Source organism: Equus przewalskii, chromosome 2 (assembly GCF_037783145.1).
Source record: "Equus przewalskii isolate Varuska chromosome 2, EquPr2, whole genome shotgun sequence".
In the NCBI taxonomy this organism is placed as follows: Eukaryota; Metazoa; Chordata; class Mammalia; order Perissodactyla; family Equidae; genus Equus; species Equus przewalskii.
In genome coordinates, this window is record NC_091832.1 from 49602709 (window position 1) to 49743712 (window position 141004).

At 48.1% G+C, this 141004-nt stretch overlaps 3 protein-coding genes and 3 long non-coding RNA genes across 13 annotated transcripts in view; 4 read left to right on the forward strand and 2 right to left on the reverse strand.

Moving 5' to 3' along the window:
* Window positions 1-6568: 6568 nt before the first annotated feature.
* SLC18A1 (solute carrier family 18 member A1) lies at window positions 6569-44948 on the reverse strand. 6 transcript variants are annotated; one of them, XM_070606512.1, is made up of 18 exons: window positions 44603-44896; window positions 40085-40183; window positions 32464-32683; window positions 29371-29617; window positions 27677-28040; window positions 26662-26720; window positions 24497-24580; window positions 23506-23598; window positions 21844-21933; window positions 21574-21617; window positions 19472-19532; window positions 19303-19398; window positions 13535-13613; window positions 12526-12577; window positions 11002-11065; window positions 10604-10723; window positions 10256-10389; window positions 6569-9428 (listed from the first exon to the last, which is right to left on the reverse strand). In XM_070606512.1, exons 4-18 carry the CDS (start codon window positions 29492-29494, stop codon window positions 9315-9317), a joined length of 1578 nt encoding a protein of 525 aa, XP_070462613.1. In that variant the 5' UTR covers window positions 29495-29617; window positions 32464-32683; window positions 40085-40183; window positions 44603-44896; the 3' UTR covers window positions 6569-9314. The 6 variants fall into 6 exon arrangements, with proteins under 6 accessions (XP_070462613.1, XP_070462621.1, XP_070462643.1 ...); XM_070606520.1 differs by lacking the exon at window positions 32464-32683 and having other exon boundaries at window positions 44603-44948; XM_070606542.1 differs by lacking the exon at window positions 32464-32683 and having other exon boundaries at window positions 29375-29617.
* A 1-nt stretch (window position 44949) lies between these two features.
* Window positions 44950-68330, forward strand: ATP6V1B2 (ATPase H+ transporting V1 subunit B2). Of its 2 annotated transcripts, XM_070606565.1 has the most exons (15): window positions 45017-45241; window positions 50904-50959; window positions 55199-55297; window positions 56305-56398; window positions 56527-56604; window positions 57364-57503; window positions 57825-57926; window positions 58259-58356; window positions 58963-59086; window positions 60928-61078; window positions 62525-62607; window positions 64107-64211; window positions 64897-65026; window positions 66911-67085; window positions 67374-68330. In XM_070606565.1, exons 1-14 carry the CDS (start codon window positions 45106-45108, stop codon window positions 67048-67050), a joined length of 1536 nt encoding a protein of 511 aa, XP_070462666.1. In that variant the 5' UTR covers window positions 45017-45105; the 3' UTR covers window positions 67051-67085; window positions 67374-68330. The 2 variants fall into 2 exon arrangements, with proteins under 2 accessions (XP_070462655.1, XP_070462666.1); XM_070606554.1 differs by having other exon boundaries at window positions 44950-45241; window positions 66911-68330.
* Window positions 68331-85456: 17126 nt separating this feature from the next.
* Window positions 85457-86355, forward strand: LOC139081184 (uncharacterized). Its single transcript, XR_011536302.1, has 2 exons — window positions 85457-85741; window positions 86090-86355. It is a non-coding gene; the product is annotated as an uncharacterized lncRNA (long non-coding RNA).
* A 2279-nt stretch (window positions 86356-88634) lies between these two features.
* On the reverse strand, window positions 88635-138935 carry LZTS1 (leucine zipper tumor suppressor 1). Of its 2 annotated transcripts, none has more exons than XR_011536317.1 (4): window positions 97059-97403; window positions 94804-95586; window positions 90979-92339; window positions 88635-89488 (listed from the first exon to the last, which is right to left on the reverse strand). XR_011536317.1 is itself a non-coding variant. In XM_070606635.1 (4 exons), the coding sequence occupies exons 2-4, from the start codon at window positions 97401-97403 to the stop codon at window positions 91665-91667; spliced, it is 1803 nt and encodes a 600-aa protein (XP_070462736.1). In that variant the 5' UTR covers window positions 97404-97534; window positions 138735-138935; the 3' UTR covers window positions 88635-91664. The 2 variants fall into 2 exon arrangements, 1 of the variants encoding a protein (XP_070462736.1); XM_070606635.1 differs by adding an exon at window positions 138735-138935 and having other exon boundaries at window positions 88635-92339; window positions 97059-97534.
* Window positions 89355-99650, forward strand: LOC139081195 (uncharacterized). The gene is made up of 4 exons (XR_011536318.1): window positions 89355-89474; window positions 92100-92378; window positions 93648-94105; window positions 94307-99650. It is a non-coding gene; the product is annotated as an uncharacterized lncRNA (long non-coding RNA).
* Window positions 138936-139219: 284 nt separating the features above from the next.
* Window positions 139220-141004, forward strand: part of LOC139081185 (uncharacterized) — an 11826-nt gene continuing 10041 nt past the window's right edge. Inside the window, exons 1-2 of the long non-coding RNA XR_011536303.1 lie at window positions 139220-139283; window positions 139811-139978. This is a non-coding gene — a long non-coding RNA (uncharacterized lncRNA). The remainder of the gene's footprint in view (window positions 139284-139810; window positions 139979-141004) is intronic.

Consider the following 141004-nt stretch of genomic DNA (forward strand, 5'->3'; position numbering starts at 1 on the left):
AGAGGTACAGGAGGGTCGGTCACCCTCGCAGAGGTCTGAGCAAGGCAAGGAAAGGCTCTACTCCACTGACCCCTGATGAACAGCAAGTCGGCACCAATGTAAGCTCTTTAGTTGCGAGATCCCCCTCGTCAGTGGTTGTGCTGCTCCCCCGAGGCCTCTGCATGTGAGTGTGGAGCTCACCTCCACAAGCAAGGCTGCGCATGCAGGCTCCTGTGTCTAAAAGTGCCTGGCACTTAGTAAATGCCCAATAAGTGTTAGCTATTTTATTTGTAGTTTTTAAATTTTCTTTCACAAAGTTCTCTTACAGAGTCGCCCCATGCTAACCAGTGGTCAGGCCATGCTTACCGCAGTCAAGGCAGCATTAGCAGCCACTATGAGGGCAGTCTTTAACACATACCGGTAAACAACTTTTAGGCTTGCCCTTGGAAGGAAGCAGAATCCTCAGCCTGCTCACTTCAGAACTGGAGGAGGTGAGAAGCCGGGTGGAGTGAGAGGCTGCCGGCCTCGGCTCAGGCAGGTTGAAGTTATGAAGATAAGGGTGTACTTAACTGTGAAGGGGAGAAGGGAGAACAGAGTGTAGAAAACAAACTTGACTTAAAATGTGTACGTGTGTGTAAGGCCCACGGGAATTAGTAAATAGTAACTGCTCAGTGAGCCACTGCATCCAGTTCTGGAACTGGTGCAGGTGGAGTCCTTCAGGAAACCAGTTCAGGGTCTAAGCCAGTTAGTGTGGACTCTACTGCCCTCTTCTGGAAAGAAGGGGAAATTGGCCTGCACTTCTGTTGGCACACGTAGGTCATAAACAGTAGAAATCTGAGGCTTTCACTACGGAAGGTGAGACAGAATTTGCTAGGTGTCTCAGGAGGAAGAAGAAGAAGGAACAGATGAAGGTAATGTAGCATATTTCTTAAAACAGGCTGAAAAGTTTCTACAACCCTTTCAAACTTTAGTGACAATGCACTGCTGCAAGAAAAAGCCCTGCATGAAGTTTTGTTCGTGAGCAGGTGTGTGTTGAGAATTAGTTTATAGAGGAAAGAGCTCACACTGCAGAGGCAGACCAAGGCCAGTTTAAAGCTCAGCTCTGCTGCTTGTTACGTGAGCTCAAGCTGATGATGTAATCTCTCTGCCTCAGTTTTCTCATCTCGAAAGTGGGGACAGTAATCCCTAACCCAGGAGGATGCAGTAAGATGATATATTTCAGGGCCAATACGTCATAGATTTCCCTTTAAGAAATTTAGTTGAAGAAAATTATAAAATCATAACAAGAAAAATAAAGAGAAACCTAAATAAATGGGGAAATATATATGAAGTCCAAGAACAGGCAAAAACAAGTGATGGGGATAAAAGTCTGAATAGTAGCCACCTTACAGCGAGGGGTGGATATTGATGGAGGAGACACAGCCTTCTGGGGTGATGGAAGTGTTCCCTATTTTTATCTGCTAGTTACACACATACATAAATTTATCCAGCATACCCTTAGAATTAGTGCACTTTACTGTGTATGACATACACAGATTTTAAAAATGGGGGAGGGAGCAGAAGCTGAAGAGGAGAAGGATAAAGAGAAGAAGAAAAAAAGAATGGAAAGGAAAAAATGACTAAGAAACTGTGGTGGGGGTGGAAGAAATCCTAGAACTTGAGTCAAGATAGTGATCTAAGCATTTTCAACTCTGCTCCCCCACCAAATGCTCATTAAATGACCCATATCAGTCCTGGGAACTGTGGGACAAGATATCCAGATGCACACTATGAAGAATTTCTGCTGGTACTGATGTGACTAGATAGAGGAAAGGTGGACTAACCTGTGAGTCAACTAGGTGAAATGAAAGCCTATGAGGGAGTGACACATAAGAAATGCCTTGGCTTCCAGTGGCAGGGCTGGAGACCAAGGGGGACCAAGGGGCAGCCAGAGAGGAGTTGGATGTGTGAAATTTGCTGCTACCACAATTTCTGGAAAGTGGTCTGGATGCAGGGTCAAGACAGAGTGGTGATCCCCCCACATCATTCAGACACAGCCTTGCCTGTCAAGCATATTGTGCATGCCAGAAGCAAGTGCAGCCCGGGCTCTGCTCTAGCTAATTGCTAACAAGAATGGTCATGTCAGCTAGAGAATGTGAAACATGAAAAACAAACATAGGCACACAGACCAAACTCTCTTCCATACTTGTCTCGACTCTGGCTCTTTTCAGTGTCTTTATAAGAAAATTAAACTATGCGTGATGTTTTTCCCCATCTTCCATTAAATGAGCTGGAAAGATCTGAGTAAAGACTCATATAAGGTCTAATAGCTACCTTGTGAAATAAAAGATTTGGAGAAAGTAGATGATAGCACGTGAGAGAGAGCAACAATTTTTTGGAAATTGTTAGGATGAAAGTGTTGGCTAAAAATTGATGAGAAATTAACAAAAGTGGGATGTCCAAATAGCAAATTCAGGAACAGGAGATGCCAATAAAAATAAAGTCAACTTATGTCACAGAACTCCACAAATAATTAGGAATTGAAGATAGTTCAACATATAAGGGGCTAAGAAAAGGTAGATTGATGGGGAAAAAAGTCTATATAAGAACACCTAGGTCCCATGCACCATACCCTGAAACCAGCCAAAAGCCTACCTGCCACCCAGGGTGAAGGGTTTATTTTGTGGAAAAATTGAATCCAAGAGGCAAAGAAACTGAGGATGTTGCTCACAATGGAAGGCAGAGGAGTGGTGCCATGCTTAAACCAGTGAGGGAGACTGAGTTGAGTTCCACTCCCCCACCCTGAGCTCCCTCACGACACTTTGCTCCCAGGATGTTGACTTCATCCATCCTGCACTACCAGAAGGGAGATCTTTCACTGGAGAAATTTAGAGACAAGACCAACAGACACTGATATTGGAGAGTTCTCCAATAAAAGAGCCAACTGCCTCCCAGTCACCCCAGGAGTTCACAAGCCCTGGTCATCCTGTAGAGTTCCAGGAGCTTAAGACATTTGAGGAAAGTCAAATGTCCACAGTGAAAGACAGCTCAAAACAAGCAAACAACAGAACCAAGGAAACATAGAAATACTCGGAGCGAAAAATAGCTTGACCCACTCTCAGAAAGAAAATAAATACTGCAACCGTGAAATGAAATTAGAAGGCCATAAAAAAAATCAGAGACAGCCGGCCTGGTGGCACAGAGGTTAAGTTTGCCTGTTCCACTTCGGCGGCCCGGGGTTCACCAGTTCAGATCCCGGGTGCGGACATGGCACCACTTGACAAGCCCTGCTGTGGTAGGCGTCCCACGTATAAAGTAGAGGAAGACTGGGCACAGATGTTAGCTCAGGGCCAGTCTTCCTCAGCAAAAAGAGGAGGATTGGTAGCAGATGTTAGCTCAGGGATAATCTTTCTCAAGAAAAAAAATCAGAGAGCTCTTATGACATTATGACAGCTAAGGTGAAAAAATGTATATATTACAAAAAGCAGCAGAATGTAGAATTGAGGCGATCTCTCAGAGAGTGGAAGAAAAAAGGTAAAATAATTGAATAAGAGGAAGAAAGAAAGAAAATCAATCCACCAGGAAGCTCACAGCCAACTAACAGATTTCCAGAAAGAAAGCAAAAGGCAGACATAGAAGAAATTATCAAAGAGATAGCACAATAAAATTCTCAGAACAAAGAACACGACTTTCTAGATCGAAAGAGTCCATTGGGTGTGAGCACAATGAATTGAAAAAGAACTCCACAAAGACTCACTATTGTGACATTTCAAAAGACCTGGAATAAGATTCTAAAGCCCAGAAGCAACAGCAGATCCCACTCAGAGGCTGGAGAAGCATATGGCACGGGACTTCTCAACAGCAACGCTGAGGCCAGAAGACAAAGGGACGTGTATTCAAAATCTTAGGAAAAATTTTCTTCCGCCTAGAATTCTGCATCAGACAACTATCAATCAAGTATGACATTTTTAGACATCCGATATCTCACATTATTGACCTCCCTTGCTTCTATTTGAGGAAGGTATTGGAGGACGTACTCCACCAAACAATAGGAACGTACCAAGAAAGAGGAAAGAACTGGGGATTCGGTTCTAGAGAGCAACACAGGGAAGCCCCAGAAGAGCGGTCATGCAGACGGCTTCCAGAGCGGGTCCAGAGACACAGGGCTGGAGAGCTGCCTCCAAGAAGCAAGTCGAGCTGAAACACGGCTCTGTGCACTCAGAGGGGCTTCATAAACCTGTCAGAGGCCTTGAGAGCAATCTAGACAGCCAAGCAAATGAGGCAGGCATCAACTCCAGGAAAAACAAACAGAAAACGAAATCCAAATGCGGTCCTTGGTTCAGCATTGAGCAGTGCTAATTTGGTCATAATAATGCAACTAATTATTAGTTTAGTAAATTGTGAGGTTAGATGGCAGGGAAGGGGGCAGTAAAAATATCAAATCTCCATCTACCATTAAAGGAAGACACCACCCAGGTTGAAGGGTTTATTTTGTGGAAATCTTTATGCCAAAAAATTTTAAATCAAGAACAAACTTAGTAAATAGGTTTCTCAGATGTAAAAAAATAAAATAAAATAGCTAAAAATTTGAAAGCGGAGGATAAGATTCAGGGATGAGGGAGGAAGAAACAAAAGACCACTGCTTTCTTCTCATACACTTGAGGAACTGTTTGTTTTTTTAAACTGTCTGATTTTATAACTTACTACACAATTACATTAATCAAGACAATGAGAAACTAGCATAGAGACTGACAAATGGTACAGAATTGAGAGCTCAGAAATAAGTCCTGACATTTACAGTCAATCAACTTTCAAAATGGGTATTGAGAAAATTCAATGGGAAAAGAATAGTCTTTTCAACAAATGGTGCTAAGACAACTGAATATCCACATGAAAAAGAATAAAGCAGGACTCCCACTTCATACCATATACAAAAATTAACTCCAAACGGATCAAAATCTAGACATAAGAGCTAAATCTAAAACTATTAGAAGGAACCAGGTATAAATCCTCATGACCATGGAGTAGGCAGTGGTTTCTTTGCTGACACCAAAGCACAAGCAACAAAAAAAAAAACAGACACATGGGTTTCATCAAAATTAAAACCATTTGTGTTCCAAAGGACACCATCAAGAGGGTGAAAAGACAATCCACAGAATGGGAGAGAATATTTGAAATCATGTATCCGGTAAGGGATTTGTATGTGGAACATGCCCCTTTCTCGTGTGTCATCTTAGACAGCTCACTTTCCCTTCTTGGACCTCAGGTTACTCTTCTGTGAGATAAGAGAGTCGGACTAACTGAAAATAGAAAGTACTGCTTGAATAGACTTTGTAGTTCATAAAGTGTGTTCTTATTTCCTTCATTATTATCTCATTTAATCTTTGTTACAGTTCTGTTACTGCGGTGTTACTGTTATTCCCGCTTTACAAATAAGGAAGTTTTCATTGTCTCATTGCTTGTATGTAGTGGAGTTCTGCCATCGGCTTTGCTCTGTAAGACTGCTGCCCTCTCCCCTGTGCTGACATTCCATGACTCCATGGTAGACCTAGTTGGAGCACCAGGCCACCTGCATGCTGTCACACTAATTTATTGCACTACATCTGTGCACAGAGAGCTTCTTGCTTTCCTGTGAAGATTTGCTCAGCAAACTGATGTGACTGCCGCCCTGTTTGGCTGCCCTTCCACATGCCCAGGACCTTGCAACTCTCCCTTTAAGAGTAGTCATCAGTTACTGACCTGGGCCAAGAGTCTGAGAAACCAAAACAAGCAAGATTCGACCCAGCAACCTCACTCTTCTCCCTTTTGACTTCAAGAGACTGTATGACGACTCTGTTTGAAGGACATGTGCAAACAGACCTTGACCACTCCCGTTGTTTCTGCTAACACGTTGCTCCTCACTCTCCAGAAGAACAAAGAGGAAAAGAGGAAGGAGAAAGAGGAGGAGGAAGAAGCACAGTTCATTTCCAATAATTTCTTGAACAGAGGAAATTAAACCTCAAGTCACATTTGTATTTCTGAGGTGATGCTGGAGCACCAGACTGACCTCTCAGCTTTGACTCGGGTTCCTCACACAGGCCCTGCCCCTGGTACCCACTGAAAGTCACCCCAAAATGAGCCAGTGGTAGGAGGCAATCACAGAAAGCCAGCTCTATAGATGGTGACGCTAAAGCCCAGAGATGTGAAATGACCTGTCTCAGGCCACACAGCTGGTCAGTGGCAGAGCAAGACTAAAACACGAGGATTGGAGCTGGTTACTCTTGATTCAGTCCTCCTCTTATCACCTACAACCGACAGCCATTCCTCTCTTAAGACCCCCACAGCAAGAGTGGAGAGCACCGTGTGCCAGAGCCCCTGTTCTAGAGAAAGTTTGTCTCCCCTAGACGAGATCGCAGGTGTGAAGTCAGCAGGACCGAGCTGTGTGGCACCGTGACCCTGGTGCACGGCGCGTGAAGCTCAGCCTGTCGGGGGTAACAGACATTAAAGACAACAGGGGTGCTCTGCCGCGGCCGGCCAGGGTGCCCAGGGACCCTGCGTGGCGCCATTCCTGCACGTCAGCCTCAGAGGTCAGCTTTACACAAGCATCGCAGAGCTTCCTCCAGGAACAGAGTCATGTTTTCTTAGAAATTTATTTTTTCATTTTGGGCTACATCTTGGAATAATGAATTCTGTAAGTTAGACAATGCAGCAGGAGATAACATTCCCCAGTATTAACTCTCACCTGAACTCTGTCGTGCTTCTGGAGCCCTTTGTGGAAGTGTTCTGAAACTCCGTGGCCACCAAGACTGGGCCTTTCTTAAAGGTTTTAGCTACTTTAATCATATCCCCTTGGATCTGGGTCCCTTCCTATAAGAATTTTCCTGTGTCTCTCCACATCACTCTCTCTGCCACCCATTCATCATCTCGTGTACCCCCCTGCATTTTCTCTGATTCCTCAGTTACTGCCTTAATTTGTGGTGCTGTGGCTCCCACCCCAGGTTTTGTCCTTTGGAAATAAAATGTCTTCTGGTTTGTTTTCAGCACTCTGTCTGAGAATACCCAATATTTTTCTGGCCTATTGAGCACAATAGCTCATTTGTTCCACTGTCTTCTTTGCTGTATCTAATTGGTAGTTCAGAGCCTATTATCCTGTAAATACGTTTATAGTCCCTGCACCTCCTGCCTTTCATAAGGGGAAACGCACATCTTCAACCTTTCCACAGTGGAGGCCATCCGACATTTCAAGCTACTTTTATAAAAAAACTTCTTGTGGCTCATTCTTGCTGGGTTGGTAATTTCATTCTTAAAAGAACTTAGTGTCACCTATGAACGTAGGAAGTTTAACATGCATTCTTTTCTTCATATCATTTGTAAAGCCACTAAGAAAGACTAATTTCATTTTCTATTTTTATGGGATTCTATTTTTTAGACTCTTCTATACATAGACTACGTTTATAACCTATTTCTGATCTGTAATCAAAAATGTGTCCTGCCCTACTTTGTAGTGTTTGGTGTTGACTCTTATCAACAGAGTTTTGAAAGTCTGAGTAAATTATATCCATTGGTTTCTCCCTAAGTATGTGTTTTACATTGCTCCAACAACGTTTACTGGCAAGTCAAGGGTGAGTTCTGTTTGTAAAGATTCTTCCCGTTTTTTTAAATGTGTAAACAATTTCTTTAAACATTTTAAATGTGTAAAGGATGTAACAAGCCCATCCTTTATCATAAATCCTACTCCACATGGGTGTGAGAATCAGTAGTGTACCCCATCAGTGCCCCGACACCTCCACACCCATCCCACCCCACACCCACTTCTGTACAGGAGGCCCAGTGCCCATGCACTCAGGCTACACTTGTAGTTACAGCTTACATATTTTGACAAATGATTTTCTAATTTTATCATTGAGCTCCTTCAAAACTTGAGACAAATATCATCCTGACTAAAGGACGATATAAATACACCGGGTTTTGCAAATCAGGTAATGCCAGCTGCCTAAGAACATATCCATGAATCAGGTATCCACTGTCCGAGTGATAAGGATTCACTGAGGTTCAGGGTGAACGTGTTCTGATGATTTGGGACTTGTACTGAACCCACCAAACTCCCGCAGAGAAGTGCAATAATCAGAGCCAGGTATTCCAGAGCAAAGTCTGACGCCCCTATCTGATATCCAGAGGCCCCGCAGCCTGCACCTGTGGGTCTTTCCATTCCTGCCTCTGCCTCCATGGCCGCTGTTATTCCCTAGTCAGACCATGAGCATCCCTGCCTCTTTGTACTCGAACATAGAGTGTATACTAACCTGCAGCGTCATTTTATACTATGTATATCTTGTTTGCCCAAATAGATGGGAAGCTACTTAAGAGTGGGTGCCATGTTCCTCATCTCTTTGAAACCCTATCACTCAACAGCTGTTCCAGTAAGGTAGCCAAACATCAAAATATTTACAGTACCTAGCGTATTTGCCCACACTCTCTCTTTTGCTATAAAAGAGCGTGTAGCTTACCGTGTCTGAATTACGTCACAACTTATTCCTTAACCAGTGTGAACAATGCCTCATTATAATCCTCTTATTAGGAAATCCATTGTTGGAAGAGATTTTGGGGCAGTTGCTTTTCACTTCTTCCTATGAAATCTCGGAGTTAATAGATTGTTTTTTCTGTCCTACTTGCATTTCTAAGAGTCTGAGAGGTTTAGGGAAGGTAGAAACCCACAGGGGAAGTAGTGAGAGTGTCAGTAACTCAGCATAAGAGGGACAGGCTCCTTCTCTCTGTCCAGCGATGAGGAAAACAGGAGCCTCTCGTCCCTGGGGGCAAACTCACCACAGTGGCTGTAGGTTTAGCCACAGAAAACCACTCAGCCTATAAAAACCAGGCAAAAACATCCCAAATTGGCAATTTGGCACCAGTACAACATTGAAGATGCTTGTCAACTCGGCTGGGAAAATTCAGGGAGGATATGTTGAGAAACAGAGGACAAAATCCTTATAGTCTGTTGGAAATGTGCCAAAGACAATCAGATAACATGAAACAAGGTTTGTCCTCACCCCACTGGTTTCGGAGGCACACTGTGCTTGCTGTCGCCTCCATGAAATGAGTCACCTCTCGCAGAACCTGTCGTGGTTCAAGTTTAATCAGCCTGACAGAATCCTAGGAGGGAGCCTCACTCTGTCCTCCCACAAAAGATGGGACATTGAAGCATCGAAGCATAGAGAGAGAGCTATGGGTTACACAGGTGAGGATAAAACCGGAGAATGGCACCCAGGAGGGGAGGGAAGTGAAGCTTAGTGAGCAGCCCATGGTGACCTGGTTCCAGGGAGAGGTGGTCACCAAAGCCTGAGCCTCCTGGATCCATGACAAGGCTCAGGGATCACCTGCTGCTACTCCTCACTGCCAGGCTCCTCGTCACTGTCCTCCCCCAGAGGAAATTCCCTTGTGAGCTTCTGGGTGGCATGCATCCGGGTCTCCATGGGGCAGTGCTGGCTCAGAATTGCCTGTAGCAAGAGAGGAAGAGAAATCGCTGCATGTCCTTTACCAGTCTCCCCATTCCCTTCCCCAACCAGCTCATCCAAGTCAGCGTTGCTCAGGAAAGACTCGAGAAACAAGCATAGGGCCCTCCTTCTGCTTCATGTATGTGCACAGGTCTCCCAGGCACCTAGGTGTAGTAACCCTGGTCAAGACAATCATCTGACATGCTCTTAATTGGCTCCTAACCATGGGAGTGCAGGATACAGCTAAAGTCGGCACGATCCTCCATCAGAGCTGTTTGCTTCTTTTGTTCCTTTGACTAGCTTCCACATCCATCCCTAATCCACCCCGACCCTCAGGGTGCTCATGCTACAAGAAGAGTAAAGCATCCTATTAACTAAAATCATATGTTGTGGTTCTCTCCCCTGGGATTTTTGTACTTTAAGAGATGACCTGGTAAGGATTATGGCAGATGCAAATGAATAAATGAATGAATGTGCCCTGTGGAATTCTGCCCACTTGGGGAGATAATTTCGTAATTCACACTTTGTTAGGAAGTACAGCAACTACAGGATGCCTTTGATGGTCCCTGTCCCCAACTCTTTACAAACTTCCAAATTTCCTTCTTTACTTAGGAGCCTTCCTAACTTCCCAGTGTAAGAAGGAAAGTGGTTACAGAGAGAAGAGAATTAAGAAAGGGCACAATGGAAAGACAAAGATGAAAAGTGGATCAGAGAACATGGCAAAGCAGAGAGACTGTTAAAGAGGGAGGAAATAAGAGCACAGGGTGAAAAGGAATGAGAGAGACAAGGAAAGGAATAGCAGATTCTTTTCAGTAGTCAGAGCCCCTTACAAGCTTCTCCTCCTTGGCTGGGGGGCTCCTCAGGTAATAGCAGAGAGGAGCATAGATGATATTGATGACCCCAATGATGACCATGAGCCAGGGGAAGCCGATGGCACGCACAATGGCACCCCCAGTGGATGGGCCTGTGAGAAATAAATCAAATTCACAAGTGTTTATTGAGCCTCATCACATGGAAGATGCCATGCAAGGGGGCAACAACCGAGAGGATATGCCAGGGTCAAATATCTCCAGAACGCTAGGATCAGCCTCCTGGTTCCACTTTTAGCTGGAAAGCAGTAGATAAGAGAGAGGGAGACATCAGGTCCTGGGTGCTCCCCTCTCCCCCGATCAACATACCTATAGCAAAGCCCATGCAAAAAGCCACGTCAGCAATGGCATAGACACTCCCATACACCGAGGTGTGGCGCAGATCCACCAGGTGTCCCATGATGGGCATCATAGAGGAATCCACCATGCCTGTGGCCAGAGCAAACAGGACATTGTCTATCAGCAATACCCACAGTCCCCTCCGTGTCTGTGGCATCCTCCTTCCTCCTCCTCCATTTAGTCTACTCATTTTGACTGCTGTCCTCCCTTTCAGCACCAACACCCATTCCAGGTGGGAATTATGAGCCCATCTCTCTACACCCCTACCAGCCACCCTCCTGCTCCTTCTGCCTTTCCATACACCTCCTTTGATCTGACCCAAAGCCAACATTCAGGGCCTTCTTCTTTCCTTTAAGGACACTCCTTACCTATGGCAAAGCCAAGCCCTGCATTGGGGCCGATGAGGCCAAAAATACTATGAGCCAGTGGAACCTGCAGCGGGAAGGAAGAAGAGTTCGTCAGGAGTCCAGCTGGGTCATGTGGAGGCCACACAAAACAAAGGGTTTTCACATGAAATGCCTTTATTAACCATGTACTATGTGCCACATATATTATCTATTTGGATTCCCTCACCTCCTTATCTCCATCTTAAAGATGTGAAAACTAAATTGGTGCCATTTGGTTAAATGTCCTGTCCAAAGTTACAGAGCTAATAAGTGGAAGATCAAGTCTTAGCCTCAGATTTGACTCCAGTAGACCATAACAATGATCTTTTTCTGTTACATGGACTCTTTCACCCCTTCCTCTACCTGCCTTCACCCAGACACACTTTTCTGTCCTCATTCTTCACTGAACAGAGTTTCCTCTCTTTTCCATTAGCAACATCATCCAAAGGCATTAGCTAAAGCCTAACTTGGTAGCCATTGGAGCAAGAAGACAGAGAGAAAACACCAATAGCCAATTACCCATGAGCTAGGGGGGTGGATGGTGTGGTTGGGGCCCTGCATCAGCAAGCTTGTGGAACTCATTCTCTTGTCCTCCCAAACCCTCACTAAAGCCTTCCGTGCCTCTTTTGCTGGTTCCTTACCTCCCTCCCTCAGCATCTGTCCCCCAAACCTGCTACCCCAGCACGTATACCCCTCAGAGTTTTAACAAACCATTTAGATGTTAGTGGCTGATAATGATTTTAAGCATGACTCCTCAAGGGGCATTTACATTTTATCAGTAGTATTGGTTAAAATTCACTGTGGGCTCACCAGGTGCCAGACACTGCTGTGGTTTATGTGGATTATCTTAACAACCCTGTGAGATGCTATCAGAATCCTGTCTAGACAGATGAGATTCTGAGCATAGAGCGATGATGGACATAAGTAGCTCAACGTCACACAAGCAGCAAGTGGCAAAGCTGGGACTGAACCCAGGGCTTGTGCCCCTGGTCAGGTCCTCCAGCCTTTCCTGAGCTGTCTACTCAGTGCTTTAGAGCCCCGTTTGCACCTCCCTCAAGCCTAGGAGGCAAGTGTGCATATGATCTGCATTGTGGAGAGGAGGCTTAGAGAGCTTGAAGGGGGCTCTTGAATGTGGAAAAGCCCTTCTTTCTTTCTTCTTCCACCAAACATTCTGGTACTGGAGACTGAGGCACAGATCATGGTTCCCCTGGTGGCTTATGGGGTCCTGTCAGGGTGAGTGGGATAAACGAAGTCATAAAATGCACCATTTTGCTGACTCCAGAAATAGATACCAATATGTATGGCTTCGAGTGCCCATACACAGAACCTCAGACCCCTGTCTCCAGCCGCCTCATTGTCCTCTCCCTCTCCCAGTGCTGAATTTCTACCTACACAGAAACAGTCTTTCTGACAGTCCTTGCCAAGTCAACCTTCTGCTCATTTTAAAGGAAAGTGGTCTTTAAATGTCTGGATATATCTCCCTCAACTAGACTGTATTATACTTACACAAAGCAAGCTGGCACCTACCACGACCATGCCAATCAGGGAGCACAGCCACCTGGAAGAAAAGAGCCATCACCAAACAGTGCTAAGGGGAGAGATTCCTTCCATCTGTCACCCTCACCACCCCATGGGCCAGTCCTACCACCCCTAACTCCAGAAACCCCTTAGGACATGAGAAGATGAACGCATCTCTACATGACCAGTTTGTACCCAGGTGAACTCTTTCCCCGTCCTTTCCTTGCCCTCATCTCTTCTCTGGCTCCATACCTCTTTCCAACATAGAAGCAGAAAAGGTGCAATGTGATCTCTTCTTTCTTCCCTTAGAAGAGGAATCAGCTGACTCTGATGGCACTTGCTCCTTGAGAGTAACCTTCAAACTTAACTCATGCTGTTTTCCAATTCAGACTACCTCTCACTTATTCATATTTTATTTGGTCTTCAAGGTCCATCTCAAAACCCACAAAAAATACCAAACTTCTTTCCTTCTCTGATTTTCTGCAGCAGTGGTTTTAAAACTTATTTTAAAAATCTTTATGCTGAACTCCAAAGATAAAATTAGAGCTGTTCTCACTGTCATGGAGGAACAGAATTCAGACTCATACCTCTTAGCTGCCAACCCCTTCCACTCGGTGGCCTCTGAGGCACCTCTGTAGAACTCCCTAGGGCTCCATGGCACACAGTTTGACAACCACTGCCCCAAAGTACTGCTGTTTTCATACCTGTTTTCTGTGGGGTTATTTTATCTCTTCAACTGGACAATAAACATCTGGAAACTAAAGCTTGTCCCTCATTCCCTGCCTCTTCTATTGCAACCAGCTTGGGACCATTCTTTCTCCAGTTTTCCTTCGCACCTACCCATCCCAATCCTCCCAGTGGGTGTGCTTTACCCACGTGTATTTGTCCTATACGTCGATCTCAGAGAAGCTGTTCGTCATCCCAGGTGCAGGGAGGATCTCAAAAACCTCCCCATCTTACATTCCTATTGCTCTTCCCAGATCCCCAGGCTACATACCGACCCATCTTGTTGGCCAACACACCAAAGAGGTTGGTGCCAATGAGGTAGGACACACTGGCAGGCAGGAAGGCCAGACCTGTAGAAAGACACAGGCCCTCACTTTAGGACATGCCAGTTTACTCTAAAACACCTTGTTTCCTACAAGACGGTGAAGACCCCTGTTACCTTCAAGGATTGCAAACCGCTTTGTGTTGGAGGTTGGAGATCCTTGTGTGAACCCAGAGCAGACGATATTGGGCCCACAGCTCTGCTTTCCTCAGGAGCAGGGCTTCATTTAGCTTCAACACGCTCAATTTGCTTCCAGCTCCCCACTTAGACTTCCAGATGGATGGCCTAATGAGCCATTCTCATGTATGAAATACCGTTGATCATCAGCATAAGAGCATGAGCTTTAGAGAAAGACATACGTACTTCCTGGGAAGTAAAATTCCTGCCTTGCTCTCACCTGCCCTTCTACTGCTCTTGTATGACCTTGGATAAGCTACTAAACCTTTCTGAGCTTTGGTCTCCATATCTGGGAAGAACAAAACTATGATTACATCATAACAGCTTACACTGAGGAACAAATGACATAACATATATGAAAGTAGTTTGTAAACTGAAGCCCTGGTCACATTGCTTTCTGTGACAAGAGAGTCAAGTGCTCTGGAGCATGGGCTGTGGAGCCACACGGTCTGGATTCAAACCAAGGCTTGACAACTTGTTAGCTCTGTGGCCGTGGGAAACTTGTTTACCATCTCTGAGTTTCATACCTCCATTCATTCATCAGTACTTTTAATGAGCTTTTACTATGTGCCAGGTATTCGAGGGGCTAGGAATAGAGGGGTGAATAACACAGACAAAAATCCTAGCTCTCAGGAAGCTTACATTCCAGGGCAAAGGGTCAAACAATAAACAGTAAACAAATAAGTGAAAAAGATAATTTTTAAAATGATGAGTCCTGTGAAGAAAATTTAATGTGGTAATATGGCAGAATGACCAGGAATAAGGGTTAACTTAGATTTTGGGGCGAGGGAAGGCTTCTTGGAGGAGGTAACATTTAAGCTGATGCCTGAATAACCAAAAGAGAGCTTTTGAGTAGGAAAAAAAAAAAATACCACCTAATGCAAATACAAAGACCTTAAAGAAGGAAGCACTTGGTCCCTTCCAGGAATAGGGGGAAAGAAGGTCTGTGTGACTGAGGCACAAGGAGCAAAGTGGAGAGTGATGGAAATGTATGACTGGAATTTGGAATTTGGAATTTATTGCAAGCATAATCAGAAGCTTTGGAGGGGAGTGACCTATTCTGATTTATATTTTTTAAAGTCCCCTGTGTGTGGCTAGACGAGTGGGTGTACAGGAAAGTGTGGAACCCAGAAGGAAAGTGATAGTGACTCAGCTTGGAATTCACTATGGAAAGAAGTGAATAAAACAGGAGGCATTTTGCAGGTGGAGGGAAAAAGGAAAAAATCAAGGCTAACTCCCAGGTTTTTACTTTAATCAACTTGGTGGCTGGAGAGGGAAGAAGAGCTTGGGGGCATCATGAAAGCTTTGAAACGCCTATTAGATACCCAACTGGAAATGTCAGGCAGTCGGGCACTCAAGTCTATAGTTCTGAGGAAAGATCCTACACATAGATATAAATGCTCAGCTCATTGGCTCATGGTTCTTCAAGCCATGGCAATGGCTGGAATCAGCTACAAAAGGTCACATAGACAAGAAGAGAAATCCAAGGTCTGAGACTTCAAGGACTCCTACCTTTAAAAGTTATCGAAGAAGGAGGAGATAGCAAAGGTGAAAAGGAGTGGCCAGTGAAGTAGGTGAGAGGGGACAGAATCCAGAAGGCAAAAAAAAGGAGGGGTTTGGGCTTTGAGGGGCACTGGAATGTTTCAACCATAAAGACAAGGCAGCGAATGTGGTACAGGTGCAGGGAAGTGAGTACATTTAGTGATGGGAACATGTGAGCTCCCTTCTCATTGCTTCTATTTTCTCAGTGACTAGGAGTGGAGAAGGATGAAGGTGAAGAGATGAGGGAGTATGTGGTCTGAACAGAGAAGTGCAAAATAGCCATTTCGGAAAGTGGGAGGGAGATTGTTGGACAGTGTGAAAACCTGCTTTAGATCTGTGGCCGTAAGTATAAGGTAAGACCAACAGCCTGGTTGTATGCTTTCCTACAGTCCCATTCCACTGCTCAGATGCAGGCAAGGTGCATCTGAACCAGATGGGCTTAGCTAGAATTAAAGTTTTTCCAGGTGACAAGCCCAGAAAGAGAGCGGGCAAAGGAGTTACCAATGCTTTCAAAGGAGTGATATTAGTGACGGACTTGGATCCATCATGGTAGAATCCAAACTAAGTAAAGAAAGAAGTGAGGACATGAGTCATGATGGAAATATGACAAGAACTGAGGTCAATGGATTGGTGATCTTATTGTGGCCAGAATCCACTGAAGTGGGGCTGTTAGAATACCTAAGCAGGGAATACGCAAGGCGATAAGTGGACTGCTTGGAATTGAGATTTCAGAGGTGATACAATTGTGATACAATGGTGATGTCAAGGTCAAGATTATATGAAGGTTGGATTGGTTAAGGTGGAGAGGAGAAAAAGATCATTGCAAAAGAGTAGATTAAGGAATAGGTCAAGATGTTAGTAGGGTTATCAACCTGGATATTGAAGTAATGGTGACGGAGTAGATATGAAAAGAACGTGAGCCAGGTATTGACAGCTTTAACGAATGCAGAGGGGTGCCTAAGGGGTCAGTAGATAATTGCAATGAAGAGAGATGGGGTGGTAGAATCTAATGACTTGATCTTCAAAGGATTTGAGGTCTTTGAAGGAGAGAGAAGAAAATGATTCAGAAGCAGCAAAGGACAGCAAAGTCTGGAGAATCATGGGCTTCCATCAAGAGGGCTGCAGGAAAACAGTGTTCTAGGAAACATTCAGGTCTCAGGGAAAGAAGATGAAAGAAGCGTTCAGAGAAGAGGTTGAGGGCATAGGGACTCTTGCCAATGACAGAGAATTCCACAAGGCTCAGGATTTTGGAAGGCAATGGGAAACTGGATCAGATTAAGAAATCTCTGAAATATGGGGATAATAATTCCCACCAGAGAGGCTGGTTATGAGGCTTAAATGAGTTAATACATATCAACAATTTTGCACAGTGCCTAGCACAGAATAAATGCCCTCTGAGCATCAGCCTTAATTATTGTCATCATAATCAATGAGTAACAGGGTCAGGACTTAAACCCAGGTCTTCTCCCTCCAACTCCAGGGGTTTCCACTACCCACACCACCAGTATGGCAGCACAGATGGCTCTGGCACAAAGGACCGCACAGAATCAGCCGTGTGAGTTTCTTTGGGTCTCACCATCCTATGCCTCTCAGTACCTAAAGGAAACTGTGCTGCCTAATAGACGTTGTCCTGACGATTACAATTAAACCAAAGGTCAACAGTGCACCAGTTACTGGCTGACGGCTTGTTTGCTTTTAATCTTCTCTTCTGTGGGGTGGAAGTGAAGCATACCTTAGTATATTTGTCTAGTCTATCTGTACAGGGTGGCAATCTGTTTCAAACTGTACTCATTCGTTTATGTTTAATTGCTTTAAAAAGTTTAGAAGTATAGCTACTCAAGGGTTTACTTGGGCAATGGAAATGGGTATCTCTAGGAAGCCCACTAGCCTCCTGATACTTCTCCTTGACATCTTTTTAAATGGTGTGGAATCTCCTGAATGAGATTTTTCTCAATCAATGCAGCTTGTTCTTTAGGATCTGAGTGTAGCTTGCATTTCAGTGGCATTTTGTGCAAAGCGGGTATTACAGATTACACATCTGCAGACATATATACTTTTCATATGTCTTCACGGGTGGGGGATTACACTTAGCTATGACTGTCAAAATGTTTTCAAGAAAAAACAATTACGAAAATAGTAGTAATTTTTATTTACTGAGTATATCCTGTATTCCACGCACTATGCTAATCCCTTTAGAATACAAAGATCTGTTGAATCCTGAAAATGACCCTAAATAGCAACTCCATTTTTACAAATGAAAAAAGTGGAGTTTGAAGGAGTAAATAACTTATTTAAGGCACAGCCAGTAAGTGGCCAACTCAGGATGCAAACCCAGCTGGGCCTCCTTGGAAAGCCTGAGCTCTTTCCTCTGCCCAGTGAGAGCGGCGGGCCCAGATGGGCCACCTAGGGAGCGCTCAGTCACAGACACAAGTCACTCTCAGAAGCATTGTCTCCCTCCCTCCTCGCAGCAAGCTGGAGAGGTGTCCTGCAGTTAGAGCAGTATTTTTCAAAGTGTGGTTGCTGACGCCATAGCAGCATCACTGAAACTGACTAGGAGGGCAAACTTGTTTCTACTAAATTGCTGGGTGGGGCCCAGCAGTCTGAGTTTTAACAAGCTCTCCGGGTGCTCTGAGAACTCTTGAACTTAGACTTACAGACACAGATAACACCGAGGACAGATGTAAAGGATGGTGGGAGACAAGCCTTCTCAGGGCTCTGACTCACTCTCTGAGGAGTTTCCACTGCAGCCTCCCCTGCATGAGCGACTGTGCGGAACCAGCTCAGCGAGTTTCCTTGGCTCTCACTCTCCTATGCCTCTCCGTACCTAGGGGAGACGGTGCTGCCTAAGAGACACCGTCCTGACGATTACAGTGAAACCCAGTCACACAAACAATGTTCTAGTTACTGGCTGATGGCTGGTTTGCTTTTAATCTTCCCCTCTGTAGGTAAGGAAGGGCGGGGGAGGGGCCCTTCTGAGCTGAGTGGTCCACCCACACCGAGAGCCTGAGCCGCTGAGCCTGGCGGCAGGGCATGCTTATCTGCACCCAACTGAACCAACTAACTCGATTAATTGTCCTGGTCAGAGGCAGCAGCAGCCCAGAAAATTCAATTTGGGTCTGGAGTGCAGCTGGGAGCCTTGCTTAGAATTGTCCCCTAAAAAATTAAATTGAGTGCTTTTCATTATCAGCCTCCCCTCTGGCCCCATAGCTTCTGCTCTCTGCAGTGACTGAATGAGTTGCACGTAGCCTTCTCTGTCCCCTCTCCTCAGGCTTCCTGGAAAAGGCCAGAGCCTCCTCTCTAAGCTTGGCTGAGGCACCAGGACATGGAGCCAAGGAGGCTGGAGGCCTCCCTGCCGGCCTGGAGTTTTCCCTGGGGTACAGAGCCCAGCAGCCTCTGCAGGGGAGGACTACAGAACAACATCCTCCATAAGCTCCTGTTCAGAGGTGAGAAGGTGGCAAAAGAGTAATCTGCGGGGAGGGGAGCTGAAGAGAGAAAAGTGTGGATGGTAATGGTGGCGCACGTTAATATTCTACGGATGCAAAACATTTCCACATAGCATGTCATTTATTCCTCAAGTTCCACAATACCCTTTCATCTAGATATTATTCTGATGCCCATTTTAGAGATGAGAAAAGTGATGCTCAGAAAGTTCGCTCGATTTGCACAAGTATGCATCGCCAATCAGTGGAGCTGAAATGTAAACTGAGTCCTTTGACTAGAAGTCATTAATCATTAATCATTAATCACAGGTTATGATGTCACTCCATAGGCTCTGTGAACCCCACTTACCCTGCCCTGCTGGGGCTGCTTCTTGGAGGGACTACCCACCCAATCAGGCTTGATTCACAGGTGTGCACAAGGCAGGTAATTTTACAAAGGAAGCATTGTCCCTCTGGGACCCTGAAGACCGGGACCTGATGATGCTTCTAAATTACCTGAGAAAGGGCCCACGGCACATACCTCTGCTGAAGCCTGAACAGGGGACCCAGGTCACTTACCTAGCTGCCACTCAGGGGAGCACATGGTCTGCATCATCCAGATGGGCAGTGTGGGCTCCAGCATGGCCACTCCCATGTTGGCAAAGCAGAGGGAGCCTGGGGAGACAGCTCTGTGAGCCACTGTGGCTGCCCAGACTCGCCCACCCAAAGGGAGGCATTGCCAGCCTACCTGCAGCCACCAGGATATAAGGGTCTTTGAGAAGCGTGAGGAGCGGAGTCCCCTTGGCACTCTGAGAACATGGACAACAAAAAAAAACTTTCATTTGTACTGTGTATACATCTCTCATTTTTTCACAGAATCTGAGAATGTGCAGACAGGACCCCAGGGACCATCCATGTCAGCTCCTTTACTGTAGAGACCAGATACCCAAGTTGAAAGAAAATGACTTGCTCCACGTCATAGATGAGCTGGTGGCGGCATACCTTCTGCATGCAAGGCAGGAACTGCGGCAGTCACAAAGAGTGGGACAACATATTCCAGATGTGATTCCTGCTTTCAAATGACCATCAACCAGATCAGAATGGATTGTTAGCAAGGCCAGCATTGGATAAGTGTCTGGACTCCTGGTCTTGGGCCTCTCCACTAGATCTCACTGATACTAACGTTCACTTTGGGAGAACCACAGGCAGAGAGCTGAATCCCAGAGGTGAGCGTAGAGGTGATAACTCAGAATGCTCCTCAAGCTTTCTGAATTCTTCATTTTGAGCCATATTGGGCTGGTGTAACAGAAGGAGCTTGAACATGCAGATTAAAAGTTCAGCCTAAATGTCAAATTCTAATTTTCCCTTCCCTTCAGAAAATCTTCATTCCAGTCAAACTCAGTCACTGCAGCTTCCTTCCACGCATCCCAGCAGTCCCTCAGCCATCGCTGTTACTTTTGCCTAAACTCCCTTCCTTCTCCTTTCCACAAGTCCAGACCCCACCCATTCCTACCCTAAGTAAGAGCTTAAATGGCTCCTTCTCTTCCACAATGTTCCCTGACTCAGTAGCTGGAACTTCTCCCTCTTTCAAAATTTCTAAGCACTGTGTCCTAATCTGTGGTGTTTACTACCTTCTATTTTGTAATAACTTTAACAGTTTTGATATGATCACCCTCTTGCATACACAGAGGGGTGGATTAAAATATTCAGAGATACTAAAACTAAAAAGATCATGCCCTCTCCCCATATATAATTCAAAGTAAAGAAACAAATCTAAATCATAAAGTATACATAAAGAAGTCCAACAAACCCTTTGACTCAACAATTCCACTTCTAGGAATTTATTCTGAAGATTACCTCGAACATTATGAAATGCATGTACACAAGGTTATTAATCACAGCACTATTTGTAACTGCAAAGTACTGGAAACTACCTAAATGCCCAAACATTGGAGGTTGAATAAAATATGGTACAAACACAATAGTGTAGCATACATCCAGAAAAACAATAATTTTTTGAATGTGTAAAACATTACCATCAAGACTAAATTATTCAAAAAGGTATTAAAAGAAAATCATTTCTCTACTTCTGATACTAAATTTGTGGGCTTTTCACACAAAGCAATCCTCCAGTTCTCTGTGGACCCCAACTGGGTGTCCCTACAATTTAACTCAATTCCACCACTACCTGGAGTTAGCACAGATCCCACAGGTGAAGGGCTCAGTCCCACAAGACTGCCCCTGCTTCAGATGCCAACCTCCAGTAGTGGCTTCCCAGGTTGTCTACACTTCTGTCGGACCTAGCTACAAAATCAAGGTCTTTAGATCAAACTTTCTCATGTTTTCTGCACTTTCTTTCTTTCCTCATGGTTTGATACAGATTTCCCAGAGCTGCCTTTGGCTTGGAGTCAGACAAATACCAACTCTGATATGTAATTCTGATGGAATGACAGTGTATAAGGATGCTTTTGGAGGAGAGGTTGTCTGGATATTCTCTAAGGTCTTCTCTAGCTCTGAGATGTCATAAGTATGAATACTCGGGTCCCACTGTTATCACCTCCTGGTTCTGAGTTGTTATGTGTGTATATATATATATATTCCGTAAGGTCTCTGATTTTTCATAAGGCTCTTTCTCCACCTTTGTCCAACATGAAGCCAGAGTCCCTTGCCGTCCCCTACACTACCCTAAATATGACCCTACCTGGGAATCCAAGTATAACCCTCACTTTCCCTGACTCCACCCCTTCACCTTTCTGTTTATGGTTTGACAGAGATGATGTGGGGACGCCTAGGTCACTGCACTTTGCCACTCTGTATACCTCCTGGCAGTGGAGCTTGGCGTCTACTTACCTCAGGAGAGACTTTGGAAGGCTGCAGGATGCAAAGCTGGAGCGCTAAGAAAGAAAGGGACAGAGAGTTCAGGTGAGTTGGAGGCTCCAATAGGAGCCACATTGCCATCACCCTCTCACGTACACATCTAACTCCCCGAGTTCCTTCCTTCTTTCCTGGGATGGAGGAGTCCTTGCGCCGTCCATACATGTCAAGACTGACACCACAGCATAATACATTCCCAACCTGACTGGGCCATCACCTGCCTGGTGACCTTCTACGGCAACTTACCTCCATCCAACAGTGCCAGGAAGGCCAGAATGAGGAAGGGTGCAGACTTCCCAACAAACACATACATCACACTTCCGAAGGGAGCTCCCACTGGAAAGGCAAAGCCAGCACAGATTTCAGAGGTGAGAGCTAATTCCTAGCCAGTGAGACTCACCCACTTGCACCCAATGGGTATTTACTGCAGGCCTGCTAGGGCTGAGCTCCAAGTTCTGGGTTCTGGGGATTCAGAGATGAAGAAGCTCTGGTTCCCAGGGGCTCACTTTCTAGGGGAGGAAATGTTCTGTGGGGCGGGCTACCCAAATAATTGGAACATGGTCGAAAGTAAAGTTTAACCGTAAAGGTTCCATCTACAAAGTTCTGTGTGAGCATGACGGAGTGAGTTCAGGTGGCCACAAGCGCTTTGTCAAGTGGATAGTGCTGATGGGGAAGAAGCACATGGGAAGAACACAGACGTTTTAGAAAAGAGAGTGTGGTTGGAGAAGAAATAGACAGTCAGTGTTACTAGAATATGAGCAGCTGGGAGAGGAGAAGTGGAGGTAGGGAAGGTTGAGGCCAAACAGTCAAGAGCCCTGTGTATTCACATAAAGCATCTACTCGGCCCTGTGGGCCAGGGAGAAACATCAGTGCTGCTTAGTAGGGGAGAAACACCACCAGCTCTGGGCATAGGAAGCTTCTTACGGCAGCCCCTTGGAGGGAGGAGGGAATGCGTAAGAGATCAGGCAGGAGGCTGGTGCCGTATTCCAGCTGAGACGCCGTGAGGGACTGACTTGAGGAAGTGGCTGTAGAGGATGGAAGGGGCTCATTCATTTGGGAGTGAGCAATGATGAACGAGGCCAGGACGCACCACAGTTTCAGCTTGGGTGTTTGGGCAGGTGAATACTCACAAAGAGCAGGGTTTTGGTTTTCCCTCCTCCCCATGGTGGTAGAGGGTGGGGTGTGGGACAGGGAAGAGACTTTCGGTGTTTTTCCCCAGTGAGCTTGTAAGCTCTGAGAGGGCAGGAACCGTGTCTGAGGCTTCTTACCCATACCCTCTCTGTGCAGCACTGTGCTGGGCCTGTAATAAGCGCACAGTAAGAGTCTGTGACTGTCAGACTGGTCAATCAAACCCTATAAGGATGAACCTCAAAGAAAGTATAAGCCTGTGTCTTGGAGCTTGGGATTCAAGCCCACAGAATCGGAACCTGCATCCTGGCTCTGCGATTTCCCGACTGTGTGACCCTGAACAGGTATTTAACAATCTTTCTCATCCTCATCTCTGTAATGGGGACAGTCATCCCTCCTTCACAGTGTGGGGTGAGGATTAAAGGAGATTATGTTTGTAACACAGCACAAAATCTGACAAAGAAGCTGCTCTTCTGTTGAAAGCACCGGCCACGTGTGGAAGCAGAGGCGAGGCAGTGGCTGCTGACAGGGGAGATTTACTCCCTTGAATAGACTAGGTTTCTGGACCATTCCCAAGCCATTAGAGGCTATTTAGCTTCTTAAGGGAAAACAGATTTCACCTTTCTTGCGCAAAATTTCAGGACACAAACGCAATTGGACAGAGAACGAAGAAAAATACCATCTTCCAGAACCTCAGGAACACCTGCCTCCTGGAGCTTCTTTGGAGAATCTGCAGTAACCCACCCTTCCGAACCCAGATCCGAGGCAGGTGCCACTCACCCAGCACTCCCAAAGCCAGGCCCCCCAAGGCAATTCCCATGGCACGCCCTCTCTCATAGTCATCAGTGTAGACACTTGCCAGCATCCCAAGACCTGAAAGGAGAGTAACGGGTGGAATTGGCACACGGGGCCTCTCTGTCTGCCTCTCACAGAGTCCTTGGTCTCTGCGCTGTTATATCTTCAGGGATCATTTTAGCCAGAGTTTCAGTTTGAGGGGTTTTACAAAACTTAAGCCATAGCGTTTTACAAACACTGCCCCACTGATCCATTAAACCTCCATGTGGCCCATTCCTTCTCTTCAGAACATTGTTGGGAGTGCTAGAGTTCAGGGAAGGGGGACGCAGAATGCCACTGTCCAACGGTACTGCAGTCCATATCATTTTACCATCTCCTAGCACATTTCCCTGAATGAACGGATATGGAGTAGGCAAGGCAAGGAAAACCTATGAACACAGAGAACTGTTTATTTAATGGGGTGCCCAAGGGGGAGTATGAAAGCACGGTTACCTGGAAGAGAGCATGGGCTGGACTCTCGTGTCTGTTCACTTGTGTATAAAAATGTCTACTTCATAGGGTTACATTCAATATTGTATTTGATAAAATTTTATAAACTGTGATAGTGTTACTGCTAGTATTAACATTACTGTTCTATAAAATGTTAAGAAGGGGACAGAAAGAAGACCACAGAGGGGCATTAAATAAAAGCCTGGCCTATTTCATAGTTTTACTTCCGGCTTGCTCTGACCTGAGCCAGCTGCATCCAGATGTTGTCAGAGGAAGTTACGTCAGGCTTAAGGATTTACAGGCACAGCCATCAACTCTATAATTACCTTGTTTTTGAACCATAATTTCGGCCCACTGGGATATTTTCTTTAAGGTCCTCACATAAATCTTATAGGGTCTGAAGGGAGTAAGAGATGGTAAATGATGTGTGTGTGTGCACATGTGTGTGTGTACACGTGTGCATGTGTGTATAAGATGTCAGCGTTACCTGCCACAGATGAAAATGAAGATCCAACGCCTTGAAGGGTCCGGGCCACAAAGAGCAGGGTGTAGGTACCAGAAAAGGCAAACACTGGGCAAAGAGAAGAGCAAGATGCTTATTAGCAAGTCGCCCTTGTTCGCTGGCACCAGAAAATGGGCCCGAGCTGCGACAGACATGAGCAGTAAGGCATGATCACTGCTCCGTCTCTGGAGCTGTCTTTCTAATCTCCCAACCCTTAATTGGGATTGCATTTTAACTGGCATGAAGACTGAAAAACCAGAGAAGCAGAAACCAATTCACCACTCAGCGGTTGGAAGGCTGGATTTCCAGTTTCCAGCCCCAAAGCCCATCACCATCTCCACTGGAATCAGAGTTGACAACAAGTCTAATGCACAGGCCTGGATGCTGGCACTCACACTCTATTTCTGGATCTTCCGCATGGAATGCCCAGATTTGGCCTTTACCACCGTTGGGCCCCAGGGGGTTATCTGAAGTGTAGGGACAAAAGAAGCTTTGTGTACTTGAAGGACCATAGGCATTGGAGACAAAAGGATATCCTGTGATCCAATCGGAGCTTTCCCCTTACCTTATGTTGGAAGAGCTTTTAGCCAAATCAAATCAGTAAATATTTAGTAATACTGAACATGCCCCTGTGCTAGGCTGTAGCAAATGTGAAAGAAAGAGAACACGGTTCATGCCTTTGAAGAGGTTCAGTTACTAGAGACTAACATGCACGAAACTGAGAACCAAACAGGAATATGTTATCAAAAAACTAAATTATATGGTGTGGCTGGCAAGGTTGTAAGTCCAGACGTGTCTCACCTCTGGTTCCGGGACAGTGCCCCCCAAGGAGACAAGATTCCTCCCATAGTGTGTGAGTCAGCAGAGTTTGAGTGCCTCTGCCCATTCATTACGGATGTCTTTGTTGGTGGATGTCTCGTGATCCTCTTCCATTACCTCCTGACCTGATCACACTGTGTCCAAACACGCACAGGTTTGGTCTCCCCTCGCCGGGCCTCCGATACCCTCTCCCAGGCTTTCTGAGTTCCAGTCTGTTCAAGGTCAGCTATTCCTATGGCCTTCGAAAACAGTGACCAACTCATCCCAGTTTGCCCAGGACTGCCCCAGTTTTAAAACCAAAAGTCTGGGAGGCGGGCGTCTCAATCCCAGGCACAGTAGGACTGTTGGTCACCCTATTCAGGAGGATCAAAGCGATTTCTTTTTCACTTTGTACCCCTCACACAGACCACCATTTCGCTCCCAGTTACATTAGGCATGGTTCCCAGCTGGCGACCCTTAGGGCAGTAATGGGCATCAGCAACCTCTTTTTAGTATTTAAAAACCCTAAATGAATGTGACCTAGGATACCCTAAACACCAAACATTTGCTAAAAGTAAGCCACCTCAGTATAGCAACCTGGTTATGGCATGGAAACAATAATTATTATTTAATACATGCAGTTTGGTCAATAAGAAAACCTTTCAAAACATGAGTTTTGGGTGGAGAATCAGGCAGGGACCTCATGCTAAACAGCCAGGGGTCCTCTGGCGGTTACCCTATCTCACAGACATATTGTTTTTCATTTACTGTTCTTGTTCCATCTCCATTCTGTCAGGTACATTTATCTGATGCTGGATAGACTATTTGTCTTTCTCTTTCCTGTTTCTTCGGCAGATTTATTTTGCTAAGCTATAACCTTTAATGTCCTGGCTTGAAGGCAGTAGACCTTTTGGAATTTTCCAGTTGCTATTGTCCAATTTAGATGCTTTGTTAGTTCCCCTTTACCTTTGCACATCAAAATAATATGACCTCTTCCAAAGATGGGAGGTTTATACTAAACTCACTCAAGGATTACTGATAGACACACACACACACATACACACACACAAACACACACTACGGCATATACACTAAAACAGCCTTCCCAATTTTCCCCAGCTGGAGGAAGTGAAGGAGCTGTTCTTCTAGAGCAGAATATACAAATCCCAGCTAGATTGAGCTGCCACTGCTACTCTGGCCCCCACACCACAAACTGCAAAGCATTTAAATCAGTGCCATAGGCCACTTAGATGCCTTATTAGCTAACTTGAGCCTGCTCTCTTCTCTGTAGTACGTGCAATAAAATCAAAGGCAATCAGTGAAGGGAAGAAAAAAGGAAGCAAATTACTTACTAACTGTGGAGAGAAACATGATAACAAAGCCAGCAAACATGGGAATGTGATATCCAATCCTGAAAGGAAATTTTAAAAAAGATACAGTTCCAATAGGCATCCATACACCTGGACTATATTTTTTTATGTAATTGGGAACACAAAAGCGGTTATTTCGGTACATGGTAAAACAAGTCTCTGTATGCAGGTGTACAGATGGGATATGACTTGTGAATGCATATAAGCAAATAAACAGGCAAATTTACCCGTAGACAAAGGCCAAAATCCTCTTTTCCAGAAAGGATAGCCTAGTCAGAGGGCAGGTTCCCTCGAGACATCCGGATCATCCCAAGTACAACGCTAAGAAGGCCTGCTCTGGACTGCAGAGGCCTGTCCCATTCCCGGCCCCCCACGGAGCCACGATCCTGGGCGCTGAGCTGACGTCCACAGCACACTTCTGCTCACTGGCTCTCTTCTTGGTACTCAGTAGTCATTATATCACTAAGAAAATTGGACACCCATGGCATTTCATCAATATCATGTTATCCCTTGGGATAACTCGCTTTCCAAGCAACTGACTGTGCGGGGGCACAGACAAGTGAATTTTCCTTCTCACCAGCCTTTTTTTTTTAAGATTGGCCCTGAGCTAACATCTGTTACCAATCCTCTCTTCTTCTTCTTCTTCTTCTCCTCCTCCTCCTCCTCTTTCTTCTTCTTCTCCCCAGAGCCCCCCCAGTACATAGCTGTATGTTCTAGTTGTAAGTGCCTCTGGTTGTGCTACATGGGCTGTATATCCTAGTTGTGAGTGCCTCTGGTTTTGCTATATGGGACACCAGCTCAGCATGGCCTGGTGAGCAGTGCCATGTTCGCACCCAGGATCCAAACCTGTGAAATCCTGGGCTGCTGAAGTGGGGCACACGAACTTAACCACCCGGCCACGGTGCCGGCCCCCTAACCAGCCTTTATGACACCTCAGCCCATTCTTTTATTCCTGAGCCCCAGAGCACAATATGGAGTGCTGCACCGACTGAGATACCTGTTGGTGAGAGGTCCCACAAATGGGTTGACCAGAAGTTGCATCAGAGCCTTCGAAGCAAACAGAACTCCGACTCGTATGTTCTCTTCCTCCAAGAACTCTGTGCCTTGCAGGCAGTTGTTTTTATGTGCTGGGATGGCTCCAGTGCCAGGAGGAGGGATAGTGCCAAAAGTGCCATTTGTCCATGCTGTGCCACTGGGTGCACTTTCTTCAATAGCCATGGTGTTGTTTTCAAAGAAGGAGAAGATGGTGGCAAAGGCAGAAGAAACGAGGGCACGTGAGGAAGTGGTGGTGGAGTCTAGGTGCAGAGAAGTGTTGACTTCTTTGAACTCAGTGGCATATAGGAAGGTGGGCACGATGGGCACTGAAAGTCAAGAGGGACAAGTGATCAGGGCTAAGTAAGGTCTTTTTAGCACGAGTCAGTTCAGGGTCATTACTGCGAGGTTTAGATTCACGCTCGAGGAAGGTGTCTAAGTGACATGATTTGAAGCCTATCCAAAGACTGCGCCTGCCCAAGTTATCCCATTAGCTGAAGTACCTAAATTCTGACCATCATACAGTTGGTCCTCATTATTCGTGGATTCCATATTGGCTAATTTGCCTACTGGCTAAAATTTATTTGTAATCACAAAATCAACACTCGCAGAGCTGTCACGATTTTTCCTGGACATCTGTGCAGAGAGTGGGAAAAAGTTTGAATCGCCAGATGCTCCCTTTCCCAGCTGAGGTTGAACAACGTTCTGCCTTCTTATTTGAAGTCTCACACAGAGACGGCAGAGCATGGAGATGGTGGAAGCAGGGCAGTGCGGTGCAAGAAGCTCCAGCGCTGGGGCCAGTCGGACAGAGATTGAGTCCCAGCTCTGGCACCTGTTAATGAGGTGGCCTCGGTCAAGTCACTTAACACTGAATGTCATTTTCTCTTTTGTAAAGAAAATAGAAACTACTAGGGTGCATTGTTTTTAGGATTTAAGATTATAATCTATATGGGGGCTGTGTGTGTGTGTGTGTGTGTGTGTGTGTGTGTGTGTGTAGTTCCCCTGGGAGCAAGGATTCAGTACTGGCTAAATTCAGTGTTTGCAGCAACTTTATAGAGCATAACTACGACGAGTAGTGAGAATCGACTGTATTGGATTAACAGTTTGTCTCAGGAAGATTCTTCTTTTAAAGCAAATATTTTACCCAGAGGGGCAACATGTTCACAGCCACTTATATACTGACATACTGAATGTAAAGATTAAGAGACTACCAACTAAACAAAGGCAGGACTCGGAGGGAATGAGCCACAAGAAAGGGAAGTTTTCATCAGGAGTTGGGTATTTTGATAGTGCAGAAGCTGGAAGAGCCACGGTGAGAAGATGTTCCCTCTCCCAGAGGCCACTGGGGGTCGTCAGCCCCTTGGGAAGGTGGAATGAGGAGGAAGAAAAACAATGCCAGCTCTGGCTCCAGGTCACCCTCTTTTTTGGTCAGATGCTCTCTGAACCTCCTTCTCTTGAACCTCTGGGGTCTTTCAGCAATGGCTGGTGAGCTGCAGACACCATTTCCTACTCTTCCCTCCGATCCCCAGCAACCTCTGTGTGTTTTCAGCATGAAAAGAAAACTTCTCCAGTCCATTCATGCTGAAATCCAGCAGGATGTGTGCTGCCCACTGGAGCCCAGAGCAAACTAACTCCCAGTGAAAAGAGCCCCAAACATACCCACCACAGTAAGCAGCATGTTGTCCAGGAGCAGAGCAACAAACACCACCGCCAGCACTAGCTTCCGGGACTCTCTCCCCGCCTTCAGCAACTGCTGAGGAGCATCCAAAGCTGCCCTGAGCATGGTGAGGGCTAGGCTGGGGGTGTCTTCTCCTCCGGGATCTCAGGAAAGGTCCTGCTACAGCTACAGGTCTTCTGCAGCCTTTACAGAAGAGGGGAGAAAGTCTGCCCAGACAGATGAAACTCACTATTGAAATGAAAAGTGCAAAGAGTTGCGAGTCGTAGGATGGTATTTGAACCTTTTCCATGCCTGTGTCTCTGTTCACTTCTTATACATCTCAATAACTCTACCTGATTCCCAGAATGCCTTCCAAGAAAGCATTGCTTACCAACTTTTTCTTTTTTTTTCAAAGGTATGCTTTTTGGTGAGGATGATTGGCCCTGAGCTAACATCTGTTGCCAATCTTCCTCTTTTTTTTCCTTCCCAAAGCCCCAGAACACAGTTGTATATTCTAGTTGTAAGTCATTCCAGGTCCTCTATGTGGGACACCACCACAGCAGGCTTGATGAGTGGCATGTGGGGCCATGCCCAGGATCCAAACTGGCAAACCCCAGGCAGCCAAAGCAGAGCACGTGAACTTAACCACTCGGCCACTGGCCCAGCCCCACTTACCAACATTTATATCTAGAATTCTACCTGGCGAATTCTCAAGGTCATCTAGCAATGTTTCTCAGACATCAGACACTTACCCATCACCTTGATGGTTTATCTCACATATAAGGACTACTTGTACTATTATTTATTTATTTAAACTTTTCCTCTAAATCCACTCTCTCTCTCTCTCTTTTTTTTTTGGTAAGTAAGACTAGCCCTGAGCTAACATCTGTTGCCAATCCTCCTCTTTTTGCTTGAGGAAGATTGTTGCTGAGCTAACATCTGTGACAATCTTCCTGTATTTTGTATGTGGGTCACCACCACAGCATGGCTTGATGAGCAGTGTGTAGGTCTGTGCCCAGGATCCAAACCTGTGAACTCTAGGCTGCTAAAGCAGAGCACGTGAACCACTATGCCACTGGGCTGGTGCCTAAATCCACTCTTTTTAAAAACTGAAATAGTATTGCTTTAAAAAATAATTTTATGTGCCATGCCAAAAAAAAATTATGGTCTATTTTATGTACCACCCGAAAATATCTCATGTGCCACAAGCGTTACTTGTGCTGCCCACTGAGAAACACTGAACCAAACCAAGCCCTTCATCTCACAGGTGAGAAATCTGAGACGCAGCAGGTTGGGAGATTTGTCTTGGGTCACATAATTTGTGGCAAACTGGAATGAAATCCTAAGCTTTTTAACATTCAGGCTTGTACTCCACCATCTTGCCTTGCTCTGTGGTACTAGAAACACTCCTCTTCTCTCATTTAAGCTGTAAACCCTTGCTCAGAAAGGTGTGATACTCTGTGTGAATAAAATACTAACTTTCGTGATTAGTTTTCTACTTAGCATTTCATGTCATTAGTCAGCATTAAGCCACAGTATTTTGTTAAACTTCAGATAATCACAGTTTCTGGAAGAATTTCATTTTCTTTTATATTGCTTCCGTTGTGGTATCAACCATTCCAATCATATAAATTTTAAAATAGGTTACTTTCATTTCAAAGAGACTTATGCACCCCTATGTTCATTGCAGCATTATTCACAAGAGCCAAGACAATGGAAGCAACCCAAGTGCCCACTGACTGATGGCTGGATAAAGAAGATGTGTACAATGGAATACTACTCAGCCATAAAAAAGACAAAATCATCCCATTTGCAACAACATGGATGGACCATGGGGGTATGATGTTTAACAAAATTAACCAGACAGAGAAAAACAAACATTACATGATTTCACTCATATGTGGAAGATAAACAAACACATGGACAAAGAGAACAGGTTAATGCTTACCAGAGGGGAAGGAGAGTGGGGGGTGGGTGAAAGGGGTAAAGGGGCACATATGTATGGTGATTGATAAAAATTACACTATTGGTGGTGAGCACAATGCAGTCTATACAGAAATTGTTAAACAATAACGTACACATTACACAATATTGTAAACCATTATGACCTCAATAAAATAAAATAAAATAAACTGGAGTTGGATTTGGAAGAAATAAACAGAAAAAAATAGATTACTGTCATGAAATGCATCAGGCTCCAAAAATTGTATACTCTTTGATTTGGAACCTATCCTAAGAAAATGACCTGAAATGTAGCCAAAGATTTTTGTTCAAAATTACTAATTGCAGAATTATTTATATTAGCGAAAAAAGTGAAACATTTTAATGGTGGAATATAAGTAGCTGTTAAAAATAATGTTTTCAAATAATTTCAATGACTTAGAAAATACCCTAAATATGTTAAGTAAAAAACGGATATTAAGCTGTGTTTACATCTTGACCTCAACCATATAAAAGATAAACGTATGTGCAAATAAAAAGCATAAATGCGTTTTTAAAAGGCTGGAAAAGATACACACACAAATGCCAGATACTATAATTAATGACTTAAATTATTTTTTTCTGTAATTTCTAAATATTCTATAATTAATTACTTTTATACTACAGGAAGTGAATAATTTTCAATGATTATCATTAGGCCAACAGTCAGCCTCAGATGCTGGAAGCGTCCCGGGCACCCATGGCTCTATCCCAAGGCCAGGGCTGGAGGAGACGTTGTCCACACCACAGTTTCGAGGAGTGGAGGGCCCTACTGAGCCCGATTCCTAGATCAGTTTAACCAGAAAATGCATGCAATCATCTAAGACCCACCGCTTCTCTGTATAAATAAAGTATTTCTAAGTACAAATTCACTTAGGATACACAAGAAATATGTACCTCAGAAGATAAGAAGGGACTAAGAGAAAAGCAGTGGGAAACTAAAAGATGTAAGATGGAATGAAGTAAGTCCTACAGGGACAGACCGAAAATATACAAACAAACAAAGCCAGGAATTTGCCAACAAGTCAGTGGTATACTTTGCTTTAGAGTCAAAATTCTCTGCAAGAGACACAAATTACAAGGAAGAAGTAAGTGTCCAGAGAGAAGCATCTTACCTCAGAGGCGTCTCGTGTAAGGTGCTCCATGAGGCCTCAGCAGCTGTTGCCCGCTCAGCAGAGGGACTCTGTTCTCTGAAAGTGGACGTGCTGATGGATTTATTGCCATCTGTTTTCTGAGGATGCCGTGTGTGCCCTTTGTCAACAAAGATTTAATTGGAACCTCTAACAGGTTTCATTCAGACACTTAGCTCCCTGCGTCAGAGGCAGGAAAGCAGGACTGGAGAGGATAAAGAGAGGGGAGAAATTATCCTAAGCAAAGATGTGCTGGGCTGCGCTGTTTTTCATCTGTGCTTATCTATCATTTAACTCTTGCCAGGTCTGAATACAAATTGGAAGACAAAATGGAACTAGAGTGCAGTTCCTGTCCCCTGGTACTTTTGTCAAAGAGGCTCCATGTACCCTGATTGCTTTCTGGAAAGAAACAAATCTTAGAACCCTCACAAGAACAACGACAACAGCAGATCTATGCATGTTGTTCTTAAGCCAAAAAAATCAAACACGTATGGACTCAGTAAAGGCATGGACTCCACGCTGCCGTCCATGCCATCAATAAGAGCTCGGTGCCTGGCACACAGCAGCCTCCAGTGAATATTTCTTGTTTTGATGACTGGATGGAGGGTTACAGGAGAGAGTATGGCTTAGGGTGGGATCTTGGAGTGGCACTATAGATATTTCCGACATTAAGAGTCATCAGTGGGGCAACGACCAGAAACAATTTACAAAAGAATGAATACAAGTAACGAGCAAGAGTGGCCACAGAGGATCTTAAATGTGGAACTGGCAGGCCCTCTTAACTGTCTTAATTAACTTGGGGACTTCCAATCTAAGAAAGAGCCTTAAAGGAGATCTGGAAAGAGAAATAGGGGGAGGCAGGACGTTAGGGGAGTATATTCATTGCCTATGCTGCTATAACAACTACACACTTAACGGCTGAAAACAAGACGCATTTATTTTCTTAGAGTTCTGGAGGTCGGAAGTCCAAACTAGGTTTTTTTGGGCTAAAAATCAAGGTGTTGGCAGAGCTGCAATCTTTCTGAGACTCTGGGAGAGAATCTGTCTCCTTGCCTTTTCTAGCTTCTGGAGGTTGCTTGCATTTCTTTTTTTTTCCCCCTGAAAAGTCATAGTTACATTTTCTTTATTTTTTAAATTTTATTTATTTGTCATTTCTTTTTTATTTTATTTTTCAGATATACATTATAATATATTTCAAATTCTGTGTAGATTACATCATGTTCACCACCCAAAAACTAATTATAGTCCATCACCACACATGTGCCTAATCCTCCCTTTTGCCCTCCCTGCTTCCCCTCTGGTAACCACCAATCCAATCTGTGTTGCTACGTGTTTGTTTGTGATTGTTTTTATCTTCTTCTTACGAGTGAGATCGTATGATATTCGACTTTCTCCCTCTGACTTATTTCGCTTAGCATAATACCTTCAAGGTCCATCTATGTTGTGACAAATGGCCAGATTTCATCATTTCTTATGGCTGAGTACTATTTCATTGTGCACGTATACCACATTTTCTTTATCCATTCGTCCCTCGATGGGCACCTAGGTTGCTTCCAAGTCTTGGCTATTGTGAATAATGCTACAGTGAACATAGAGGTGCATGTATCTTTATGCCTTTGTGTTTTCAAGTTCTTTGGATAAATATCTAGCAGTGGAAAAGCTGGCACAAAAACAGACACACAGATCAATGGAACAGAATTGAGAGCCCAGAAATAAACACACACATGTATGGACAACTTATATTCAACAAGTGAGCCAAGAGCATACAATGGAGAAAGCAGACTCTCTTCAATAAATGGTGTTGGTAAAACTGGACAGCCACATGCAAAAGAATGAAAGTAGACCATTATCTTACACTATGCACAAAAATCAACTCAAAATGGATTAAAGACTTGAATGTAAGACCTGAAACCACGAAACTTCTGGAAGAAAACAAAGGCAGTACGCTCTTTGACATCGGTCTCAGATGCATATTTTCAAGTACCATGTCTGACTGGCAAGAGAAACAAAAGAAAAAATGAACAAATGGGACTACATCAAACTAAAAAGCTTCTGCACAGCAAAGGAAACCATCAACAAAACGAAAAGACAACCTAACAATTGGGAGAAGATATTTGCAAACCATATATCAGATAAGGGGTTAATATCCAAAAGATATAAAGAACTCACACAGCTCAACAACAAAAAAGCCAACAACCCAATTAAAAAGTGGGCAAAAGACCTGAACAGGGATTTCTCCAAAGAAGATATACGGATGGCCAAAGGGTACCTGAAAAGATGTTTAGCATCACTGCTTGCATTTCTTAGACAGCTCCCTTCCACCTTCAAGGTCAGCAGAACAGCATTAACTTTCTCTCTCTCTCTCCCTCCCTCCTTCTCCCTGACTCTTAGCCTCCTGTCTCCCTCCTTCATGTATAAGAACTCATGTAATTACATTGGGCCCATCCAGATAATCCAGGATATCTCTCCATCTCAAGATCCTGAACTTAATCACATCTGCAACGGCCCTTTGCCATGTAAGGTAACATATTCACAGGTTCCAGGGTCAGGACGTGGACGTCTCTGGGGGGCAGGAGGGGGGCACTGTTCTGCCTACCACAGAAAGCGTGGCAGACATGCCCCCTTACACACTCTGTGGCCTGAGCCTCCGTGGAGAGAGGGGGTTAGGGCCAAAAGATGGAGGACCTGTGTTAACGAAGACATTTACAAGTCTCTGGCATAAGGCACGCCCTATTCGGAGCCACGTGACTCTTCTGCCACCAGGGTCCCCGCACTGCCTGTGGTTTTGTTTCTCTGAGGGCTTAGGGCAGCCAGCAGCACGGCAAAGCTGTGTCTAGCAGAGAGAACCAGCAGCAGAGGGCTGGGGTGGAGACCTCCACAGGGCGGAAAAAGCTCTTCTGAGATACCACCACACTGGGGACGCTGCAAGTCACTGGAAAACCACGGTTTGGGGAGCTGAGGGCCTGAGGGAGCAGGTACAGGCCAAGAATCACCCTACTTTGGGCATTAATAGAACAACAGCAACAATAATAATAGCTATAATTTATTAAGCACCTACTATGGCAGGCATATTTCTAATACATCCATGTATATTTATATATATAACATGTATTACCCATTATATCTATATTTCAGTCAACCGTAACCATGCTAGTATTCACAGGCTAGCCAAGCCTTGGTGTTCTCACAAATGCCCATCACTGTTAATAATCAGAGTGTTCTCTGGTAAACAGGAATGAGCTCTTACCTTCCTTCTGTTTAATTTTTTAATGCAAAAAGAAATGAAGCTGGTGTGAGTATGGTGAAATGGAATTTCATATACACTATTAGTAGCTATGCAAATAGATACTATTTTTCTAGAAAGCAATTTGGCTTTTTGTCTTTCGTCTTTTAAGTCATAAAATGTTTGTACCTTTTGACCCAGTAATTTCACTTCTTAGAAATCTATTCTAAAAAAATAAGCCAAAATATGGAGGGAATATCATAGGTACAACATTTTTATCATGGCAGTTAGGGGAAAATTGGAAACATCTTGTATGTAGAACTGTAGAAAAATATTGAAGTACATGGGCTTAAAGGACTGTTACGTTACTGTTAAAACAGAGAAAACAAGATTATTATAAAGACTGTATATCAACCTGGAAAAACATTTATATATGTATACATAAAGATATTATAATGGGAAGTGAAAAGGTAAGATATAAAACTTTATGTACATTCATATCAGCATTATTCACAATAGCCAAAAGGTAAAGGCAACCCAAATGTTCATTGATGAATGAATGGATGATCAAAATGTGGTGTATGCAAACAGTGGAATATAATCCAGCCACAAAAAGGAAGGAAATCCTGGCACCTGCTACAACATGGGCAAATCTTGAAGACATTACGGGAAGTGAAACAAGCCAGTCACAAAACGACAAATATTGTACGATTTCACTTATATGAGGTACCTAGAGTAATCAAATTCACAGAAACTGAAAGTAGAATGGTGGTTTCCAGGGTCTGGGGGGAGGAGGAAATGAGGAATTGTTTAATGAGTATAGAGTTTCAGTTTTACAAGCTGAAACGTCTGGAGACTGAGTGATTGCGCAAAAATGTGAATATACTTAACACTGCTGAACTGTGCAGTTCAAAATGGTTAAGATAAGGGGCCGGCCTGGTGGCATAGTGGTTAAGTTCGTGTGTTCTGCTTTGGTGGCCTGAGGTTCGCTGGCCAGGATCCCGGGTGTGGATCTAAGCACCACTTATCAAGCCATGCTGTGACAGCATCCCACGTATAAAGCAGAGGAAGATGGGCACAGAGGTTAACTCAGGGCCATCTTCCTCAGCAAAAAAAAAAAAAAAAAAAAAAACGGGAGGAGTGGCAGCAGATGTTAGCTCAGGGCTATCTTCCTCAAAAAAAAAAAACTGGTTAAGATAAAATTTATTTGATGTATATTTTACCACAATTAAAAATTTTTCACACAACTAGAAGGACCCACAACCAAAATATACAACTATGTACTGGGGGGACTTGGGGAGAAAAAGCAGGAAAAAAAAAGAAGCAGAAGAAGATTGGCAACAGTTGTTAGCTCAGATGCCAATCTTTAAAAAAAAAATTTCAAAAAAACAAATGTACATTGTAATTCTATACCTATATAAACGCCACATACATTGGACAAATACACTTAAATTGTATTAGTGGTTATGTTAAACGGCAAAAGTGTGAGAGATTTTTTCTTATTGTCTAAATTATAGTGGAAAAAATTTAAAAATAAAAAGTCATCAGTAAAAAGTAACAGCTTAGCCCATATGTATATAGACTAGTGGACTCTGAGCCCTTGGTAAGGACTAATGATTTCTAGCCAGAGCAGGCTGTTGAGAGCAATCCAGGGCTGAAATGGAAATTTGAGACCCTTTGGCAGTGGGTCTGTTATCACTCCAGTTAAAGTGGCTGGCATACAACATCATCAGACAGACAGCTTTTTCTCCAGACGAAGAAACATGTATAACCTTGTTACACTTTCCTTTGGCTGGGGCTGACATGGCCTGCCAGAGCAGATGGTCCTGCGACTCAGACCTGGAGGGTGCTTTTGTTTCTCACTGCTTTCTGTTTCTCTTACTGTTCAAATACTTAACAATTAGTTCAGATTTCTTGTCACAGGCTCTAGAATGAAGTCCAGAAAGGTGTTATTTTGTGTGACAACTATCTACATGGCATTATGGACCCTACAGGGGTGGATCTGTCTCCAAAAAGGTAGGGAATTGCTATGCCTGGTAAAGTGAGGGAAGAGCTTGCTTCAGATCAAAGGGAATGAGGTGCTTTAAAACCTAAACTCAAGGGGCCACCCAGTAGTGAAATGGTTGAGTTCATGCACTCTACTTCAGTGGCCCAGGGTTCGCCAGTTCAGATCCCAGGTGCAGACCTACACACTGCTCATCAAGCCATGCTGTGGCGGTGTCCCACATGCAAAATAGAGGAAGACTGGAACAGATGTTAGCTCAGGGCTAATCCTTCTCAAACAAAAAAAGGGAGATTGACAATGGATGTTAGCTCAGGGCCAATCTTCCTCACCAAAAAAAAAAGAAAAAAACTCCTCAAACTGGAACCTCATTGAATGATTCTGTAGTGGGGACATTGGTGACAAACTCAGCAATAAATAAGTAGATCAGGGATTAGGGAAATTCTTCCCCCTGCCAACAACCAGCATCCTTTCACCTCCAATGCTCTTGAGGAGATAGCTCTGCCTATGGAGATAGCAGACTCAGAAATGCCTAATGCCAAAGAAGATAGAGAATCTGCCCCTGTAAAACCAGCTTCCTTGTCCCTACAGCCACGACCCTTCAGACTCAGTCTGGATTTCCTTTGGCCAAGGTTACCAAGGGAAGCCTCCAGCAGTCCCACTGCAATGCAGAACTTGGCAGCAGGGCGCCCTGGTAAGACCTGCCCTTGGGAGTTTTTCTGGCTGTTGCTTCTCACCAGCCGTCTCAGTCATTTCCTTTGCTTCTTCAGTACAGACCTAAGCCTCGCGTCCACACTCCTGCCTGTCTTTTGCTTTCTACCTGCTTTCAACCTCCCTTCATCTTTTCTGAACTAGTGAAGTCCCTCCTTTCTTTCTAATTCTTTGCTGCCGCTCAGTATGTCATTTCACAAATCCTCTCTTGCTATCACGTTTCAGCTTGGCCATCTTCCCCTGACCATCAGGGTGCACCATCTCTGCCAGGTCTGACTCAAGCCTGCTCTGCTCAGGAAACGCAGCCCCAGCTGCACTTACCAGTCAGTGTCCCCACCTCGCTTCCTGTAGGGCCCACCTTGGAGCTATGCAGGAGTTAGTTAAGAACAAGACTGGTCAAAAGCCAGAAGGAGAGATATAATAGTTTATAACCTTTGTGACATTTTTCCTTGAACTATAGTCATCTGCCTCTAGACTGTAAACTACTCAAGGGCAGGGTTTTATCTTACTCGTCTTTGCATTCCACCCAGAACTTGGTATCTTGCCCAGTAGAGGCGCTCAATAACTACTTGTTGTTGGTGATGCTGATAATGATGAACATTTATGCTTCTCTGAGCATCACCACGTAAGACTGGCTGAGGTATTGGAAACCCTGAAGGGGACTTGGTACTTTCCCAGAGCCTAAAGGCTTAAGGATAGGAATAGGAAATTCCAACCTCCCTTTGGAATTCACCTCCCAAACCCACCTATCCTTGACAGTGTGAGCAGAATTCCACAAGCAGAGCTGAGGGTTTTGACCCTTGGGATTTTAGCCTCAGTTGTGGATCGTAATCAACTTAAACTCACAGACCAAAGAGATGGAGAATCTACTAACCCACAGACCATTGTGCTGGATCAGAGAGTCTGTGGAAATACCCGTGACTTCAGTGGTATAGGAAAGGCCAGTGGCAATATCCCTTAGGAACGAAGGCCGTGTTTCCTATAACCACATTTCTGTAAACACCAGGAAACAGAAAAGATGCACCTGAATTAGCAGGCATTGGGTCCTAATTCTATGAGAATTTGGACAAACTACTTGACTTCCCTGTGCCTTGGTTTGCTAACCTAGAGAGTTCCTCTGAACAAATTAACAATAAGCCCTTATAAGAGTGCCTGGCACACAGCAAGCACATTTGAATTCTATGTACTTATTTATCAGAAAAACAGTAAAATATTGACTCTGCTTTATTTGTTGGGTGAATTTCCAAACACTAAGTTCCCTAAAATAAATTCCTCTTCTAAATGCAGCATCTATCATGAACTAGTTCAGAGCGATTTCTTCTTGCTAAGCATGAGAATTTACGGGCCTTGCTGAAGACTCACACGGGACACCTGATATCCTCTAACCCAGATCCTCTCCAAACTCTGTCTAACTGAAAAGATCTGCCTCTTTGTGGAGACCAACCTGACCTCAGCAAATCCTGGCTGACCTTTCTCTTACCAGTCAGACAATTCAGCGTGTCATTCCATGCTATTTCTGCATGTTCTCTCTGTCAAATCACGTGAATTAATCTTGTCTTCACAACTTATCCTTTGCCTCCTTAGACATAACATATTTTTCAGTAATGTCACCCTTGTTTTAAAGAGGTGACACAGGCCCAGAGAAACTGTCTGCCTGAGGACCAACATACCTAACTCTTGAGCGCAGGAGCATGTCCTCTAGTTCTTCCAAGGTTTTCCCGTGCCCAGCACCGTGTGGAGTTCATTTTCAGTGCTCACTCAACATGTACCTGTGACAGAAAATGTCATTCGAGCTTTCGCTTTGCTTCTGTAATGAGTACGTCATAAGTAAGCCAAGAAATAAGGCGTCTTCTGGTAACGGTCAGAGTCAGACATTGAGACAGTGCAGGCGTATTGCCATGACAACTAATGGCAAAGTGAATATGACCCAAAATTTTCCTGAGAATCCCAGATGTTCTCCTGAGTCCAGCTTGTCTCCAGGTCATCTTAGCAAACAGAGCCTGGGCTACAGACCCTCATTTCAGAGAATCAGAAGACCCCACCTGTCTTAGAATTAATTTGGTCTTCCAAAATTACCATAGAGGGGGATAGAATAAACCATCTATAATTACCATGCTTCAGAGAGAATGTCCTAGACTCATCCAATTGTGTACACAGGTGACAGAACCAGAACTGGGTGGCTATGGAGCCAAAAGAGCATGGTCTAAAGTCCAGGAAGGTTAGATCGTCTTCCCAGTGCTGCTGCTATCTTGCTTCCAGAACTTGGGGGAAGTCACTTTACTTCCCTGAGCCTCAGTTTCCTCATCTGTAACTTGGAGAGCTAAGTCTAGTTGATTGCTAAGGCCTACCCCAAGTCCAACAGTCATAAACTAGTGTTAGAGGTAAAACGACGAGCTCTCATTGAATGTTGACTCTCTGTCATCTGTCACGTCTTTCTTTGACCCTGATTCCTCCCAGGTGTCTGTAACACAGAACTTTTCATTTGCCTGATTGCATACTTATTTTACGACTAGTCAAACCTGCTGCCTGTTAAAACGAACACTGTGCCATTTTAAACAGAAGCACCTTAATACTCCTAATTGTATTTCTGATTAAAATATGTAGCAAAGACTCATGCAAAAAAAAGTTGACAAATATAAAGAATACGAAACATCTCATAACTCAAAGACAGACATTGTTAACATCTGTATATATTTCTTTCCAACATTTTCTCTGAGGGTATGTGTATACGTCTAGATAATAGAGATTATACTGTGTATGCCATCTCATATAGAATTTTTACTCTATACTGTACTGTGAAAATTTTCCCACGCTGTTCTGTCTCATACTGTCCTGTAGTCTTAGTGTCAGAATAACATCCCACCAAATAGATGAATCAGCTTTTTTCCAACTGATTCCTTTTTGTTTGGAACATTTGGAATGAGAAATGGCTGTCCTGATCTGGCAACAAAAGAAAGCCTCAGACAAGGGCACTAGGACTGGAAGGACGCTTTTCCCCCTTCCCACTACCAGGCAATGATACAGCCAGTACCTGCTAAGGGAACTTCCAGCCACTGGCTTCTTTGGTTTACACGTTTAAACATTTACACCTCTCACTCTTAAGTAGCCATTGTTCTGAACATAGGGGGCCCTCTGCTGTTCCTTCTCTTCCCACAACACATCAGGGACCCTAGTGGCAATGAAAGTAATATGAAACAGAACCAGAGATTTCAGTTTTCAGGAGGTCAAAGTACAGTTTTCAGCCTATAAAGCTCACTCTGCATCTGATAGTCAGAATTAGAAAATAGTCAACACAACAACAAAGAGAGAAAATACACACACACACACACACATACACACACACACAAATTAATTAGCTTCCTCTCCCATCTCATGTTAAAAATTTTATATTGATTTTATACTGGTTTATGCCTTGTTACATGGAAATATATAGCCTTATTTATTTAATCTGCTGTGGTTTGTCTTCATAATGTTTTCCTTGATCAGGATTTTCCAGCAAATGAAGAGAAACACACTTATGGGGAAAATTAGGTCACTGGCATGAGCTTCTCTGCTCCTTCCCTTCTCTAATTTTCTTCTCCAATAATCATTTGTAAAAAAGAATAAATGTTTGCATTTCTGTCTGAGATGTTGATTTCTGGAAGGCTTCTTTTAAATCCTTGAAAACTATGGCATTAAATCTTCCTAATAGGCATATGAAGACTCGGAGACAGAACGGATTGAGGACTGGCCCAAGGTCACACTGTAGGTAAGAAGACAGTCAACACGGAGACCAGGGCTGGTGACTCTGAGTCTCATGTTCTGAGCACATTTCTTGTAGCTGAGGCCAGCTGGTCTTGCATTCTTTGGGGGTAAAGTAAAAACAGGATTTCAACAAACAATTGGAGGACAATAACCAGCATACAATGTGAGTGCCCTTTAGGAAAAAACCCTCCTTATGGAAGCATAAGATTGGTGGAGAACTGTTTATCCTTAGAAAAGGAGCAACACATTTGCATTCATCTAATAGGTATCTATTAAGTACTCTTGCTAATTACTATAGATAGAAGATACAAGAAAATTATAAGATATAGTTCCTGCTTAATACAAACTAGTGAGGGAGAGACGTCATTTATAAAAGCTCTTAGAAAAGAGCCTGGTGCATAGAAATTAATATGTAAATATTTGATCAATCAGTCAAAGTCTATACCATGCTAGTTAAAACATACTTAGCACTTGCTATTTGCCAAATGCTTTGCATTAATCTCTTTTAATGCTTACAACAGGTTTGTGAGGAAGGTAATATTATGATCCTCAGCTTGCAAATAAGACCTAGAGAGAATAAATAAACAAATAAATTTTTGTTCAAGATCACAGAACTAATAAAATCAGGACTTCAGCAAAGTCTGTCTGGCCCCAGAGCCTCTTAAGCATAATACTCTATACATCCCTCCCCCAGGGGATGCTCTTGTGAGTGTATGTGACTTTGGATATTTAATGTCCATTTTAGGAGAAAAAAAAGTCACCCTCCAAAAACTACAACATACATATTTACATACTTAACATGTATATAAATTAATCTAGTCTACATGTTATTTTGCAATTGCTTTTTAGAAAAACTTAATTTATCTTGGAGGATTTTTTTTTATTTCAACACTTAAAGCTGTACTGAATTCTTCAAAGGCTGAGGAACGCCTTTGACTGCATATACCATAACTTATGAATGGGCATTTAGATTATTTCTAAATCTTTGCTATTTCAAAAATGTTTCAATGAATTCTCAGTTTGCATATATACATCTAAATGTATATACAGTTGTTTGTAGCTTAACTAAGGGGGTACGTTCTGAGAAATGTGTCATTAGGCGATTTTGTCATTTTGTGAACATCATAGAGTATACTCACACAAACCTAGATGGTATAGCCTACTACATACCTATGTTACATGCTAGTCTTACGGAACCACTGTCCTATATGCAGCATCACTGACTGAAACACTGTTATGTAGCACATGACTGTAGACCAATATAGATCATACATCATATAATGACATACAGTATGTGATGTGTGATGTATCACATATAATTGAAAATATTTGTCATATACACTGAAATATATTTAATAATTTACCTAAGGATGAAGTAAGTTCCTAGTAAGGAAATATTTGAGTCAGATACCACCAAATTGCTCTCCTAACATTATACCAATTATACTTTTACCAACAAAATATCAAAATTCTTGTTTCCTTATACTCTTGCCAACTTTATACATTAGTTGAAAATTGTAGCCAGTTTCATGAATGTCTCATATTGTTTTGTCTTTATTTTCTTCAGTTATAAAACATACTAAATGATGCTCAATCTCACTCAAAATTAAGGAATCTTGGTTCAGCAGAGTGGTTCAAAAGGGCATGGAAATGGATGCACCTAAAATGGGCTTTAAATAAGTGAGTAATGTTCAGTTAATTTGTTATATACCCCCGTTGTATACAGTTCAAACCCTAAAATTTCCACCTCTGTAAAAAAGTGTACTGTTCTCCATTAGGCATCTACATTCCCATCATATCACAATGGTCTTCTAATGGACACAATGGGTACCTGTAACACACCTATCACTTGCCTTGTCTTCAGCTTTTGGCCTTATGCAATAATCCATCTTTAAAATTTTCTCCTCTTTTAGCTCCTAGGACACGTGCTCTGGGTTCTCTCCAACTCTAACCTCATTCCAAGTTTGTCCATCCCTCGATCATAGTGATCCCTTAAAAGTTGGTCTTTAGCATCTTACCACAATGCACACACTCTCTCGCTTGTCTCTTTTATTTCCATATTAACAACATAGTGATAAGTCACAAATTTTGATCTCAATTCAGCCCAGATGTCTTCTCCTGAGGTATCTACCTATATAGTCCAACAGAAATCTCATTCTGAGTATTCTGCAGGAAACTTAATTAAACGGATCCCCCAAACAGTTAGCTTTTCTCTTTTCTTTCCCTATCGGCAGAGCTCCTCACTTCCTTCTCCGTTCCCTACCCTGTAAACAGCATCACAATCAGTTCAACTGCTCAGGCCCCCAGCCTGGGCTGTCACCGTCCACAGCCAGCTAGTCATTCTTGTATTACTTCTGTCCCTTAAATAGTTTAAAGGAAGTTCCACTGTCTTTCACACTGCTACCACCACCCTAAAAAGTCCAATATGCTTTTTGAATGGATACCTGAGTGAATGAGTCGGACAGAAAGACAGTAAATCGAAAGCAATGATGGCACGTAGTGCCCGATGTTAATAATCACTGGAGTAGGTTTGATGTTTCTTCTGCTTTTCAAGTGTTTCTTTCAGAACTTGAGTGCTCTCCGTCCAGTGTCCGAAATGTCCTTACAAAACGGGCAGTAGCTGACCCTTTCCTGTACCTGTCAGCCTTTCCTCCCCTGCCCTCCCTGCGCTTGCATCCCTTCGTCCTCGCGGCCGCTTCGCCCGGCCCTGCCGGCCCTCGCGCGCCTCTCCGCCCAGCGCCTCCCAGCACGCTGGCCAGCTCCCCGCACAGCGCGGCTCCGCCCCGCCCTGGCCGAGCCAGTCACGCGGCCGTGGGCGGGAGCCGCGAAAGGGGCGGAGCGAGCCCGGGCTGCGCAGCGCGCATGCGCGGAGCCGGGTACGCGGCCGCCCCCCTATATCTGCGCCTGCGCGGGGTCGCTTGGGGGGCAGTGGGAAGGAGGAGACAAGATGGCGCTGCGGGCGATGCGGGGGATCGTGAACGGGGCCGCGCCCGAACTGCCTGTGCCCGCCGGCGGGCCTGCGCTGGGGTCTCGGGAGCAGGCGCTGGCCGTGGGCCGGAACTATCTCTCCCAGCCTCGCCTCAGTGAGTATCGGAGAGAGGGCGCGGGCGGCGGCTCCCCTCGCGCGCCGCCCTGAGCCGCGCCGTCTCGGGGGCCCGCGCGCCCCTGTTTCTGTGACGGGCGTCGAGGGTGGGAGACCGGCCGGAGCTGTTCCTGGGCCGGGCTGCCGCGCGCTTCCCGCGACCGAGCGGCAGTCCCGGCCACCGCCCCCGCCGGCCCCGTCTGCAGGTCGGGCCGAGGGACGCGCCCCCGTCCGCGCGGCGCTGGGCCTCGGGGCCCCGCTTCACGGCGAGGCGCCTGGGTCCGGGGAGGGGCGGCCCTGCGGGCTCGAGACCCGCCGGTCGGCGGCGCGAGAGCTGGGCTCCGGCTGCCCAGCGCCCGCGGCCCGTCTGTCGCCGCCCGGCTCGCCGCCTCGGCGGAGCGCGCGGCCGCCGTGGGGAGCCGGGCGGCGCTGGTGCGAGGCCCGTTTGGGCGCACCGTGCCCGCAGGTGACGGGGCGGTGTCTGCGCTGGTTGACTGCCGGGGTGCCTGTTGGTGGTGGCTGGTCGGTTAAGAAGAATTTCGGATGAAGGGTTTCTGTCTGGGGCGCTCAAGCCTGACTAATCCCTTCCCGATCTGTCGCTGGGTCATGTGACAGCACTGCAGTGTGGGGAAGAAGGAAAACACTTGCCTCCATGGTTTGCTGAGATGTGCTTTTTACACTGGGAATTATCTGGATTAGAGAATGCCTGTTGGGGTTTACGTGAACTGAAGTGAGTGTTTCAGGAAATTGACAAATGTTCCATTCTCATAGGTTTTGACAATAAATTTATACCTAACTATTACAGATTCTTCTTTATGAATTTCATTGGCGTGCTTTGCTTTGCTTTGGGGAGAACAGGTAGACATTAGTGGTGCCTCTGGGAAGAGCTCAGTAGTCCCTTTTCATGCAGTATTTCATTCAGTGTCGATTCAGAGTGTTAGCTGAAGTATTCGCATTGTTCGGAGAGTGCCCCGCGGTTAAGGTGGTCAGCCTGCCAGAGGAGCATGCTTTCTTGCCGTTCTGTGTGCTTAGCCAGTGACTGAGGAACTTCCCCAGATGAGATGCCTCCTGACGAAATCATTGCAACGTGAGGCTTAAGACGGACGCTTTAGAGGTCAGGAATCCTTTGTCTCCCCTCAGTGCCTGGCACAGGGCTTGACGCCTATAGGCTGCCTTGCAATCGTTGTGTGACTTGCGTTTAAACCTCTTGTTCTGATGATTTGGTGGATAGATTCTTAATATAGTTGGAATCAGAGGAAGGGAGTTGGGGTGCTTGGCCGAGTTCCTCTTCTGTGTCTGGGTCATTCTAAAAAGCATAAATGATATACTTAGGCTAACAGCTAAGTGTATTTGAATATCATCTTTTTCCTACATTGCCACGTTCTTGATTCTAGACGACAGTTTAATTACTTCTGAATAAATGTGGATTAACCTTTTAATTTTTCTAAGTAAAGATTGATGATTCTGTCTTAGGTGATATGTTACAGTTATTTAATGTGTGCTTTTTGAATGAAGGACTGGAGTGATATTGGCAATTCCAGTGTACAAACTGGATCCTGTTTTAAAACAACTTCCAGATTATAAGGCTGTTAACAAGAAATGGAAAATGAGATATGCAGGTTTGAAATAATCTTGAGCACTTTAGTTGAATTTCTGAAGTCACAAGGAAAAAACACTTTTCTTTTAAACTTTGAACAAAGTTCAATAACGTACATGGAGCTTTTGGATGCTAAACATTTTGAAATAGATAATCTCCATTGTTCTTGAGACCCTAGATCGACTAACCTTACATTTCTTCCATCATAAAGCAGAGCTAGTTCCAGAGAAAAGTCAAATAAAGGAATCATCCACCTGCCTTTTTCTAGAACCTCTCCCTTAGTGCCCACTGCTCAGATGTGGGTCTCTACTGTTCTTGCACGAGAGAGGGTGATTGCTCTGGTTTTTGTTTTGCTAATAAGGCAGAAGCCAAAGGACTAGATCTCTTATTGTGTAATGGCTGTCGAATTTTCTCTCTGAAAATTTCACAATCATTAAGTGGCAATAGTAGTGTTGAACAATCTCACATCCTGCTGGAGGAAGAGGATGCCATCTGACGAAATGTTCCTCTTAAAACCTTTGTAGATTTTGGTTTTAAAATGTTACTCCGTAAATATTTATTGCCTGCCTGATAGTTCAGAATCAGTGTGACTTTTTGGTTGTAAAGCGTGGTCAGCATATGTAATGTCAACGTGTACCTGCTGTGTTCTCAGAGTTCTGGATCATCACCTACAGGTGACCCAAGTTCTTGTTCGTTTGGACTCATTCTTGTTCATCTGGAAATTTTGAAGAGATGAGTGGTCATTATTTTGGTAAATAGAAATGTTTATGTTGTTGGTGAACAGGTTTTGACTTTTTAGAAGCAGCTTGATATCTTTGGCAGCCTTACTCTAAACTGTCAACTCTGCTTGGGCTGTTAATGGTAATGGTGAAAAAGGCTGGATAAATACTGTTGAGAGATAAGAGGTAGTGTTTGATACCGTTTTCTCTGCTTGTTTTTGTTTTTTGGTGTTTTTTTGCAAATAGTTTTATTACCATGGAAAAGAGCTATAGTTTGTCTATAAACTGTCTTCTAGTACCTGTTTGTAGTCCAAGTGCTAGAAACTGTCATCTCCATATTTTTTAATTATACTGGAGACTAAATTCAGAAATATTATAAGGTCGTAGAGTACCAACTTCAGAATTAGGGAAAAAACAAACAAACAAAACACCAGTTCTAATCCTGACTCTTCCATTTAGCAATGAATTTCTCAGAGCTTTAGTGTAATGTAGAGTGGGTGTGTCGGCCTTGCGTGAAGCTGAAATGAGGTGCTCTCTGTAAAAGTGTGAAGCACTCTCCAAGTATAAAGTTTGGCAAAATTTTTTACTTAGTTTGGGTTGTAACATTTATCAGTTTAGTTTGTATATGTCAGTTTAATTTAAACAAGCATGTTGCTTAACCTCTGATTTGTATCTGAAGTGGTTTCTTCCTGCATTTCATGCTTTCCAGGGAGGGAAAACTGCTGAAGCATCTTCATGAGACTCTCCCTTCTTTGCTTAAACTCTCCCAATGGCTCCCCTCCATTGGAGAAAGATTGTTCTGCAGCGATGACAAAATGTGGACATAAGGGAAATATTATCTAGTGCAGTAAATAGTAAAAATAACATTTTTTTGTAGCTAAAGTTTCAGATCCTGAAATTATTTTGAGTGGTATAGCTATATAAGGCTTGCAGATAATTATGAGTGACCACAAAAAAACGACCACTTCAGTTTTACAGTTTGAGCTGCAGTACAAAGTTAGAACAAGTGACTTTGGAACCAGACTATGTAAGTTCAGATTCTTGGACAAGTTACTTAATTTATGAGAATCATTTTTCTCTTCTAAAACTTGGAATAATACAAGTTAACTCATAGATCTGTTATGGAGATTAAATTAGAATTCCTGACAGGTATTTATTAAATGTGTATTGGTGGTGTTAGTGTTAATCAATTAATTCGAATGGTTATTCACTGGCTTTTTCAAAGGCTCTGTACATTGTTGCAAATGTAGAGCCTGCTTTTGGTGAAGTAGAATCTTGTCTTCTGTAGTTAGAAGTGAACTGGATTCACTCTTTCCAGGAAAAGCACTGACTAGTGTTTCTTTTCCTTGGTCATGCTTTTGCTCGTGACTGGCAAAACTTAATAATTTTGAATGAGCTTGAATTTAAACATGAGATTCTGAACCATCATTGTTGTAGAGGTTAGAAGTTCAAAGGAGATGCCAATCTTGTAGAAAAAGTAGAGAATTTCATTACCTGAGGATTTTATTGATGTTGCCTTTTATTCAAAACTGAGTTACCTGTAAATCTCAAAACTAGATCCACTCCCCCCGCCAACCTACTCCCTCCTGCCATCTGCAACTGTTTAGGTAAAGGTTTTGAAAAGGTCTGTGTTTCTCTATTTTTTAAAAACTGGGTTGTAAGAAAACATGTTTCCAATGTAGCTCACTTTGCATTTCCACATAGCAATTCTAGGAAGTCATTTAAAAACGGATTGTTTGGATTCTTTTTTTTTTTTTTAAATTTTTTCAAAGATTGGCCCCTGAGCCAACATCTGTTGCCGGTGTTCTTCTTCTTCTTCTTCTTCTCCCGAAAACCCCTCAGTACATAGTTGTATATTTTAGTTGTGACTCCCTCTGGTGATGCTATATGGGATGCTACCTCAACGTGGCCTGATGAGTGGTGCCTTGTCCGCGCCCATGGTCCAAACTGGCAAAACCCCAGGCTGCTGAAGCGGAGCATGCAAACTTAACCGCTTGGCCAGGGGGCCAGCCCCTTGGACTCTTAATTTTAAAAATGAGAACAGTGAAATTTTTTAACGGTAGGACTTATTTTTAAGGGTATTAGATTATTTTAAAACAGTGGGGCCTCTGTTGAGATAATTACAATTGTAAATGTTTTCAAGCAAACGTTTGGTGTCAGGATTTAAGTGTCTCTTGAGTATGAAGGACGAGGGCTCCTGATAGTGTTTGGCTGCCCTGTCTCAGTGTTGCTGCCAGGACACTTGCTCCCTGGCTAAGAACCTGTGTTTCTAAGTTCTGAAGCCCCTTAGGTGGACAGACTGTTGATTAAATGGTTTCCTCATTCTTGGGAGTCTACATTAGTGCCAGAAAGCTCTGTTCAGGACCTAATAAATCAAGCAAGGGAAAAATTCCCAGTTGCATGATAGCTTCTTATAAATTATTTTAGGCCTTGTAGTCGGTTTTCTTCAAATATTTATTTCATTTGTTTTTTCAACTCTTCTGATTATGAAATTTAGTTAATTCTGATGTTAGAATTACTCTCCCAAGTGTTCTGTTTTCTACCTAATGACCATTGTACTTGACGTGTATATAGGTATGATATGGTTCAAGGATAGCTACCTCCTTTTCTAAAATGAGGGCTTTGGGTAGTACCTTACAGAGTGGCAATTTATTCCCAGGGTGTCATTTGTGGTGGAAATTGTAAACCTCTAAGCTGATGGAAACAGTTGACTTTTTTTTTTTTTAAAGGAAACTTACCGTATTTGACCTCTGGCCTTTCATTCCACTGCCCCCCCCCCCAAGCTCTTTTCCTGTAGTTTTTTGTTACACCGTTTAACATGGCTTTTTACCTTAACAGACTACATTTTTTCAGATTTCCTTTGTGAGTTTTTCATTCTGCTTGAAGTTGAGGATTCCCTACCTTTCCCCCTCTACTTTGCTAAGTGCCCCCTCTTGTGTAGAACTTTTCCTTATCTTGTCGAGGGAGGAACTGCTCAGTTTGTCCTGCGGGCCCACGAGCCCTCTGCACACCTCTGTTAGAGCCTTACCTCCCCTTTCTCTGCATAAAACTGGGGACTCTTGAGGGGACTCTGTCCCTTTGTGCCTTCTTTGTTTTTGTATTCTGGGTCCTTAAGACAGTGTGACTGACTCAGCAAGGATTCAAAATGGGTTTGGTTGGTTGAGGGTGGATTATGAAAAGTTGTACAGGCACAGGCATATTTTATAAATTCAGTGAAAAATTTTGTAGCTGTTGGAGCACTCCGTATTATGATAGGCCTGATGAAGTAGAGAGGTTGTTGGGTAATACGGAGAGATCATTTAGGCTGTGTCCGATTTGACTAAAGCTGACTGTGTGTTTCTTTGCAGCATACAAGACAGTATCAGGAGTCAATGGTCCACTAGTGATCTTAGATCATGTTAAGGTAATACCACTGTGATTATTGTTTAACCATTTATGAAGTTAAAAACATGGCTTTAAGTCCTGTTTAGTACACTTTACATTTTTTCTTGTCATTTTTAAGTCATTCCTTGGTCTGAATGTTTTGGATCAAAAGCCAGAAGACCTTATTCCGGAACTGGATCTACTGTGGAGCCTGTTTGTGGCCTAGAGTCCCTCATCTGCAAAAATTATTAAAAAACAAACAAAAAAGTCAATCCTACCTCACCGGTTTATTAGGAAAAAAGCCAATAATGTTTATGTGTGTTTTATAACCTGTAGGGTATTATACAGGTATATGCTGTCTTATGGCTTTTGTCATAGACTGCCGTGTGTTATAATTACTTGTTACAGTATTTTTCTTCTCTACTAAATTTAAGGTCTTTGAGTGAATAAATATTGTTACTTTTATCTTTGAGGCCTAACACTGGTATTCAAGTAATGAGTAAACAAGAACAGATTATCTCAACAGTGACTAAAACTCTAAAGCAAAGAGTGGTTTTTACTTATTCAGTTGGTTGTAAGGATCTTTAATTACATGTTGTTTTTTTAACCACACTTATACATAAGAATTATAAACACTATTAGTGTTATCTTAGAAACAGAGGTATAGAATATGACAGTGTCTGTAATTGAATACCCTGGGCTAAGCTTCCTACCTGAGCTCTATGAGCAAATATCTTCAGAGAATATAATTTATATATATGCTTTCTAGAACAGTAATTCTACGTTGCTTGTTGTTGGGGTGAATGAGGGGGAAAGGCACACAATTACTGGTTTGTTGAAAGAAGTAATGATGGAAGGCTGTTCAGAATGTGACCCTTCTGGAAACAGAAAGTGGATTGAAAAACATTTCTTAAAAGAAAGGGCATTGTCTCTTTAGCTTTATCAGTGAGCTACTATTTTTGTATATGATAAGGAACCTATACAAATTAATCTCAAGATTAAACATAGTAAGCTTACCTCCTGGCCATAGTTTCATACTAGTCTGCAGTTTGATTTAAAGCCTCAATATATAGCACTCAAGTTGTACAAGGGTTAGGCAGGTGCCAGTTAATGTTTGGTGAAAGAATGGAGCCTGCACTTTTACTTTTTTGAAGGAAATATAGGAAGCTTTATTTGTTTCTTTCTTATTTTTCTTCTATATTCTTTATTAGATTAAATTTTTGGCTCATATTTTTAAAGTATAAAGCTTTTATATTACTAAATATATAATTGAAAATACTTTAAAAATATTCATATTTCAACTGTGTTAAGTGCTGAGCTCAACACAGAAATACAGTGGTGAGCAATGGGCGTGGCTCCTCCCCCAGTGGAACCGAGTGCGGTGGAGAAGCAAATGTAATATACGTACATGTCTCATTGTAAGTGGCGTGAAGGATAAGTGCGTGCTGTAAGAGTCAGTGATGGAAGGGACTTTGAAAACATCTTTGAGGAAGTAATTGTAAGAGAGCTAGAAAAAGTTTCATTGAATGTTTGTTTGGACTATAGTTCCAGCTGAGGAAAACTGGTACATAAATTTTATGTAGTTGTAAGAATGGCTTACAGATTTAGAGTGATTTTCAGTTTTTGGCTTTTGTTTTTAACTGCAAACATACACATAAATTCGAGGGACAGATAATCTTACACAAATTATGTCAGAATAGAAGATGATGGTGACTGCTCCCCAGCTCATTTTATGAGTTGTACATCTTTGACCCAAACCAGACAAAGGGTAGCGCTAGAAAAGAAAGATATAGCTGTTCTCACTTATGAGCACAGATTTCAAAATTTTTAATAAAATACACTCATATATTGGATATTAGGAAAAATAACTATGTAAGAAATCAACAGAGTTATGCCAAAGTAGAATTTATTCTAGTAACACAAAGATGATTTGATATTAGAAAATATATCAGTACGGTTCAGCTCATTCAAACTGGAAAGAGCTTATTCTCTTCTCAATAAATACAGAAAAAAATATCTGATAAAGTTACTCATTTCTTTAAAAAGCCTCTTAGAAATAAAGATAAAACAAACTTTTAACCTCTTAAAGGATGTCCGTCATTACCTACAGCAGACACCATACTTAAGGAGAGTCTCTAGAAACATTCTCATTTAATCAAGAACAAGATGAGGATGCCTGTTGTCACCACTACTCTCCATCTTTGTAGTTGGAACCTAACCAGTGCTGTGGGAATAAAGAGATTAGACAAGAAAAGTCTCAGCTGTCGTCATTTCTTGGTGGTATGATTAAGTGAAGAAAAAACCCAAGTCATTCACCAGACAAACTGTTGGACACAATGGTGTGAAAACAGAGTTCCTGGATACAAGGATCAGTCTACAGAAATCAATAGTGTTCTATATGCCAGAAGTAACTAATTAGAATAATTGTAACTAGTTACAGAAAACTCTAACACGTTGTTGAAAGACATAAAAGAAAACTTAAAATAAGTGGAATTCCATGTTCATAAATGAAAAGACTCAGAATAGCAAAGATGCTTAATCTCTCCAGGTAACAAAATCAATTAGAGATAGAGTAATTAAGAGTAAAGATTTGGTGCAGGAATACGCAGATATATCAGTGGAGCAGAATTAAGAACCCTGAGACCAACTTCCCTCGCCTCCTTAGAATTCGACTTGGTGAATGATGAAGGCTACATTACAAGTCAGTGGGGGACATTTTCTGCTACTCAGTATTGTTGGGGCATTTGGCTTCCTATATGAAAAAATAAAAATGAGTAAAATAAAATTGCATACTATAAATGAATGCAGATGAATTGAAGACCCAAATATGAAAAACCTTTTAGAAGACAATATAGAAGACCATTTTTATGACCTCAGATTGGAAAGTTTTCCTTAAGAAGATGTAAAAGGCACAAATCAGAAAACAAGCCATTTTATTACATAAAGTTTTAAAACCTCTGTGTGATAAGATACCATAAACAAAATTAAAAGGCTGAGTCCAAATATTTGCAAAAGGATTAATATCCAGAATCTGTGAAACTCCTACAAACAAATAAGAAAAAGCAGAAGAGTTGAAAAGTAAGGAAAAGATATTAATACCAGTCATAGGGAATGAAGTCTGAATTGTTAGTAAACATGAAAAGATGCTCAGTATTAGTAGAATCAGGAAAAAATGCAAATTGAAAAGGTGCTGTTTTTTATTTTATCAAGTGGCAAAAATTAAAATTTAATACAAGATTGGCAAAGATGTAGGGAAAAGACACTTTTGTATACTGCTAGGGAGATTGTAAGTTAATACAGTTCCTTTTCAGAGTAATTTGGCAGAAAATGGGCACAGCCTTTCACCACTAGCTTACCGAATACCTCAGGGAAATTGGGCATACTTTCATGAGGAGCCACATGTGTGAAAATTCATTGCAGCTGTTTGTAGGAGTGTAAATTTGGAAGAACCTTGAAGTCAATTGATAGAAGAGCAGCTGGATAAAATGTGGTGTCATTTGATTTTATTTTAACCACATCTATTCTGTTTTAAGATTAATTCTAAGATGCCCATTTATTCATATAATAGCATCTCCAAAATAAAGTGTCTTACAATCAGTTGTACATTGTAGTTTAATTGGCAGGTGTTTTCCTTCACACAAAATAGTGATGTTTCTTTCAATAGATTATGATAAAATAAGGTAAATATTGTCATGACAGGTCCAAAACAAAAAAAAAGTTTGTAGGATGATATATTTAGTATGTTGCCGTTTATGTAAATAAACCACTATGGTATATTTTTGGAAACATACATTTTAAAATATTAAAAGTGGATTAGAGGAATACGTATCTGGGAGAATTGGATTGAGGAGGGAACGTTAGCATTATTTTGTTATTTAGTTGTGTTTTGTCCTCCTTTGCCCAAAGCACACAGATGGTTAAATACCCAGCCCAGAAGCAAACATCAGTTCTGAGTAGCAGGAACATGGTTATTTGTAAGTTTTGTGCCTTTGTATAATCTCAAAACTTTAAAACATGTGCACAGAGGGGAAAAAATTTAATTGCTGTATGTTCCTGGATTTAAGACCCTTGTCTCTGTCCCTTCTGCTATGTTTGCCAGTATATGTGCCAGTGATGAGTGTTTTAAGGACTTAAACTCTCTGGGGATATTATAAACTCTTGGTATATGCCTGTGTGTGTTGGGAAGTTGGGAGACTGTACATGCATACATGCTGTGATAAACAGTATTTTGGAGAGCTTTTAAAATCTTGGTTGCGATCCTTTATTTTTTCCTATTTAGTTTCCCAGATATGCTGAGATTGTCCACTTGACATTACCTGATGGCACGAAGAGAAGTGGGCAAGTTCTAGAAGTTAGTGGTTCCAAAGCAGTGGTTCAGGTAAGTATCACTTTCAAAACCTGGGCTGTTGAACTCTTCCCTAATCACAAAAACAGGGAACCCCATTTGTGTTTTCTAGTGATCATTGAATAAGTATATCTTTAGAGATTGGTTACTGGCTGTGGGGGGAAAATTATTTTTGCATGTTTTCTTGCCAAATATCAGCCACCTATATCCATTCTCACTCACTAGACTGGTAAAGTGACTTTTTTTAAATGGATAAAATGAAGCAGATAAGGAGAGATGAAAAGCAGGGATTCAGTTTATGGGATGAAACCAAAACAAGATCTGAGTGTGTTTCTTTATATTGTCTCCTGTGATTCCTGATTTTTGATGTTACTGATTATGAGAAATGCCAGTTTCCTCAAATAACAGTTCCTATAAAAAGTCATCTTGAGCAGAGGTCAGCAAAATTTCTGTAAAGGGCCAGATAGTGTATTTTTAGGCTTTGTGCGGTCACCTCAGGTCTCTGATGCGCATTCTTATTCTTCCTTTATTTTCCTTTTTTTTTTTTTAAACAACACTTTAAAAATGTAAAAAACATTCTTAGCTTGCTTGATGGATCTGGCCTGCAGGCGTGACCGTTGGTCAAGAAGTGGACAGTTTGTTCATCCCGTGAAAACTTCTTTGTTCTTGATATTAAAAATAGTATACTTTTGGGGCTGGCCCCGTGGCCGAGTGGTTAAGTTCGCGCACTCCGCTGCAGGCGGCCCAGTGTTTCGTTAGTTCGAATCCTGGGCGCGGACATGGCACTGCTCATCAGACCACGCTGAGGCAGCGTCCCACATGCCACAACTAGAGGAACCCACAACGAGGAATACACAACTATGTACTGGGGGGCTTTGGGGAGAAAAAGGAAAAAATAAAATCTTTAAAAAAAAAAAAAAAGAAAAATAGTATACTTTTATGTATTTTACTTTATAAGGGTTGTTTAACAGACAAATAGAACTTAAGTGCTTCAGATCTAAATTTCTTTTATCCTTCTGATTACGTCTCTTTCTTGATAGGTGTTTGAAGGGACTTCAGGTATAGATGCCAAGAAAACATCCTGTGAGTTTACTGGGGATATTCTCCGAACGCCAGTGTCCGAGGACATGCTTGGTAACGAATAGTGTTATTCATTCTGGGCAGAGATCTGTTTCCTTTTCAACATATTTCCATAAAATCTCTTTGAAAATTATGACTATTTGGGTCATTGTCTACTCTCTACTACTTGTTACTGTTTACAGGTCGAGTATTCAATGGATCAGGAAAACCCATTGACAGAGGTCCTGTGGTACTGGCTGAAGACTTCCTTGACATCATGGGTAGGGGCAGGAAATGGATTTCCGTGTTTTAGGGAAAACAGCCTCTATCTATCTATCTTATACCTTTGCTAGATAGTGATTTTTATGGTACTTTAAGTTGATAACCAACATGCTCCATGTTTAATTAATTATTTTATTAATAAATTTATATTTCCTAGAGATCATCTTAAAATGTTAAATAAAATATCTTAAGATATTGTAAAATATCACAGGGTACATCTGAAATGTAAATACCAAAAGCATGGCTTTGAACTTAAGATTTCTCTCTTATTTGCTGTACCTTTATTTCACTTTAGGAACTTGCGTTCTGCTACCATATATTTTGTGAGTCTACAAAAGACTACTGAGAAAATATTTAAACACTTTCAGATTTCAAAACGAATTTTTAAAGAGTAGAAAGAAATGTTTTAAATGGTTCTAGTCTTTTTTTTTAACATACGTATTTTTGTTTCCCTTTTTTTGGTGAGGAAGGTTGGCCCTGAGCTAACATCTGTCACCAATCTTCCTCTTTTTGCTTGAGGAAAATTGTCACTGAGCTAACATCTGTGCCAGTCTTCCTCTATTTTGTATGTGGGATGCCGCCACAGCATGGCTTAATGAGTGGTGTGTAGGTTTGCACCTGGGATCCGAACCTGTGAATCCCGGGCCGCCCAAGTAGAGCACGCGAACTTAACTGCTGTGCCACCAGGCCAGCCCCAGAAATGGTTCTAGTCTTAATGTAGAGGTGTATTAAAATTTTCCCTTTTGGAAATGCATTAGGCCAGCCAATCAATCCTCAATGTCGAATCTACCCAGAGGAGATGATTCAGACCGGCATTTCGGCCATAGATGGCATGAACAGTATTGCTAGGGGGCAGAAAATTCCTATCTTCTCTGCTGCTGGCTTACCACACAACGAGGTGAGAAATGGGATCTTTTTGGTATGAAATTTAATAAGGAAGAATTTCCAAATGCTTCACCGTTATTGAGAAACCAAATACAGGGTTTTTGACATAAATGTAATGCAATTACATTGATTCTTTATCCATGCATGATATCTGTCTTCTTGCTTTCTCTTACAAATCTTTACAGAAAGTACGAAATAGTTTTTTTGGGTAAAGTCCCTTAAAACATCCCAGTTTCATTTATAATTACAATTCCAAAAAGTTTAGGATAAAGGACATTTTATTATAGAAATGTTATTTTAGATTTCGCCTCACTTCTTTTGTCCTCCTCATCAGATAGCAGCTCAAATCTGTCGCCAGGCTGGTTTGGTAAAGAAATCCAAAGATGTAGTGGACTACAGTGAAGAAAATTTTGCAATTGTCTTTGCTGCTATGGGTGTAAGTATAGGTTTTTCTGTTTTAGTATGAAATATAAAATTAATTGCCTATGTTAGTAGAACAGTGTAGAAAACTATACATATATCATTGAATTTATCTCTAGGTAGAGAAGTTGCCACTTAGCATTTTGGGCAAACTAGGGATTAAAATTTAGCATTTGATTGTGAATTGTAAGAATAATACCCTTTGTGCCCAAAGCTAGCTGCTTACTCTGTTGGCTTTTGTGAAAAGGTTTAAAGAAGGAACAATGCAGTTCTCTAGCTTGGCCTTCATCTGAAATAAATATTGAGAATTTTTCTTCTCCTAGCACTGATGAAGTCATTGCTATTTAGGTAAATATGGAAACTGCCCGGTTCTTCAAATCTGACTTTGAAGAAAATGGCTCCATGGACAATGTCTGCCTCTTTTTGAACTTGGCTAATGACCCAACGTAAGTAAATAGAGCTATTTCTTTCTGGTCAAAAATGTCACCTAAGACTAGGGAGGTGTAAAATGTTATAATGAAAGCAACATGGGCCTAGGAGTGAGATAACTGTATTGAAATTGCAGCTCTGCTTCTTGCTAGTTATTTGGCTTTGGGCAAATCACTTAGGCTCTGGAGCTTGTTTTCCTCTTTCATAAAATGTGACAAATATATTTGTCTCACAGGGTTGTTGTGCATATTAAATGTGGTAATACATACAAATTACCTAGCACAGAGTCCATTCTCAATGAATGATATTTTCCTCTTACCTGAGAAATCTGGCCTCTGTATCTTCCCTCCTCCCCTGTCTCTCCCAGTTTTGAGAACTATATAGTTCTGAGTAATTATGGGGCATTTATAAAATAGTCAATTTAACTTGTAGCACTAAGGAATTCTTATTATGTCAGTCCATAAAATAACCCTACCTTACTTAAGAACTTTAAAGTAATAATTGCTTTACCTTCAGTTAATTTAAAACTTTAAAAAGGAGGACTGTACTGTTATTTGCAGAGCATTTTGTTTTGTTTTTGGCCTTTTTGCTTGAGTGACTTAGGACTCGATGTTCCCTTGCAGTATTGAGCGGATTATCACTCCTCGCTTGGCTCTGACCACAGCCGAGTTTCTGGCCTATCAGTGTGAGAAACATGTGCTGGTCATCCTAACAGACATGAGCTCTTATGCGGAAGCGCTTCGAGAGGTAATTATTTTCTCAATTAAAATGCATTAATTTGGGGGTTATCTTGTCCCTTTGCAAGTCTTTCCTTTTCTTTAATCATGTTTTTTAAACTTCATTGCTCATATATTAGAAGAATACCTTAATTAATCAGAAAGGAAAATACAACTTCTTTTCTGTTTGTCAACTTTGTTGAAATGATTATAGAGGATGAGATTTAAATTATTAGCCTAGTTATCATACTGTCACTGTCACCATAGATTAAGACTTCATTCTAAAAGAGAGTAAATGATGATGCAAGTCATCTATTCATTTACTCTCCCAGAAAGTTCTGTCTCTGTCCAGACTGTCAATTATAACACTTTTCAGAATTTAATTTAGTGATGTTAGTATTTAAATAAATACAAGACCATACTCTGGCAGTACCCTCTTTAGAACTTTTTCCTTCTTTAGAACTTTTTCCTTCAGAAAACTCTGTTTATTTAGGAACAGTATTAAGATTCCAGCAGTAATCACCCAGCAGAAGTTTGGGGGGGTGTTCTAATGCAAGTTACTGAAATGTTGAGTGAGTTACCATTATGTTAAGCATGTAAAAAATGGAAAAGACTTGTGAAGAAACTTGCAGTAGAAATATCTAGCTTTTTAAAGTTCCCTGAGACCCATTGCCATCTCTCTGCTGCAGTGCTTTTTCAGTGAAGGACTCCCCCACTCCATCTATCATGGCCCAATACTTTTCTAAAATACAATAAAAATGAGCTAATAGAAAAGTGAAATTTTTAAAAAAAATTAACAATTTACAAGCCAAGATTTTTTTCTTATTAGATTCAAGAGACATAAAATTCTGCCAAATTGCCATTAAAGTTTTCTAAATGCTCATCTTGCTTTCTGTCACCTCGTTGCCATTGGTGAAGCCGGTGTGTAGCCCACGCTTTGGGGGAGCCCTGCTGTGCGTACTCTTTTGGAGGGGCCAGAGTAGCACTTGAAAGTTGGGCTCTTGGTAGCTGTATGTGAATATGTACTCCTGTGTTCTAGTGTACATGGCTCCAAGAGAAAGACCATTATTACTATTTTTTTTTTCTCCTCCTTCTCCCCAAAGTCCCTCAATACATAGTTGTGTACTCCAGTTGTAGGTCCCTCTGGTTGTGCTGTGTGGGACGCTGACTCAGCATGGCCTGAGGAGTGGTGCCATGTCCGTGCCCAAGATCCACACCAGCGAAACCCTGGGCCCCTGAAGCGGAGCACGCGAACTTAACCACTCAGACACGGGGCCAACCCCTATTACTATTCTTATGTTGTGCAGTGAATGGATTCCTGCCTCTGTGATCTTGGCAAATTATTTATCTGACCCTTGACTCCAGCTATAAATCAGGGTTAACCACATCACCTTCCTCATAGGGTTGTTGTCATGATTGAATTAAATAATGTGTGTAAAGTGCATCAGTGATTCCTGGTATATATTTCCTTCTCTTTTGACCTTTTCAGGATTAGCTTACATAAATATGGTAAAATCCATAGCATGAAATGAATCTTGTGAACTAAGAATGTTCTTAGTTTTAAAATTAACTTCCTTTGATTTTTAAAATTGCCAGCAGATTTTCTTCTAGCAAGCTATTTCAAGATTTGCGTTACGGCAGTATGATTTTAGCAAAAAACTTCTGGTCCCAGATTGTCAACCTTTTTTGTTGCAGAATAATTTGAACTTGTGTTGCTAGATTTTTCTAAATCATCTCTTAGAGACAATATTTAAAATGAACAAGATGATATTTCCAACTCTGTAATTTGGCAAGTTCAAACAAATGTATTCTAACCAAGCTTTATTTTTCATCTTCTGGTATGTGATAGTCTCCTCCTTGACTTATTGTCAGGTTTCAGCGGCCCGGGAAGAAGTTCCTGGTCGACGAGGTTTCCCAGGTTACATGTACACAGATTTATCCACAATATATGAACGGGCTGGTCGCGTGGAAGGCAGAAATGGCTCTATTACTCAGATCCCTATTCTCACCATGCCTAACGATGGTAAGTCTCTGGTCTTTAGATTATAGCAGACCTAATCATTCTAAGAGAGAAGACCATCTACCTTTTTGCGTTGAAATTTTTTTGAGAGTTTATCCTCCAAGAGTTTACCTTAACTAGTTATTTATGCCTAAATAAAGTTTTTCATTGAAAACTACCCATAATTATCATTATCCTTTTGTGGAAGGAAAAAACAATTTTCTTTGTAATTTAAATTTTTAATTTTCATTTGTTAGACACTGTTGGGTACCTACTGTTTGCAGGACACTGGTCTAGATATAAGGAATTTAAAAATTTATTGGGTTACTCCATCTAGTTGGATGTTTTTTATGTGTGTGCGCCAATAATATTAGGGTAGCTTGTGTGCCAGATGAAGAGCACAAATACTAAGTACCACAGGGCGTTAGAGGCAAAAGGCTCACCAGAGGCTGGTTAAAGGTCCGTTTCTTCTGCTGTGTGTGTGAAAGCATGCAGTGCAGTGCCTGAGCGCATGCTCGGGCCTGCTGGGTGAGACTTGTGGCGCTCCTCTTATATTACCGCCTTCTTGTCCTATCGCAGTTTTCAGAAAGCTCTTTACAGGGTGTTTTCAGAACAGTAGCAACTCATACAGTCGAGCACTGCTCCCAGTGCTTTGTAAATACTGACTCGTTCCAACCTCATAGCAGCTTCGAGGGAGAGGCTCTAATCGGAGGCACAGGGAGTCCCAGTCGTCTGTCAAGGGTAGGACATCATAGCTTTAGAACTGGCAGTCTGAATTCATAATTCACACTAACTGGTACCCTCTACTGCCTCTGACATGAAAATGATTTGTTCCAAGGAAGTATCTGCAAAATTACTTTATGTAATTTGACACACTTAAAAATGTCTTGCTTTGTGTGATCTTTTTGGCGCTGACTGCATGATGTCTCTCTACATGTCTAGCATCTCTGTTTTCCATGTTGACATGTTGCATATCCATCTGAGATAGCTTATGAACTAAAAATGTGCTCTCGGTATACATCAAATTGGCAAATCTCTGCAAGAGAACTTTGTGTTTAAAACAGGATTTTATTTCTATTTTGGTAAGAGAAATAGTACTTTTTATGAATGCCGCTAAATTTATGTCACGTGCTAACATATATCTGACTGCTGCAGCCTAGTAAGTTCAACTGTCCTATATGGTAATCTAGCCACGTTTGGCTGTTTGAATTCTAAAGTTAATTAAAATTAGGTAAAACTTGAGATGAAGCTTTTCAGTTACCTTAACCACACTTTACATGCTCAGTAGCTACATGTGGCTAATGGCTACCATATTGGACAGCACAGTTGCAGAACTTCTCGTCATCACAGAAAAATTATTTTATATAGCAGTGTTTTAGGTAATACTGTAAGTGATGCAGATGGACTTCCTGTGGGTTTGTTTATATGAGATGGACACTTTAACTAACATCAGATGTCTTTTTCTGGCAGATATCACTCACCCCATCCCTGACTTGACTGGGTATATTACAGAAGGGCAGATCTATGTGGACAGACAGCTACACAACAGACAGGTATTTGACATTTGAGCAGTGCTGTAAAGCTTACAAATCTACTCTTCAGTTTGTGACTTTCACTTTGCCCTTAGGAATTATTTTGTTTAGCAAATATCAACTTGAATCTTTTTCTTTTTGAGGAAGATTAGCCCTGAGCTAACTACTGCCAATCCTCCTGTTTTTGCTGAGGAAGACTGGCCGTGAGCTAACATACATGCCCATCTTCCTCTACTTTATATGTGGGACGCCTACCACAGCATAGCTTTTGCCAAGTGGTGCCAAGTCCGCACCTGGGATCCGAACCAGCGAACCCTGGGCCGCCAAGAAGCAGAACATGCACACTTAACCGGTGGCCGGGCCGGCCCCTTGAATCATTTTTAATGTGGCTATAAAATTGTCATTTCGGGATACTAAAATCCTGGTGTGGATAAGGTGCCAGAATTAAGAATACATTTCCACTTTCTTTATTGTGCCTAAAATGGAGTCAGTTCTCTCAAAGAACTTTTTTAGGTATTCTGTTCCATTAATGGTATAAGCTACTAATTTCATTATAAATACAGAAACTTTTTTTTCTGTTTTATTTTTCATTGAGGCATAATTGACGTAACATTATATTAGTTTCAGGTATACAACATAATGATTTGGTATTTGTATATAAGGTGAAGTGATCACCACAGTGAGTCCAGTTAACATTCATCACCATACGCAGTTCCAAATTTGTTTTTCTTGTGCTGAGAGCTTTCAAGATCCACTTTCCTAGCTACTTTCAATACGCAATACAGTACGCATTATTAACTTTGGTCACCATGCTGTGCCTCATGTCCTTGGAACTTATCTTATAACTGGAAGTTTGTACCTTTGACTCCCTTCACCCATTTTGCCCACCTCTACCCCCCACCCTGTTCTTTATATCTGTGAGCTCAACTTTTTTTGGTTTTTGTTTTTTTAGATTTCACTTAACAAGTAAGATCATATGGTGTTTATCTTTTTCTGTCTGACTTCCTTCACTTAGCATAATGCTCCCAAGGTCCATCCATGTTTTTGCAAATGGCGAGATTTCATTCTTTTTTATGGATGAATAATCAAAAACAGATTTTTGATGGTTCTGTAATAGATGCCTGCTTCTAAAATTAGCTTTCAGGTGGAATTGTTATTAATCTTTTTATTTTGTATGTGATTTTATGAGTCAGAGTTCAGAAGACGATTTAGATTTGATAGTGTAGGCAGATGTTGAAAATTCAGTTTTTCAATATAATCTTGTACTGTTTTTGGAGATTGTACTTTTTGGAATTGATTTTCAAAAAATATGCCATAAAGTGTTTCTTGCTTCCTTTTCTTACCAAGAAAAGATAGTAGAACTCCTCTACGAAACCACTGCGGCCGTTTTATGTATTTAAGGGACAATGAGTTTTAGAATGCTTCTTTACTACAAGGAAAGCTTTGTACTTAGTTTTATACTTAAACACATTAATTTTGTACGTAAATGTAATATTTTTTATCCTCCCATTCTACCCAAGATTTACCCACCTATTAATGTGCTGCCCTCGTTATCCCGGTTGATGAAGTCTGCTATTGGAGAAGGTATGACCAGGAAGGATCATGCCGATGTGTCTAACCAGCTGGTACGTAGCTCTGAAAGGTGGTGGGTAAAGAGACAAATACCTTTCTTAGTCCATTCTTTCTGCTGCTCTTGTCTTTTCTCCTGTATCGCTTTTCTTCTCCCCTATCCCAGTAGGATTTTAGTATAGGCTTCATGTTTAGTATAAACATTCATTAGAACCAAGCAGTCTTTTTTAATAAGGATAGATGCTGATGACCAAGATTAAAAATCATTCTTGAAACCCATGTCTAGTGCTATACAAAGTAATCTTTAAATAAAAAACTAAGCCATAAGGTCATTTTAAGTTTTTATTAGTAAGCTTAATAATAATTATATTCCTGAAAAGATATGCTTATTTCTTGCTTAACGTATTAAGCAACACCAGAACACTGTAAGGGATACAGCTTTATGTATTTTATGAAATCCTTGGTTTCTATAGTCATATGAGGTTGTACACCAAGCACAAATAAAGAAAACTACTTTTGACCTTAAAGTAGAAATGGGAAATTTACTGATATCCCAAATACTTTTCTTGAGTAGAACTTCACACATGAACTGTATTTATGTGGACTGTGTTTGTAAATCATGTGAAATTCCTTCTGTGGTCTCTTATGAAGATAGCTACAGCAGTACACTTACGTAGCCCTGATGACTGTTAACATTTATGAACTCTCATTTCTGTTCATGTAAAACCTTTTTCTCTTTAGTATGCATGCTATGCTATTGGTAAGGATGTACAAGCCATGAAAGCCGTAGTTGGAGAAGAAGCCCTTACCTCTGATGATCTTCTTTACTTGGAGTTTCTGCAGAAGTTTGAGAGGAACTTTATTGCTCAGGGTAAGATGACTGTTTTCTTAAAAACATAAACAGCCTTATGTAGCGTTGAAGACTTCTCTCCAGTCTGAGTGAATTTGCATTGGTCTCTGATTTTCCTTGTGATTAGAGAAGAAGTTCTTCCATCCGCCTGAGGTGTCTTTGCACTGAGCCCTCTCCTTCCTTCCCTTCCGCATTCAACTCCACAATCCAGTTATTTAGCTCCCATCTTATTTTTCCCTTCCTTACACCTGGGCTTCTGCTCTCCCACCTCCGTTGCCACTTCTCCTTCCTCCTCACCTTTCTGTAAGGATCTCCTCTGGTGTTGGGGGTTTTGGACTTACTCATCTGTTTCCATCTCCTTTTCTGGTTTCTTATCGTCCTACTTCTTAATTGTTTGTGTTCCCAAAGGCTTAGTTACTTTTTCTTTCTGTACTTTTTCCCCCTGGCTTTGCCTTTTCCCCATGCTCTTGAGTAAATCCCTGTGTGTGATCCCTACCCTCTTTCTGAAGCTCTAATCCTACACCTCCGGCTGGGTTACCTTTGTTTATGCCACCAACCCGTCAGCCTGAGCCTGGTCAGAAAAAGAGTTTTTTCCCAACTGATCACCTGCCCAGCAATTCCCTTTTCAGTTCCTGGCTGCCTCTGACGTGAGCATGTCCTAGTTAGCCCAAGCTCAGCGATGGAGCATAATTCTTAACCTTCTTTCCACAGTGATCAAATATTTGCTAATTTGTAGTGTTCCCTTTTGAAATATCTTATCCTCTTCTGTTTTCATTCCCATTACAGTCCCTTAGGCCAGTGTTTCTCAAATTTTAGTATGCTCTTTTAATGAACTGGGGATCTTGTTAAAATGCAGATTCTGATTCACTAGATCTGGGTGGGGCCAGAGATTCCCTATTTCAACAAGTTCCTGGGTGATGTTGAAGCTACTGATCTCTGACCGTTCTTTGAGTCTTAAGACCCAGTTCAGACCTTTATCCTGTCAGCCCTGCCTGTTAATGCCAGCTTTTTCACCAGTGTCCCTGACTGCCTTTGTACCATTGCAAGAGTCAACTTAGAACTCATTTTATTGATTGTCCCTCTGCTAAAAGTCTGTATGGGTTTTCATCACATAGAATATGTAGGGTTTTCAAACTGTTTTGCTTGGTCTCTCCCTGTAATGCTCTGTTCTTGACTTTGGTGATACTTAGAACAGATGTGTTTATTTTGGAATAATGCATCAAGCTATACACATAGGATTTTGTATACTTTTCTATGCATGTGATAGATTTTTTATTAACATTAAAATCCCTAAAATATATATGATTGTTGGGGTGTTGTTTTTTTGTTTTATGCAGAACCTAAATACCTTAAAAAGATAGAAAGGAAGTTCTGGTAGAGAAAAGAATCCAGAACTCCAATACACTGATTCCTTAGTTAAGAAATGAGATTTATTTGCAGGGTAAGGATGATTCTGTTAGTAAAAATAATCAAAACAACAACTTTGAAAGCTGCTGGCCTATTCAGGTGCTCAGTTGGCGTTTAAGGCTTCCTGCGTGTCTTTGTGAGCCTTCCTCTGCTTTTCTCGCTACTCTCTGGACAAAACCCTGGGTCTGGGTTTCCACTGCTCAAGGTATTTAGATCCTACCCAGTTGTCAGAAAAGCTACACACATGTGCGCACGCACACACATATACACATACAGACTGACACCATCCCTAGCCTCCAGGCCACTCCGTTTTCTCTGATGCCTTGTCTGTACCCTCCACCTTCAGTTGCATCCGGTCTTGGAGACCTAACTGCTTTGTCTCTTGTCTTTTTTATATTTCATGCTCACGGTGCTAGTCATATACAGAATAAATCCTGAATAACACTGGTAAGTTGGAAGAAGTTTGCCTTTATTCATTCATTCTCAATTTTTTGTAAGGTCCTTACGAAAACCGCACTGTCTATGAGACTTTGGACATTGGCTGGCAACTGCTCCGAATCTTCCCCAAAGAAATGCTGAAAAGAATCCCTCAGAGCACCCTGAGCGAGTTTTACCCTCGAGACTCTGCAAAACATTAGCTGCTGCTTCATCGCTGGCTCGATCCTGTTGTGAAGTACTGGTCCTGTTTTCTGTATTCCTTCTGCACTCCCTCATCCCCACCTTTTGTGTTAGTGTTTACTGTGTTACCCTGTAATTAAAAACAACAGGTAACATATTTTGCCTGTGTTGCAATGTTTTAAACTGCTAACAGACTTTAAAATATCCCGTTGAGAAAATCTGGATCTTCAGTGCTTTGTTTAAAGTAGCTTCTGGGGCGGAGTTGAAGTCTTACTGATGCGTGGATTTGTACACACTGCTGTAGTCACTTGTCTAATCATGTCCTATTATTTGGGTCTCCTAGATCTTCCTTCTGCACTTCCTCAAGAGTGTCACTATCTGAAGTTACAGTGCTTTGATCTCCAGATTAGGGGAGGGACCAGGTCTGAAGAAGCTTCGTCTAGGAAGAGCCCAGAGGCGCTTTGATGAGCATTTGGGTTTGGATTGGGGTGTGCCCCCAAGTCTGTGCTCTGCTCTAAGCAGATGCTTTTTACTGTCCACCTGCTCTGTCCTACTTAATGACTAGATTAGAAAAGGAGTTTCCTTTTCCTCTTTAGTGCGTATGAGTTGGGGTGCCTGTGTCTTACTCTTCTCCCTCCCTCTGAGTAACAGAATCATGCAGCTTTTGCACAGCTGGCATTGATCTGATAGTAGCAAGATGCTATGTCTTGATGATCCTTACTGGGTTTCCATGCAGAAGAATCATAATTAAAATAACTAATTGAATTGTTGCTTAGAAAGAGTTAGGGTATATTAAAAAAGGAAGAAAGAAAAACCTCTATGTGTTCAACATTCGGACATGCTAACAGTGGTTTAAGTTTCTAAAGTGCTTACCAGATGCTGAAGGGGAGGAGAAAGCTCTTCTGTGTATGAATATTTTAAGCCCTGTTAGAGAGCAGCCTTTGAAAACTCCCCTATCTGGTCCTGCTTTCTGACCTATGTCTGCCTTTTCAGGGTAATCTTGTGGCTCAAGTGATAGCATTTAAAAGCTTTAGCCTTTTAATCCTGCTTCTTCCAGTTGTGAGCCCTGAGCTGCTTCAGTGCACTTCTGCCATGTCTACTGTTTGGTCTCTTTGTGCTCTTCATTACTTGGGTGCAATAGCAACTTCTCTACTCTGTGCATTCCATCTTTCAAATTATGTAAAGTTCTTCATTTTTTTCTCTGAGGGTGTAGGGGTGGGGGAGTCAGCATGATTACATTTTAATGTAGAAAATGTGACATCTGGATATAAAATGAAAATAAATATTAAATTAAATGGAATTTACCTAAAGTGACTTTTTATCTTCTAATCAGAAAAGCAATAACAACGAGCAAATATATGACATAATAATGCACCTCTTTGATTCAGAGTTTTGAACATTGTAACCAGCATTGTGAGCCAACCCTCGTGTTAAAGGGACGGGGCCCATGTTTTGTACCCTCTGTCTGTCAGGCTGTCCTCTCGCGCTCTTTTCAAGACGCCACTCTAGCACACTGCACTTTCACCCAGGGTTGAGAGTTGCTACAGGTGTTCTATAGCCGCCTTTGGTTTCAGATGTTTTCAGGACCTCTGGAACCTATCTGCTGTGAATGAAAGAGGCTGATAAATAGAAAATGAGATACGTATTGAAGCAAGCCAAAACTCGCTTCAAATAAAATCTTAACTAGACATCCAGTCTATAAACAAAACATGCTGATTAAAGCACAAGGGTGTGGTGTCATGGAGGCCTTCCATTTCTCTCCCCTCTTCAATTCGAGGAGCTTCTACAAGATGCGGAGGAAGAGACTCAGTCATGGCAGGGACTGGGTAGACCCGTGTTCTAATTCTGGTGCTGCCATTCACTGGATCGCCTTGCTTAGACATTTAAATGTCTGAGTCTGTTTGCTTATGTTCCTTTAGGGTTGTCGTGAGGACTAGAGCTCTTTTGTGTCAACCCTAGAACGGCCTGATCTGTGGTAGGCACTCAGAGTAGGCTGCTTTTACTAACAAGTCTTTATGAAGGCACATTTGACTTGTTACTTTTTCATAATACTTAGGATGAGTTGGTTAAGTAGCACTCTTGTTATTTGGTTACTTACTTTTTCTTAGCGCACCTTTTATCCTTGTGATAAGACCTAATTAACAGACTGGTTAAAATGATGGGCTTTTTTTTTTTTCTGCTTTTTCTCCCCAAACCCCCCCAGTACATAGTTGTTTATTTTAGTTATTGTGGGTCCTTCTAGTTGTGCTATGTGGGACACTGCCTCAGCGTGGCCTGATGAGTGGTGTCATGTCCTCGCCCAGGATCGAAACAAGCGAAACCATGAGCTGCCAAAGCGGAGCGCACGAACTTAACTACTCAGCCACGAGCCGGCCCCTTTAATGATGCTTCAACTCTCACTGTAGTCAAAGTTTTTGAAAAGAAAAATTTTTTATTCCAGTTGGCTTAAAGTATTTAGAAGGAGAAAAAGTATCTTCAAAGTCCAGGCTAACCAGATGACTCATGAACATTTCTTGCTTGCAGTTGACTGTCACTTCAGTGTGTGAGATTTCATGTAAATGAGAAAGTGTTTTCAGACTAATGGAATAAATACCTCACTGAGATGTTTGGGTGGTACACAATGTCAGGTCAGCAAAGCATTGTCCACTTTTGAAGTTTTCTCTTATACTAGTAAGGGAAAGTTAGCTTAATCCAATATTAGGGGACAACAGAAAATAGGTCCCCAGACTAAATTAAAAATACCATTTGGAGACTACAAGGAAAACTTAGCAAGGTAATTCTCGAAGGAAAATTATCTTTTATGGTACAACAAGTATAGAGAAATGGATTTTAAAATGAAAGTCATGGAGCTGGCTCCGTGGCCGAGTGGTTAAGTTCGTGTGCTCTGCTCCGGCGGCCCAGGGTTCGGATCCTGGGCGTGGACATGGCACTGCTCGTCAGGCCACGTTGAGGCGGTGTCCCACATCCCACAACTAGAAGGACCTGCAACTAAGATACAACTATGTACGGGGGCAGTTTCGGGAGATAAAGCAGGAAAAAAAAAAATGAAAGTCATGTTCCTTACTCAGCTACCAACTGTAGTTTTGTTCCAAGAATTTTCCAGTTTGGAGTTGAACTCCTGCCTAGCGCTCAAGCAAACCTTGTGGTGTCCTCAGCCACCCGTCTTCCATGGGAAGCCTTGCAGGTGACTCATGTTTAGAAACATTAAGAATCTCTTCCGGTGAGTAATCGCTCACAGAGCTTTGTATCCTCAGCAAGAATGGCAGAACCTGCCCAGAAAGCTTGGTAAATGTTTTCAGACACCTGGGCGACCTAGGCATTGTTAATCCCTCCCTGATCAGTCTGCAGCTGCTTTTTTTTTTTTTAAAAGATTTTACTTTTTCCTTTTTCTCCCCAAAGCCCCCCAGTACATAGTTATATATTCTTCGTTGTGGGTCCTTCTAGTTGTGGCATGTGCGACACCACCTCAGCGGGGTTTGATGAGCAGTGCCATGTCTGTGCCCAGGATTCGAACCAACGAAACACTAGGCCGCCTGCAGCGGAGCGCGCGAACTTAACCACTCGGCCACGCGGCCATCCCCTGCAGCTGCTTTTTAAGGGAAAAGACAAGCCTCTCCTGTGGCTCCCCCTGAAGCTGAAGGCCCTGATGAACAAGGTCTGGGATCGGCCGGGCTTCTTTTAAGAGCCCAAGGGTCTCCAGCCTAGAATAGAACATACGGCCATTTGCTGTGATGAGCAGCTGTAAGTAGTGCACATACGACAGACCCCTTTTCTCTAAACAATTTCATCTCCAAACTCCAGAGCCTTTTATAAATTTAGTAAACTTGTGACTTGTTGAAGGTCACATAAGGAATGGCAGAACATGAGCTAAAACATGGCCCTTTAAACCTAGTCTAGTGCTCTTTCCAGAGCAATGTGTTAACATCCAAGGGCTCCCCACAAACTGAAACAGGCATCCACAAATTCCGACCACTCTCTGGAAATCAGGATTAGATATTTTGGCTAAAGTTCCAGTGTTTTATGGGACATAATGGTGGTGTGAATGTAAACAAAAGGCCGTGATGCGCTAGGGTCAAGAACTTCACAGCTCACGCGAAAAGTTAAGCTTTGTGAGGAGGGAAGATAGGGTTGTGTGTAGACAGTAGCCTCAAAATGCATCTTGCTTCCCTTCTGACCAGTTGTCTTCTTCGTTCCCACCAGAGGGTAGCCACTCTTGGGCACCACACCCTGGCTGAACACCGAGCTCCAGAAATGGGGGTGCATGTCAGCTGCAGCAGCAGGGCCATCAGTGTTCACTGAGTTGGAAGGTGTGTTTTTACACATTAGCCAGGGGGCCATAATGGGACATGCTCTAATAAAAATAAATCAAAACAAATCAAAATTGATGCAGCGAACCCTGGACTGTGGAATCAGAGATCTGGGTCACAAGGATCACAGAGGCTCTTTGGTCCAGCTTTCTCCTGATCGCTGAAGCCCCTTTTAAGCATCTGACACGGTGAGAGCCAGCTTCTCGTGAATGTGGAACTGTCTCAGGAGGCAGTCCACTCCAGGGATGGACCTCTCTGGTGATGGGAATGTGCTTCCTAAATCAAGATAAAACTTGCCTTTCCATAACGTCACATGGTGGTGTCCTTGGCCTGTCCCCCGGGGCCCTTCCCTGTGATATATTTCTACTGCTTTGAAGAAGATAGTTGCCACTTCTAAGTGTTCTTTAGTCTAATTTCTGGTTCCCTCAACCATCCCTCACTTTGTAGGTGATAGAGTTATTTACCTCTTCAATAACTGAATAGGATTAGGACTCAGATCTAACTTTCGAGAACAGGGATCTTTGCACTTCTGTTCTTAGCTTTATCTATCCACAGTAGAAGAAGGTCTCCAAAAGGTAGAGGCTCAGCCCATGACAATCAAGTTCTCCCAAGCGAGGAGCTGGAAATGAAGTAACGGAAGCACTGAACGTGGTCTTTGGGGCCAACTCTCACTGAGGCCAGGCCTCTGATGCAACTTAGTTACTGGAATCTCCATATGCTCCATGCTAGGACATTCTCTTTTCCGGTTCTGCTGTCCTTTCCCCAGGATTTGCTCTTCAGTGACACTCAGGTATAACCTAGCACTAGGGAAGACTCACTCATGGTTTACTTAATAGCTACTTGTACAGATAAGACTCGGAAAATACAGATAAGTAGAAAGAAAGAAGCATCTCACAATCCTCCCACTCAGAGGAGACTAGTAACATTTTGTCATACCGAATCCCTTAACAGTCAGAGCTTTGCCAACTGTGGCTTTGCCCACCTATCTTGTTAAACAAAGCCCATGGCAATTATAGCTTCTTTCTCTCACGGACCATGTTTACAAGATTATGGGAGTCATGTCAGGGGATGTGTTTAAGCTAAAAACTCTTGTTTATATACACTTAAACAAGAGGGGCCGGCCTGGTGGCACAGCAGTTCAGTTTGCACGTTCCGCTTTGGTGGCCCGGGGTTCACCAGTTCGGATCCCAGGTGCGGACATGGCACTGCTTGGCAGGCCATGCTGTGATAGGCGTCCCACATATAAAGTAGAGGAAGATGGGCACAGATGTTAGCTCATGGCCAGTCTTCCTTAGCAAAAAGAGGAGGATTGGCAGCAGATGTTAGCTCAGAGCTAATCTCCCTCAAAAGAAGGAAAAAAACAGCCACGTGGTTTAATCTGAGTGGTGTCAAGAGTTAAAACAACACCACTCATATAATGAAAAGTTATGTCAAAATAACTTTCCTTTTTCTGGGTTTCTCCAGCTGCCATGAAGGGAACTGTGGTTCCCAGCAGCACTTCTTAAAAGCCCCTGCTCATTGGTCCAGCACTGTCTTCATCCAAGCCATTCTCCATCACGCTGCTTTCTGGGCTTCCGTCCCTTCCATCAGGAGACCTCAGGAACTGGAGTGGTGAGGGACTCTATGGCAGGGTGGGGAGGGAGACCAGGCTGAAATGTGAGCCAAGCTGGAAGCCTCCACCCCTCCTGGAAGGCCAGGGCAGGGCAAAGGCTGAAAGGTCATCCAGAAAGTGACCTGGCCCAGGTAACGTACCCCTAAGCGCTTCAACAACCTGTGAAGATACCAGGCACTTAGCTATGTGTTTTGCCAAGGATTCTGAAAGATAGAAAAACAAGAGTGTGAAAGAGGTTTTAAGCCAGTAGGGACTGGCATGAAGACATTTAATGCCAGGTTTAGTCTGCACGCCGTGATTTATAGGAGAATCTGCTTTGACAGATCATGACCTGACGCACTGGACGTGCCCTGGACCATTGCAGGTCGTGCGGGAGAAGGGTTCCTACTGTGGGCGTTTTTAAAAAATAGCTTTATTGAGAGAGAATTTACATGCCATATAATTCATCCATTTAAAGTGTGCCATTCAGTGTTTTTTAGTATAGTCAGAGTTGTGCGACCATCACCACAATCAATCTTAGAACATTTTGATATTCTCGCCCAAAAAGTTCTGTACCCATTAGAAGTCACTCCCCATTTCCCCCCAAACTCTAGCAGTCCTAGGCAACCACTACCCGTCTGTCCCTGTGGAGTTGCCTGTTCTGGACATTTCATGTAATATGTGGTCTGTTGTGACTGCTGCCTTCACTTGGCCTGATGTTTTCAAGGTTTACCTGTGTCACAGCATGTGTCCATGCTTCATTCCTTTTTATTACTGAATAATACTCCATTGTATGGATATACTACATTTTATTTTTCCATTCATTGGTTGATAGACAGTTGGGTTGTTTCCACTTTGGGACCATTATGAATAATGCTGCTATAAATATTCACGTGCAAGTTTTTGTGTGGATATAGGTTTCATTTCTCCTGAGTTTATACCTAGGAGTAGAATTGCTGGGCACGGGAAACTCTGCAAAGTGTCAAAGCGGCTGTGTCATTTACATTCCCACCAGCAGTGTGTGGGGTGGGCTTCTTAATGCCAAAGAATTTGGTCTTTTTGGGAAACAAGTAACTTCTAGAACTCTTACTTACTGTGCTTTTAAAGATATACTTAATGTCTTTCTTTTTTTTAAAACTAGACCTTGGGGGCTGGCCCTTGGCCGAGTGGTTAAGTTCACATGCTCCGCTTCGGCGGCCCAGGGTTTCACCGGTTCGGATCCTGGGCACAGACATGGGACTGCTCATCAGGCCACACTGGGGCAGCATCCCACATACCACAACCAGAGGCACTCACAACTAGAATCTACAACTATGTACTGGGGTGCTTTGGGGAGAAGAATAAATAAACAAATAATAAATAAATAAAACTAGACCCTTACTTACTGTGAGGCCAAGTGCTTTAATACAGTTGAAACTAAAGATATAGAAGTTTTGTATCCTGCCTTTTTTCTTGATTGTGTGGTAAGGTGCACTAATTAAGCATTCAGACAGTTTAATGACTATATAATACTTTATCATAAATATGCTGTATTTCCCCCATTGTTTAACATTTAGGATATTTTCAACTTTTCACTTATGCTGCGATGAATTTGTTGGTATATAAATATTTTTATGTATTCTGAGATATTAAGAGATTTCTAAAAGTACAGGACAAAATATGAACACCGTAAAAGCTCTTGAGTTGGAGTAGCAAACTGCTTTTAAAAAATATCTAAGACTACTTATGGTCCTACCATCAGTGTATGAGTGTTCATTTCATTGTGCCCACCCTAGCACTGGGTGTTCTTTCTTCTTAAAAAACAAAACTTTAATTTTAAGAAAAATTAGTAACATATATAGAAAATGACAAAAATCGTTAATGTGTAGCTTGATGAATTTCCACAAAGTGAACATGCCTGTGTAACCAGACCCAACTCGACACAGGACATTTCCAGTATCTCTGAAGTTACCATCCTACCTCCTCCCAGTGACAACCATCCTCGCTTCTTCCCCAGGAAAAGCATTATCCTAACTTCTGATACCATAGGGGAAATAAGCCTTGCTAATTTAATGCATAAAAATGTATATTATGTTAAAGTAAACCAAGTTACCATGACATTCCCAATCCTGTTAGCCATTTGTGTTTCTTTTGGAAATCCAGGGCCCAGGCTTTGCAAAGATATGTGTCTTTATTTCAAGGTCCCCAGCTGGGTGGGAAAAGAGGGAGCCCACATGATTTCTAAATCCCAGGGTCTCAGATTTGACCTGGGCCAGTGTGCCATGTTGTGCCCTGTAGCCCTCTTAGGAATCCAATGGGACTTCTCTCTTACCATCAAACCAAACTCCAGAGGATGCCCCTCTAGGATTCTAAGCCAGAAGAGAATTTTCACACAGTGAGTGAGCCATTTTACCCAGCCAATGCCAGTGCTGACCTCATGGCTCTCTTCCTCATCAGTTTTTCTATAGGTGGTGAGCTCCCTTTCTAGAACAGGATAGAATAAGTACCTTAGGAAGCCACTGCTCTTTCCCCATAGACCTGGGCTGAAGCCTGGAATGGGGCAACTCCTGTTTTCCCAGGTCTGGAAACAATACTTTTCTCAGAAGATCAGTCCTGGCACTTTTCTCCAGCCTGCCTGGTCAGCTGTGTTCCCTGGTCTTCCCCTCACATGGAAACCTAAGAACTTACTATAGGAAGTGAGGTCACCACAAATTCAGGTGACTAGAGTTCTTTGGAGCTCACTTAAGTTCTCTGCTGCTGCCATGTAAAGAAAAGGAACGTGGAATAGAGTTTTCCTCAGAGCCTCTTGGAAGATTCCAGCTGTATTGCTGTTCTCAGCAGTATCCCCCAACCTCCCCTCAGCCCCCAACATTGTATTGTTCTTTGCAACTATCCCAAGACAGTGCGGGATGACATTACCCTTTTTACCCGAGAGTCGGGGTGCTCGGTGACTGGCCTGGATCTGATGGCAGACCTGGGACTGGAACTTGGGGATCCTGAGGTCTAGCTGAGCACCCCTGTCATTCTGGATCTTTGCTGTGGATAGAAGTCCTCGGAATGGCAGCCTCCTGTGGGAAATCAGGGGCCCAAGTGAAATCTATGCCCTACCACTAAATTATGAGAATTTAGTTAAGCTCTTTATCATCTCTGTCCCTGTTTATCATATAAATGGGACAGTACCTACTCTAAAGTGTTAAAGAGTAAGTGCAAACACTACAAGATCCCTAGCCTGAGTGTCTGGGCTTGAATCCTGACTTTGCCTCTTAGTGATTGTAGGAAAAAATTGTTTAATCTCTGGACCTCCATTTCTATGTTTATAATAATATAGCTTTCCTTTAAAAAAATTATTTTACTGATGATGAACTGATTCACAGCTATGGAGAAATTCAATGCCCACACCTCAGTGACTGAGTCACTTAACCTTAGTTTCCTCATCTGTGACACTGTCTGAGCCGGGGTCACTCTGTATTGTGAGGTGGTGATAGAAATCGAAAGTTGGTGAAACTGCTTTATAGTGCCTGCTCTCAAAACAAGGTGGAAATGTTAAGACTCCATGTTTCTTAGGAGAATTTGTGATCTTAAGATGCCTTAAGCCTCCAGGGGAAGCTCCGTTTTATTCTGTCTCTTAGGTGCTGGTGAGAGACTTTCCATGTTGTTAATGGCAGTACTGAAGCTGGTATTAAGTAGCTCGCCCAAGGTCACACAGGCAGTGTACGATTGATGTGGCTCTAATTCACAGCTTGTTCTCCAAAGACTGTTTTGTTAGGATGAGAAGATCATGACCAGGACCTTAAGTCTTCTTAGAGGAATGAGACCTCTGGCCACAAAGGTGGGTCACGAGAGTTCCTTAGTGGAATGGCTAACCTTAGGACTACCAGGATTATGTTCCTAAGCAAAGCTGTTTGAGGGAAGAGGGGCTCGGGACTGGCATCTTTTCCAGCAGAGCAAAACAAAATAGCAACCCCTAGTGACCCTGTGCTGTCTTCTCTTCTTACCGACCACCGCTGCTCCCAACCAGACCAGAAGGGAGACCTCGAGAGAGCTGCCGTGAGGCTGGTCAGTACAGCAGCCGGGAGGCCCAACCCGCCCCATACCAAGAGCACCTCTCCTTTCTGCTACATGATACCTACTGAGAAGCGAGTCTCAGAGGACTGGGGTGGCAGTGACCAGGGAGCCCTCACAGCCTCGGGGCAAGACAGGATCCTGTGGCTCCTGAGGAGCCCAGGAGGCATAGGAGCAAGTGTCGGCTCTAAGAAGCCTTTACTCTGCAGGCTCCAGAGTCTCGGTGGCACAGCCCTGTCCCCTCCAAGAGAAGGTGCCCTTTCCCAAGGAGCAGCTCGGGAAGGCAACCTTGGCATTACTCTCACACAGCAGCTGAGCACACCCAAGATAGGGGTCTGTCGCCACTGCTCATGGTTTGGTCATCGGTGACGTCTAGGGAACGTGCCCTTCAAAAGCGAGAAGTATTCCTGAACTCAATGCCCAAAAATGAAGAGGGGGATAGCTTGCATCTGTTTTCCTTTTTCGCAGTCTTATTGAGATATAATTGGCATATAACATTGTACGTAACATTGTACAATGTATATAACATTGTGAGGTGTACAACATAATGATTATATGTATGTATTGCAAAATGATTGCCACAATAAAAGTAATTCCATCAGCTCATGTAGTTACAAATTTTTGCCTTACGATGAGAACTTTCCGATCCGCTCTCTTAGCAGTTTTCAGATGTGCAGTGCAGTATTACTAACTGTATCGTCATGTTGTACGTCACATCCCAGGACTTAGTCATTGTATAAGCGGGACTTTGTACCTTCTGACCCTCTTCACTCCATCCTCCCACCCCGAGCCCCTGCTTTTGGCAACCACCAAGCTGATCTCTGTTTCTGAGTTTTTGTAGATTCCACACATAAGTGAGATCGTAAGGTAGTTGTCTTTGTCGGACATTTCATTTAGCATAATGCCCTCAAGTTCCATCCACATTGTCACAAAGAAGGCCTGGAACTTAATTCCGAGCCCAGTGACTGAGAGAGTCATGGCATCCATGGAGAATACTAATTGGCTCACAGACTTCTAGAGAGGGCCAGCTACATCCTTCTCAAGCTCTTCTCTGTGCTCCTCCTGTCCGCTTCCCCCAGTCCCCACACTCACCTTCTCAGCCGAGCTGACCGTTAGGACCCGTGCCACAGCCGTCGGAATTGCCGGTTCAGCCAGTTTCTTCTGCTAGTTGGAGGATGTGGGGTGGGGAGACGTCGGTCCAGGCAGGCCGCTGCAGCTTCTCGAGAGAGTGTTTCGGGGCATAGAGAGGACTGGCTCTCTTCTGAGGCCTGCTCTGGGATTGGCCTGGCCCCAAACAGGGAGAAGTGGCAGCTCCAGCTGCAGAACCATCACGAAACGTGGCTTGAACCCTCATAAGTTTGAGGTCCTTGTTGGCCATTCAGCAAGCTAGTTGGGGAAACGTAGACTGGCTAATATGCTGTTAGCAGAGTTGTCCGTGTGTCTGAAGGGGTGGTAGTGCTTTTAATCCTCTTACAGAAATTTAAAAAGCCCTCATGATTCTCCCTGTGTTTCCAGTGTTCACCACCAGGTGTCAGTGGACAGCACAGGAGAAGAGGGCATCTCAGAGCAGGGTGTGTGCCCCGGGCTCCTGTGGACTCCCGGGTGCCTCCTTCCCCCAACACCCCCCGCCCACCTTCTTCCACGCTGGTTCTCAGTGTCATCCCACTGGTTCTACACCTAAAGCTGCTTTCTGTCTTCCCCTCAGAGCACCCCCTCCCCTAGGGCCGGGTAGCAGTGGCCAGAATTTCCGTATGTGCTGTGTGCCAGGCAGAGCTCTCCACATTTACATGAGTCATTTAATTATCAAAACAACTTGATGATGCAGACACAACTAGGTACCCTGTTTGACAGATGAGGAGGCTGCGAATGCAGATTGACAGCAGGGTTGTCCCAGGGATGGAAGGCCCCTGCCTGCCCTTACCCGAGGAGCTTCCCCCAGAGGGAGAGGCGCGGCCACATGGTGAGCCACCTTCCCAACGCCCTGAATTGGGCTCGGGCACCCCGCAGCTCCCAGTCACCACAGGACAAGCCCCAGAGACTGCCTTCCATCTCCCAGGGGGCAGAAGGGAGGCAGCCATGGTTCAGAGGGGCTTGGATCCAGAGCATGGCTTCCTCCCCGTTTCCTAGGGGAGCTCCATCCCTAGGCTGTCTTTTTTTAAATTTCTTATTTATTTATTTATTTCAGATGTACATCATAATATATTTCGAATTCTGTGTAGATTACATCATGTTCACCACCCAAAAACTAATTATAGTCCATCCCCTCACATGTGAGCCTAATCACCCCTTTTGCCCTCCCTCCCCGCTTCCCCCATGGTAACCACCAATCCAATCTCCAATGCTATGTGTTTGTTTCTTGTTGTTTTTATCTTCTACTTATGAGTGAGATCATACGGTATTTGACCTTCTCCCTCTGACTTATTTCACTCAGCATACTACCCTCAAGGTCCATCCATGTTGTCACAAATGGCCGGATTTCATCATTTCTAATGGCTGAGTACTATTCCATTGTGTATATATACCACATCTTCTTTATCCATTCGTCCCTTGATGGGCACCTAGGTTGCTTCCAAGTCTTGGCTATTGTGAATAATGCTGCAATGAACATAGGGGTGCAAGTATCTTTATGCCTAGGCTCTCTCATCTCAGCTTCTGGTGCCACATCAGGGAGATGTGTCTTTTCTGGTCAAAATCCTGTTCTACCTTCAGGTCTTGCTATGGGATGAATGATGTCCCCCAGATTCATACGCTGCAGTCCTAATGCCCCAGCACCTCCAAATGTGAACTTATTTGGAAATAGAGTCATTGCACATGTAATCAGTTAAATTAAGATGAAGTCATACTGGAATAGGGTGGCCCCTAATCCAATATGACTGTGTCCTTATAAAAAAGACTGCCGTGTGAAGTCTGCAACACAAGGAGAAGCGTATGTGAAGATTGGGGTGACGCTGCCACAGGCCAAGGAATGCCAAAGATTACTGGCAACCCCCTGAGTCTAGGAGAGAAGTAAGGGACAGACTCCCTCGCAGTCCCCAGAAGGGACACCCTGCGAGCCCCTTGGTCTTGGACATGCTTGACGTCTTGATTCTTGGACGCCCAGGACTGTAAGGCAATACGTTTCTGTTTAAGACACAGTTTGTGGCATGTCGTCATGGCAGCCGTAGGAAACAAGTACAACAGCCAATTCCCCTTCCGCCTCTGCAGAGCCTGCAGGGACTGCCCCTGCCGTGGGTCAGGACACATGTCCCTTGGGGCCCAGGAAGGCCTGGAGCAGGCATCAGCTCCAGGAATCCTTTACCCGCAGGCTCCAGAGTCTCGTGGCACAGCCCTGTCCCCTCCAAGGAGCAGCTGGGGAAGGCAGCCTTGGCAGTGCCCCCAGGCAGTGGCTGAGCAGGCCCACTGCCCAGCCCGCACTGCTCACAGCTTCGTCAGCAGTGAAGGCCCCCAGCAGCGGGCCATGCTGCCAGCTGACGCCTGTCCCCTCAGGCCGGCGGCTGCTCAAGCACAGAGCCCTGCTTACCTCAGCCCAGACAGACCCGAGTGGAGCCCTGAGAGGCAAGTGACACTGCAGAGTGGTAAAGTGACCGGCAAGAAGGGGCCGGCGAGTGGGACGGAAGGAGGAAGGGGGCTGGGAAGCAGCCCTGGCACCCAGGATGCTCCAAGAGCCTCTGGGTGGCCGCCTCACCTCCACGCTCAGCCTGCTTCCGGGAGTGGTGCTGGGAGGTCCCCTTTCCTGAGGCCCCGGGGTCCTGGGGGGAAGGGCCTGTGTAACATCACTGACAGCGCTGCACACACACTTTCTCATGCCCACCCCAATGGCCGAGGCGTCGGCATCCCGACTCCTGTTTACAGAGGAGGAAGCTGAGGCCTGCTCGGGGAGCTGCACCGAAGCCCCACGGGCAGAGTGCCGTGTGGTCGCCACATCTGCTCTGATTCCCAAGCTTCGGCTTCCGGAGCAGAACCCCCGCTTGTCTCTGGGGCTGGCATTGGCCCTGGGGTTTGAGGTGGAGCCACACGGTGTCACGAGAGCAGCCAGCTGGGACCCCTTCTGCTGCAGGAGACCTCTGTACCTCCTTATCTGCAAGTTTGCTCACTGATTCTTATCGAAGCCACAAAGGTCCTGTCCCCCTCTAGTGATGGGCCGACGCCCCCAGGGCTGCCTGTTACACAAAGGGCAGGTCGCACCCTTCTCCCCTCCGCCACCACAGCCCAGCAGGGCGCAGGGATGGAAGCAAATGAGGGGAAGGCCGCAGCTGCCGCCAGCATGTGGAACATTGAACGCTGTCGTCTTCCTTCCCCTCCCGCTAAGTGGTGCTCACCGACTGCCTGGGGCCAGATCCGCAGCCACGAATCGCGGGCGGGAGCAGGGCAGCTGGCCGAGGGTCGGCCGAGGCAGGTGCAGGCTGATTGTCCTGCGCAGGCTGCACCCGGGCGGGTATTTGCACTTCAAAGGGGGTCGGCTCCAGTTCCCCACTCTTGGGACCCGAGTCTATTCTGGGGAAAATCAAGTTGCTTTGAGTAGTTACCCATCCAGGCCCACCCGCTTCTTAACGTGAGGGCGGTTTTAATCCACCCGAGGAGTTAAGCACCCCCCCACCCAGAGACTCCCAAGGACCCTCCTGTGCTGGCTGCAATCCTGACGGGGTCTGTTCTGGTCTGCGCCACAGGAGGGCCTGGCGTTACCCCCTCTGCATGGACACCCTTTAATCTCAGTCCTTCAGCACCCGCTGTTCCGGGTTGAATTGTGTCCCCCAAAGAGACATGTTGACGTCCTAAGCCCCGCACCTCAGGACAGATTGTGACTGTGTTTGGAAATAGGGTCATTGTAGATGTCCTCAGTTAAGAAGAGGCGGCCCTAATCCAGCATGACTGGTGTCCTTGTGAGAAGAGGGAGAGACACAGAGAGCATACGACGTGAAGACACAGAGGCACAGCGCTGGACGCAGGCAGAGACTGGAGTGACGCTACCACAAGCCAAGGTGGGCCCGCAGGGCCAGCAGAACCTGGGAGAAGAGGAGGGACCCCGCCCAGAGCCCGCGGAGGGAGCAGGGCCTGCCCACACCTTGATTTCCAGCTTCTGGCCTCCGCGACTGTGAGCGATAAATTTCTGATGTTTCAGGGCCCCCAGAGTGTGGTCCTTGTCGGGCAGCCTAGGACACTACAGAGCCCTGGAAGGCAGGTGGTATTGTCCCTCCTGAGCTGCTGTTCACACCAGAGCTCTGTGTGTGTGTGTGTGTGTGTGTGTGTGTGGCTGGGGGAGACCAACCCCAGTCCAGCCTGAACCCCGACCCCTGTAATTAAGCCCCACAGGAACTAAGGTGTGACCAGGGCCCTGAAACCACACAATGAAATGGAAAGAAGCAGAGGGCACCCCCTCCGCCAAGTCAGTCCCTCTCCCTCCCCGGCGCCCGGCACTGTTGGCACAGTCAGCCTTGTAGTTCCTCACGTCTGTGTCTCCACCAGACCATGAGCCAAGATCCCAGGAACTGGGGTCAGCAGATGCTCTGCTCACTAAATGCTGCCTGATGTGGGTGCCTCTTGCTCTGGGTGCAGTTGGGGATTCAAAAGGCATGGCACCCTCAATGAGATGGGATCCGAGGGTGGCTGAGATCCTCTCCCACAACCCAGCCCCCAGGAACAACAGAGGGCCCTTGTCATAGTCGACTCAGTCCTCCCCTTGCAGGGGCGCTGGCCTCAGCATCTGGGGTGGGGCCGTGGGCCAAAGCGAGCGGCTCTGAGAAGTGGTACACGGTCGCCCTCCCTCCTGGCTGTCCCACCGCGCAGGACAGGCAGATTGGAGCGCAGGGGGAAGGCGACCAAGTGGGGACTGGAGAAGGGGCTCCAGTGGTCATTGGCCATGCAGATGACGCTTGCCAGCATCCCACTACCATTCAGGGCGCTGTGACATGGGGGCGGCACGGCTCCTGAACGCCCGAACCCGCGTTCTTCCCGCAGGGCCACCAGCCACTGGCCTCCATCCTGGGGCTGTGCTTGCTGGCCGCTTGCGGCACTGGCAGAGGAGCTCCCCGGAAAGTTGACTCCTCATCGCACCACAGCGCCCCACACCATGAGACACACACCGCAACGCACCACATTGCACCACGCTACATCAACCGCACACAGACACATCACCCACACACATCATGTCATACTACACCACACAACACACCGACCACAACACACCCCAGCCCCCCTTCCCTTGCCAGCCCCAATCTGGCTGTACCAGCTGTCCTCCTCAGGCCTGAAGTTCCACCACTGGAGATTTACAGGGGACATCCCAGGAGTCCCTGAAAGTGCCTGTGACCTCGGCACATTAGAGACACTCAACAAACATTCCTTCTCTTCTCAGTAATTTGCCCAAGTTCATAAACAAGTCTGGCTCTCGGCAGTGAGCACCAGTGAGCATCTACACAGCCGTCTTGGAGGCAGGAGGCAGGAGGAGGCAAGCTGTGTGTCACCGCACTTCAGCACTGCTCAGGACTCTGGGTTTGCTCCTGGTGCCATGGTGAGGCTTGGAGGGTGGGCTGGAGCTGGATGGAGGCCCCATCCACGGGGCATGGCGTTGGTGTGCGGTCCCGGGTCAGAGGTGGGGTGGCAGAGAGGAGGGTGCAGAGAGCAGGGGAGAAGACAGATGGTGGGCCGAACGCTGGAGCCAAGGTGGCAGCTGATCTCGCTCCAGGACCACCGCTCCAGCCGGCCCAGCTGAGCCCCTCCCTAGCCTGGCCCTCAGCTCTGGAGCCACCTAGCCCACACCCACACTTCTTCCTAGGGGCCGCCCTGCTGGCTCCTCTCCCCTGAGGGTGGCCCAGACAGAGGCAGCCAGAGAGCCCTGCCCTCTTTCTGCGGGCCTCACTTGTGTCACAGGCAACCTGGAGGTTGACTTGCTCTCTGGCGAGGGGTGAGGATGAAATGGAAGGAATGTGGTGCCTTTCCGCATGTGGCAGCACCCTTCAGCCCCTTCCCACCCACACCATGCACACACCCACATACACACTCACACACACACCTCTAAAGCCCTAATTTTCAACATCAACTTAAAAAACATCTAGAAACTAGAGAAAAGGAGCACTTTTTCCGCTGGTTTATCCTGTGTGTGTATGTCTGTGTGTGTGTGCTGTGTGTATGTGTATGTGCGTATGTGTGGTGTGTGTGTATGTGTGGTGTGTGTGTGTATGCGGTGTGTGTGTGTGGTGTGTGTGTGTATGTGTGGTGTGTGTGTATGTGTGGTGTGTAGGTGTGGTGTGTACCTGTGTGGTGTGTGCCTGTGTGGTGTGTGTGTAGGTGTGGTGTGTGTGTGGTGTGTGTGGTGTGGTGTGTGTGTGTGGTGTGTGTGTCTGTGTGGTGTGTGTGTCTGTGTGGTGTGCATGTGTGGTGTGTGTAAGTGTGGTGTGTGCCTGTGTGGTGTGTGTGTGTGAATAAGAAAAGTAAATTTGCTTGAGAGGCTTTTTCCTTTTCTGAGACAGTTGCGCCCTTGGGGAATCGCGCATAAGATGATACTACCCAATTAAGACACGTTCAAGACAGCGTGTGCAGTGGAGCCTGAGAGCACGGTTGCTTTTCTTGGGTTCAGGAGGCGGGAGGAGGGGGCGGTAACTGGATCGGGGAAGCAGGGCTTGGGGTGGCGGGGTTTTCTTTGGTTTTCCACGACTGTGTCTTTCTGCGATGCCAGCTCTCGCGCGGAGCCGGCCAGTTGGCATCGCCCGGGCCCCTCCCGCTTTCTAAGTATAGTCCTTGAGGCCCAGCCAGATGCAGCCGGAGCCAGAGTTTCCCTGGAAAGCATTTGCTTTCGGGGCAGAGTCCGGGGAGCTGGAGCCCCAGGCCAGTGGGACGCCCCGGCCACAGAGGTGCTGAGTCCCTCCTCCTTTCTTCTGGCTGTGGGGCAGGCCTGCTTCCCTCAGCTCCCTGCCGGCACAGGAAGAGCTTGATGGCTGGTCCTGAGGCTCCTCCCAGGCTGACCTCTGGGTGGGGCGGCACTGTCCCTCCAGTCTGGTGCTGGCAAAGGTTGGGACCAGAGCTCCAAGCTGCTCAGAGTGGCATTTTCAGGGGCTGTAGGACAGAGGGCCCTGGAGAGCTTGGGCCACTCTGATGGGCAGTGGGGGAGAAAAGCAAGGTGACCCTGAGCCAGCTGACATTCCTCTGCTCACCCCTGTTCCCTGACTGTGCCCATACCCAGCCCCCTCCCACCTAGAGCCCAGCATTCTCATGTGACCCGGATTTTCTCCAGTTTGGGAAATGCTTCAGAAAGCATTCACTTACTGGGGATCACCTCTTCAGGGATATTCACACTCCTGAAAGCTCAGCCCAAAGACATGCATATCTAAGGGTGGAATTTCAGGACTGTGATGGAAAGGGCTTGCTTTGAGGGGAGGGTGGGGCCTCTCTCAGTCTGCGGGAAGGTGGGGGAGAGGAGCTCAGAACACAACCTTTTATGGCTAGTCAGGGACAGCGGAGGGGGCTGTAAGAAGGGCGGAAAGAAGGCAGCCCGGTGTCTGAGCGCGAGCTCGAGCTGTGGCCGCGGCAGGCCCCGCGCGGCTGCGTCTGCACAGCGCAGGGCTCTGGGAGCGCCGCCCTCCAGCCCAGGACACGTGGACTCCCCGCGGCGGCCCGCCCAGGCCCGCTCTGCTGTGCCCACAGCCTCCCGCCTGGAAGAACCGGCGGTCACACGGAGGGAACCCGGCCTCGGATCCTCGGGCCGCCCCCGCTCAGGCCCCGCACCCAGGAGCGGGCCGCAGGCGCCGCATCCCGGCAGGCAAATCGTCCTGTTGTTCTGCTGTGAGGAATTTAATTTGCCTCACCTGTCACTGATTAAAACGCCGTCGTGAGCCTACTTACTGCTCGATCAGCCATAATTGAGGCAGTAGCGCCAGGGGCAGGGGGAGTGGTGGGCAGGAGAGCAGCCGGGACTGCGTGTGCACGTGCGTCCGTGCGCTTGGCTGGCACTGGGGGCGGCGCTGAAGGAGGCGGGGCTGGGAGAGCGGAGGCTGCTCTGGGGGCGGTGGGAGGAGGGCTCTAAGTGCCCCTTGCTCCGTGGGGTTTGGGTCGTGTCACAGGCTGGCTCCGGCCCAGGCCTGCTCCACCACACCCCCGAACAAATCCCTCTTTGTTCCTTTCTTCCCCCAGCTGCGCCCTCTCTCCAGAGGCTTTCCCCCACGAGCCAGCCTTCTGGAGCTGAGAGCCGGGAGAAAAAGCAGGATGTGCTGGTGGACAGCTGACGGGATGAAGTCAGCTGTTCCCGGCGCTGGAGCTTTGCTGAGGCCGCTGGAGCCTGGAACACCACTGCAATTCATTGCATCTTGCAGCAGTGACATTATATTAACAAATAATAGTAATTATAGTAACAACGAATTGTGATAGGAGTAATCAAATAACAGCGACACTAGAGCTAACTTTTATTGGGCATTTTCTCATTTAATTGTCAAAACAACCGTCCGAAGCACAGGGACATGAAGTAACTTACCCAGCGTCACAGGCTCGGCAGCGCGGGAGACTGGAGGTGAACCCAGCGGCTCTGCTGGTGCAGCTGGAGCGCTTGACCCCTCGCCTCGCTGCCTCCCGCTGAGGAGTCCGCGCCGGCCTCAGGGGAGAACCCAGGGCTGGGCTGCAGAGCAGGGATTGTCATAAAGATTGTGACCCACGGTGTTTACTGAGCTTACCTGAATGGTAGGTGAGCTGTCTTAGGGACTGTGCTTTGATCTGTGGTTAGATTCAGCTTTGCCCAGGTAGGTACTGGAACCATAAAGTGCAGAGACCTGCAGGTTGGGGAGAAACCTGGGGGCAGCCTGACCTTCCTCACGTGGTTCAGAAACCCCTGCTGCCGGGGCTGCTTGGGGCTGAGCGCAGGCCCTACCCCTCCGCCGGCGAGCCTACCCTGCGGCAGCACGCGGAGACAGCGTCCGCCCGGCAGCTGCCTAGGTCCACGCTCTGCGGCTTGTTCTCGGGGAAGAAGGAGCCCCCCTCTCTCATTTCCCTTTTGTTCCCCTTTTTCCTAGAATCATAAGCAGGTCTGGGGGCTCCAGGAAGGCTGTGTCCTGGCCAGCCCTGCAGAGGAAGAGCGGTGCAGGAGGCCTCCCCCAACCCCACTGGCTGCGCTCCTGCCGCTGGAGCCGAGGGAGCATCTCTCCCACGCCGCGCTCTCCCGGGGCTCCGCTTTCCTGGTGTTCCTAGATCTTTGGATCTAGGCAAAGTAAGGGGGCTGGATTTGGCAAGTATTGGGGCTGCTGGTGGGCGTTCTGGTCATCTATTTCTGTGCCACGTAAGAAATCACCCTGGAGTTAGTGCTTGAAAACACTGCCGCTTAATGTGCTCCTGGTTCTGAGGTCAGGACTCTGGAAGGGCAGAATGGGGGAACAAGTCTCTGCTCCCCTGGGTCAGCTGAGTCCTGGGCCGCTCGCTCTGCTGCACTCGGCTGGAGCCTAGCTACAACCACTGCACCCCTCCTGTTCCAGGGGGTCTCCAGCAGAGTAGGGGGGCTTCCTACAGGGCAGCTCAGGGCTACCAAGAGCACAAAAGTGCAATCTGCCCAGGCTTCTAAAGTCGGGCTGGACCTGGCGAGCAGCCCTCTGCTGACTTGATTGGCGAGTCCTGGGCCTGCTGAACTGAAGGCGGCTGCACAGGTGTGCGACTCGAGGGGTGCGTATCTCAGGGCAGCACCAGTGCCACAGCCTGCCAGCCTGGGCAGGCCGAGGAGGAAGAGCGGGACGTTACCCCAGGCCGGGCACGACCCCTGTGCTCCAGAGCTGGACCTTGGAGCTGGACGGACGTGGGCTCCTGTCCTGGCTCGGGCATTCCCAGCTGCCTGACCATCCTCAGCCTTGGAGGTCCTGGTGCCGTGCCTTCCTGCCTCTCCAACCCCCTGGCTGCGCCTGTCCCTGTGCAGACAGGCAGGGGGCCCTCCGCTGGTGTAGACGCCTACCCTGGATGGATTTCTGGTCTTTCCCTTCCTCTCGACTCATCTCCCACCCTTGCCCCCAAGGTCTCCTCCTGCCTGCCGCCCTGGCCCAGACCCCCCAGCCCATGCTGATCTTTCCCACCGGAGGCATTGTCCTCTGCCCCGCTTGTGCTTCAGAGGCTGCCTCGTGTTTTTAATTCCTTCTTTACACATCCCTTCTGTCTCTGGCCACCTGAAGAGCAGCCCTTTGAGCCCAGGCTCTGAGCCCAGAGTGGGAGGGAACACTTGTCGAAGCAAGCGAGGCAGGCTGGCATCAAGCGGGCTGGACAGAGGGCCACTGTGGTGGCAGCACCCTCCCAGCTGGGAGGCCCTGAGGGAGTGGCAACAGCAGCCACTCTGGTCTCCTGCCCAGGAGGCCATATGCAACAGGCCAAGGTACAGCTGGAGGAGGCGGCAGGGGGCCTGAGGTCGGCCAGGAGGGGCTCTCTTTAGAGAGGACCCTCTGCCTTTGCAGAGGACTCTGCCCCCCGGTCTCCTTTCCCCCTCTTCAGGGTCAGCCCAGGGCCCATTCACAGATACAGGGGTGGCAAGGGGCAGGGACCAGCTTGAAGTCCATCTGATACGGAGGCCCATGCTCTCCTGCCAGCTGACCCCGCCCTCATCAAGGCTGCCCCCTCTGCCACTGGTGGGAAGAGACGCCATCTTTCTTGTTCCAGGTGGAGTGGCCCCAAGGAGCTGCCACAGCCAGGGGAAGGGTAGATAAAAGTGGTATGGAGGGCATGAGAAATGGCATTCTTTATTCATAAATAAAAACATAAAATTACCAGAAATAGTTTACATGGCCAAAAAGGGGCGTCAAAAATAAAATAAAACAAGGTTGTCAAAAGCAAAGCAAACCAAACAACAAGAAACAACCAAGAGAAGACTATGTACACATTCTTCTAAATGCCAGTCCCTCCAAAGCCTCGACTCGGGGTTCCAGCTCTGCCTGCAGACGCTGACCAACCACCCGAGAGGTGAAGGGAGCATCCAGATGCACAGGGTGTATGTCTCCTGCCATAGCAGCTCAGGCTCAGAACTCAGGACCCACAGCCCAGCCTGGCTTACCCCCGGGCATCCCTCTCATCCAAGAGAAGGTGCAGGACCCAGACGAGCAGGGGCGGGGAGCAGAGGCTCAGGGAGTGCTTCTGGGGAGAGGTGGCTCCCAGTCCCCACATTGCTAGTGCACCTGTGGGGGCGAGCGCGACCAGCAGGAATGACCCGAACAACACAGTGGCCAGAGGAGATCTCCATGGCGGCGCCCTGTGACAGTCTGGTCATTGCAAGGCCCCAAGGCAGAGTCCCATCTGTGGTGAGGTGGTGCTGAGTCCTGCTCTCTCTGTGCGGACAGCTGGACCATTTTCAGGCAAGCATCGTTCAGGGAGCAGAGCAGGTTGGTCTGACTGAGCAAGCAAGCGTGCCAGCAGGCATGTGCAGAGGGCAGGACAGAGAGCTCACGCTGGCGCTGGGCCAGGCCGCCTGCTCTGAGGCCCGTGCCGGCTGATCTCCCGGGTTCCTGCTCAGCTCCTGCTGTTCCGAGCCTGCTGGAGCAGCTGGATTTGGCACAGTCCAGGAACAGTAAGCATATTTTTCTACAGGGAAGGGAAGAAAAACCCCACGGTGGAGAGGTCGCTATGTTCCAGGACAGTGTTGCACTCTGGGGACACCATGGGTCACCCTGGGACCTTGGGCTGGTGGCAGGGAGGACCATCGTGGGTTGGCCTGGGGAGGGCTGCAGGTGCGGGGCACGGTCCCGTGGCAGGGAGCACAGGCTGTGCCACTCAGCACCTCCTCTCAGGGAGACCTGGAGGCCAGCATGGGGTTTGGGCTGCTCTCGGGAGGCAGAGGGACGGTGTCTCCAGCCTGGGAAGGGGCAGCAGCCCTTTCTCTCTCCTGTGGGGCAGTCTCACTGGGAAGAAGACCTCAAACAAAGGCACAGGCTGGTGGGAGTGGAGGGACTGAGGGCCATGGCGCAGGGAGTGGGGCGTCTTTGACTTGGGAGCTGCACTGTGCCCTGCGAGGGCACTGCCAAGGGCAGGGAGGGGCTCTTGGCCTGTTGAGCTCAGGTTTAAATCTAGCCTATGACTAAGAGCAATGGCTTAAAGTTTCAGAAAAGCTCCTGCGTCATGTGAAGGCAGCAGGACTGGCGGCTTAACCCCAGGGACGGAAAGGCTGAGCCAGCCACAGGGAAGGTGGCCCTGCCCTCAGCCCAGACTCAGGGAGGAATGTGCTGGGCCCTGGAGGGGAGAGCTAGGGGCAAGAAGAGAAGCAGCTCCCCTCCCCACCCTGGGGCCTGCAGGCCCCACGGTCTGGGAGGCAGCAGGGGTGTCAGGGTCCGACTGCTGAGGGCTCAGGCCTCCCCGCCCCTCTGTCTCCGGGAGCCCTCAGCAGGCAGGCATGAGGCCCAGGAATCCAGCAAGGGCTGGCTGTCCGACCAGCAGCAGCTGTGGCTAGAGTCAAAAATAGAACATGAAACAGACTGGCTGCCTGCTAGATCTGGCTTGCTTCTGAAAAGACAAGAAAGAAAAAAAAGAAGAAAGAAAGAAAATTCCCTGCAGCAAGCAACAGAGAAAGTGCCCCTTCCGTCTGTCTCTTGCCCCAGCGCTGCCGTCCTCAGAGGAGTCCCGCTCCCGAACGTCAGTCGGGCTCCTGGGGGCTGGAGGCCGACTGCGCCATGGACTCTCCCTGGGGCTCTTGCCTGCAGTCAGGGGCCCCTCCTGACCCCGAGGACTCTGGTCTGAAGCAGCACGGCAGACACCAAGGGGTGGGTGTGCCGCTGAACTGAGGGCAGGCAGAGCCGGGAAGGGCCCCCACCATCTCAGTGGACAGAACTTGTTCTGGATCTGACAAAGCCTTGATTCTTGGGAAGAAAAAGTTCAGAGTAGTTGCTGGGCAGCCTGGACCAGACAGGGAAACCCGGACCTCTAGCCCCATGAGGAAAGATCCAGAGGCGCTTCCTGGGACAACTGGAAAGCCACACCCTCCCTGTGTCACCAGCACCCACCCCAGGGCCTCAGTGTCTATGGCTTTAAGAAAGTGGTCACCGAGGTCAAAGGCCACCAGCCATCCAGAAGCTGCTCACCTCCAGGCAGTGGGGCCCAGCAGCATCTGGGCATTACTACCTCGCTTCTCGCTCTGACTCCCATGTGTCCTTGCTGAGTCTAGATGCTCCTGGGCTGCCCCAGCTTTCCCCTCTTCTCTGTGGCTTGCCGGGGTCAGGTCGGCTCTGACGATGCTAAGCCAGCTTCTCTACAGCCCACTCCAGCTCCTACACCCCGCAGCCAGAGGAAGAGCTCCGGTTAGGACCTGGTCCGGTTCCAAGGCTTCTGGTCACAAATGGTTTCTTTCTATCTCCAAGGCATCCCAACGTGTCCGGGGTAGAAAAGAGGTTGTGGGAAGAGAAGCGGAAGGGAACTTCTGTCCTGGGGTGGCCACTGCCTTCACGGCAGTCGCCACCATCCCTGGGTGAGAGTATCTCTAAGTATTTTGAACAAAGGCCAAGTTTTAGGGAGCCCTTAACCAAATGACAGAGATCCCCAGGCCCATCTCTTGGGAAAGCTAGAGGTCTGGCAGGCTGCAGGATGTAGGGGCGGGCAGGTGGGAAAGGGAGGGGAGGCCACATAGCAGCCCTACCCCTCCCGTCCCCTTGAGGGTCTCAGGTCTGTGCCTGGGGAGGCTTCTCTCAGAGAGGCCTGAGTGACTGTGCAGGGGAGATGGGGAGGGGAGCCCTCCTTGGCGGACTCAGCACCCTTGCCTCCAGGAGGCCCCTCAGATCTCAGTGGCTATGATGTCCTCATAGGGGATGTCAGCCCCTTCAAGATCTATCTCAAAAGGCTCGCCTGTGCCGTCGCCGCGGGCCAGCTGCTGCAGGGCCTTCTCCAGGCGCTGGTTCCGCTGGTACATCGCTAGGTAGCTCTGCTGCAGCTGCTTCTGGTACTGGATCACTTTCTCCTTCTCCTCCTTCCACACCAGCCGCTCGTGCTGGAAGCCTGAGGACATCTGGTCGTGGCCGTGCCGCTCCTCCTGCAGCTCTGCCCGCAGCCTTTCCAACTCGCGCTGCAGGGCGGGGATGTCCTCGCAGCAGGCGGGCCCAGCCCCCAGGCCTGGCCCCAGGGGCACACCGTCCCGCTGCAGGGCCTCCCGGGCCCTGAGCGCCCGCAGTGCCCGGAGCTCCTGCTCCAGCAGATTCACCTTCTCCCGCAGGAGCTCCGCCTCGCTCTTCCTGCGCTGAAGCTCATTCTCACACACCTCCAGCTCCAGGCCCTTGGTGCGCAGGGCGCCCTCCAGATCCTGTGTCTTCAGCTCCATGCCCTCCAGCTTGCCCCGGGTATCCTTCAGCTGCGCCTTCAGACTGAGGATCTCACTGGCCTTGGCGTTGACCTCTGTCTGGGACTCCTTCAGCTGCTGCTTCAGGAGAGAGATTTCGCCTGACTTCTGGCACACCTGCCGAGGGTTAGGGTGGGGAGAAGAGAGTGCCCAGAGGTGAGAGGCCTTCACATCTTAACTGCCTAAAAGAGTCAAGCTGGTCCTGACACGGTCCCTGGAGAGAGCCCCCAAGCAGGGTGGTCTGGGTGACCCATGAAGGCCAAGCCCCTCTTTCAAGCTCCTTTCGTTCTGTAGTTGGCTTGGTCTGTCCACATGCCTGCCTCACCCCCAGTTCAGAGTCTGAATCTCCATCTGGGCTCCGTGTAAATCAGTGATCAGCGGTCTAACTGCCTACTGCCGGTAGCCCCAGCATCCCACAGTTCACATCAATGGTATCGATTTCCATGCTGCCCGATTTCTGTCATCTGTGTTCATGCCCATAGCCTCTGACCGCCGCCCTGCACACACCCAGCTCTCCTGTCCTCGCCACAGGGGTAGGGGCCGTATTCACACACTCACTGCTGCACCCCAGTGACTAGCACCAGGCCTGGCTCAGACACAGGCTCTGTCTGCCAAATGAGGAGCTGCTGTCCCCCTGCCACTCCTCCACCATTTCTACTCCTATTCCCCATATAAAAGAAAATGCCAAAAGTGCTGAATCAGATCCATGTGTCTCTGGGGGCTTCGCCATTTGGGGTGGTCAGTGGCTCGAAAGAAGACCAGGGCCAGTCTGGCTGGCTGTGCCACAAGAGTGTTTCCTGCTGGCCTGTGGGAGGCTGGCCAGACTGAAGGCCAGGCCTGGGCCTCCACAGAACGGACCCTTAGAACAGGCGTGGAGCCACCTTAGTATCTTCTCACTTTCCCTCTCACGGTGGAACCCGCCATGCTCTCACGAACGACCTAGCGAGCATTGCACAGCCCCACCTCGATGCCTGGCTGGGACCAAGAAGGCCTTCCCGAGGCCAAGCCCGCATCTGTTTCATGGAAGGAACAGCACAGTCATGGCTGAGGGCTGGGCCTGGCTTTCAGTCCTGGCCTGACCACTCAGGACCCAGGGGACTTGGGTACAAGGTGGCAAGATGGTGGAGTAAGAATGTGGACTCGGAGACCAAATGGTCAGGATCAAATCCCAGCTCTCACACTTACTATGTGGTGACCTTGGGCAAGTCCTCTAACCAGCTGTTTGCCCTCATAGTCACCCTGTGCCTCAGGTTTCTTAACTGTAAATGAGGATTAGTAGCCTACATCATAGGGTTGTTATAACCATCAGATGAGAGAAAGTAGGGCCTGGCACTTAAGACACTCTATAAATGATTATAGATATGTTTGTAATATATTTATGTGTTATCATAAGTATTTAATTCAACTTATTGTTTTCCTACATAGCCTGACTGGACAACCTGGGACGAGGTCACAGCAACGTGCAGCTTAGTTCCAGACCGGACACACAAGGACGGATGCCTGGCGCCAGCACTAGCTTATGTCTCTGAGATGGCTGAGTGTCCCCAAGCCCTGGTGGAGAGGCAATTATGGGGGAGGCTCTGCTGTGCCAGCGTCCATGAGGAGGAGGAAAGGTCTTCCTCCACAGTGAACATTCTGGGAACCTGGCAAACAGAGTGACTCTCCCTTCTCACCTGTCCAGCCCCACCCTCGCCCCTTCCATAGAAAGGATCCTTCTCCTCTACTCCTACTGTCGCTGTCACTCTAATTTCCCGGTCAGGTACGGGAAGCCCCAGAGCAAATGGTGGCTGTGCTGCTGAGGGGTGTCCCGCCACCTGGGTGGTGCTGGTCTAACCGGACTCAGCGAGCCCTCATGCCCTTCCCAGGTCGGAGTCTCTGCCAGGGTGAGTGTCAGAGCTGCCCACGTGTGCCCTCCCTGCCCCGCACCACCGCCCGGGGCCCCGCAGGGGAGGAAAGCTACTTCTACTGAGCAGGATGTGGGGGTGAAGCAGGTTCTCCAGCAAGGCCAGGTCCAGAAGCCTCCTGTCCACGTGTGTCTGAGTGTGTGTGTGAGCCCTTTTCTTCCTCTTCTGTTTCCATCTCAGCCTACCAAAGAGCCTCATTTACACTTCCGTGAGGAGCCGCCAATTCTGCACTGAGACCCGCCACAAATGGGATCATTCTTACTGGTGGGTGGGTCCCTTCCCTTAAGAGCAACAAATAAATCCTGCACTCTCTTGAGGGCTCTGGGACCAGCATGAACTCCTCGGGCGTGGCTTGCACTTCCTTTGAGCCTCCTGGAAGCAGAGGAAGTGAGTCAGCCCTCACATAGCCCGGGGAGGCCCCGGTGCTCTTGGTTCCAGCTTCCCGGTCAACCATGTGGCTGGTAAATTCAATTCTGGAAGTGAATTCCACTAGGCACAAGGTGGGGAGAGTAGGAAGCTCAGACTGAGGCACCCCAACATGCTCTCCCGGGAGCCCCTTCCCAGCTGGCGCTGTAGCCCAGTCTGCTGGGCAGTTTGGGTTCACACCCCCTTGGCCAGAACGCGGAGGAGAGGAGGGGACCAGCACACCACCTCACCACCCCAGCCCATGCCCTCACCTCCCACTGCGTCTCTTCCAGCGTGGGGGCGAAGCTGGTCTTCTCCTTCTCGTAGGACCTGAGCTTGGTCTCCAGCAGGTCCTGCTCCTTCATGAGGCTCTCAAGCTCCTGCCGAAGCTGCCGCTTCTCCTGCTGGAGCTGGAGCACCTGCAGCTGCAGCACCTGCTGTGTGCGCTGGCTCTTCTGCGAGGCCCGCTTTGCCCTGCTGCCGCCCCTCTGCTCCAGGACCTCCAGCCGGTCCTCGGAGGTCTGGCTGCAGGCCAGCTCCTTCTCCCCGAAGCTGTGCTGCAGCTTCTGGAGCTCACCCTCCCTCTCCAGCAGCTTCTGCTCGAGCTCCTGGATGGTGCACTCGTCTGTGGCGATGGGGGAGCGGACACACGAGGAGCCCTTGTCCACCTTGCTCGAGTGGGCCAGCTTACTTCCCCCATCGGAGAAAGACAGTGTCTTCAGGCTCACCATGTTGCTGTCCTGGAGGATGACGCCCTGGGTGATGTTGTGGGCTGAGCCCCCAAAACGGCTGGTGGGCCCCATGGGTGTGACCAGCGGGTCCAGCTGGTAACTGCTGCTGGTGCTGTGTGTGGGCAGGCTGGACATGGAGTTCCGGCCGGAGTCAGAGAGCGCCCCAGAGCACAGGCCAGGCTTCAGCTCCTGCTCCTTGGGCTTATCTGGAGGGGTGGGGTGCAGCTGGTGGCTGGCTCCCTCAGGGGAGGAGTGGAGGATGGCTCCTGACCGCGGCAGCACTGGCTTGAATGCCGTGGGCCTTGTCGCACCCTTCTCTGAGCCCTGGGGAGGAAAAGAACCACACTGACCCCGTGTCTCCCCCCACACTCCTCCCGTCTCTCCCTCCCCCACCAGGTAGTAGGTGTGCCTCCACGCGGCACCCTTCTTGGTCAGGGCCACAGGAGAATCTCTCTCTATGCCTGGGGCTGCCCTACTGGTCACCAGGGCACTCTGTTCATGAAACACTGGCCTGTCGCCAGCACGTCCCAGCCCTCACGAGACAGGAGCAGCATGTTTAGGTTCGCTAGTTAAGATCCCAGGCCAGGGCTCTGGCTCTGAGTCTCTGTGTGGGGCAGGCACAGGCAGTAGGCTGGACGAGCGTGGTGTCCTTGTACTTTTTTTTTTGAGGAAGATTAGCCCTGAGCTAACTACTGCCAATCCTCCCCTTTCTGCTGAGGAAGACTGGCCCTGAGCTAACATCCATGCCCATCTTCCTCTATTTTATACGTAGGACGCCTACCACAGCATGGCTTTTGCCAAGCAGTGCCATGTCCATACCCGGGATTTGAACCGGTGAACCCCGGGACACCAAAGCAGAATGTGCACTTAACCGCTGTGCCACCGGACCGGCCCCGTGGTGTCCTTGTAGAAGTCAGTCCCTTCTCCATCTTCACTGCCCCTTCCAGTAGGCCTGACCGTGGCCTCCTCGAAGGGTTGGGCGGATCACTTAAAGTAACAATCCTTTTCTGAAAACTGTTATTTTCATTGGTAGGGCACTTTGCAGTGTACAAGCCCTTACGTTTGAAAAGCCCCAGGCAGACGCCCAGGACCGTTTCCTCATGCACCAAAGCCATGGCTTCATTCCCCGGGGGTGGGCGCAGGGCACTCAACAGGAACATTGTTTTTAGCGTGCGCTGGTGGGACCCATGGGGGCCTGAACGGCATGAGGGCTGGGTTTCTGGCTATGTAGGACTCTTTTCCCTCATTCCTGCTACAGTGACAATGATAACAAACTCATAGCCCACATCCAGCCAAAGACACTTCCAGGCCCAGCTTGAGCGAGGAGTGCGGCGCCAGCAGAGCAAGTGAGGGAAGGTGCGCCTCCATGAGTCCACGGCGGGAGGGGCTGTGGCCCGCCCCCAGCAGACTCCACTGCTCTCCCAGACAAGGACGGAGCTGCCTCTCCTTCCCACGGGGCACCATGCGCTTGGAAGTGTGCTGCTGGCCCTGCCACAACCATCCAGAGTCACACCCAGTGAGCTCAGACAGGCTGTCGCTTCCCTTTGCTCCTGGCTGAAGGGCTCACCCAGACTTCTGGGTTAGGGGGCCGACCACGGCTTCAGTCTCCTCCTCCAGCCTTTGGTCTCTTGGTGTGGCTGGGCACCTCTGCCCTCACGCGCCCCTCTGGCCTCTTGGAGATCTAAACATTTAGATCACCGCCACCACAGCCCCAACCCGCTACCCCGCTCTCCACTCCCATTTTGCTCTCTCCTGCCTTTCCAACCCACCCACCCTGACCAGAGACCCCCACTTACCATTTCTAGCTGATTGCAGAAGGGCATGAGCTTGGGTGGGGTGGATGGGCCAAAGTCCACCCCAGCCTGGCCCCCTGTGTCCCCACTGGACAGTGCGGTGTAATCTGGGCAGTGTGAGCCCCGGGCCTTCTGGCTGACCTTGATGTAGAAGAAGTCCTCACTCTTCCCCATCTTGGAGCTGGACTTGCCACGACCCGAGTCCTGAGAGAAGCCAAATCTCAGCAGCCCGTCTGAACACCGGTTGAGTTTCTTGAGGTGGGACGACTTACGCAGCTTATACTGTGAAGCCCGGCAGTGCTTGCTGTGGAAGCTGTGCCCGGAGATGAGGCTACTGACGCTGCCCATGGTGACTCAGGGCCAAGGACGGGCAGGGCAGGGCGGGCACCTGGTGTGGCTGTGGCAGCAAGGGGCAGTCCTGGCCCACAAGGAGACTGCAGTCATAGCAAAAGCCTCTCGGAGCCGGGAGGGCCGCAGACCTGGAGGGAGACATGAGGCAGAGGGAGCCGGGGTCGGGGCCAGCCACACACAGCCCTCGGTGGCGACTCCAGCAGGAGTCATTCTGAGGGTTAGGTCTGGGCAGGAGGGAACTAGGTGCTTCTCTCACCGGAAGCTCAGCCGTGTCTTTGTCAGTGGGCTCTCCACATGGTTCCTTCATCTGCCAGTTCAAACCAACACTCCCTGAGCGCCTACTTCGTTCGGGCAAGGCTCTGCTCCGCGCACTGGGAGACAGCCGTGACTACAGCAGGCACAGTCCCCACTTTCACGGGGCTGGTGTTTAGTGTGGTGTGGACAGGCCATACACAGATCGGGGTGTACCACCTCAAGTGACACGTGTGCAGTAGGCACAGACAAGGCAGAGTGAGTAGGACAGAATTCTGGAAGGTGGCTATTTTAGACAGAGAGTCCAAGGGAGGCCTCTCTGTGGTGGTATCATTTGAACAGACCCCAGGAAAACGAGGGAGCAAGCCAAGTGGAAATCTGGGGGGAGAGAAGCAGCTCAAAGTGCAAAAGCTCTGAGTCCCTGCTGTGGAGTGTGCTTGGCATGCAGGAGACCGGCAAGCAGACAAGTCTGGCTGGAGAACAGTGAGCAGTGAGGGTGCAGGAGAGACAGGCACTGGGCAACGCAGAGCCTGGCCAGCCATAAAGGGTTTTGACTTTTACTCTGATTGCGATGAGGAGCCCCCGATGGGTTTAAGCAGCCAACAGCTTGGTCTGACTTAGGCTGTGGAGGGTCACTCTGGCTGTAGGACAGAAGTGGTGGGCCAGTTACGTTAGGTGAATGGCCAGCGTGGCTGGGCCAAGGTAGTAGCTATGGGCGACACTGTAGATGTAATTTGAAGGTCAAGTTAATAAGACTCATTAAAAGATTGGATGCAGGGAGTGAGAGAAAGAGAGGAGTCAAGGAGGACTCCGATGTTTTTGTCCAAGCAACTAGAAGAAGAAAGTTGTCATCTATTGAGATGCAAAAGACCGCAAAAGGAGGCAGTTTAGGATGAGGGGCTGGAAAATAGGAGTTTGGTTTAAGACATTAAGTCTGCAAAGCCTATTAGACAGTCAATGAGTGATGTGGAGTTGGCAGTTGGAGGCGCAGGGGCTGTAGGAGCCGCAGACCCCAAGTGAAAGTCATCTGTGCAGAGAGACAGCTCTGAGACTGGATGAGGCCACCAGGCAGCAAAAGCAGGAAGACAGAGAATCCTGAAGACTGGCTCCTGGAGGTCAGGAGGGGGAGGAATGAGGAGGGGAAGCTGAGAAGGCTCCGCCAGTGATGTGAGGGACCCGAGAAAGGCACGTTAAGAGACTGCTTCATAAGGATGGTGTCAAGTGCTGCTGAAGTAATATGATGCCTGAGAACTGGCCAACGGATTTGGCCAAGTGGAGGACATCAGTGACCTCGACAAGAGCAGTTTTGGTGGAGTGGTGGGAAGAAAGGCCTGATTGGAGAGGGTTCAAGAGAGAAAGAGGGAGGAAATAACTGTACCCTTGAATGCCAAGAAGTCCATGATAGACTTGGCCTGGATTCCCAGTCACGCCACCTGCCAGCTGTGACATGTGAGGTAAACTCTCACATCTTTAATCTTCAGTTTCACAAACTAATTCTAGGACACAGTTAAAATTGTTTTAAAAAGTAATCGGAATGCATCTTATAAGTGACGCTGAAAACACTAATGGCCTTGCCAGTCCCCAGCAAGAGGCATACACAGGATGCCAATGCCCGCACACTCGCAGACACACACAAATCTCTAAGCACAGAGCACATGATGTCCAAAAGCAGGAAGGCTGTGTGCTCATCACGCGCTGTGAAGGAGTGTTTCTCAGTTAGTCAAAAGACAGAGGACCCAATCAAGGATGAAAGAACAAGTTTAATAATGAAAGAGAAAATGCAGAAGGAACCTCGCATTCTTTATTCTGCTTTAAATTACACTGTTGATCCTACAGGGGTCAAAGCAGTTCCAGGTGGGTTATGAAGAGCCGGACGCACACAATGAAGGGAGCCAGAGACTTCAGACTGAACGTTAAGGCTTGGCTTCAAACTGGCATTGTTATCCTGAAGAATATTCTATATTCCATTAATAAAAGCACAATACAACAAAACATCATTGTGCAAGTTTAGTGTATGTTTTTCTATGAAAAGCTGTTTATTAAACTAACTGTTATTTTAGCTGTTTATTTTAACAATTTATTCAACGATGACCTCTTAGAATCAAGGATGGATATGAGAAGTTCATTAGACACACTGTAAGCTGACAGGGCTGGTACATTTACTGACTGCCTCGTACATAGGAGGCACTCCGTAAGTGGCAAGCGTTTTTGCTGGTATCTGTATGTTATTGTCACTGTGCTCTCCAGCACTCGTCATCCCTGCTGGCTTCAGTGGTGACGTCTCATGGTCCAGGACTAGCTCTCTCCCTTCCACACGTGCCTTCCCGCCCCCAGCCCTGACAGCACTGCTTCCGAGAGTGGAGCTCCTCTGCTGAGTTGACAGCTGACAATGACAAATGTAGTTTTCATCCCCCAGGTCATCCATCTTTTGCTGAGCTGAGGCCTCCAGGTCCTCTGAGGCAAAATTCTACTCTTGTCCATATGTAGGGAAGCTATTTTTGGCCAAAAGATTCTCCTGCACTCTGCACATTACACCAGTTGGACAAGTGGCAACTTACCTTTTGCCCATCCAGTATAGACAGTGTTGTAGAGACAAGACCATTGGCTATGGCATCAGACAGATTTGGATTTGAACATTAACCTCTCTGGGGTTTCTTTGCTCACAAAATGGAAATAATAACTATTTCTGAGGACCAATGTGAGGATGCAGCAAACTAAAAGAAGTGCAATGCCTGGCACATACTAGGTGCCCTCCTGACGCGTGGCTGATCAGCAGAAGGACATGAGGAGGGCGGTGCCCTCAAGTAGTGCATCACAGGGTTGGAGTGTAGCTATAATCCAGGGCAGACATGCTAAATGCATCTGTGTGCAGCTCTCCTGCTCAACCACCACCTCCTCTCGCCTGGACCTCGAAACAGCCTCCAAATTTGTTTTTTCCCAATCTGTTCATCCTAAGCATCTGCAGTGCCACACTGGTCATACTGTCTGGCGAAAACCCTTCAAGGCTTCTCATTGTTCTAAAAGCAAAGCAGACTCCTGACCAAGTCCTGCAGGCCCCAGGCAGGCCCTGGCTTTGCCCACTGCTCCAGTCTCCTCTCACCCCATTCTGTCTTTGCTCATAGCCACAATCATAGCCACACTCATTTCTTTTCTGTTGGGTGAACACACCAAGCCTTTCCCACTGAGGAGCCTGGCAGCTGCTGTTGCCTCTGCCCTTAGCCATTCCGCAGATGGCTCCTTCTCACCTCTGAGTTCCCACCTCCACAGCGGCTTTCTCTGGTTCCCCTGGAAAAGTCCACCTCTCCGTCATTCTGTTATTCCAACCTGTTTATTTCCTTCAGAACACTTGCTTTAACCTGTAATAATCTTTTTTAAAACTTTGTCTGTTGTGTGTATCTCCACCAGAATATAAGCTCTTTGAGAGCACAAACTTGGATCTATAGCTCCTAGAACAGAAAGGAAAATGAGGCCTAGACTCAGAGAGGGCAGATGACTTGACCGTTGTCTCTCAACTGGCCAGTGACCAAGGTGGGATCGGAATCCAGACCCAAATGCCATGCTCTCCACGCTGCAGCACGCTGCTGGGGACTGTGCGTGAGGCTCCGAGACGTTACGGGTCCTATCCCGGATGGCCATGTGAGCTTCCAGGACTGGCAGAGAGAAAGCCTGGAGGAGAGACACAGGGCCAGGGTCTCCAGCCATAGCTTCATTGCCCTTCCCGGAGATGACGACAAGGTTTCAGGAACAGCGGAGCTCCTTTGTTCACCCGAGCAGAGGCCTGGATGACTTGTGATGCACAAAGAAGAGGAGAAATGATACCAGGGAGCAAAGGAAAAGCTGAAGGATGGAGGCTCGGGTCCTCTGAGTGCATTCCTGTCCCCAGGCCCCAGATCCCCTGCTTTCCACTCCCCAGGTCTTGACACAGAGGAGCTCTCAAGTTTGAGATTATCCCCAGATCCACTTGAAGCTACGCGAATTACCTGTAAGTGTCTACACTTGTTCCATTTTCAACTTGGAGAGAGCATCACAGAAAACGTGGCTGTGATCCATCCTAGGTCCTAACCCTAGTCTTCCCAGCCACCCCTGAGAGACCTGCCGTCTCTGCCCTCAGGATGGACAAGGGGAAACAAATCCCCACTGGCCCGAGTGCGCACTTAGGGTGGAAATAAGCAGTCACATAGATCTTGGAGATCCTTGGAGGGGGAAAGGAGGATTGGAGAGGAGACAGTAAAGGAACCCTAGGACCTCCGCCGAGTATGTCATAGTAACCTTCTTCTGCATGACCTTTCCCACCAGCTGTCTTCTCTTTTCTTCTAGGCTGTTCTTCTCTTTTCCTCTCTTCTCATAGGACCTCCAGTCTAATTCTTGCTGGATTTCTTCTGTAAAGTCAGTAGGAGGTCACGGAGCCCCAAGACAAATAATTCTCTCCCCCAAACTGTCAATAGGGCCGAGGCTGAGAAACCTGGTTTTAGAGGAACAGAAGAGAGTATGAATTTAGAACCTCAGTTCTGCCACTGACTCAGTATGTCTTTGAGCAAGTAACTTAAGCTCTCTATGCCTCAGTTTCCTCACTTGTAAAATGGAGGTGCCCAGGCCTGTCCTGGCACAAGACTCCACTACAAACACGAAAGGAAGTGAGAGCGTAGAAAGTCTGCAGAGAAGCCCGGTGCTGGTTGTCATTAGTGCGTTCCTCATGATTCTCCAGAACCTTCTCTGAGATACTCAGTCACGCAGCAGATGCTCTATCTGAGAAGCGCCCCAGGCTGCACTCCCAGAACAGAACCCAGCCTCCGAAACGCCGCTCACCCCACAACTCCCCTGAGCCTGGGAGCAGACAGAGACTGGGTGCCAGTCGGAATTCTCCCCTCTGTCGGTGCAGAGCCTCAAGCCCTCTCTGAGCTCAGTTTCCAACCACCACATGAGGGGCTGGACTCATTTCAGTTCTTCTTGAGACCTCTTGAAAATTTAATGAGAGCTATCAACCCCCTCCTCACAAAACTGTCCCATTTTGGCTATGACTTCTCAGGGTTCCTGGACCCTCAGTGCCCCTCTACGGCCCAGTGCACAAACATTAACATATCCTGCTCTGGAGGATCAAGTGTGAGCTTTGGAGCTCCAGGGAGGAACAAATAATTGTCTTAGATTATTGACAACTAATGACTCCCTACTTCCCTTCAGGGACTGAGGAGGTGGAGCAAGGAGAGGAAGAGAAACTAAAGAAAAGGGATGTGTCACCTCAGTGCAGCCCCTGCCCCTCCCACACTCCGACTCCAGGGTCCTGCAGCCTAATTTCCCAAGACTCAATGGGCTTCAGACCTACTTCAAGAGGTCCTAAGGTAAAAGGAGGGGTCGGGGCTCCGAGGGGGCGGCTGCCCTGATCTTGATGAGCGAGGCTCCAGGCAAGGCAGCTCACCAGTGCCCCCGCCCCACACGCCCGCCACTTTTAGGCTTTCTTCTTCTACTTAATTCTAATCCATTTTTAAAATACTGAAATACCAGCAAAATAACCTAAGTAACTCATACAGAATTGACAATTGTTAACACATTGTCCTATTTGTTTCAGAAGTGAAACATCTCAGAGTTGAAATCGCTCTCTCCTCTTCCTTTCTCCTCTCCCCCATCCCTCTCTCCCCAGAGGGTATCCCTATCGTGAACTTTGTGGGTACATTTTTTGATCATTAAATGTCTTTAACACGTATGATACTGTATGCATCGCTTTGTGTTTTCACTTTATCTAAATGGTGTGTTGCATTATCACTCTGCAACCTGCATTGTTTTACACATTTCAGATGTTGGGATCTACTCGTGTCCTTCTTGTACCTGCTGCGTGGTAAGTAGTGTTCCTCCACATGTCCCGTACGTACCAGTCTCTGCTCAGGTGATTCCATTTTGTTGCTAAAAATCTCTTGTATGTGATTATTGCTTCCCATGTATGAGATTATCCTAAGATTTTCTTTTGAGTCTTGGAAGAAGTCTAGTTTGTAAATTCCCATTCCTTAAATTGAAACCCCTGAGAAGTGGCATCTGAGACCCTTATTGGCCAATATGTCACAGACGGCAGCAAGAGTGGGACAGAGCCCCCACTCATACTTCACCAGATCACCCGGGAAGGGGAAGGGTACGCTTCACCAGATCACTCAGCAAGGGGGAGGGGCATGGCACTGTTGTTACTAATAAGAGGGTGCCTTTGGCAGAGCAGAGGTGGGAGCAGGAACCCTGGGACTGGGTGGAGTCAAGGAGCTTTGGCCAAACAGACAGCTCATCCGGCTGGCAGAGAGGTGACAGAGGACCTTCCTGCTCTTCTGTGGTGAAAATTCCCTAACATTGGAGCTAGGTAGGACCTCAGAGATCCTTTACCCCAACTCCTCCACTACACAGAGGCCCAGAGCAGGGAAGGGTCACATCGCAAGTTCTGGACTCGAAACCAGTATCCTTCCCATTTTACCAACAGGACAGGGCCAACCAGGTTCCATTTTCCAAGACCTGGGGTGTGGGGGCACAGCTCCCTGCTCTCCATGGGCCACATGTGTAAGGGAGAGGATGTGGGGAGTGTGCGTGTGTATGTGTAAGGCTGCCTGGTACCTGATACAAATGGGATTCCTTTCTGTGAGCTCTCAGTACTGCTCCATTCAGAGATGATCCCCGTGGGTGGGTGCCTGAGAAGGCAGAGGAACCCCCGCAGGCTCTGTGTGGGCCCCAGGCAGGGATGGGAGAGCTGACCTGCCTCCAGGAATTGCTGGTGGCTGCTGGGTTGAGACCAGAGCTCTGCCTTCAGCTCTCTTTCTCCCTCTGAGGGGACATCAGCAGTCCATGATAACTTCTAATCTCAGATGGGAACCACCCTTTGCAGTCCCATGTTCAGTCCCATCTGTGGAACCTGGAGAACTTTACATTCACTATGAGTCATTCACATGTCCCTCAGGTTAGACCACGTGCAAGCATCACGTTGGGTGCCGAGAAGAGCGGCGAGGTCTCTCACAAAGAACTTGAATCCAGTAGTGGATCCTCAGTTTCCTCTCAGAGGAAGAATGTGGCCCTCCTCCAGGCCTGGCTTGCGCCTTCCCGCTGTGGGAAGCCCTGCAGACCACAGCAAGCCCCTCCTCCAGGCCCGCAGCTGCTCCTCAGTGCTCAGCTGGCTTGGCACTCAGCCTGCACAGCCTAGGGACAGCTCTCGCATTATTTACTTTTTCAGGAGTGAAGGGTTCTTTCTCCAATTATCTTTAGCCCTCCTTCAGGGCGGAGACAGAGTGGAAGCTTCTCTGTACCCACAGAGCGCTAAGCCCAGTGCCAAGAACACAGCAGGCGCTCAATGCATGTTGTTAATAAAAGCAGCTCACAGGGAGCACAGAGGCGACTCTCTGAGCTTGCAGAGGGACGGGGAGGCACAGGGTGGCCACAGGACGTAGACTGGGGTCCCACAACATGGAGATGGGAAGCTAAGTCGACACAACTAGAATCCAAATCTGGTTTCAACCCAAACGTTTTTGTCTCTTAGACTGAGTCAGCTGGTCACCTTGGGGCAAAACGGTGGCCATCTCCTTCACCTCCCAGTCCTGTGCAAAGCTGTGGACCAAGACAAAGAAATAGGAAGCAGAGTCGCTGTTTTCAAGGAGACGACTGAGAGACTAGACAGGTGCAGCTAAATACGAAGAGTACAAGACAGCAGCAGTGTAACGGGAGGCAGGAGCGACCGGCAGGAGTTTGCTGGGTTAGAGCCGACTGGCTCCGCGCCCAGCACAGGGACCTTTTTAACTTTTTCTTTCATATAGAAATGAGGTGAAGACTCTCACTCGACTGTCTGTCTGTTGTGGACTGAATGTTTGTGTCCTCTAAAATGTGTATGTTGAAGCCCTAACCCACAATGTGATGGCACTAAGAAATGGGGTCTGGGAGGCATTTAGGGTTCGATGAGCGCGAGGGTGAGGTCCTCATGACGGGATTAGTGCCCTTATAAGAAGAGCCCAGAGAGCCCTCTCCCTCTCCCGTTCTCTCCCTGCCTCTCCTCCTGCCTTGGGAGGACACAGCAAGAAGGCAGCCAGGAAGAGAAGCCTCACCAGACACCAAAACTGCCAGCACCTTGATCCTGCACTTCCAGCCTCCAGCACCCTGAGAAGTAAAGACGTGTTTAAGCCCTCAGTCTGAGGGATTTTGCTTTAGCAGCCTGAGCAGACTAAGACACTGGCCCCCCAGACGCCCTGGTGAAGATGCTGCCAGGCGGTCAGACCCCTGTTTCTGGCATTGTCTCTTTTCTTCCCTCCTGGTCTCTGCCCACGCGATGCTGAGCCTCAGAGCTTGCAGCCCCCCTCCACACACTGTTCCTGTGGGGCGCCCTCTAATGGAGAGGCCCTGTGGGAAGGCAGGGAGGCCTGGCCCCGCCTCTGGGACAAGCAGCCAGCTCCCTGTCTGGCCCGCCTGCCTGCTATGACTTGTTTGTCCCTTCAGGCAGACTCCCTGAGGACAGGTCCTGTGGCCTGCACAGGTGTGGGTCCCCAGATCGGACCATCAGGTGACATTCGTCAGGACCACACACGGTGCGGCTCTGCCTGTGTTATAGCACCAGGCCCTCAAGGAAGGGTCGCAGGTGGATGGACATGTTCTGTCGCCTGGCTAAGATTTAACCATCCCATGCATCTATTTCCTTACGTGCTGGCCAAGCACAGCTGACACAGACCTCACAGAGCAACTGTCAGGATGGAAGGTCATACAGATGAAAATGCTTGACCACAGCAAAAGAACAATACGCACTGGATGAATTTAAAACCGAAGGACTTGTGAAATCAGAGCAGTGAGGAAAGATACTAGAACAAGATCCCCACAGGTCCTGCGGTTAAAAGAGCAGATCTTCGGGAAAGATTGCCACTGCCGCCCCACAGCCACCTCCCTGTGGCAGGAGGGCTGGGTTCACAGGCACTTGCAGGGCCAGACCCACCTTTGTGCCTTCAGGAGAGCAGCAGGGTCTGCAAAGAAGTGAGGGCAGTCCAGGGGCATCTGCCAGATGGGGCTGGGGGCCCTGGTTGCACGAGGCTGGTGGATGGCCCCCAGCCAGCTCACCAGCAGAGGTCTCTCTGGGACTCATTGAGTGTGTGCCCAGGGTTCACTGACCCCACTGTCAACCTGACTCTCCCCCGAGCCTCTGTCCCTCCCCCCAGTACATTGCCTGATTCAGCTCTCCTTATCTGCAACTGCAGGGCTTGTATTCCTGTCCTTGGCCTCTCCTCCCATTTGCTGCTCTAGATGAGGGTTGGGGCCCAGGGCTGGGGCGGGATGAGCCTGTGAGCTAGTCAATCATCGCAGCCTATCTGCAAACCTCCCAGTGCTCAGTTGGTTGGCCAATGCCTGGAAGGCTCCATGTGCAAAGCTCAGTACATAGTTTCTGAGTGAATGGAGGAGGAGGGGTGAGGGTGAGGGCAGCATGAGGAGAGCTGAGGTGCTGATGGGGAGCAGGGGCCCACGCAGCTCTCAATTAAGTGCACTTGGATCTGTAGAAAGGGAAATGGCCGGCAGGCTGAGTCACTCCACGGAGTGAACAATCGGGAGCAATTCTGCATCCCACCACTCTGGAGGCATCAAAACCCGTCCTGCCCGGCAGCCTTTGGTGTGTAGGTGGTCAGCATGGGGCTGCTGACTGCGCCTTCCCCAGCCGCGCCGGCGGGCAGCTTGTGTCTCAGCAGAGCTGACTGGCACGTCTCCTCAGGATCACCATTACCCACCAGTCCATCCCAACCTGCCCTTCCCTCTCCCCAAAATAAAGCCGGGGTTCCAGGCAAAGCTCACGCAAATTTAACCCCGCTGCTGTTCACACAGGCGCTGCTCCCACCAAGAGAGCAGAAGGCAGGTGAGCCTCATCACCATTCCTGACTGGTGCCCGCAGGGGGCCCACGTGAGCGGGGGCAGACGGGGGGAGGGAGCCACTTCTCCTCCCACAAACGGGGCAGCACCTGAAGAACCATAACTCAGATCTGAAACAGGGCGTGGGTGAGACCGCTGGGGAGGGCTGAGGATCTGCGACACTCCCTCCCACCTCAGCAGGCCAGAGATAAGGAGCCCCGGACCAGGTAGGCCCTTGGCGGCAGGGCAGATGGGCCCCCCTACCTGCCTAATGGTTACTGCCCCAGAGCAGAGGCTAAGCGGGTGACTCCGGAAGGGCGAATATGAAGCTGTCAGGTCTGTGCGGAGTGAGTGATGGTCAGATTAACAGGGTCTCAGGGACTGAAACATTGGTTTTACCTGTTCATCATCTTTGTGACTGCCTACAGTATTCTGAGGTCAGGCTCAGGTTCAGTAGGGTTAGTCTGTGTTAAATGAGTAATGCGGGCCGTGGGCTTGGGAAAGGGAAGTCCAACAAAGCTGACTACCCACCATCTTGACTTGGATGGGAAATGTCTCAAGTCGTCTCAGGAGCTCTGCTTCTGTGGCTCCAACTCTCCAAACCTCGCCCCCTTCCTTGGCCTGCCCCCGGCTCCACACTGAGGTCCTCTCCACTCTCCAGACCAGGTTCCTGGCTCAGAGGAAAATGCAACAGGTGAGCTGCCTGGACTCCATTTCATCCCAGGAGCCAGGGGAGGGAAGCTGCAGGGAGCCGCACTCATGGTGAGCCATCTGAACTGAAGGAAGCTGGAGGGCCCTTTCAAAGGCATCACAGAGACACACACTTAATTTATTCCACCCAGGTATGAAGCCCATCCTAAGATGGCAGGAGCCCTGGGGCAATCAGACGATGAGAAACAGGTTGGCATCAGGTCATAGGTGGACAACAGCACGGAGAAAAGCTTTCAAAGCCCAGAGGTGTTGCTTCAATGCTCCATGATAAGAGGCCCCTGTGGCCCAAAGAGGTGGGGTGACTTGTCCAAGACCACATGCGACGCAGGAGCAGAATGCCACTGGACGCCTGGACTCCCGCCTTGCTGGCCGGTGCTCTCACCACTTACATCTGCTTAACCAGGAGCAAGAAGGGCTGCAGTGGAGATGTTCTATGCTGAGAGGTGCTGCTTTGAAAACACTCAAATCAAAGGAGCCAGACCAAAGATGAAATCAAGTCCCCCACCACACATCCCAGCCACTGCAACTTCACGTGTCATCACCAGCCGTAAGACAGGGACTGAGGCCAGGCAATAAGTGGTATCTTTCCACGAAAAATCAAGGGGAAATTGGAGCCCATACCAAATGGTTAGTGCGAGGGTGTGACAAGTGACAGAGGTAGCAAGACAGAGTAGAAAAAAGAAGACAGAGCAAAAAGCTCTCTACCACCTACAAGACCCCTGGGATAGCTTTGTTTCAGGACTGGGAGGGAGATCTTACCAGAGAAGGCACTGACCCTTCCAGAAGCCGGGCAGGCGTGGGAGAAGGATGGAGGGTGGAGAAGCTGGGGGGATGTGTGCGTGCTTGTCCTAAAGCAGCTCGCCTTCCCTCCTCGCCTCCCCTCGTCCCACCAGACCACACCGGGAGTATCCAGGGGGTGTGCATGGTGGGGGTGCCTCATAGGTTTCAGAGCTCAGAAGGGGAATGGAATTGGGAAAGCTCAAGGGAAAAGCTCAGATTCCTGACTCTGGATGCTCGAAATGACCTGGTCCCTTAGGGAGTGTGGCTTTGGGTATTTGGAGTCGCCCATGTGCACCTGAGTGTGTTTTGAGTGCTCAAAGACATGGCCTGTCTGTTGGGATCTGTGTACACAACACGGGAACCCCGTGACTGTTCCTGATGAGTCTCTATTGTCCTGAGTTAACCCTCTCTCAGTACCATCTGATGTGTGGCTGGGGAGCGCTGACTTCTGTGTCACCTCTGCCTGGATTTCTCAAGCTCCCTGCGTCCTCCACCAGGGTATGTCCCTCTCGGTGAACTGGGAGCCTCACATCCTGCAAAGCAACCTCTGGTGAGCATCAGGAAAGCCCTGGACCCACCCGGGGTCTGCTGCCCCACCAGCCCCGACAAGGAGATAGGCAGCCTCTCTTCAAAGTCCAAGCGTCCTGCAGGGTTGGCCCAGGGCTGTCCCTAAGTCCCTGACTACTGCCTGTCCACCTCCGCGACACCTTCCTGGTAAAGACTGCAGCTGACAGAACCAGAGGCACATCAGAAAGAGGCCCTGAAGCACAGCATGGAGATGGCAGGACTTGGGGTCACTACAGCTTTGCTCCCCTCCCTCCTTGCACTTCATGCTCCAGGGATGCTGCTGGCTCCTGGCTCCCCAACTTGCCATCTTTGCCTCTCAGTGCTTTTCCACATGCTCTTCCCTCTGCCAGGAACAACCCCCCTGACTGTGGCTGCACCACGGGTAAGTGAACAAGCACCTCTCCCCCACCACGGCCTTCCTCGACTGTGTCGGAGGAAGCAATGCCAGTCCTATGCCCCACTAGGACATCAAACCCAAACCCACAAATACACACGCCCCGCACTCTGCGGGGAAAGAGGGTTAGGCACACGGCTGCTGCTACTGGAGAGCTCAGAGCAGAAGCTGAGATCTGGGCAGGAGGAGGGGACTTCCAGCTGGGGGTTCTTGAAGAACCCTCAGCAACAGTGCCTGTGCTGTGTCCCTGTCAACACTGTTTTGAGCTGGTATAGCACACTGGGTGCCCTCATCACCCAGAACCTCTGTGGACAGTATCTACTTCGTCTGATCTCCATCAGGACTGAATGAACAAGGCAAGGAGAACACGTAACTTAACTCAGCACGCAGCCATCCTAAGCCTCAGTAATGGTTAGCTCTCACCATGCGGTATCCCTGACTTCACTGGTCTTTCAAGGCCACTTCAAATGCTGCCTCCTCTGTGGGGCTTCCCAGACGAATTCAAGGCACGTCAATCTCTAGATCCTCTTTGGCAGTGGTTTTCAAAGTGTGGCCCCCCAGACCAGCAGCGGCAGCAACTTCACCAGGGACCTTGTTAGAAATGCAGATTCTCAGGCCCACCCCACCCAGACTGCTGGGGCCCAAAGATCAGTGTTTGAACGGTCCTCCAGAGGGTCCTGACACAGGCTAAAGTTTGAGAACCACTGTTCTGGTATTTTCTTTATATTCTATCATTGTACTGATCATAGCCTGGCTTGAATTATCATTATAAGCTCCATGAGGGTAGAGACCTTGTCTTATATTTTAAGGAAATGGTGGGTTAATCCTTGTGAATTTGAGTTGAATGAGCATTTTAATTAGATTTCATTGAATAATTCCTAACCTCTAATTCCTCCCCCGCCTCCCCATCCTCTCAACCTTCCCATCCATCCTGGGGATGGGCCTTACCTGTCCTCAGTAAGAGAAGAAGACTACCTACCTCCCCCAAACCCCCACCCCACCCGAGGCAGCCACTTAGGCCTCACGAAATTGACAGTGAGGGTGAAGTAAGGGGAGAGGGCACCTGTGGAGTGTCAGGAAGCTCCAGATATTTAAGAGTTTGGATCAGCAGTATAAAATACTGTCCCTGACCAAGTAATGTTGCAAAGACTTCACAAACCTTCTAGGTGCTTCTTGGGCTGAGCTGTCCTCTCAAAATGCACAATCAGGGCAAGGGAGTCTGGCACTAACCCCCAGCCCACAGATTCTTTCACGACACCCCTGAGCAGCCTGCTTACGGGAACCCATGGCACTGCATCCAGGTGCAAGAGAGCAGGAGGGGTGCGGGCTCCCCCCGCTGTGCTGGTGGCAGGGCTCCCTCCCAGGCCTCTGGCCAGTCTAACTGGAATGTGGCTGATTGTGGCCAAGGAGACAGACATACAGCATAAACATGCTATTTAGCCAACCTGCCAGCCAGATTTGGTGCTCGCTGTGTCCAACCAAAGCCACCGATCTGCAAACATCAGCTTTCCCAGAAACACGGACGCTGCGAGCACAGCACGGGCCATCAGGAGGGTGACCATATTACCTGGACACTTTTAAGAGTGGGAAGGGCACTGGTATTAGTTACAGCAGGACAACAGACATAACGCAGGGAGTACGCTCACCTTAGGTATCAACCACGTGGGCCAGGCCAGGGGCGAGGATGTCGTGATGGGAGGCTGGGTGTCTCTTGGCCCCCTGCCCCTCCCCTCAGCCACTTAGTGTTCTACTGACCACAGGGACACACATAGGGAAGGAATAGGGAGCGGTGAGTCCCAGCTCAATGGACCACTTACTAGGTTCTTTGCCTACAGTGACACTTACGGCGTGGCACCTTATATTTCAAGCACCTTCACGTCGGGTCCTTATCTCTTCTGTCCTCACTACAACCCTGGACAGGTAGTGTAAGACAGGTTCCAGGGGGCACAGGTAGAAGAGCTGATTCTAGAACCCAGGACTTCTGGCTCATAGGCCAGAGCTTATCCAACACCTCACACAGCCTAGTCACAGGGCAGGCAAGGTGAAAGCAGGACTGACATGCCTGGTAGGGCAGACCCAGCTCGTGTCACCTCCCAGTACATGTGTCAGTGGTTGCTTTGACAGGTGGAGAGATCTACCCCTGGAGGGGTGAGCTGCTGGGAGCGCCCGTGCCTTTGGTCAACATTCACAAGCCATGTTTGGTGAGCATTTACTACGGGCACTCATGATCAGGGCTCCACAGATACAGCAGTGACCAGAGCAGAGTCTGCCCTTATCGACATGTAAAATCGCATCAGAAAATGATCCACTGGGCTGGCATTCAAGGCCCTGTACAATCTGACCCAACCTCTCTTCTCACCTCGCCTCCCATTATCACAAGCTACGCCACCTAAGTGCGCTTCCCAACTGATCCGGGTACACAGGGTCAACTCAGGGCGCACTGGGCATCTGCTGTGCCCTTCTTGCCAGCATCCTTGACCATCCTCCAGGGCCTGTCCAGCCCTCTCCCTTCTCCACACCTTTGTCATGTCGCTTCCTCCCATCTGAGGCACAGCCCTCTCCTCTCAGATCCAGCCCTCCCAGGTTTCTCCTGCTTCAGAGACTTGGTATTGCTGAGGAGTGCTTTTGTCAACTAGACAGTAAACTCCCCTTGAGTCCAGATGCTGAGGGGCACACCAAAGACTTAAGATCTCCTAGCAAACCTGGCCGTTACTGCTGCCTTTTGTATTTCTCAAGTCATATCTATTAAAGCTTCTTCACTCTGTAAGCATGTACCCACCTCTGCACCTTACTCCCTGCAGGCCACTTCATCTCTTCATACAGAGACAACTAGAAGCACTGGGAGGAAACTCCCTCAGCTCCCTGAACTCATAACTTACCTGCAGTTGAAGTGGTTCCTGCCTCCTTTGTGCCTGTCACAATGGAATGTCCTCACACCAGGTAGTCCTTCCAGCCGTGGTATGAGTCCATCAACTCCAACCTTCTCAGGGGTCTTGCTCCAAGAATTATGTTCTCTTCCTTCTATTTCTTCATGTTCCTGCTTTCTATTATTCTCTCCCTTGAGCATTTAAACATGCACAAGTCTGCCAACTCAAAAGCAACCACTAGCTCCTGAACTCCATTTTCTCTCCAGGAGCCAGTCTTTCCTCCTGTTCACAGCCCAGCTCTTTGAAAGAGAAGGCCATGCTCACATTGCCACTCGCTCATTTCCCACTTGTCCTCAGTCCACAAAACCCTGGCTTCTGTCCCCACCAGTCCACTAGAACTGCTCTCCACGGATGTTGCTAAGTCCAGCTGATACTCTTCCACAGTTATCACACTAAATCTCTTAGTTGCTCCATATTTTTTTTCCACTCCATCCTTTTTGAGACACTTTCCTGGGCTTACATGATACTATGATCTCTTGGCTTCCTCCATAACCCCCGGCCTCTCCTTCTCTGTCACTTTTGCATCTTTCATCCTGAAAAGAGGGTTCTCTTCAGGGTTCCATCCTGGACCCTGTCTTCTGCTCCTGGTTGGACCATCCTTTCCCATGGCTTCAGCTGCACCCACATGGTGATGATTTTTGGATCCATGTCTGCAGCTCAAATCTCTCTCCTGAGCTCCTAAGCTGGACACCCAACTGCCTGCTGGCCATCTTCCCTTGGTTGGGCCACCACATCTCAAACTCAACATGTTCAAAATGGAATTCACCATCTCTCTTCCCTGCCATCACCCATTTTCTCCCAACATGTCCCTCCTTCTGGATTCCTAGTCTTGGAGAATGGCACAACCAAGCTAGAAATCAGATTCCAAGAAACCTGACCAAGCCAGGAACCCTTGATTCCTCCCTCTCCCGCAGTCCTATATCTGACCAATCACTAGATCCTGTCTCATCGGTTTTCCTCAAAACCAGCATTTCCCTCCAACTTCACTACCACTGTCTTAGTCTAAGTTTCCATCATGTTTCTCTTGGGATATTAACAGGCCATTATTTGCTATTTTCCAAGTTCTCCCAAGGATTCCCTATCGCCCGAAAAATAAAGTCCAAATTTGCTAACATGGCAGAGAAGGTCTTCATGAGTAGGACTGTCTGTCCCTGCATCTCCGTGTTGTAAGCCACTATTGCCCTCCCTCCCCTCATTCTGCCCTCCATCCATTTGGACTGACCTGAGTTCTATAAATGTGTAGTCTTCTTCGCTGACCCTCACCCAGCTTTCCCACGCTGCTCCCTATGCCGAAGTCCCTGGACTTTGCTGCAACAGGGCTTCCACTGTGAGCTCTTCCTATATGTCTTCAAGGCACCCTCTGCTTGTTCTTATAACAGCACTAATCACACCACACTGCAGGCCCTCTTTATTCATATCTCTTTCTCAGCAGACTATAAGACTATAAGACTATAAGACTATGTGTTTTTTCAACTCTGTATTCCTAACTTCTAGCATAGTACCTGGCCTGGAGCTCAATAAATGTTTGTTGAATGAATGGACAAGCATGCATTTAAATATCATATTCTATTTTAGGGTGCATGGGTTCCATAAGCTATCCTTTCCTAGCTGCAACACCATAAACCACCACAACTGGGTGTTTAGAAACTTCTTCATCCCTAACCCGAACCCCAGGAGGCTCCTTAGAACGCACGTAGCCTGGAACACAGCTATAACAATCTCTGTCCCCTCACCATGCTCTAGACAAGGTGTCTTTGTGTGGCACTTGTGCCTCAGTGGCACCCTAGTCTGAGCATCTAGTCAGGGGCTGTGGGTGTGTTGGAGTTTGTGGGCCTGTGTGCTAGACTTTCCTCACGCAGTAGAGTCCAGCTGAACGACATAACTTGCTGGGGCGTAAGCGTGTGCACTGGATGCAACATCCCTGTTGGTGCTGAGTTCCTCTAAGTCATCTGCACTCTGAGCTCCATTCGGTGAAGAGAATCCAGGACTCACAGAATGACCCACTGTCCCAGTTTGCCTGGGCCTGTGGGAATGCCCGGGATGTGAGCCTTCAGTACTAAAATGGGGAAAGTCCTAGGAAAACTGGGATGAGTTGGTGGCCTTATCTAGCCAGGAAGTTGGAATTAGTACAAAAGAAGGTTGAATTAGCCCTGGTGACATCCTGACCTTTCCCTTGGCCCCTCACTGAGCTGCTCCCTGGGGTGACCCGAAAGAAAACAGAGATATAGTGGCTGCATATGTGTGTCTCAAACGGGTTCCCTATCAGGGGTGTGATCTTGGGCTCCTGGAGGGAAGTGCCTATAGGGCCATGGTGGGGGCAAAGAAGAAGGTGTGTGGAGGGGATGGGTGAATCCTTAAGTTGGAGGTAGACAGAAAAGGAAGAAGTGAGCACATCTCAGTTAGCCCCCATCCCCACTCCTCCTCCCTGACCCAGAAGCTTTCCTGAAGACCCTGAGAGAGGTGGGCAAGGAGTAGGGGGAGGGTCTAAGCAGGAGGAGGAGGTCTAAGAGAATGTGGGAGGGAGGGATCCAAAAGCATAGGTGGACTCTAGGGGGAGGGGAGGAGAATGGAAAGGAGAGGAGGAGGGAGGAGGATAGGAAGAGCGGGTTGGCCCAGTCTGATGGCAGCAGAGGGCAGGGTCTGACAGGGACCCTCCGGGGAAGGCCTTCATTGTGAGTAAGTGGAGGGACTGAGTTGCAGGGGAGAGGGTGCAGAGATTCTACCATAGCTGCTGGTTATGGAGATCCGATTTCTTTTGTGCAGATGTCACAGGCCAGGTGAGCTGTTATTAACTAAACCAAGTCAGGGCTTGGTAGCAAGGAGGCGTGTCGTTGAGCGCCTCTCAGCACGGTGAAGAATCATGGAGCCCATCCAAGTGGAGGCAGCTCCAGGGACCACAACGCGCGTCAACAGGGAGAGGCGTCGGGGAAGTGAGTCCCCCCACATAGACGGCGAGCAGGAGGCCTGTAGGGTACCAAGAGCAACATAATCCTGGGGTAGACTTGTCTGTTTTATTCATTTCAAGATGCAATGGCTTGAAGAGTGGTGGCTATTACAGGCGGTTCTGATACCAGACTGGAGGTGAGCACACACAGCTGGCATTAACTTTGACAGGACAACACCCAGAAAAAGAGGGTTTAAGAACTGGGCTTTTAATTGTGGATTCTCACTCTGTGAGCTGACAGGAGGGGAGCGGAACACGAGGACACCCCAGCAACCCCAGGGGGGCAAACTGTCCTGGAAGCACTGTTTTCTCTACTTCTACCCACCGCAGAGCCAAGAATCTCCTGCACGACCCCCTGAACAGGATCTGTCGGCATTGTGAAATTTCCCAGAGGGCTGTCTGTGTCTACGCCATTTCTGGCTTGGGGCAGAGGGTGGGAATGCTGGACTGGAGGGAGGTTGGCAGTAGGAGAATGTGAGTGAGAGCCCCTCCATGCCGCTGGGGGGCCACGTAGAAACAGCCCCATCAACCACCAGCCCCCTGCAACGTGTCACTCCCCACCGCTTCGTGCAGTACAGTGCCTGGCACTCAGGTAGAGCTCAGTACATGTTCACTGAGTGAATGAACGTCCTGCCTTAGGCTTCTCCTAGCTCAAACAGGCCTTCCACAACGCAGCAGCTGGAGGCTTTCTCTAAAACACAGACCTGACAGCTTCAGGTTGAGGTCCTTTTCAGCCTCTCCCCTTTGGATAACTGTCCCAATTTCCCCTCAGAACCTGCACTCCCGCGGCCTTCGTGACTCTCCATGACCCAGGTCTCAGTCCCCTTCTCAGTCTGTTCCACCCTTCACCACTTCCTCCAAACCCCACTCAGCGCACAATACCCTCACAGCCTGGCTCAGGCTGTTGGCTCAAGTGAGAATCTCTTTCGCAACGTGACCCTAAGACCCTAGCCTTCAGCCTGTGATAACCCACTCTTCAAGGTCCCACTCAAAGGTCACTTCCTCCATGAAGACTTCCTACGTCTCCCTTGCTTCTTTGTCTGCCGTTTCACAACAGGGGGCCCAAGGCTACTGGGCACTGCTTTCATCCTGTCTCCCCATCCCTATCACCCTGCACTAGTCTTTGGGCTTCTTGAAGACGAACACTTCTATTTGTCTCCACGTACTCAGCCTAACTCAGACTCTTAAAGGAAGGAGGGAGAGAAGCCAGAGAGGCTCAAAGAGGTTGGAAGAAGGGCTGTAGGGGTTGGTGTTAGGTAAATGAAAAATGGCAGACACCTAGCTATCTGCCTCAGAGATAGCTATAAGCAGCACCGACTTTCCTTTTCCCAGTCCAGCTTCCATCCCACGAAGAACTGCTAGTGAAAGAGGAGCTGAGGCAGCGCTCCAGCGTCCTGTAAAGGGGCAGTGGGGCCTCGCTCCCTGGGCACTCACCCCCAAGTTTCATCGGGGAGACAAGGTTGCATGTCCCTCCTTTCCTCGGTTCTTTCTTTCCAGGAATTGGCCCTGATCTTCTTCGAGCCTCCCACAAGAAGGGAGCGCCCTTCCTTGGCTTGCGTCGGCCCAGCAATAGTGCTAATTGGAGGGGCTGCAGCTCCTTCTGCAGCCTTGTTTTGCCAGGCATGAAAGCCCCCCCCTCTCGCTTTCTGGATGTGGGTACTGTTCCCGCTGGCACCTTCCTCGGGAGTGCAATTGTCATTCAGGCCTCATAAAAGGCCCCTTACAACTCACTCAGTCACTGGACCTCATTATCCCTGTCCATTCACCACATTCATTGGGATAATTCCTCCTGCTGCCACATGCACAGAGGCGCGTGCACATGTGTTCAGATCTCAAGTCCCATTAGCAGTGAGGACACTTGAAATAAAGGGCAGCCCCACCTGAATGCAGAACTGCCCGCCCTCTCTCCTAGCTGGGGAGTCGACTGCGCTCATGTTATTTCAAGAGGTGCAGGGAGAACAGAGGCCTCCGCAGAGCAGGCAGGGAGAAGGGGCGGGTGTTCCCTGGCAGCTCCCTTCTCTAAAACACTGTCAGCCACATCACTCCACAGACTGCTTTTCCCTCCCACTCCTCCCAGAACCAGCTTGTCCTGGACAGCCAATCTCCGCCTTCCTCTTCCTTGCTAGCCTGGGCTTCAAGGCTCTCCAAAAGGGGCTCTCAAGTACCTTCCAGGCTTATCTGCTACCTCTTCACTCCACTGGACTCCACGCCCACAGCCAGGTCTGCTCCTGCTATCCAGAGCTCATGCTGTGCTCAGGTTTTCTCTCCGCTTACTGCTAGGGGCCCTGCAACTGCAATGGCAGAACAGTCGTTCTACCTCAGGCACCCAGCAAAAACGGGGTCCTTTCAACATTTCTTAAGGTAATGGTTAACAAGACGGTTGTTAAGACCATGAAAAAAGTCATCAGAGGAAGCAGAGCAAAGGTGAGTCTGTGAAATAGGAGACAGGATGATGGAAGAGGGAAAAGAAGCCGAGCATGGAGGGAGCTGTTTTCTCTAGGGCCCACTCTATCACCTGCCACCAACCACACTCCCCTGCGCCTCGCCCAGCCACAGATTCAGGTTTCTTTCTCCTGATTTAGGACCCCAAGTCTCCTGAGTACTGAAATGCCACGACCAGGCATCCGGGGACCTCCTCTAGTCCCACCCTTCCATGCCGGAGACCTTCCCTGATCCCCACCAGGGCCCACAGTCCTCCTGCTGTCCACGGGCTTCTTGGAGGACTTCACTGGCACTTAGAAGGTCCTGCACGTACAAATATCATAACTACTCAGATGAGCTCCCAAATTTCAGAGGGCAGAGGGAGGGGCTCTCACCTCCATAACCCCCTATTGCACCCAGGGCACAAGTCTGCACTTCAGCGGCTGCTCCCCGAGCTGGCTGGGCTTCCGGGCAGCAGGTGCAGATCAGCATCTGCTTGCCTAGTGAGAAATAATGTTTGCTCTTTCCCAGGACAGACAGGACCTGGTGGGCAGTTGGTCTTGAATGTGGGCATTTTTTAACCCAAAGAGCACAAGATTTGGGTCAGAGAGATGTGGACTGCACCGTAACTCAGCCGTTAACTAGCTCTGAGGCCTTGGCGAAGCTACTGGACTGCTTCAACCCCAGTTTTCCTTTTTGCATTTGCAAATCACAGTTGGGCTTCTCAGCCTTGGCGTTATTGACAAATTGGACTAGATAATTCTTTATTGTATGGGGCTGTGCTTTGTACTGTAGGAAGTTTAGCAGCATCCCTGCCTCTACATACTAGATGCCAATTGCACCCAGTTGTACAATGAAAAATGTCTTAGACATTGCTAGGCACAATTGTTCCCAGTTGAAAATCACTGATATATACACACCTTGGGGTTGTTCTAAAGATTACATTATGTGACAGCATATGTAAAGTATCTGACACAGCATCTAGCACATAAAAGGTGCTCAATAAATATTGGTCCCATTTGCGATTTTAAGTAGAATCTGGCAGTTTCCCTTCCACCACCATGGAGTGTCCCTGGGGCCTCGGAAGTGGGTGGAGTGAGGAGGGCTCTAGACAAGAGAAGCCATGCAGCCCAGTGATCTCGTCCGCGGCTGCACTGGTCTCAGAGGTGGCAGTTCACGGATGCTCAGGTGTGTCTTGGAAGTGTCTGATGGGAAAGGGCAGCGCAGCTGGAGGCCCGGAGAGGGATGCCAGCTCAGCACTGCCCTGGAGAGACCTTTCCAAGCAGGCTGCCCATTTCTGCTTCAGGTCTTCCTCCTGCCCTGACCCAGACCTCTCCACTGGGGCGAGCAGACGGAGGGAGGAGGGAAATCCCCAGAGGCTGTGCTTCCTTCAGGCCTAGGACCCAAGGGATCTTCCAAGTCCACAACCAGGCTTCAGTGAGAGCAAAATGGATCCAGTATAGGCAATCTCAGAGCTGCCTAAGTGAGAGATACCCCAACTCCTCGGGGACTTTTTCGTTTTTCTTTTTTTTTTTTAGCAGTGGAGCAGATATGACAATGGGCTGGGGCCTGGAATGTGCTCCTCTGGGTGTGGATTAGCTGTGTGGTCCAGAGTGTGTCATTCTTTCCGGGGCCCCTCATCATCTGCTCGCGGGCAGCAGCGGGACTGCTCCCTCCAATACAGTCGCTTGGAGAGGCTCTGGTGAGATCCGCAACCACACGTGCTTTGCGAAGAGAGAAAGCATTGTTGGTGGACACCCCAGCGGGGTCAGCCTCACACTGAGGGGGCGCAGCCTCACCAGAGCCACTTAGGAGGGAGTCACCGGATGGAAGGACTGAGGTAACAGGATGAGCACAGACCACGGTGCACCATCTCTCGGAGGCCAAAGTGGAGCTGCCCTCTGAAGGTCAATGAGGTCAGTGTATTCAGGAGCTGGGAGCCCACAGCTCTGGGCTGGGAGAAGCATCCAGCAGAGCAGATGAGGCAGGGGAAGAGTTGATTATTTTGGTTTGGTTTTGGTCTTAATCAGGAGATTAGCTGAGAAAGGGTAAAAGACATGCCAATTTCAGTTTTTTAAAATGGGGAGCTGAGATCCCAAAGCCCCAAAGGAGCATTCTTCACTTGCATGTGGGGTACTGTGGACGTGACCCAGTGGACACCTGGCCCATTCTGCACTTCCTTCCTCTGCACATGCGCTCTGCTTCCCACGCCCCCAGGGCCTGCGTCATCTCAGGCCCAGCACGTGGCAACAACCTGCAAGACGGCCTGTCGTCTCCTCCCACTGGCCCGGCCTGCACAAAGGTCTTCTCAACACAGACTTCACCACCTGCATCACTCATCTTCCTGGTCCCCCTTCCTGCTCCCATGGCCCGCCTCATTGAGATCAACGCTGCCACCTGACAGCGCTAGAAAACCTGTCCATTAAGAGGGGAGATCAGGGGCTGGTCTGGTGGCGCAGCAGTTAAGTTTGCACATTCTGCTTCGGCGGGCTGGGGTTCGCTGGTTCGGATCCTGGGTGCGGAGGTGGCACCGCTTGGCACGCCATGCTGTGGTAGGCATCCCACGTATAAAGGAGAGGAAGATGGGCACAGATGTTAGCTCAGGGCCAGTCTTCCTCAGCAAAAAGAGGAGGATTGGAAGCAGATGTTAACTCAGGGCTGATCTTCCTTAAAAAAAAGAGGCGAGATCAAAAGTCTTGTGTTTGAATCCTATCTTAACACTTACTCCCTCATGGAGAGAACTTGGCCAAGCCTCTGAGCTCTCTGAGCTCCTTCCCTGATCTCTGAAAATGGTATAAAGATCTCACATGTGACCTCATCGTTGTGCCGTGAGGACCAAGGACACGGTGGACGTGAAAGGGCTTTCTGAACTGCCACCTGCAGTGCCAGCCCCACAATCCACGCAGGGCTCTGCAGCCTCTCTCAAGGTCCATTCAGGAGGGTTTGCTTACGGTTCTCATGTTGTTTCTCTCCATAGCCATCCTCCCTCCTTTAACGGGCCAGGTCAACCCTTCCCGCAAGCGCTCACTGACATCCCACCCCGACGTCCTCTTTCACTACCCGCACCCTGAGTGCCGAGACCCTGACCTCTCTCAGTTCTTCTGCGCAGGTAAGTGTTAGGATCCCCCAACGAAGTGCCTGGGGTTTACCCAGGACCTCACTTAATCCTCTCAATAATCTTAGCAAAGTCTCTGGATACAAGGCCAGTATACCAAAACCAACTGCACTTCTATATACTAGCAACAAATACATAGAAAAATAAATTTTTAAAACATACCATTTAAAAAATGTACATACCTGGGAATAACTGAGTTACACGTGGCGTCTACACTGAAAACTGTGAAGCAGTATTGTGATAAATTAAAGAAAATCTAAACATGTCAGGTTCATGGATTAGAAGACTCAATATTCTAAAGATTTTAATTCTCTCCAAACTATCTATAGAGTCAATATAATCCCAATTAAAATCCCACAGTTTATCTACTAAAACACAAAGGGCCAAGAATAACCAAGACCATCTTGAAAAAGAACAAAGCTGGAGGGTGTATGTTACCAGATTCCGAGAGTGATAAAGTAACAGTCATTAAGATAATGTGGTGTTGACATAAAGGTCGATAAATTGACCAATGGAACAGAACGAGTCCAGAAACAGTCCTGCATGTGTCTGGCCACTTATTTCTGACAAAGAGGACAGGGCAGAGCAGTGGGAATATAAAGTTTTTATTAATTGCTGCTGGGTCAATGGTAATTCATTTACAAAAAGTGAATCTTGATTCCTACTTCACGCTACATATGAACAACTTCACATGAATTATAAATATAAACTCAAAAGGTATAACACTAAAGCTTCCAGAAGAAAACGCAGAAGAACAACTTTTTGGCCTTTGGATAGGAAAAAATTTCTTAACCAAAACATGAACACCACCAATCACAAAGCAAAAATATTGATAAATGAAGAATTTCTCTTCATCAAAGGTCTCCATTGAGAGTGAAAAGGCCAGAGTGGAAGATGTTTACAACACACGTCTGACACAGCGGTCCCATCAGACTACAAAAATACTTCTTGTAAATCTCTAAGACAGAAACCAAATAAAAAATGAACCAAAGATTTGAATTATGTGTTTCATAAAATAGAATATGCAAATAGCCAAAAATGTATAAACAGGTGCTCCCCATGTTGGTCCTCAGGAAAACGCAAGTTAAAACCATAATTAAATACCACTAAACAACCAGTACAATGGCAAAGTGGAAAAGCCTGACCACACCCAGTGTTGGTGCAGACGTGAAGCGAGCGCAGCTCTCATGCGCCACTGGTGGCGGTGCCGGTACATCAGCCACGCTGGCAAACGGGCAGGAGGGATTCAACCTGCACAGATGAACGCCCTCTGACCCGGCAACTCCCCCTCTAGATGGACACCCAGTAGAAACTTTCACATGCCTTTACTAACGACCCAGCAGCATCACGTGTAAGGGGCCCCAACTGGAAATACCTGGAAACCTAAACCCTACCTCCAGTAGAATTAACGAGCGGGGTACACTCAGACAGCAGAATTACGGAGCAACAGGCATGGTGGAACTGCTGCCACCACCACGACACAGATCTTCTCACACAGCAGGCCTACTATGTGACTCTAGAAAGAAGACACTACGAAGAGGTGAACAGTATGGAGTCAGGAGGAGGGATGGACATGATTGGTAGGGGGACCAGGGGGGCTTCTGGGGTACTTTTAATGCTCTATCTTTTGCCTCAGGTTCTATTTATATGAAAATTGTGAAAATGTACCTGTTTGGTCATCCACAATTTGTGCACATTTCTGTATGTTTATTATACTTCAATAAAGTTTTCACTTAAAAAATTCTCACAACCCCCTGAGGTGATTCTTTCTTTCCAGTTTACCAACGAGGAAACGCTCAGAGGGAACGGGAACCGGTCGGATGTCACACAGGGACGAGAGGCAGAGAACGGTCCCCACCTGCCCTGTGGGCACGCCTCGACCCGGCCTCCTGACTCCACAAACAGTGCTCTCTCTCTCCAGGAGCTCAGTCCTCACTGGGGCTCACAGGGGCCCTGCGTGCTGCTACCTGGTGTTCCCGTTGCTGTCAGCAAGGGGATGGCCGCTGCAGCCCGGCAGACCCTCAGTGCTATGGGTGCATCTTTCTGTCCCTCCAAATTCTTCTGTGGAAGCCCAACCCTCAGTGTGGATGGTGTCTGGAGATGGGGCCTTGGGGAGGTGATTATGGCTAGACGAGGCCATGAGGCTGCGGTCCCATGGTAGGAATAGTGCTCTTGTAAGAAGAGGAAGAGACTAGAACCCTCTTTCTCCACCACACGAGGACACATCAAGAAGGCACCATCTGCAAATCAGGAAGTGGGCACCAGACACCACATATGCCAGCGCCTTGAGCTTGGACTTCAGCTGCGGAACTGTGAGAAATGAATGTTTACTGTTTACGCCACCCAGTCTATGGTATTTTGTCACAGCAGCCTGAGCTGACCGAGACACTCAATGAAGGAAGAAGGCAGCCAGAGCGAAATCTATACACTTGCTCACCTACCCTTTTCTCTCCCTTCCTCCCTCCTACTGTCCTTTCCTTCCTGCTCTAAAGAGTGTTCCTGAGCTTGCCTGGTTCCTGACTCTGCCTCCTTACCTGGCAGAGCGGTGCCATCTTTAGGACCAGGCTAGTAGGGTGGCCTCAGCCGTGCTCCCAGAATGTGGCCCCGAGACGCAGTGGAGAGTGAGTGTCGGGGAGAAAGAATGCTGCCCTGGCTCCTTCCTCTCCCTCAGGCCACCTGCAGCCGTGCCACCACCAGGCAGGGCGGGGTCTCCTGCCCTGGCTGCCCCTGGTGAGAAGCTCACAGGCGAGGAGGAGCTGGACTGTGCTGTCTGCTCAGCTCTACCGCTCCCTCCGCCAGGGCTTCGTCCTGACTCCTCCCCATGTCTCAGCCTCACAGCTCTTTTCTCCTTCCCCAAGAGAAGAAGGAGTGAAGCTGTCTCTGTTGGCAGACCACTGGGCAGGGGTTCCTTCCCTCTGTCTCTCTCCCTCCCCCACACAGCCGGGAGATGCTTAAGTCTCCGCCTTGCTGAAGAACCAGGCCCAGGAGCCTGTCAGAAGCTTCCTCTGAAAAAGCTGACTGCCAGCCTCCCAGGGCTCAGGCAGAGGGTCACCGCTGCCCAGGAAAGGCTGTGGGGAGAAGCTGACCTCCCCTCCCATCACCTCAAGCTGAAACTGCAGAGTACGGTCCCTTGGGCGTCAAGCAGGGAAGAGAGATTTTTCAGCTCCCATCTGCTGAGTATTTCCTCCAGTATTGGACGAAGCACCATGGACACATGATCTGGTGCAAGCAGCACCCCAACCCCAAGAGGGGGCTCTATTATTATCCCCATCTGACAGATGCACAAAATGAGGCCTCAGGGCTTATATCTGGCAAGTGGCAGTGCCTGGCTTTGAACCCAGGCTGTGGTCCACAGCCTCCAGCAACGCACACACTTCTTTAGCTCCAGTGGCATCAGGCACACGGCACTCTGCTCAGCACAGACCTCACCAGTAGCAAGTAATCCCCACCCCACACCCCCCACCCTGCCCCTGGCCCTCCCCCTCCCAGGCTGCCCTGCGCTCTGGGTTCTGTCCGGAGGCCCTCTGAGCCCCTTCCACCCCTAGCCATGGGCCACTGCTGGGCCTGTCCAGCTTCCGTTTCCTTATCTGTAGACTGGGGCTAACAGGAGGACCCACCTCGTGGTTTTCTGTATGTGCTGAGTGAAAATTTATTTGTAAAAGAACTAGGATATAATTAAGAGCTTAATAAATAGCAGTTTTTTGTTTTGTTTTTAAATGTCAAATAAAAATGGCAAGTAATAGGATATATTGGAATATATGAGGAAGCCATTTGGTGTAAACCTAATTCGGCCTGACCTTGTCTTTCCAAAAGGGCCTGACCGAGGCCTTTGAGCATGCATTGTATATCTGCTTTAGACATTCCCTATGGCAAGAACAAAGGCCCTTGAGATAAAGGTGCAACTTCCCTCCCCCTCCCAATGTTCGAATCTCCTTAAAGATTAAGCATCTTTCCTTAGGCTAGGAACTGATTGCTGCGCTCACCTGTGACCACCCAGCTTGAGACAATAGACTTGCCTCCTGCTACGCCCACCAAGATAGCAGACCCACTACCTGCTGTGTCGGTCAAGTGCTGTGCCGACAGGGCAATCTTGTGACTATTATGGGAGGGACATTTCAATCATATGTGAAACACCCTCTTTGAGGGTATATAACCGCCCTGTGTACCCCCACTTCTTTGGAGTGCTCTGTTCCTTTGTGGAAAGACTCTCCCGGGTTATAATCCTAAAATTTAAGCTCAGAATAAACTCACCCAAATTTTCATTTACAGATTGGTTATGGGTTATTTTTGTCGACATAAAGATCGGCACCTGAGCTAACAACTGTTGTTAATCTTCTTTTTCTTTTTTTTTTCTGCTTTTTCTCCCCAAATCCCCCCAGTACACAGTTGCATATTTTTTTAGTTGTGGGTCCTTCTAGTTGTGGCACGTGGGACGCTGCCTCAGCATGGCCTGGCAAGCAGTGCCACGTCCGCGTCCAGGATCCAAACTAGCGAAACCCTGGGGCGCCGAGCCAAGCGTGCGAACTCAACGACTAGGCCACGGGCAACCCTGTTTTGTTTTTTAAACATATGGGGCTTGGTGACTCAAGATATTGCAAGGCTCTCACCCTAGGCTCAAACTCTTGGTAGTTTTCTCTAATGTTGCAGACTCCTAGGCTCTCTTTGCTTTCATTATCTAAAGAACTGCGGACATTTCCATTTGGGGCCTTTAGAGATTAGATTAAGAAAAAGATCATTTCCATTTGGGGCCTTTAGAGATTAGATTAAGAAAAAGATCATCTATCAATCGTTGGTAGGACTTGCTGTTGAAGTGCCAAGAACTCAGTGATCTGACGGAGTGAACAGGGTGCTCCCTGGGGAGCAGCACGGAGCCTTCTCCAGAAGAGCCCAGTACGTTTAAGGAATGGAGCAGACAGGCAGAAGCAAGGCCTCTACAGGAGGGAGCAGTCCTGGCCTCTGCCTGCTGATACAGAGGGTTGGAGGCTGGAGTGCCTTTAGGGGAAGTGTCTCTTTGATCCTCCTGCATGAGCTCTGAGTCCCAACCAGCTGACAGCAGCCCAGCCCAGGTGTAATGACATCAGCCTGCCTCTGTCCTCCCCTGAGGCATTTCTGTGGGTCTCTGGCCCTAATTCCCACGTTGGCCTCCACCTGTCTCTTGCCTATACTGTTCAGTCCACAGTTTCTGCCACCAATCCCTGGAGGAAGACTGACGAGGAGCACCTGAGTCCAGGGAGGGGAGAGGGGAGCACAGAGCTGGGGAGTCCGGGGTTTCATCTCCACTGGGAGGCACGGGGCAGGAAGAGTGAAGGTGGAGCAGTGCAGAGGCAGTGTGCATAGACCACACCCAGTCCTGCACCAGGTCTGGCGCATACTGCACACCCCGTGTTTTTCTGGCAAAAGAAACTTTCACAGTCACCCCTCTTAGAAACCAGACTCTACCTTCTGCTGGGCATCCTTCTATCTTTCGATGTGGAGACATAGTTGCCTGCAAAGACTGAGATCCTGAAAGGCCTTTCTGGTCCTCAGGAGAAGTGGCTGATCACTGGGGTCTCCGCCACTCGGTGCCTGCAGACTCGTGTCCTGGCTGCCTCAGAAGCACTGTGCAGCCGGCACAGGTCCGGGCAAGGCAGACAGACAGCGCTGCAGTTGGACGGATCTGCATTTGGCTGCTCCCAGAAAGCCCCAGGTGCCTCGCTGTCTCTGTCCCTCAGGCACTCCAGCTTCAGGCAATGGAGCAGTCCTCAGCTGCTGGTGGAAAGATGTGGGGGAGGGCAGACGGGCACTGGGTCTGTGTTGCCGTCATCCTGTTCTCCTGGCCTGGGATGCATTCCCTGGGGCCCGCCTGGGTGGAGACATCTTAAGCAGGGACTTCAACATTCACCATCATTTTTGCCTCTTGGCAGACTCCCCTAAAATCACTGCGTGTCAATGAGAGCAAGGCTTAATTCCAGGCTGCCTTGTGCTTCTTGAAAAAGTTCCACATCCCTTGTCAGCTTCTGAGTCCACGAAGCTGCCGTCCCCGGGACTGGGCAGAGGGCAGTCCTTTGAACTCTGTGTCAGTCCCGCCTGTGGGAGGTTCCCACCGCCGCCTAATTTCAGGGGGAGGGGAGACTGCCCAGAGGCAAGTCCCATGGCTTCCTTTGTTCCTGGGTGGCTCTTTGAGATCTCTTCAAGCTGGCCTAGTCCCTGATCGCATCAGAAGGCGCTGCAGCTGAGCCGGCACCCCCTCTCCCAGCTGCTCCTAAAAGCCGTGTGAGCCTGCGTTGATGGAGGCACTGCCTTCTCCCCAACAGACACCAACATGCTAGAACAGAGAGGTCGCTGGACGCTGACGACTCAGGTTCTAACATCAGATCAGAGACCTAAGAGCTGTGTGCCTGGGAAGACAGAACCTCAACCCTCCGCGCCACACCATTAGCATGAAAAAGTTTCCTCCACCAAAAACAAAGACACAGAGGAAAAGAGAAGTCAGGTGGCCAGTGCATTAAACGCCTGCCTGTTTCACGTGGTAGGATGCCAGTATGTGTCCCTGGTAGGGGATGCCTGTCCCCAACAGGAACAGCTTCTGCTGGGTCCAGCCAGGCTGCCTGCCCGCTTCTTGTATAATGCCAAGTAGGCAGAATAAATGTTCCCCTAATTTTCCCACACAGAACAAGACTCTAAAGCCTTATGCATTTCTCCCATGTGAGAGTCTGCCAGACCTGGGCCCTCCCACCTCCGTGCATCTCCCATAAACTGAATGCGGAGGGAAATTTCATCTTGTTTGTTTTTCTTTCTCCCCCTTTCCTGACCTTATGTGTAACGTAATCCAGAAAATGATCCAGATGGCAAAGACATTGGCTTCAAAGCGGGAGGCAGGATGGAGGAAGAAAGAGGTGCAGTGTGAACCCCTAGAACGCAGCCACGCCCCCTGGGGAGAAGCCTTCCCTGAACTTGGGTGCACCACGCGCTCTGGGTGGCGCTGCGGGTCCCTCGCTGATCTGCAGAGGCCTGGAGCCTCCCTCTCACGTCCTCCTCTCCTTCACACACAAGTGGCACGAGCCAGTGTGAGCAAGAGCTCCACCTTCAGCGCTGTCTAGACCTCAGCACACTCAAGGATGCTGCAGGGATCTGTTCTACAGAATTTTGTAAGCTAATCTTAATTTGGTCACATTGACAATGTCGACGGAGATCCAGAGTGATAAAGGGGGACACAGCCCCTCACAGTGTTTTCATTTACTACTGTCTCCCTTTGCCAAAGTGAGCAGATAAGAGAGGAGTTGTCCCAGGCAGCACCACCTGACCCCAAAGTTGTCCCTCCCTGAGCCCTCTGACATGTGCCTGCTCTAAGGGCTCCCAACCCCCCTGCACAGACAGCTCAGCCTCATGCAGGGTTTCCTTTCACTGGAGCTGACGGCAAGCGGCTGAGGCGATCAGACACGGCGCTCTGGCTGGGCTTCACGTGCCTTTACTTTTACTGGCCCATGTCATTTTCATAACAATTCAATATGGGACCAGGTACGTTTTAGAGATGAGAAAACGGAGGCTCAGAGAGGCTAAGGGCTTGCCCAACGCCGCACAGTTAATGGCTGGGATCCAAACACTGGCCTGATCCCAAAACCCAGTTCTCTCTGCCGCCCACTCCCAAACTCGCCCACAGGCCTGATGGGCAGGAAGAAGCGCACGGCTCACCTGTGGGACTCAGCCGCCCTTGCCACCAGGGCTGCGGGCCTCCATCCAGGTGAGGACGAGCCGGCCGGGAGAGGAAGGGAGTGTGGCTCGCTCCAGTGCTTCCTGAGGAGCACCTGCCTCCAGGGCCACCTGCTGGAGACCCAGCAGGACGCTGACTCGGCTGGCAAGAGGGAAGTTCTGGGGCAGGTCCCAGGAGGAGGAACCTTCCAGAGGAGATGGGGGCGGCGTTCTGAGAGCTCCCCGCTGCGGGGGAGCCTGCTCTCTGAGACTGACATAGGCCCTGCTTGAGGAGACCCGGCTCCTGCACCGGGAAGCTCCCTGCCTGTCCGCGGTCTCTCCCGGTCTGGTCCGGGCCAACGCACTGGCAGCTCATGCGGCTGAGCGGCTCCCGCCCTGCCCGACTTGTTCAAATTTGGTTTTAGCTGAGCACACTGGAGGCAGAGGCCGAGAACTTCTTCTCATTTTTGAAAGGTGCCAACTGGTAGCTGCTGTGACTGGCATAGTAAGCCTTTACTGTCGCGTTAGCTGGGAGCTTCGCAGAACCTTTAGAACAAGGGAAAAGGAGGAGGAAAAGAAGTAAAACGCGCCAAGCACCCAGACAAGAAAGAAGACAGGAGAGAAAAACGGAGGCCTTGGGTATCCAGCTGTCACTGAAGTCCAGGGACTCCTTTGACTTGGGTGGGGGAAGTCCATAAAGACTGAGGACATCCCACCCTTGACAAGGTCATGTATGTCCCCTGGGGCAAGCCTAACACTCAGGGCTTGAGGATCTGATGAATTCTGCTCCCCTCAGTCCTCATCCACAATTAGCAGTGGGTTCGTGGAAAGGGTCTGGAGTGAGAGCAGCTGTCCTGGCTCTGCCTCTAACCGTGGGACCCTGAGCAAGTCCCTCCCAGTCTGCTCTGCATCTTCATCCATTTAAAAAAACTCCCCCATGATTCCTTCTAGGTCCAAAGCTAAGAGGTGTTACCCATCGATCCTGTTATAAATAAGTCCTTGACCCAGCACACTGACCCCTGACCTTTGATCTTGGACTAGGAACTTCCCTCTCCTTGAAACCTCAGCTACCCCACGCTTCCAGGCTGTGTGAGATCTCTGGGAACATGTGCTATCAACCAGGAGACAGGGAGGAGGACAGAAAGGTGTTCTAAAAAATAACGTGATTTCTGGAAAGAAGGTGCTGACCCTCAAGTCCATTCCCCACTGCCCTGCTAGGTAAAGGTCCCAAACTAAGGTCGGCTAATGCCACTCCCCTGCCTGCCACTTAACGGCCCCCACTGCCTCCCAAATAATACACAGACTCCCAGCCAGGTCGCAAAGTGCTCCTCAACCTGACCCAGTTTGCCTGTTTCCCACCACTTACTGTCTGTTATCTTTGCTACCCCTCCTCCATCTCTTAAAATCACACCCCGCCCACAGGTCATCCATGAGGAGTCTTTAGACTGACTGGGCTCTCTGCACACTGACATTTTTTTAATGTATCTGTCTCCTCCCCCATCCCAGGCCAGGGACGCCTCGTGGCAGGTCTCCCTCTTGCTCATCTGTGCTCCTCCCAGGATCTGGCAGAGTACTTGCCATGAACCTAGCAGTCCATGACTTTAAAAGAATGAAATTCAAACAGAAAGAACAGGTTCCTGGGCCAGAACAGCAGTTCTCAGAGGTGAGCGGAGAAAAGACAACACCTTGGGGGAGAAAGTGTTTCTTGTGGGAGAGTGGACAGAATGGCATTTAAGGGTCTTTTCAACCCTGAGAGTTGTGTTTCTGTGCAGAGGACCGGACATTTCTTCAACGCAAGCTCTTTAGTTTCCTGGTAAATCTTGGAACCCTAGACTTAGAGGTCCTGCGTAGCTCTAAGACAGAAGTCACTCCATCATCAGAGAAGGTTTCTAACAGATGGCGGAAGCAGGCTGGGAGGCCCAGGCTTTGAAAGCCGGGTGCACCTCGTCACCCTGGTGGATGAGGAAACGTGGTCTCAGGAAAGGCTGAGCGTCCCGCCCACACCCGCCGGCAGCGCAGAGCCTCTGAGCAGGGGAGCACAGGCAGCTGGGACCCTCCTGGGCCCTCAGCGGGCGCTCCCTTTCTCCCTTTATAGTGCAGGTGGAGGCTGCGGGCTCCGCCTGGCCTGGCGGCTCTTGTTTTCCCACCTGCCGGCAGTGCGGTTTGTCTGCTGGCGCCACTGAGGCTTGGGCTGGGGGAATTTGATCAGCAGGAGGGAAGGTTGTCTCCCTAAGACTTGAGCACAGTCTAAGCCTTCCCTCCCTCCTCCGCGTGCCCTGCTGAGATGCCCTTCCTGAGGAGGGGAGGGGCAGGAGGAGCCGAAGCGGGAGTGTCTGAGGCTTGCAATAAATAAGGGAGGTGCCCTGAGTCTGAAGTGTCCTGAAACCCTGCCGCCTGACCTCGCTGTGAAGGTGGCAGGGCAGACCGCGCACAGGCATCCTCTGCAGGAGACACTCAGACAGAGCTGCCTCTTAGCACCTGGCAGAAGGGCCAGAGCAGCCTCAGGGCTCACTCCCCCAGACTTCTGACCCTCAACATTCTCAGCATGGCTCCCTAGCTGTGTGGAGGCTTCTGGGCCCAGGGTTTTCCCGAAAGGACCTGCACTGGGAGGCCCACCAGGTTCCAAGCCAGCTTGGGTTGGCGCTGCCTTCCCCTTCCAACCTCTCTCTGGGAAACCAAACACGCCATCGGGCACTCAGAGGACCTCCTGTCTGGGTCATTCTGCTCTGCCTGATGGGTCTCTGCTGTCTGACATGAGAGCCGACTCTGTTCTCCACCTCCTGCCAGCCCAGTGCAAGGCTTGGGTGCTGGATGAACTCTCCAAGGGAGCCACCTCTGTTGGCTGGAGATCCCTCGAGCCTTCTGCACCAGGACAGGAGGCCTTGAAGCCTCTGCTTCCCTAGCTGGTGTGTTCTTCTGTGGGGTAACCCTTGCCCTCGCTGAAGCGTCCTCACGGAGACAGGAGACCAAGCGCTGGAAATCTCCCTGGTTACTCCTCCTCCTCTTGCCTGCCTGGGTTTTTGGACCCTGTGGCAGCAGAGGGAGAGACGAAATGTCTAGGTGGGAAGGGCCACCGTAGGCCTCGTCATCATCAATCAGCCATCTGGGGCTGAGCCCTGACTCTGTCCAGGGCCTGGTGCAACACACCTGAAGCATGACACACTTTCTCTTTCAAGGCGTTTATAATCTAGGCTGGGAGGAAGGATAGAGAAGGAGCTGAATACTAACACATGGGAACATATGCTCAACAGGCATGACAGTCCCTACTGGAGAACGGAAGGAACAGGGAATTGATGAGGTTGGAGTTTTCTCTCCCCACAGCTACATCCTTTCCTCCCTCCAGACCAGGCAAGGGCAGCCCCAAATAGTGCAGGGACCCCTGTCATCCTAGAGTGCCTGCATCTCCTCCCACTGAGCCAGGATCCACACTCCCCATTGCCCACTGCCCCACGTTACTGGAGTCACTGGGGAAGGTGCCAGTGAACCCGAGCTTTGCTTCCCTGCCTCCTCCGCTCTGACCTCCTTCCCTCTCCCCCTTCCCCACATGCCTATGCTCAACTCTCTCTCTTTCCAGCAGGAATATAATGTTCAGCTGCTCTACACCCACTCTCTGAATGCTGCCAGCAAATAATGACTAAGGTGGTGGGTGGAAGTACAGCAAGTTGAGACCAATTTAGCGGCCCAGGCTGCCAGGAGGAGGGCAATTTAGCAGCAAAGAGCTTTGCAACAGCAAGGAGGGTGAAGATGCCCCCAAAGCCAGGGAGCCAAGTGCATAGCCCTGCCCTGGCACCCTGGGCAGGGACCCCTCAGCCACCTGGCAGTCTATGCATTGAGGTTAGATTTATGCAAGGGGCAGTGTTTGTCCTTAGATACCACTTGCTTTTCAGAGCAATGCCCACCTCCACTGTTGACACCTTTGAGGGGTCCACGTCCCTGCACACCCCTTGGGCTGGGCATTTCACCTAGACTGGTCCCTCTTTTTCTGGTGGATGCTGTGGTCTAGGAGCATCTGCAGCTCTGAGGGGCTGACGGCACCTGAAATACTGCTTGTGGGTATGGCAGAAACTGAATTTCTATGGTATCAGGGAGGTGGCCGCTGAAGCACACTTCAGATCAGGCCACAGAGAGGCCAGCCCAGGTAGACACAGGTGTGGATCTTCCAGGTCCTGCCATCTGGGAATCTTAGGACTCACATTATGGGATGTGCCTTGAGTGTGGGGAGCAGAGGAGAGCACGTCTCCAAGGGAGAGATGATGGGAATGGAAGAACGAGTGTTGGGTATGTGTATCTGCTGGCAGCATCCTGAAGGCAGATTAACTGATGTGGAAGCAAATCTATGAGTGATCTGGACAGGGAGGCCCTGCACTGCCTGTGTGCCAGGTCCTGGGGAAAACCCACATCACATCTGTTCAGACACCAATTTGGCCTGTCACTTAGTAAGGAAAACCCCCTCTCTGCTGGACTGATTGGAACAATTAGTTTTAGCTGTTAGCTAATGCGTACGCGTGCGCACACACATGCACACACACACGCACACGCACACGCACACATACACACACATACAGTTTGTCCGCTGTATCTTCCACCCTCTCTTCTCTACCCGTCGCACACTCTTGCCCACTGACACTCCATGCAATTCTCTCCTTGTCTGGGGGGCCGTGTCCATGTGTGATGACCTCGAAGCCTGGTTTCCACACACGGCTTACACACCAGCGAGGAGACTGCTGTCCTGTTTTAGTTTGGAACTTATTTGTTTATGAATAAGGTGGAAACACTGAAATAGATTATGGAATAGAGTTTGATATTCCAATGAAATGTCATTAGTTCAGATTCTGTGAAAGCAAAATTAGCCATAATTTCAAAGTGGTGTGGACTAAACCTTATGAATTGATTAGCTATAGAAAAGAACCCACATAAGATAAATTTCATTCCTTAAGGTAAGTCCCAACTAGACATGCTGTTATTCTAGATACTTCCTGGTTTATTGTTTATTGAACTTAACATATATGCATAACAAGTGCTTAGGGATAATGGGGGGGGGCACAGAAAAAGCGAAGAAAACTCTTAAGACTGCTATCATGTTTGAATTACAATAATTACGAAGTAATCAAGTTCTTACAATTTTAAAAACCTTTTTCTTTACATTAAACACCTGTCAACAATTTAGTGAACCTAAATCTGTTTAATGAATGAGGCCCAGTAGCTGAGTGGTTACAGCCCTGGATGGGAGTCAGGATAGCTGGGTTCAGATCCCAGCATTCCACCGAAAATGTTGGGTGAACTCCTTCATTCAGTTTTCACTCAGTTTTCTCATCTGTCAAATTGTGAAAGAACTCTTCTCACACAGTTGTAAATAATAATGATGCCCCTTTTTAAAGTGTGAAGTCCTGTACAAATAAAAGGGGCTATTGAAGTCATTATTGTCGGAAGCCTAGGGATGGTGCTAGGCCATCGGTGGAGGTTGGTGTCTGGCAGGAAGCAGGAGAGAGAAGCAGGATGGAGGCTGCAGATGCAGAGGAGCTCTCCAAGCGGCAGCTGGCCTGGCCCACCGCTTCTCCAACCCTCAGAGGATGGCCCCCAAGGCCAGTCTGCCCACTTGCTCACCTGGAGGCAGTGGTGAGAGGTGAGTGACCTCCCATTCTCCACTCCCCAGCTCTGTCTGGTCTGAGTGGCTGGCTAAGCCAGGCAGAAGGAGGTGACAGACTCCCACCAGGGTTCCACTTGGAGGAGAAAGCCCCATCTCCTCAGCTGTCGGCTTTCATCTTAGGGCGATGACCTTGGCTACTGCTATGGTCACTCTCTTTATGCCTTCCTGAGGTTCAGCTTCAGCATTCAGTTCCTGACCACATCCTCCCTGGTGTCTTCCAGCTCACCTCCTGCCTTCTGAGCAGTTCCTGTGTTCAAAGTAAGTACAGTCCAATTTTCACTGTAGTTATTGATTCTTGTGTGCTGGTTCCTCTTCCCAAATCTCATCATAAATTTTAGTCTCAAACTATTATTTAGCCATTTTTTAAATCCTCGTCTCCCTGGCACCTTGCATGGATAAGACCTTTAACAGATAGCGAAATGCAGAGTTTTCAAACTCAATCAATGATCTTTGAAAGGAAAACTAAAATCATTACAGACCCTTGGGAAGGCATGTGGCAACCTGTCACCTCCTTCTGCCTGGCTTAGCCAGCCACCCAGACCAGACGGCGCTGGGGAGTGAAGGGTGGAGGTCACTCACCTCTCACCACTGCCTCCAGCCAAGCGAGCCCGCAGATCGGCCTTGGAGGCCCCACAGGAGAAAAAAACAGGTGGTAAAGGACATAGGAAGGGAGTCACTGGACCCTGACCGTGTGACCTCGGGCCAATCTTGGCCAGATTACCTCCTCAAACATGGTAGCAATTCACACTCTCAACAGCAGCGTGAGAGTATCCATTTCAGACCAGTGGTTTTCAAACTGTAGCAGAACAAAGATCTCCTCAAAAGCAAACTCAAAGACCCACCATGTAAATTGCCTAGATTCCCCAAGCATTGGGATACTTCTCTACAGGCAAAACCCCAGAAACACCTCATCATTGCCCTGGAACCACCGCCCCCTGGGGTTCCAACTGCACAATTTTAAAACCCCAAGTCTAGATCACGCCTGGCACCTCCCACCTATATAATTGTACTTGTCTGTTGATCGACCTGTAGATAGAGCGCTTGGGTGGCAGGGTGGGTGGGGCTAGGTTTTCCTCAGGCTCCTGAACTGCTGGAGGCAGCAAGTGGGACGGCACAGCCTTTCAGGCCAAGGCCGAGAAGGAGCTGGCCCAATAACAGAGGCAGGAAAGTCAGAGGCCATGCAGAAATCCGCTGCTGGGAACAGCGCTCCCCGCCAAGGGTCTCTGACAGCTCTTTTCTTGCCCATTACCTTATTAAACCAGTATTTACTGAGGGCTTTTCACTGGAGCCGGACACTGTACTCTGGGCGGGGGATTTACGACACAATCTCCGCCTCTGAAATCGCTGCGGGTTCTTCAGGCGCCGACAGGTAAACGCCAGGTTAGCACGGAGTGACCATGGAAACTCAGGAAGGCAGGCGACCGGGTCTGAGGGCGAGGCGGGAGGAGGTTTCTGGGAGGTGCTGATCCTTAGGATTAAAACCAGAAGTGGAAGCGGGAGCTAGTTAGATGGAGGTAGAGGGACAGGGCAAGAACCTTTTACAGAGAAGAAAGATGCATTTCTACATTCAAAGGTAGCAGAAGAAAGAGAGCGAGCCAGGGGCTGAGCTGAGTTCGAATCCCGGCTCCGTTTTTGATCCCAGCTACATTATTAGAGTCTCCTCGTCTGAGAGGCCTCCACAGCCTGCAGGGCCGTGGAGAGGCCTAAACCAGATAATGAATACAGCACTGGGCACACAGCTACCTAGGGAATGTATTAAGTGGTGTTCAATCCTACCCAGGACATGAGTCTATCAGCTGCTTAACCACAGGTTTGCCACCAGCACCTCTCTCCCCGTTGTCGCCTCGCTGCCTGGCCCAGAGCCTTGCATTCTGAAGGCACCCAATGAATACCTATCAAATGAATGCTGAATAAGTACAAAGGCATATAAATAATTTTTCGGGATTAGGAAGCCGTTGTCATAAGGCTGGAGCCCATCTACCTCTCCGCCCATACGGGCGGACCCACGGCTTCTCAAACTTCGCGGCTGACGTTTCCCTCACACACGGCCACCTCACCAGCTCTCCTGGCACACACCACACAGCAGCACACTGCCCACGGCAGCACCCTCACACACATCAGTGGGGCACACACAGGGACACGGGGCTCCTCCTTCAGACACAAATGCGCAAGCTGAATGGTCACAACAGGTTTTACCTTGTGAAGTGCACAGAGGCTGCCCAAAATGTTAAATAGAACTACCTCAAATGTCTCGTCCTCCCTGTTGCTCACACACAGACACCTTCAAGAGACACCTTCTTTCTCCACCTGAGTTTCTTCTTACCTCAAGCAGAGTGAGTGTCCCACACTCACATCTACCCAGTTGAGACCTTGTACCTGGACTCCCAGTTGCTCCCATTAGCTGTGACCCCAGGGAAAGCCCTGCCCCTCTGGTGCCTCAGTTTCCTCACTGATGGAACACAGAGAGTTAACTGTGCTTCAAGCCAACTTGGTAGTTATGTTGTGAGGATAAGGGAGATAACAAATGAGATAATGTCTGTGATATGCAGAAAGCACCTCAGAAGAAAGGCGCTGGATAAATACAAGGTGTGAACCCCACACCTGATTAGTGGGTATGCCTCTGCCCACAGAGTCCCACCCACAGACTCTGCTCACCTCCATCCTTGAACATGAACACTCTTCCTGCCCGTAAATGCTGTCTCTAATAACTATTTGCATGTATGTGCATACGCATACATACTTCCAACACCTGTATTTTCCCCATCATGCCCACAGAAAATTGTTTTTGAACTCAGAGTAAGCTCAGGTTACAAGCACTCTCTTGGCCCTGCCCACAGACTCTTCTCAAGGGTCTCTGCTACAGGAAGAATTGCCAAGCGGACAGCTCATCTCTGCGGCTGGGCTCCTCGGCTCCCACAGTTACAATTAGACTGCACTTACAGCAAAGCAGGAGACCCTTATCTGGCACAGCCTCTGCCAAGAGCTCTCCAGAACTCTGTACTCAAGCACCCGAGACCAGAGCAGAAGGGCTGACGGCCAGCAGGAGGGTGTGGATGGAAGAGAAAGGACCCAGAAACTTTAGTTGCTCAGATCCCTAAGCACTCCTTGTTCCTGGAAAATTGAGGGCTCTGAAGCTAACAGGTCCGGAACATTTTTCCAGGCCTGACACACTCGTGGGCGAGCAGAATACTCACTTGCTCCCAGTTTAATCCTTTCCACTTGGAGCAGGAAAGAGAAAGACCACCTGGCCGTTAGTGTTTTGGTGCCTGTTGCTGCTGAACTTTGTGCTCTGAAGGTTGGAGTTAAGCATGTAAAATGGTGTGTGTGTGTGTCTGTGTGTGTTTAGGGATGGACAGGCAGCTGGGGGCTGGCTGCTTGTGCTGGATGAGAGAAAGAAGTAAATGTGGCCCGTGCATAGGTGTGAGATTGTGTGTGTGTGTCTGTCTGTGTGTCTGTGTTGCTCTGGCCGACCTTCATGTCCAGGACTGACTGCGGTAACCTGCAGCTTCAGGGGCCCACTTCAACATCCAGGTTCATCACTCCCCTCTCTATCCACCCCAGTCAGTGTGACATATCCTTCAGGGAAGTATTCCTAACCTCTAACCGCATCTGAGTCCCCGCCACCAGCGCGGACACAGCCCATCTCCTAAGTTCCAGACGGAAAGTTCAGTGTCCGGTCCCAGCTGTCAGGCCCTCCGCCCGGGGCCAGGCCCCTCCGGCCTCACGCACACCTCCGGCTTCCTCACCTCCCACATCACTGTCACCCATACTGACGTCCATCAAGATCAGACTCGGGCGGGGAGTCGATAAACCCGGTCTGCAAGAGACGAGACAAAGACAGAAGGACGGACGCACCACCCTTTCCCGGGGCTGGGACCGGACCGGCAGCACCCACCCCGGCAGAGGGCAGACCCTGACAGCTGCGTGCAGAGACAAAGACAGTTGGAGATCCGACAGACAGACGGCCGGACGGACGCGCCGGCACGCCGCGGGGAGCGCGGTTTCCCCGGAGTGGGGCGCCGGGTCGGCCGCAGACGCTTCTCGGAGGGACGGGAGCCTCTCCGCGCACCCTACCTGCCTCCTGCGCGGGGGCTGGCTCCAGAATCGTTGCCGCGCGTGTCCGCGCTGCGTTCCCGTCTCTCCTCTCCCAAGCGGCCGGGCCGGGCGCGTCCCACGGCGCCCGGTATCTCGCGGAGCTGGCGGCTGGACCAGGCGGAGGAGGACTCCGGGACCCGCGCCCGCCCGCGCGTCTGCTCCCGGCGCCCGCCCGCTCCCGGCGCGCCGGCCTCTGCGCGGGTCTAGGGGCCGGGCGGGGCGGGGCCGGCGCCGCTCATTGGCCGGGGTGGGGTGGGGCGGGGACTGCAGGGCGGGGCGGGGCCGGAGGGGTGGGGCCAGCGCCGCTCGTTGGCCATGGAGGGGCTGGCGGGGCGGGGCCGGCGGGGTGGGGCGGGGCCGGCAGGGCCGGGGCCGCTGACTGGCCGGGGCGGGGCGGGGTCGACGCCGATGATTGGCCAGAGTCGGGCGGGGCGGGGCAGGCGCCGCTCATTGGCCTGGGCGCCACCCAGCCTGGTCCCCGCCGGGCCGCCTTTGTTCCCGCTGACAGCTGGGCTGCTAGACCTCCCGGTTCGTTCGCGTCCGCCTTGCGAGGACCGGCCCCATCTCTCCGCTCTCACTTCACCAGACCCCGCCCTGTCCGCCCAGTCTTTCCCTTTCTCCAACTGTTCCCGTCTGCCCCCATCCCCTGCTTTTATCACCTGCGCTCAGGTTTTACTCCTTCGGATTTCCTTTATCCATCCTTCTCTTTATCCTTTTCTACATTTTCCCCTCCTCTATCACCCCTTCCTCATCAGTTTCCTTTTCCCAGCACCCTCTCCCCATTCCAACCCCCAAACCCCACGGAAAGCCTGGATTTCTAGCTTCCCAGACCGGACCAGCAGCCTCACAAGGGGCGCTGCTTCTCAGGCCAGCATACAGCCGGGAGCCCTGGCACTCCCTCCCAAGACATTGCAAAGGCAAACTTGCCCAGCTCCCTGCCAGGGACTGAATTTCAGGCTAACGCTGAGGCCTGTTTCAAGTTTATAGCTAGTAATCTCACCCAGTATGGTTCTAACGCTATCATTTTCTCTACCACTCTCACTTTCATCTTCTAGCCGTTGACCTGGGAGGGGAACCAAGCTTACACACTACGGTTGGATAAAGGGTCAGTTAAGTGGGGTGCCAGGTGGTGCACGAGGCTGTGGTCCTGAGGGTGCTCCGAAGCGAATCTGATAAAACCAGGCGTAGCTCCGCCCAGAGAGTGTCGGCCTCAGCCTAAAGAGGTGTGTATGTGTGGAGGGGGGAGATTGAGGTGGCTGGCCTCTGAGTGTAGGTGGAACGAGCAAGCCAGCCAGAAGGGAAGCCACACCGTTTTGTCCCTTACTCAAAACCCTGAAAGGGATCCTCACTGCCTCCAGATCTTAACCCTGAAGAGGCCAGCTCTCAATTGCAGCATCGGGGAGGCAGCACAGTGCTGGGTTAAGAGCGCAGACAGGCTCTGCCCCTTCTCGTCTGTGTGGCCTGAGCCAGTCCTCCAGCTCCCCAGGTCTCAGCTTCTTCATTTGTGGACAGGGGGATAATTCCAAGCAGCTGAACTCCCTGAGAGCAGGGACGGCTCTCTGGTTCATGGCTGAGAGACTTGGTCTCTTTGGCCATCCCCAACACCTGGAACTTGCCTGGCACAGAGTAGGCACTCCATGAATATCTGTTAAATGAGTGAATTCCTAGTTCATAGGCTTGTTGTGAGGATTAAATAAGAACCCCTGGCATGTGGTAAGTACATACACATGGCAGTTATTACAAGGAATGCTGCGCCTTCTATGTGTAAACCACAAAGGCTACTCAGCCTTCTCTGAACCTCACCTCTTCTTCCTCACCTTTGTACACACTCATCCCTCAGTGTAAAAGCCTTTTTCCTGCTCCTCTTAACTCTCCCTCTCAAAATCTGAGTCCTAAGGTGCAGTCCTCCTGCCTTCTCTGATCGCCCCCGGCGGAGCCGCGGCTCCTTTCTCTAAGCCCCATGCTTCTTGGGGCCCATTCATTGGCACAACACAGGTCTGCTTGCTTGCATGGTGGCCGTGACTGCAAGTCTGTCTTTCCCTAGGGTGTGTGCTGTCTGGGGCCGGGGGCTAGACTCGACCTCTATTTCCAAAGGCAGATGTGGTGCCTCACAGGTGGGAGTTTCTCAGGAATATTTGCTGAATGGGTTAATGTAGATCAAACATTCCAGCCACTTAAAGAAAGGGCTGACTCTTGGAAGGCAGAGGAAGGGATCTGGTGGGCTCCAGACTTCATCATCATTTTTTCGT

What these genes read in the sequence shown, in the direction of transcription:
- SLC18A1 (XM_070606520.1), bottom strand. Translation starts at nt 29,494, where the DNA reads ATGCTCAGGGCAGCTTTGGATGCTCCTCAGCAGTTGCTGAAGGCGGGG. An exon ending in CCTGGCTTTGGGAGTGCTGG is followed by an intron (nt 21,934 to 23,505) that starts GTGAGTGGCACC and finishes TTGCCTTTCCAG; the next exon opens with TGGGAGCTCCCTTCGGAAGT. An exon ending in TTGCATGGGCTTTGCTATAG is followed by an intron (nt 10,390 to 10,603) that starts GTATGTTGATCG and finishes TATTTCTCACAG; the next exon opens with GCCCATCCACTGGGGGTGCC.
- ATP6V1B2 (XM_070606554.1), top strand. Translation starts at nt 45,106, where the DNA reads ATGGCGCTGCGGGCGATGCGGGGGATCGTGAACGGGGCCGCGCCCGAA. An exon ending in AGTGTCCGAGGACATGCTTG is followed by an intron (nt 56,399 to 56,526) that starts GTAACGAATAGT and finishes TACTGTTTACAG; the next exon opens with GTCGAGTATTCAATGGATCA. An exon ending in AACTTGGCTAATGACCCAAC is followed by an intron (nt 58,357 to 58,962) that starts GTAAGTAAATAG and finishes GTTCCCTTGCAG; the next exon opens with TATTGAGCGGATTATCACTC.
- LZTS1 (XM_070606635.1), bottom strand. Translation starts at nt 97,403, where the DNA reads ATGGGCAGCGTCAGTAGCCTCATCTCCGGGCACAGCTTCCACAGCAAG. An exon ending in TCTGCAATCAGCTAGAAATG is followed by an intron (nt 95,587 to 97,058) that starts GTAAGTGGGGGT and finishes TTTCCTCCCCAG; the next exon opens with GGCTCAGAGAAGGGTGCGAC. An exon ending in TGGAAGAGACGCAGTGGGAG is followed by an intron (nt 92,340 to 94,803) that starts GTGAGGGCATGG and finishes AACCCTCGGCAG; the next exon opens with GTGTGCCAGAAGTCAGGCGA.